At 39.6% G+C, this 144,179-nt stretch overlaps 1 protein-coding gene and 3 long non-coding RNA genes across 6 annotated transcripts; 3 read left to right on the top strand and 1 right to left on the bottom strand.

Annotated features, from left to right (window-relative positions):
- The first annotated feature begins 17,675 nt into the window (after positions 1-17,675).
- On the top strand, positions 17,676-20,253 carry LOC122974351. Its single transcript, XR_006400362.1, has 2 exons — positions 17,676-18,702; positions 20,043-20,253. It is a non-coding gene; the product is annotated as an uncharacterized LOC122974351 (long non-coding RNA).
- Positions 20,254-23,825: 3,572 nt separating this feature from the next.
- Positions 23,826-32,459, top strand: LOC122974338. Of its 2 annotated transcripts, none has more exons than XR_006400349.1 (4): positions 23,826-25,002; positions 25,136-25,343; positions 25,606-25,837; positions 32,321-32,459. It is a non-coding gene; the product is annotated as an uncharacterized LOC122974338 (long non-coding RNA). The 2 variants fall into 2 exon arrangements; XR_006400348.1 differs by lacking the exon at positions 32,321-32,459 and adding an exon at positions 28,414-30,788.
- An 8,442-nt stretch (positions 32,460-40,901) lies between these two features.
- LOC122974328 lies at positions 40,902-65,958 on the bottom strand. Of its 2 annotated transcripts, XR_006400336.1 has the most exons (3): positions 65,564-65,958; positions 52,820-54,125; positions 40,902-41,183 (listed from the first exon to the last, which is right to left on the bottom strand). It is a non-coding gene; the product is annotated as an uncharacterized LOC122974328 (long non-coding RNA). The 2 variants fall into 2 exon arrangements; XR_006400335.1 differs by lacking the exon at positions 65,564-65,958 and having other exon boundaries at positions 52,820-54,814.
- On the top strand, positions 58,901-120,826 carry npy2rl (neuropeptide Y receptor Y2, like). Its single transcript, XM_044342088.1, has 6 exons — positions 58,901-59,434; positions 101,670-101,898; positions 103,441-103,573; positions 113,752-113,917; positions 117,437-117,590; positions 119,056-120,826. The coding sequence occupies exons 2-6, from the start codon at positions 101,719-101,721 to the stop codon at positions 119,647-119,649; spliced, it is 1,227 nt and encodes a 408-aa protein (XP_044198023.1). The 5' UTR covers positions 58,901-59,434; positions 101,670-101,718; the 3' UTR covers positions 119,650-120,826.
- Positions 120,827-144,179: the final 23,353 nt, after the last annotated feature.

The following is a 144,179-nucleotide window of genomic DNA, read 5'->3' as shown; positions in this document are numbered from 1 at the left end:
ACTCATAGTATTATTCAAATGTATGATATTATAAGAATGTATTATTGTATAAAATATACACCACAGTGTGGAGAATAATTTCCCTTGTGTAAATAATCATGCCAGCATCAGCACCAAGAAGACACAGGAGAGTTAATTAGAGACTCAACAGTGTTCAGTCATTGTAGAGTTAATCAGCAACATGATATATGGAGTTTAGCGGAAGACTATCTTTAACCATTCATTCATTTCCCTCTCCTCTCTCTCTCTCTCCCTCGCTCCTCCCGCTTTCACATCAGCTGTTTAGGGGCGTTACTCTTGGTTACCAATCAGATTCCTCCACGATCCCCAACCGCCAATCACGGCTCAGCTGTCAAACCTGAAAATCTGTCATGGCGACCCTCCTCCACCATCATCCACCTCCACGGACGGCCGCGTCCTTCCCGGATCGCCATCTCGCCTTCTCCGCTCGGCGCCGGGCCCGAGTTCATTAGACGCTCCACCGCTCCACCTCCTCCTCTTCATCACCACCACCAGTGTCCCAGACTCCATCCTCACATTCATCTCCGGTGATCTCTGGATGGGCTCTAAGCGCCAAAGACTTTTCCACCTTCACCTTCATCATGCTTGTTCAATAAATATCATTTACTTCATAAGAAACTGAGTCTCTCCTGATTGAAATGCTCATGATGTTTGATTAAAGACCAGCAGCTTTATTTTGGGATTGTAGGGAAGTTTGAGACACTGTTGTTTTCCAGGTGAATTTGGTAAAAAAGCGAAGTTGAGCCCAGAATAGACTCCACAACAGCAGGAGGTATGAACAGTTTATTAAATGCTTTGCTCTGTATTACAGGTGATTCAGGTGTGTTGTTTGAGTCTGAATATATCTGAGTCTTTTTGAGTTTTGGGAGACCTGAAGATTTATTGGCCCATCGGAAGATTTTCCACCCGAGCAGCCGGTGAAGGGAGAGCAGGTAGAGGTGGAGACGATGCTCATATGGATCCTAATACTGATGGAGATGTAGCCACGTAAAATGTCTCCAAGGATAATGACGGGTGATTTTCTATATTTTTCTTACCGTCAGTGACAATTTCTTTGAGAAAGAGGTTGTGATATGTAGCACAACAAGCTGGTGAAGCTGTGTAAACAGACTACAGAACAGTACACAGAACTACTCTCTGGAGACTGAAAACATGATCACTGTTATTAGTCTTTGAAGCCGTTTCTAAACAAACTAACGTGACCAGTGCAGCGATGTGGCTCATTAACGTCATTATAATGGTTTCTGGACGACAACGGAGGAATCAGGCATATCAGGCTTTGATACACACACAATACTTGTTAGTAGATCAGTTCACTGTTGGATCCAAACATGAAGAAAAATGTAGAAAATCACCAGAATGAAGAGAAACTCCTGGTGTTTCTAATAATCATCTTTTAGTTTTTAGTCTATATTTTATGCTCGTTCCCTTTTTTCTCAACGACAACCTTCCTGGCGACTCTTGTAAATCTCTGCTCGGCTCTTCACGAGGCAGGGAGAACGTTATCTGCAAACCTGACAGTTTAAATTGTGTGATGACAGTAAATGACAGTAAAAATGAGGTAAAAGCTGCACCTTCGCAGTCATGAACAGATGACACGCGTCGGGAGGCCGGATGCGTCACACACATCCCGTCCCCTCTTTCTGTGCAAAAAGTTCAGCTCGTGTGTGAAGCTTCAGTGGTTCGACAAACGAAGCAGAAATCTCTCAGAGACGCTGCGAGACAACGAGACAACGGGGGGGGAGGAAAAAAAAAAAGGGCATCAAGTGCTCGCAGAAATGCTTTTTATGTCCAGATTTATAGGTTGGACGTTTGGAACTGGACCAGAGATGAAACGCTCGCTCATTATATCTAACAGCATGACATGTAAACAACACGAGCAGATGGGTCATTGATGAAAGCGTCGCTTCAAAAACACGAGTCGAGCAGAGCGTCCGCCCGGGGGGGGGGACGTTACATCACCTGAACACCCTGCGCTCTGTCGTTCTCACCTCTCCTCTATCTGTGTGTTCCCTCTCTCCTTTTATATCCTCCTCATCCTCTTCCTCTCTCTCTCTCTCTCTCTCTCTTTGACCCTGTGATTTGACTGCTTCTTGTGTAATAGGAGATGACAGCGAGGGCAGAGAGGACGGTCGGAGACGGAGAGAAACGGTGAAGGTGAAACAGACAAAACAAGAAACTGTGAGGTAGAAACTCAGCGAGTCACAAAGAGAGAGAGAGAGAGAGAGAGAATTATACTGGAAAACAGAAACACAGTGACATTATTCATGGTACAATATGGGGCCTATAGGGGCCGTTAATCCACGGCACAACGCTGAGACAGATTCATGGAGGCTACGGGGAGGCTGGCACCACACTCAGTCACTGAGACCGAGTGTGTGTGTGTGTGTGTGTGTGTGTGTGTGTGTGTGTGTGTGTGTGTAAGTGTGTGCGAATGAGAGGGCTGATAAAACAGAAGCAAACATGACAGCAGCGCTGCCACAGCCACTGAAGCAACCAGCCAGACCAAATGCCAGTGAGCACACACACCACACATTTTCTGTGCCATTGCGGTGTAGTCAGGCTTCACTCGACGAAGGGGGGGGAGGGGGAGGGTGAAGAAGAAGAAGAAGAAGAGAAATCCTCCTTGAATGGTATCAAAGGACGAATTCATGTCTATTTTTATTTCTATTTTCTGTTGGCAGGAAATCAGTGGATAGCCGGGAGTCAGCGGGGATCACATCGCCGTGGAAACAGATGCTCTAATCTTCTCCTGTTACAGTTTTTACATACAGCTTGTCCTACATTAGCATAACACAGTGTTACACTAATACTGCTGCTCATCTACTGATGTCGGCCTTCATGACCCTCCGTACGCAGCGCATTGTGATGTCATTTCTGGATACTTTAAACAGAAATCATGTCAAAGCTGTAAATTATGCAGATTTAATGACACTGATAAGACTTTAATGTTGGATGAAGAAAAGATTTGTTTGATTGTTAGAAATTGTTAGATTTGGGATTTTTAGATACAGAAAACAGATTTTAGTGAGATCATTTCAAATATTTTTATGTGAGATTAAAAAAAAGTCTTTTATGTCAGATTAAGAAGAAACAAGATTAATAGAATATTTTTTATTTGAGACTAAGAAAAAAAATGAGGAAAATGTTTTTTATATTAAAAATTTTATGTAAGTTTTATAATTTTTTGTGTGATTTGTGAGATTTTATTAAAAGGATAGATTAAGAAAAATAATCTTAAACTTTTGTAAAATACAGAAAAGTATGTGATAAATGTGAGATTATAAAAAAGTGAAATTATAATTATATATTATACATGAAAAATGTGAGATTAAGAAGAAACAAGATTAAGACAATATTAATTAAAACATAAAACAAATTTTATGCAAGTTTTATAATTTTTTGTATGATTTGTGAGATGATTAAAAGAATAATGCAAGATTAAGAAAAATAATATTATGTTTGCTTATCTTTTGTAAAATTAAGAAACGTATGTGATAAATGTGAGATTATCAAAAAAGTGAAATTATAATTATATATTATACACAAAGATTTTTTTAAGATTAATATAGATTATAGATCGGCTAAAATCTTTCTGGGGAGATTATGAAAAAGAATATTTGATATTAAGAAAATGTTGATGTGAGATTAAGATAAAAAATTTGAAAAAAAATGTTTTTTTTATGTTGGATTAAGAATTTTGTGTGAGGTTCAGAATTTTATTTAATTCTTATATTAATTCTTATAATTCTTTATTTAATGAATTCATATCAGTATATTTTATTTATTTCATTTAAGAAAAATATAAAAAATGAGATTATGGAGAGGATCATGTGAGATTACAAAAATTTTGAAATTATTAACTTAAAATGTGATTTTAAGAAATATTTTTGAGGTAAATAAAAAAAAAAAATCTCCTTTTCGTTAATCTCTTATGAAAGATTACGGAAAAGAAGAAAAAGATTGTTTATATTCTTGAAATCCACATTGAACCTGATCCTGTCTGAACTGTACTGGAAACTTCAGATCTGGATTAAAAAGGTACAAAAACAACAACAACAACAACAACAACAACAACTTCTGTTGTCTGATTAAAGCTAAAATATAATAAGTTTGACATTCAGGAGGAACAGAGTCACAGTTCAACTGGACTCTTTATTACTTTTCACCTTTTGTGTTTTATTATCTTCCATCACAACCTTTATTGACACGTTACTTACCGAGCAGGAAGAGAAGGTGCATTAAGAGTATTTTTTGTATTTATGTTGGATATTATCTGTTGTGTTCTCGTGTTCTACATCTTGAAATCCTTCTTTAATAAAACATACTTGACAAGAAGAAAAGAAAAAGATTGTTTGGGGATTAATAACAGAAAACTTGACGTTTAGACAAAAGGTTTTCATGTCAGATTAAGATTAACATAATTAGCTTCCAGTATTTTTCCTCACAAAGAAGCTCAATATCTTTATTATGATTATGAACCAACAGTGTGAGTTATAAGTAGCGTCTTTTTTTGGGGGGGGGGGGGGGGGGGTCATCAAAGCAGATTTACTGATTCTGATCCTTCACAGAAAACGGCCATTTTTGTAAAGGGCAGGTTCTGACGATTTGTTTGCGTTCTGGTTTGTGATTTTGAGATTATCGGATTTATGGATTTAGGGGATTATGGGAAGGTTTTTCTTTAAAAGTACACCTTTCCTTTTTTTTCCTGAGTCACACCTGCAGCGGAGTGAACCAGTTCATCTCTGAGATGTTAAGATTCACCAACAAATTGGTTTAGAAGTGCTGCATAAATCAAGACTTTAAAAGGGGACCTATTGTGCTTTTCCTTATTTTCTGTCATATATCTAAAGTTACAGTGTCGGATGTTCATATTAAATACGGCCAAACTTTCAAGTAATGAAGTAAATGAATGATAGAATAATCCCTGTCAGTAAAAAGCTCCGTTTCCAGCGTTTTTTCTACTTTAGAGATGAGCTGATGGATTTCTTTATATGGTTTTCTGCTCCAGGCGCTTCACGCATGACAGTTATGCTCAAGTGAAGCTATTCTGAGCCAAAAGCCTGTCAAACTACGGTCTTCTTGGCAAATGCTGGACAAAGCTGGAAGCTCTGAACGCTCCGTTTTCCAACTGGTTTTTTTTTCTACTTTAGAGATGAGCTGATGGATTTCTTTACATGGTCATGTGCTCCAGGCGCTGCATGTGGATGCATTTATACTCAAATGAAGCTATTCCGAGCCAAAAGCCTGTCAAACTACGGTGTTTTTGCCAAATGTATGTACACATTCTCACAAAACGGTCTACTTATTGAATAGTATTATAGGCATCTAATGTACTCCAGTATAAAAATAACCAACTAAACAGTTCAGTTCAGTCGTTACCTTTGTTATTTCCTGACAGCAGACGTTTTCTTCAGTCGGCAGTTTAGCACATTTCCCACATATACGCCTATTAACAGGAGCAAATATAGAAAGATCTTTACACATGGCTTGTGATTAAAAGATTAAATCCACCTTCATGTCAAACAGCAGGTAATGAGCATTAATATTTACCAGAGACGTCCTGCTGTCATCTTTATAATCCCTGTAATCTTTTGCTGTGGATGTTTGTTCTGTCCATTCATGACATGATATATTCTCATATATTCCTCACTGTGAAATTCTGCCTGTAGTGATGCAGCTTCCTGGAAGCTGACCAATCAGAACAGAGTGGGCTCATCAGGAGGGCGGGGCCTTAAAGAGACAGGAGCTAAAACGGCCTGTTTCAGACAGAGGCTGAACTGAGGGGCTGCATAAAGGACCAGTAGAAGATAAATAAGGAGTTTTTAACTGGAAATCATGCAAAGATATTCCAGTAGAGCCCCAGAATATAAATATAGACCTTGAAATGTGCAGAATAGGTCTCCTTTAACTATAGCTGGTGCTGATGTGTTTCCTTGCACAGGAGCAGCAGGTTGATGGTCTATGAAGTACTGAGACTGGAGCTCTGATGTATCACCATCATCCTCTTTAGTAACTCGCGACAGAAAGAGGTACAAAGAACTTTACGCTCCAGTTAATTCCCTGGAGTCTTTGACCCAAAACACTGACCATCCAACTCTTTCCTCCTCGTCTTCCTCTTCTGTTTCCTCTCCAACTTATGACCTTTGCTTTTAGTTTCTTTCTTTCCTCGGTTTCTATAAAATGTGTCGGGTCCTGGGTCCTTTTTGTTAATTTCTGACCCTCTTCTTTTCTGATTTCCAACCTCTCCTCACATACTTCTCTCTGCTCCTGAACTTATTTCTTTGTTCATCTCTGCTTTTCTTTCTCGTCATTCCTCTTTTTGTCCCTCCTCCTGTCCTGATTCACGCACACGTCTATCACTCTGTAATCACTCCTTTGTCTCTTCCAGACTTCATTTCATGGAAGGACTCAATTAAAGTGATGAAATTGTCTTTTTCATTTGTGCCAACACACAAACACACACCGGAAAAAAGGTCACTGTCGAATATTTGTTTTGTTTCTTTTTTTAATAAAATGACTCAGTCATTTTATTATTGACCAGTTTTCATTCTTCCGTCTTCATCCATAGGATTTGATTTTAATACACTCTCTGAAGTATGAACAATAACAACAACGACTCTGGTACAACTTCTCCATAACAACTAAAGCCTTAGATAAAAAAATAAATCGCACTCAAGAGTGCTTGAAGATATATTGAAGGTGAATTACGGAGTTCCACAGGGATCAATGTTGGGTCCCTTAAATTAACCTTTTAACCTCCCGTTCAACACCTTTCTGATGTTGAACTTCGGGGTCTGTGCCCGAAAATTTCTGTCACTTTCCGACAACAACAAAGTGGCATCCATGTCCACTTCATCGATCATCACTGCAGAGTGACAAAGGGACTTCTCCAACTCTTCAACCACTGTCGACTTTCAAGGCTACTGTAGGTTCTCCTACATGCTTGGGGGGGGGGCGGGGGGGAGAGGTGTATTTATTTGGTTGCAATCTGCAACCTCACCACTAGATGCCACTTAATCCCACATACTGGTCCTTTAAATCACACGCTTCATTTGCTTTTATTGATACACCAACTTTTCCATCTTAGCCAACCATAAAAACTTGTTTGCAATATTTTGACTTTTTTTTAATTACGACGTCTCTACTTAAGTTTTCTTTGGGTGCAAATTGACAATGTGCATAAAAACAGGTGGATGGAAGTGCAATAAATTTCACGTATTACAGACCAACAATGTCCTGACGATCAAAAAAAGCCCATATGTGTCATATTATTGTGTTGTATTTTGTAGTCTTGTTCTTTATACTGAAAGATGTTTGACAGGAAGCCTTTCTTTTGCAGGAACGACCTGATCACATTCACACAGTTACAAACCCCTCCCAGATTTATGCTGCTGGTCTGGGGACTGAACCGACGACCTTCTGGTCACAGTGACTGTTACAGCAGCGTTCAGGGCCACTAGCTTGGCTACCATATAGACTTACTGTGCTCTGTTCTCACACTTTTTTATTTTCCTTCCTCTGCACTCCGTTTCTTTCTCCAAGTCCTCCAGTGCTCTTTTATTTTCCATATTCTTCTGTCATAAATAATTTGCCTTTACAGGCAGGAGTGAGGAAATCCATTATGCTCCTTGGAGCAAAGAGCAACTCAATTTAGAGATTGTTCATACAGACACACACGACCCTGCAGGCACACACACACACACACCATACAGTACATTTAGATAAGACAGTCTCTAGTAAACACACACAACACAACACAATGCCTAGGACATACAGTACGCACATTAAACACACACCCACGCAGCTTACAGATAAATGAATATGGCAGAGTTTGATTGGGCTGAAAGGTCACATAATGATGTGGTCACTAAATAAAGCTGCAGGCACCTAAAGTGGACAACAGCTGCAAGATAAGATGCAACAGTTGTGACTCATGAGACGGGAACAGCAGACAGTCATAAAAGTGACGTCTGACAGCAAATACAGGGCGATAACATATAAAGCAGACTGTGTTAAATGTCTTTATTCTTCATAGTTTACTTTAACAGTAAAAAACAGCTGAATTTGACTTTATTCAAGCTCATATTATGGTCAAAAGAACTAAATAATACAAGAAGATATGTTCACATACAGGAGCGTCATCGCCCATTTTCACAAGATTCAGTGAAAACTCATGTGACATTTGCTGGTGAGTTGAAGATAAAGGTAGTTTCTAGGAATATGTACAGCGTTGATGTTTGGACTCTAGCTCGCTCCCCAATAGGAAGCTCATCACAGCAGGGATTGAGCGGTGAAAATGAACCCCCCCCCCCCTCCAGGAGGACATAGAACCAGACTCTAAATGTGGATGTCGGGGGTGGAGGTAGACTTTATGAAAGCTTTATGAACAGCAGCAGCAGCCGCGTAGCTTTCAGGTGAAGCGCAGACGACTTAAGTACACCGGTTTTGTGTCATAAAACCCAAAACTGTCCCTCACTGATCCCGACATTAAACTCACTCAGCGGGCGATCCGCTCACGGCCGACTCAGCTCGATTCATGTCCGGCCGTCAACCTTCGGACATTTCCAGTCGCTAAGGAGATTAGGGAGACGTATCCATGTATTCAGAGCCTTATTTAATCGGGTGGAGTGTACTCTGAGAGCTTTCCTATGAACAGCAGAGGAGGAGGAAGAGGAGGAGGAGGAGGGTCAGTACACTGAGACACACACAGTGCAGGTGGACTGAAGAGTATTACATGAACCAAACTATTAGTAAATTGTGTAGAAAATACTGGATGCAGCTTCACAGATGTGAGACTTTTGCTGCTTTTCTCTGTTTCATGTTGTTCTAAATTGATCATCTTTGGGTTTTTTGATCGCCGGACAAGACGAAGCCTTTGATGACGTCGCCTCAGGCTCTGGATAATTATCATAAACATGTTTCATCTATTGAAGAATCATTAGTTGCACCCATAATTACAAGCTGGATTTTAAATTGCACAGGACCTTCAGGTTATTAACATGTTGTATCTTGTTAGTTTAATCTGTGCAGAAACCAAAATGTACAAAATGACAAACTGTGTGTTTATTTCACAAACAGGCAATTGGTTGTACAGCAGTTTAACACGAAGCACAGATTAAAATATCAAATACAAAGAAAACTAGAGTCCACAGATTTAAAGTATCTGAAACAAACTGTCACACCCTGCCTGGACTTTGTGTGTTCTTTGGGGTCTCCTGGTTTGCACTTCTGTTTAGTCCTTCTGGTCTTATGGGTCTTGTTATATTTGGGTGGTGGGTTTGGACTGCCTTTTGTTGTTTAGCCTGGTGTGTTGTGTACTTGGGTTTGGGTTCATGATGGTTCAGGTTGGTGAGGGTTGTATTAGAGTATTGTGTTTTCTGGGTTTTGGTTTTGTTACTGTGTTTCCCTTGTGTGTGTTCATGTTCTCCTCCTCACCTGTCCTGTATCAGTCTCATCAGCCCTGACCTGCCTCCAGTGTTTCCTCAGCCAATCACTCCCAGCCTGCCCTTGTGTCTCGTCACCTGTTCCCCATTCCCTGATTAGTTTAGTCTGTATTTAAGGTCTAGTTTTGAGTTGGATCATTCGTTTTGTTTTGTTTGCTAGTTCTGTTTGCCTGTACTTTACCATCTGTGATTAAAGGAGATTTTTTTCATCAAATCTGCATTCTGGCCTCTGTGTTTGGGTCCACTCCTGCTTCCCCAACCACGACACAAACACTTACAATACACACAAATCTTGAGATATTTCATTGATAGGTCCTGAGTGGGTTTATGTGGTCATGACACCTTTTCCTCACAGAGTTGAGAGACTGTTTGTTGGTCAGGAACTTCATCACGAGGCAACAAGCAGACCAGTAAAACCGCAACTTGTCGTTTTTACACTTTGGTCTTTGTATGGATGAACAGATGAGTGAGTCAAGTGTTAATTAGTGAGTTTAAGAGGTGCTTTGAATAGAGCAAGACTAGCTGTTTCCCTTTGTTTTCAGTCTTTATGCTAACTAAAGCTAACAGCTACAGTTTCATATTTACTGTGCAAATATAAGAGAGGTGTCATCATCTAACTCTCAGTAAGAAGGTTGACAGCAACGTCCGCAGCAGCACTAATCTGACAATCATTACGATTCTGCTGCATTTATCTATATTTTCCTTGTTTTATTGACGAGAGTTCAATACAAAAATAGCGTTTCCATACAAATATTTAAATAGAAAGAAAATGTTTCACTTATTCTCTCAGTTTTCTCCTTTTTAAAGAAGTTTCCATCTTGTTAGACAAAACCCAAGACTGGTACATATTTATACATAACCTTCATTTGTAGAGTCTGATCTAAACACCAAGATCCTAAATATGAGTCAACAAAACCGAACATGAGGAGAGATCCTTTACTAAGTCTTAATTGAATCTGATTAAAATATTTCTCAGGAAAATGTTTTATCATTAAAACTATTAATTAAGTCGAGGTTTAAAGTTAATTTTCCACTTAAAGCAGCAAAAAAACCATCTCACAACAAGGTCGTTTATGGCTGTTTCCTCTTGTGGGACCAAAAGGATCTGAACTGAACTGTTATGGAGCTTTCTATCATATCACATGATCTTCATCAGTGGATGGATTTTGCCCAGTTGTCACAAAACTGTAAATATTAAACTTTTTTTTCTGAACACTTTATGGACTTTTTGTCCTTTTTGGCTTAAAAGCAGAGATTCAAAGTTCTTTAAGTAACTTGATTCCTGAGAATTTAAACGTTTTTTTCTTCTTCTTCTTTCTGTAGGAAACTGCGGAGACGTAGGTGACTCAACCCGTCACTCAGACTTTTCCAGCAGCTGCGGTGAGGATTGATGAGGGGGGAAAAAGAATTCAGAAATATCAAAACTGTAAATGTCAAGCTTTGTAGTCAGTCCCACACAGAAAGTCAGGAGTCATTCTGGGTAAATGATGAAAATCAGGACATGAAGAAGAAGCTGATGAAGTCCATTTTTTACCCTTTTAAACAACTCTCTGAACATCACTGACTCATGATATCGATCCCTAAAAACATTATAAGCATCGTGTTAGTTCATGCAGGACACGTAGGTCGTTCTACCCCCCGGCTGTTATCAGCTGACAGCCCGTTAATTGAATCAGTGTTTCTAATCAGTTAAACACCAATCGCAGCCGTTCTCTCAACACGGCGTCCGTTTAAACATGACTCCCTGCTACACCGGTGCTCTGGGCCCTCTCTTATATACCCCGGGGGGGGGGGGGGGGGGGGGGGGGGGGTTCTGCATTGTACTCCCTGGTTTAGCTTAGCGTGCCGCTTGGCTAATCCAGGGAGCATTTTATAGGGGGAGCCGTCAGCGCCAAGATAAACTGCATTTCCATTCGTTGCAATGAACGGTTTAATCTGGCGAGAGCGTTCCTGACTGAAAATTATTTTTGTACAATTCTTCCTTCACCTCAGTCACATCTGACATTCTTTAAAGGGATTATAACCACTGACCCATGTATATATCAATCTAGATTTACTTAATGCCGCCTCCGCTGTGGATACGTTTCAACTGGAAGCTCATTTTCTTCCCTCTAATCTTTTGTCTTCGGGGTGGACTCACTGAGCGCGCTCAAGTCAGTCGCTGCTCTACTTTCCACTCACACAGATGGTGCTTTTCATTACGCTAACATGTTTCCTCGCTTCCCTCGCCGCTCACGTCTCAGCACCTCCCGGTGAGGATGCCAGAGAGAGAGAGAGAGAGAGAGAGAGAGATGTGAAGAAGAGGAGACGACAACTGTAGAAGTCATTAACAGTTTAAACTCTAAGGTTTACAATTAATTAACAGTTACTTAATCATTTCTACATAGTGATAGCTGGAAGGTAGTTTTCCTGATCTGCTGTTTACTGGTTTACTGTCCCATCAGATCAGCTGGCCAATCAGTAAACACATTTGACCATCTGGTAAATAACGTCCGTGAAGGATACACCTGTGGTTCCTCGCTCTAAGCTCCCTGGGAGCCTCCTCGACTCCTCCGAGGTGCCTTAAAGGGGATCGGAAGATCCTCGATGATGTCGGAGGGAGATCGGTTTCCTCTGGCTGGAGGACGGAGGAGGACGGACGTGAGGAAGCATAAATTAGATAAATGAAAAGCAGCCAGAGTTTTACCTCGTCTGATGTCAGCGTGTGTGAGTGTGAAACCAGAAGAAAAGAGAACGAAAGTCTGAATTAGTGTGTGTTTGAGAGATGATGTCATTCTCTGTGTGTTTGCTTAAAGTGGACCAACTAGGCCTGGAAACAGAGGACGGTTGTAAAAACTGAGCTTATTGTTGAAAGAAAAGGAAAGTGAGGACATTTTTAGGAAGTTATTTTTGGAAAAAGTGAACAATTTTGTAAAGTTGAAGCATTTTCATAAAGTGAGTACAGTTTAAGAAAATGGGAGATTTTTGGAAAATGAGAACATTTTTTTGTAAAGTCATGACATTTTATTTGACAGTGTCAACATTTTGGAAAGCAAAGACATTTTAGAAAGTGAGGACATTTTTAGAACATAGTTAGTCTTTTGGGGAGTTGAGGGAATTCTGGAAACTACCAACCAATGTTGGACAACAAGTTGGGACATATTTGCAAACTGAAGACATTGGAATATATTTTGGATAGTAAGGACATTTTTACAAAGTTTGGACATTTTGGCAAAGTGGGGAGTAAGTGCCAACGGGTTTGAAAAGTTTGACAATTTTGGAAAACAAGGACGTTTTTTGAAGAGTGAAAAAAATTTGTGGAAAGGTAAATTTCACAAAAGTGGGGAATATTTTGAAAGGAACAGTTCTGGAAAGACATTTTTATTACAAAACTGATGACGTTTTTATAGAAACTGAAGACATATTTTGGAAAGTGAGCACATTCTTTGAAATCTGGGACTTTTTTTTTTTTTTAAATGTCTTAAACTGACAAACACTTTTGGATTCAGAGGAGGAAAATGTCTCGAGAGTTGAGACATTGTGCAAAGTAAGGACAATCTGAGAAAACTGGGGCATCTTTTTACAGTTAAACCTTTTTTCTCTGCGTTTGAAAAGTGCACTTAACTATTTTTCTAGGTTTGTTTTTGATGTGGGTTCATCTGGTCGTTCTTTCTCAGGAATTTCCTTCTAAACGGGTTTTCTACAAACCAATCAGGTGGTGGAGAGATTACCTGTCTCTGCCAATCACCGTCAAAGCCTCCGTAGACCGTTGAAGGCTGATTGTACATCAGTGTGTGTGTGTTGTTTGGAGATATTGTGCTTTTGGCTGTATGTTTACAAGTCTTATCTCTCCCTTTCAGCAGCTAACAACATAAAGCTCTGATAACGGGCAGATTGAGGGATGATACAGTGAAGGAGAGGAGGAAAGAGAGCGACGCGTCTGGATACAAACAGAGAAAATAAGAGATAATGGAGGAGGTATGCACAGGGATAATAGCTTGGTTTCCATCCAGGTGCGCTTCTGCCCTGCACATCACAACGTAACAAATCGTAAAAGAATGGAAAAACCAGAATTAAATAAAAACACCCTGAAACCATCCCTAAGCAATTTTCATGCTTGTTAGATCTAAAGCAGGTTGGATTTAAATAGCAATGAATAGAAGATGAGCTGGAGACAAAACTGCTGGTGTAATATTAGAACAGCAGTTTCAGAGAGACAATTTTCACACTTTAAACCAGCTAACGGATGTAAAATTCAACTCACATTTAGAGGTAATTGCATCTCGTTGGGCTGATGAAGAAAGATGAAGAATGGATAGAAAAAGTGAGATGATTGATGTTTCATTGTTTTAATTCTAGCTTCAAAATGCATCATCATTTACTTCAAACAGAGAAACCCCAGAGCCAGTCTGAGCTCAAACTCATTTTAAGGTTCATTTTCACATAAGCTGGTCTGTAATGGAGAGTAATGGAGGCTGAGCAGTGAACAGATGAGAGGTTACATAAAATTATATAAAATACATACAGTACCGTCCGTAGTACATACAGTATTTTTTTTTAATGTCATTTTCCTCCTTTACTACTCAGCTCTGTAACCACTGAATCTAAATTTCATCTCATGAATGCAAATAATCTTGCTTTTAATTTGACAAGCTTACATTATTAATTTCTAGTTGACATTGTGGGTGTGTGTGATGTGCTATTATGTGTGTTTTTTGCTGTTTGTTATTGTGCTGTTACATGTTTTAATTGTGAGGGACTGCAGGTGAAAATTAGCTTTAAGCTAACTCTGCCTCAGTGCATCAAATGTTAACATTTATGTTTAAAACTGTACGTTGTCCCAGTAAATACGATACAACAACTTACACCAGCTGTTCGTAAGTTCAAATTTAGTGTAATTCTAATGTCAGTGTTTACTAAGTGCACATTACTAAATTATAACCAGTTGCACCAAACTAGTCGTCACATAGAGATGAGTTTGTTAAGCTGCGTAAGCTAGCTGAATGAAACGATTGACAGCGCTAACGTTAGCTTGTTAATATTTGACCTGTTTAGCTTGATGAGTAAAAAGAGTCATAGCTAACTCCACAACAAGCTGAACATTGCACATTTTTCATATTAGCAACTTACCGTATAAAGTTTTTAAGTTACTTCAGAAATGTAATTAATACATGTTACTTAAAGAAATTACTTGTTACTTAGCCGTCAGCTTCCTTTAAACAACTTAGTCTCCACAGCCACCTGTTCTATCCTCTTCTTTTTGTACACGTTAAAAACAAAGAAAAAAATATGTTTAACCAGCAGTCAGCCTACAGTTTGGAGGTATTTACTGACCATCAACAGCTAGCTTAACTGCATAAAGTCCCGTCCTCTCAGTGAAGCTGCGTCGTTCTCACTGTAGCCTCACCATCGGCTAACATTAGCAAGCCAGCTAAGAAGATAACAAAGAACTGAAGAGTGCTGGTTAACCCAAAGTTAAGAACCTGTCAGGAGACCAGGATGTCTTACGTCTTAAAGGAACATTTATTGATATTCGATCGAGAGGAACGGAGTTAAAGTACGAGTGAAAACACTGTGCAGTGTCACTCAATTCTGCTGCCAACTTCCAGACAGAGTATTTAAACCCTTCACTAAATCCTTACCCTTAATACCTCCCAATAAGGTTATTCTTCATACATCTATGCATTTGTTGGTTATTGAGCTATAAACAAGACACTATGCTGACTGATGTTAGCTGAAGCCATGTAGCGTGCACACAGATTACTTGTTATCTATTCTAAAAGGAGACCAGTCTAATGGTCTGCATCAAGCACAGCATATCTCCACCTGACCTTGGTTACCAGTGGAGACAGGCAGCCTTATCAAGACAGCTGCATATCTCAGCAAACCTCAGTGGACTGAGAGATGAACCGCTCTGAAAGAGATGACCAGCGAATGACCCGGGGAACAACATGTAAATAAGACAACTTTGGAGTTATCTGGAGTCACACACTCCACCTGCTCCCTGAGAAAAGAAGCTTGTTAGTTGCTTGATGTTCCACTTTATTCACCAGTTAGTCTCTAACTGTAACTGTGTGTGAGTTAGTGTTCAATGGGTTTATGAGAAAACACTGAGACTGACTGAACCAGACAGGAAATGTGCCGTAAAACCAAAACTTCACAGTAATTAGACAAACCCCTTTAAAAATTTAATTTGATTAAGTGTCTAATCATTTAATTAACCGGATGTGTTTCATACTCTATGCTGGGCACAGAGGCCTACATCAAGGGACGTCTGCTAGCAGCTAATTAATTAGCCCGCTTCTTTGTTTTAAATTCCTAGATTAGCCAAGCTAGCTAGTGTGCTTCTAGTAAAAAAAAACAACACTTGTGAGGTGAGTTTCTTCATCACTGCTTCTTACAAGGCAGGAGGAATAAAAAAAAAAGTCTTTATGCTGCTGTTACTTTGATGTCTCGGCATATTAAGGTCCATTAATTAGCTACTAGGCTAATGCTGGTGTCCAACAGGAGGAGAAAATAGAGCAGGACTCTGAGAGAAACAGAGAGGGATGAAGGGATAAACATGAATTGATGCAGAGAGAAAGAATGAAGGATATATAGTAACTAAAGTAATGAAAGAAAAACCATGACAGTCGAGGAAAACAGTGAAGAGTGAAGGTTTAATACTGGTGAGCGACCAAAGGACAATTAATTTCCGTCTTATGTTTTTCTTCTTCTGTTACCAGTCTTGACCTTTAGAATATAGTGTCCTATGTAAACATATAGAATATTTCATGTTTCACAACAAAGACAACATTTTAAAACCACCTAGTTAGAAAAACAGGCTGTAATGGTTTAGGTTCCTTAAAACTGAATAAACGAAATATTACTGCAGCTTTGGATTCACCTCTGTTGGTTGACGTTCACCCACATAATCTTCCTCCAAATCACACAAAACAATCATTTCTCCTGTGGTTGCATATAGTTTTACAATTAATTTTAAGATTTTAAAGCTTGTTTTTCCAAGATCAACTGAAATCACATTTAGTCTTCCTTTTTTGAAGTAAAAAATGTGTCTTTTTAAATGTATTTTTACTCAACTTTTTATTATTAAAGTAAGAAAAAAGGGAAATATCAGAAATGCTTCTTTTCAGCTCAGCAAGCTGGAGAGGCGTGGCGGTGTCTGTGTTTGACAGCAGCTGGAGGGGTGTGGCGGTGTCTGTGTTTGACAGCAACTGGAGGGGCGTGGCGGTGTCTGTGTTTGATTGACAGCAGCTGGAGGGGTGTGGCGGTGTCTACGTTTGATTGACAGCAGCTGAAGAGGGGCGTGGCGGTGTCTGTGTTTGACAGCAACTGGAGGGGCGTGGCCTGTGTTTGATTGACAGCAGCTGGAGGGGCGTGGCGGTGTCTGTGTTTGATTGACAGCAGCTGGAGGGGCGTGGCGGTGTCTGTGTTTGATTGACAGCAGCTGGAGGGGCGTGGCGGTGTCTGTGTTTGATTGACAGCAGCTGGAGGGGCGTGGCGGTGTCTGTGTTTGATTGACAGCAGCTGGAGGGGCATGGCGGTGTCTGTGTTTGACAGCAACTGGAGGGGCGTGGCGGTGTCTGTGTTTGATTGACAGCAGCTGGAGGGGCATGGCGGTGTCTACGTTTGATTGACAGCAGCTGAAGAGGGGCGTGGCGGTGTCTGTGTTTGATTGACAGCAGCTGGAGGGGCGTGGCGGTGTCTGTGTTTGATTGACAGCAGCTGGAGGGGCGTGGCGGTGTCTGTGTTTGACAGCAACTGGAGGGGCGTGGCGGTGTCTGTGTTTGTTTGACAGCAGCTGGAGGGGCGTGGCGGTGTCTGTGTTTGATTGACAGCAGCTGGAGGGGCGTGGCGGTGTCTACATTTGATTGACAGCAGCTGAAGAGGGGTGTGGCGGTGTCTGTGTTTGATTGACAGCAGCTGGAGGGGCGTGGCGGTGTCTGTGTTTGATTGACAGCAACTGGAGGGGCGTGGCGGGTTTTGTGTTTGATTGACAGCAGCTGGAGGGGCGTGGCGGTGTCTGTGTTTGATTGACAGCAGCTGGAGGGGCGTGGCGGTGTCTGTGTTTGATTGACAGCAACTGGAGGGGCGTGGCGGGTTTTGTGTTTGACAGCAGCTGGAGGGGCGTGGCGGTGTCTGTGTTTGATTGACAGCAGCTGGAGGGGCGTGGCGGTGTCTACGTTTGATTGACAGCAGCTGGAGGGGCATGGCGGTGTCTGTGTTTGATTGACAGCAGCTGGAGGGGCATGGCGGTGTCTGTGTTTGATTGACAGCAGCTGGCAGTGCCTGTGTCACATCGTATGAACGCAGACGACGTAAACAAACTGCTGCAGCTACAAGTCATGGACAGACAGCGTGTTGCAAGTCTCAAGTTACTGTGGTGAGAATCAAGCAAGACACAAGTCAAGTCATCAGAAATTCTGATGATCTAACCAAGTTTCCACGTTTAAATTGATTAACAGACAGTGGTCATGAAAAGTTGAGTTTAACCTTCAACATTAATGAAAACTGTTGCAGCCTGCTTACATCTTATAAATCTTACTGACATTTGACATTTTGTGGCAGTAAATAAATAAATAAAGCCTAAGAGGCTCGTTATTGAATAACAATGCAGAGCGAGGCTCTGAAATGATAATATAGTCCTTTAGCTCTAACGGGCTCTAAAGTGAAAACAGAAGTATGACACAAAAACATTACATTACAATGTTCAGCCTCCTGCTCTGCTCTGCTTATATCATTATATCATCATCATTATATCATCAGCATCTGTCTGAGCTGCTTCTCATTGAACTTTTAGTGACTTAAAATAAAAAAAAAAGTCCTGACAGCTCTGATGGATTTATCCATAAGGGCTGTTTAATTACACGCTGTTTCACTGTTTACTGTACATTGATTACTGTGTAGCAGAACACAGAACATTAATCACCGTCCTGTTAATGAAGTTACTGCTGTTGTGTCACTCGTCACAGAAAGAATCTGACACACAGCAGCTGTGAGCAACAAACAGCAGCGGTACCGATGTATCCCGGAGACATTCAGTCACACCTGAACAACATTATTATTAGTTTCACACCTGCCTGAATCACATTAATAGCTACTCTGATGGACATTTCAGTAGATTATGTCATAGATACGAGATACTAGAAGTAAAAGAAGCAAATCAAAGTTGACTTGTGATGTTGATCTCCGCTTTCTACACTTTTCATTATGAGCTGATCTCTGTGCTGAACTGTGGAGGAAACTACCGGCTACTGTAAGTGCAACAAAACCCTTCGTGAGTAGAAAGCTAATAAGAATTTATATTTTCAACCGCTGTGCCTGCAGTGTCCCATCCACAGCCGGTATGTTTCACACAGCGCAGCATCAAAGTCTTTCATCCTGTCTCCTCGTCGTCTGCTGCTGATGTGATTCACCGCCTGCAGGTACCGCTGGTAGAGAGAGAGAGAGAGGAGGTTCTGGTCCCAACAGCCACTCTGCCTTGTGACCTCACAAGATCCAAGTGCTTTTTCAATCACTATTAAACTGCCAAAGTTTGATATTTGTTGATATTTTACTAACTAGAATTCCTCTGAATTGTCTTTGTAAAGGGTTAAAAATGTATGTAAAGGAATATTAAAATGGCATAAAGATGTTAAAAAGTCATTGGGACCATGGTACATGGTACAGTTCACTGCAAAAACTATCATTATTAACTTAAATGTGTTTAAAAATAGACACCCCTATATTTTTTTATTTTATTTTATTGTGTCAAATAGTGATTAAATTCCAAATTTCATTGTACTCTACTTGTTACCGTGTCAGTGTTTAAACAGGACACTAGAGGGCGCTTAGCTTGAGAGGAACCTAAAACCCCGAAGAAGCAAAAACGTTGAGCTGAAGTTTTCTGCCTCTTTGTTTTTACATAAAGGAGGGTTAATATTCCTCAAAATCACATGCATGCACCCCCGTATAAGGGATCAGAGTGTTGTGAATCATTTGTGATGACGTGTAACATTAGAGTCGAGTGGTTTTGCAGTAATGTGTCGAAATAGAGATGTTTTGCTATGTTTAGCTGTGATGCTAGGCTAGCGGACCTGTTGCTAATGAGTAAGGTAGAATACAGAGTACAATAGAAATGCTAATGAGACACGTAGAAGTGGTTTGTTTTGGCTTGTTAATCAATCTGAAGATACATAAAGTGCTAGTGCATGTATCAACTGCTAAACTGTTTTCCTGTGTATGTGTGGTTGTTACTGAGTTTAAAGGAGGTGTAAATACAGTAATTTGTGAATGTTTGACGATGGAGTAATATGAGGTGTAAAGTTAATAGTTACTCACTGTGAGGTTGTATATTATTGTTTTTGAGTTAATGTGTAATTCAAGAGCAACTGAAGAACAAGGAGACTTAAGGACATTCATTTTGGTTATTTTACAGTGCTTCAGTTTCTAACCTATGCTACGGTTACGTATGTATAGATATCTCTTGTATTTGAGGACACAGTAACTTACCTGATGCTACAATTAGCATTTAGTTGATCACCTCAGGGAGTCAACTGTTAAGTATTATGATGTTGAAGAAGCAGAAGTTCTCTGCCTCTTTGTTTTTACATAAAGAAAACTGCAGGGTGTGACACCCACCAGGCCGGGGGGGCACATAGACTGGATGCAACAACAGCGATGAAGATCATCTCCCAACATGTAAAGTGAGTGTAATCCTCCGGCAGCCAGAAGAAGGTTTGTTTTGATGTTGTGATGTTCTGTTCACAGGTGTTAGGGTTACATTTCACACCTGAAACGACAGGATTGAATGCAATTGTTGTTTTTAAGAAATCTTCTTTTACTGGTTAAGAGAGTAGTGATAAGTAGCCGACTAGTGTAAAATAATATGACACTGTGGGTTATTTTCCTCTTCGCAGGCCGCTTTGTCTTATTTACATTATATGAAGCACCAACAGACACATCTGTATTCTTAAACTGCCTCCTACAGCCAACAATACACTGTATGATTTTTAATACACACTTGACACACACACACACACACACAGTCACAGAGAGTCAGAGTGTTTTAAGAGATAATCTGTTTGCTGCCGATAAGTAAATGTGGGTCAGGAAACGTTCCACAGGCACGTCGTTGGATTTACGCTTCCTGCTGAGGAGGAGAAGCCTCTTTTAAAAAAAACGGCGTTTTATCTGCTCTGACGGCATCCGGATATTTAAACAAGAACACACCTCGCTCTCCTGTGGGCTTCACGTCGGTGGACAAACAGACTCAAACTCCTCATAAACATGATCTCTCTGGGATTCCTCCAACAGCAAATCTAACAGGATAAGAACTTTAATCTCCAGAAAACAAACCTAAACACTTTAACGCCCTTAAACAGTTTCTTCATGCTTTGGATAACAGTCCAAACATAACATCGATGGTTAGCGGAGTATTTTTAGTCCTGATCAAACCTCCAGCTTCATTCTGGTGTCGATATGACGTCTGAATACGGATCCGGGAAGTTTGGAGCGAGGAGCACGGCTCCCTGCGATCACCTCCACCTACACTCGTAACGCACAGATGGAACATAAGTTCAAAGCCTCTCAAGATGGTGAAAAGCATTCTGGGTAGATGTGAAACTCGTCAGGGAGAGTGGCTGCAATATTTCATCATAAAATAACTCTGAACATGCTGGATTGATGCAGAAAGAGCAGCTCAAACTGGGATTTTGCTTTTAATTTAATTCCTTTATTCACAGGAGCGTCTGTAGTCGATGTTATTAGTGTTGATTTGTGAATATTAATCTGACTGCAGGCTCCATTACATTTTGAGTAGTAAAGTAAGTTGCACTTCTTAAAGAGCGTCTGACAGTAAGTAAGGAGGTCAAGAGATCACGGTGCTCTTTTCATATATAAGAAATGGTGTAAAGAAATATTCTTTGATTCTGGAAACGTGGAGAAAAACATCTGCAAACAGCAGCGAGTGGATGTGTTGAAAGTGCTCGTTTTGAGGTAATTAAGCAGTAAAGTGGTTGCAGCTTATCACACATTAGGTTTTCGTGCTTGTTTGCTTTCTTTGTTTGAACACAAGTCAACCGATAAAGTTCAGAGTGTGTTTATTTCCCCCAAAGACAAAGACTAGAGGCCTCTCTCAGTACACATAGCCACATGTTTGGACTATTTATTCCAGAGGACAGGAGGACGCCGTTTGATCGTCAGCTGTGATACCAGCAGCTCAGCTCAACTCTTCATCTCCAGAGACTCTCTCTGCTCTCCTTCCCTCAGCTGGCGGTGAGCATTTCCAGAGTTACTGCATCTTCATCTTTCAGGAGATTCAGCCTGAACCTCATCTGTCCTTATTCTGTGTGTGTACGTGTGTCCTCTTTCCAGGTCTCTAGGAGAGGAGGTCATATCAGGCCCTGTCTCTATTTGGTGGCACCTGGAAGTTCATCAATGTCCTCCTGATCATGTTCTTCACATATATATGTGTCCGTCCTGAGGGAGGAATCCCTCCTCTGTTGCTCTTCCTGAAGTTGAAGTTGAAGAACAAGTGCCAGGTCACGGTGACCAGTACCGACGCCAAACATGTCAGTCCACCACACCAAAACAGGAGACATCTGGAGATATTGGGAAAGAGGCAGAATACCACAAACATAGTGCAGGAACACACACTCAAATTTGGTTTAAGTCCAAAGATCAGTGAAATTTAGAAATGTCCCATTCTTCTTTAGAATTGGTAAACAGGATGAGACTTGTGTAACATGGTTAGAAATAACCCCTAGTATGAATTTCTTCAAAATAGATATTGTATGTACATAGTTTTAGAGCCACCTGGTGGAATGATGCATAGATATACTTTCATGCTGGAGGTGGGTACATATGAGCAATGCTGCTTTAAAACTGTACTGTCAGTAGCATGCACTATAAACACTGGTAGCAGGAATTATAACTTTATCCACGAGCGGTGTTTTGATTGCTAATGACTGCTAATGCTAGTTAGCTAGCCTCGTACTTGCTAGCTTGCTCCGTGGCGTAATGTCTTCTAGTAATTGTCTGAGACGGTCATCTTTCTACTCTTTGTTACACAAAGACCTGAACACTTGCAGTTTCATGACACGCTGCTGACGGTGATGTGTTGCTGGTTTTTGTACCAGTTAGCTTTAGTTAAATGTGGGTTTTACATATTGTTGGTAAAATGTTTGTTTTTGTAAAACAAAGTCTTGCACTACATATATTTTGTTGCTTAGGGATAAAATGTTAATTTAGGTTGTTTTAGAATTTTTATTATTAATTTGGAAGAAAACAGCTCTTACTGCTTACATGCAATAGAAAATCACATCACACAATACATAATGTTGCCACCATACAATCACATGTTTTACACTGGGATGTACAGGAAGGGAAGACTGATAGCATTGTAATGTGAAGATGTATTTTATATGAGTCTTTTGTAAAAAATCAGCCAAAAAAAGAAAGATACTTTCATGCTGGAGAGAGCTGAACGCCTGCAGTTGCATGACATGCTGTTGACGGTGATCTTTGTACCAGAGTAAAGAGGCAGAGTGAGAGCGAGTCCTGTGTGGCCGAGCCGTTCTCCCTGCACCACAGAAAGACGCAACGCGTCACACTTGTCACGCAACTCGAACACACACACACACACACACACACACGCACACACACAGCCTGTCTTCAGTATAAAAGGTGTGTCACGTTCCATAATGTTGGTATTTTCTCTTTTATGTTGTTGGTGAGCTGTTGTGAAATAAAAGAGATTCTCCATCTGACACCTGTGTGTCTCCATCATCTGATTCCTCTGTCGTCTGCCTCTTTCTGCCACAACAAAATAAAACTGACTCGACTCTTTACTAAGAAAAAATAACCTGACAGAGATGCAGTCAATTAATAACTTACCTTGCATGTCTTAGTCCACTTCTCTGCCACTGCTGTCACCATCACCCTCCTGCACACCTGTTTCCACTTCCCCAGTCTGCCCAGTAGGCCCATTCTCACTCATTCTCTGTCTAATCGTCTTTTATGTCACAGCCAGTTTGTCTTGTCTTTTATTTCTGTTTTTATTTCTTTTAAATGTTTCTCCTTGTTTTTATTTTACACTAAATTGGTTTGATTTGTTTTTTTTGTCTGTTTTATTTTGCTGCTCTCGTGAAACACTTTGTAACATGAACTTAGAAAAATGCTCTATAAATAAAGATTATTATATTATACTTTCTGCCAGTCTGTTTGCCTCCTACCTTTGTTATGGAACTTGTTCACTGGTTGCTGCCTGTTCTTGAACTCAGAATAAAGCTGAACCTTTTATGCGACCTGCTCCATCTGGTACACCTCACTGATCAAAAACCAACATGCCGGGATATCCAGCGGCCAGACTGTTGATCAATCAGACGTTGTGACATCAAACTGTGAGTAGAAATTTGTCCCAATTCCAAAGTGTTTCCAGCTGATACCAAACAATAAATATTATTCAGTTTATCCTCATCAAATGAGTTTCCAGCAGGCTTCATTTTGTAGAAACATAAATAAATCAAAGGACAATATTAAGATATCAAACACGATCATACAGCACAAAACAACTGTGACAATCATGTAAAAATATCTTTGCACAGATTCTTTGTTTCCCGTGAAGCTCAAGGCCAGATTGGAAGTTGTTGTTGTTGTTTTTGTTTTTTTTCCTCTCAGCGCCACAAAGGCAGTTATGTAAGAGAACCAAGTGTGTCAACATGTACAAGTAGGACACACAACAACGCTTTCAAATGGAAATTAAAGCCCCCACACACACACACGTCTGAACACACACACATACATACACATACATACATACATGCCAACACTGACAATAAACAGCAAGCGCAGCATTAAAAAACAAGCTGGTGGCGTTTTATTCGAGAAAACTTGTCCACAACACCGACTGATGCAGAACGTGACAGGAAATATAATAACTTATGTGTTGCATTATATAAATATATGCTCCAGTGTAATGTGTGACAGCTCTGGTGCTCTGTTTTCCTTTTGTTTGCTTCTTCTTCTTGAGATATTAGCAGGAAATACACACAGTTGGTGTTGGTTCACCGTGATGGATGGTGGAGCAGTGATTCTGTGTTCTGCCAATACATCAAGCTCTAGTTTTTAACTTCAACCTGATCATTAAGACGCTCTCCTTTCTGTTCCTCTTTCTTTGCCTTCTCGCCTCTTTTCTTAAGATATTGTGTCGAACCGCTTTTTTTTTTTTGTTTCGCCCTCATTTACCAAACGATGCAATTACGCCACACCTCGTTCTTCTTTTTCATCCCTTCTCTCTTTTTTTGTTTGTTCCCTTCCTTCGTTTAGCTCATTAATTTATCATAATATCGGCGTGTTCGACCGGGAACACTCAGTGGCTGCACACAGGAGAGCAGAAAACAAAGAAACAAAGGGAGAAAAAAGGGGCTGTTGTTGTACAAACGCCAATAGTGAAATTACCCTGTACTTTCTGAAACCGTGAGGCAAATCAATTTTCCATTTCAGTCCACATTGATCAGCTCTGCAGTCCCTTGTGGAGATAAATATCCAGCTATATTCACTATACCCATCGACACAGGTAACTTATATACCTCAGATGAGGCTTTTAAAAGGCTTTTCAACCTGTAGTTTTGTTTGTTTGTTCTGGTCTGAATCAGTGGACGACTTGCTAAACTTTGTTTCGGTTTGTTTTCTCTCCTCTCATTGGTCAGATGCATCTGAGGCGGGAGCGAGAACACAGGAAGAAGGTCCAGAAGAAGCTCTCAGCTGCCCAGCCAGCTGCTCACTGCAACCCAGCAGTCTTAAGGCAGTTCGTGCAACAGTAACGAGACGTCATCTATAGATTCGTGCATGTGGACACGAATTTTCCATTTATTTCTTGACACTCAGCACGACTTTCAAACCTGAGTTCAGTTGGAAGTATGTTTTGTGCCACAGAAGCCGTTTTTTCTCATTTGTTATTCTTTTTTTTAACTATAACGCAGTGCTGTTGATTTGTTCCCGGCTTTACTGTTGAGCTTTATTCTTGGTAAATTGACCCACTTTACCTCTGTCTGGCTGTATGAACCAACACCTTTTTTCATGTTTATTGGGTAGCATTTTTCATATACGCTCCACATATTACACATATTTTTCTTTAAAACTTGTGTGCTACAATAAAGTGTGTGTGTGTGTACTACAGCAGAGCTGAGAAGATGCCACAGATCTTGACGTGAGGACTCGTGTACAACGTAGCGTTTGAACATCAGATGTTTGGATCAGTGTTGTAGGAATAGTGGGTACAAGTGCCAGAAAAGGGCCTGTGATGTCTGAAGAAAACAACAAGATGTGGAAGATTAAACTGTCAACACAGGACCAGATAACTGAGGGGAAAAACAACCGAAAGTGACTGACGTGGTGAAGGAGTGAGCACGGTAAGCAGAAACTAGAACCTGTTAGAAGCGTGATGTAGTAGTGAGGAGTGGGAACATTTACTGGTTCATGAGAAGCCAACATATTGGATGATGGGAAAGTCTCCAGAATTTGAAGAATAGGAGCTTGTTTCAGTGTTTTTCTTGATTGTTTGAATTGATTTTTTGGGTATTTTATGTTGTGGAGGATCTGAAAATCCACCATGGGTGCTTTATGTTTTAAAATAGGGAAGCAAATATACATAATTGGTGGCGGGGGGGGATCTGGGGGGTCATTATCCAGAAAAATTATTGTAATTTAAAACAAATTTCCTGCATTTCTACTCTCTTGGATTAAGAAACAGCCACCTGCACTAATCTAGATTAGTTACACTGAGGTTGCTATGAAAACCAAGAGTGCATCGAGAGCAGTATATCACCAGTACATTATCAGAGCATCAGAGACACACAGAGCGTCCTGTAACCATAGTAACGCACTCTCACGCCTGCCTGTATGTGCTCGGCGTGAGAGGAGAGGGAGAGACGCTGCTGTGCTGCTGCCAGAAGAGCCATTGACTGAGATTACTCTGAGCAGCAGGCATGGGAATAAATTACAATATAATGGATTTGTGTATATTTATTGTTTTGCCTCTGATGGTTTGAATAATAATAATAATAATAATAACAATTGGCTGCTCTGTCTTGTCTGTCTGTGCGCTGTCAGTGTCCTCTTCTCATTATCAATTATGAATTTGTTTTTTACTGCATGTGAAAAATGTCACTTGCATGAGTCAATGTGTTCTCAACATATGATCACAAGATTTTATTTCTTTATTTTAATTTTATCAGGTAGTCTACTACCAGATGAGCCACCGCCTGGTAGTATTTTCCTCACTGTCACTGTGTTGAGGTTTTCCTTTAATGATGTCTTTAACATTTCTCACACAAAAACACAAAAGTGTCCTTGATAACCCAACAATATGATAGGCTAATGTTAAAGCCAATTATTTGAATTATTTCTCGTTTTGATTCTGAGAAGCGGTCTCTTTTGTATTGGTCAGGTATTGATAGATGAATTCTACAGAAGAGTGTTATGTTGTTGGCAGATGTGGTGCATTCAACTCCTGTTTCGGGTCGTCTGTCGTCAATGTGCATCGTTCATATCACCACTATCTCTGTTAGGAAAAGGTGTTTTATAGCCTGTGATTGTAAAATGTGAGGTTGCTTATTTTATTTTATATATCCAAGAATATGTGGCTGAGTATATTTAATATGAAATCATCTTTCTTAAAACATTGTCTTTCTCAATTGAGGAGCCACATCATCCGATAAAGCACTTCGAGGTTGTGTATGTGTGGTTTTCAAACTGGACTTTACATTTCACATCTTAATTTAATCCCTGCATTTGTTACTTTCATATATTTCATCAAACTGGACTTTAGACAAAGACACATTTGTGTTTTTGTGTTGAGAAATGTTAAAGATATCGTTAAAAGAGAACCTTTATCCAGGTCGATGGTGGGCTGCCATCTTTGTTTTGGGAAACAGACTAGACCTCTTTCTCCATCGTTCAACAGATGTAATATTTTTTTCATTCAGATGGATGAAGAGCCTTTAGGGATCCTTAAAATGACTTCAGAACAAGGATATGTTTCTTTTTTAATGATCTTCTGCGTTTTTCAAACATCAACAGTTAATATTCTGTTGGAGAAACTGACGGTTACCTCTGTAATTATTAATTAATAATATGCGTTATATATACGTTCCCACCACAAATGAACTGCTCCAGACTTTCTTTGTGACCAGACTCGTTCCTCTAAAGAGTCTAAAGGATGTTCTGATCTGCTCCGTCACATCGTACCGAGTATTTGTGTCTGTTAGTTTGTTAAAGCAGCTTCGTTCATTCACTCAGTCAACTAAACTAAGTGTAAACTTCAAACTCCAAACTTCCAAGATCTGAAGAAGAGACGCCCGTGTCAGCTTGGGGAATAAAGTCAGCGCTGCGTAACCGTCAAAGTGTTCCTCGCTGTTTGCAGGCTTTTGTGCTTGTTCGATGCCTGAGTGTAAACTTCATTGCTGCCAAACTTGTTTTGTTTTTTACAGGCAGCTGGTTCATCACCTGCCACTTTGACTAATTTAACAGCCAAATTTAGGTCAACTTCTAAATAGCAGATTCTATCAGCGAAATTAAAGAGAAACTTAAAAGTAGCTTAAAAATCCTGTTTCCACTTACCTCCAACTTCTCACTGTAAGACAGAAATGTCAGATTGTTCTCCAGGATGTGTCAGTTCACTGTGACAACAGAGCACACTGCTGGTGAAATATATTTGAAACTTTAAAACAGAGAAGCCTTTCAAACCTACTTTTTATCCTGGTGTTAAATCACTCTTCCATATTTACACCATTTCATCCCTTACAGTGGTGTTAGGAAGTAGTGTAGCAACTCTGGCTCTGGCTAGGAATTATCTGTTTTTCCAGAACAAGATGATGTCATTCCAACAAATGTGGGCAAAAACTGGCACCAATACACCTGAAAATGTTCCTCATGGAGTTGTTCTTTGTTGTTTTTGGTCTTTTCATCGTTTTTCTTCTCCTTTCAGTGCTACATCGTCCTTTAGTATAAATTGGAAACATTTCTCCAATAAAGTTCATCATGATCAGACAGAAGAAAAGTCTGATTCCACTCCTCTCTTGTAAATTTTGACAGACTGTTTTTGAAACTGAATCAAAAAGAAGAAGAAGAAAAAAAAAGAAAAACAGCGTTATGTGTGATCCTTCAGTTGGCAATGCAAAAGAGACGGCAGGACGGCGTTTGAAGTGGAGTCTTTGAAAAAGTTCTTCTGAAAGAATAACAAAAAGGAAGCGACAGTAATGCTGATTTCTGTTACAGATCAAACTTCCTCTAGTTGCTCACTGACTTTCTTGTGTTTCCAGAAAGATTTAATTAAATTAAAACAGGCTTTAGTTTCACTCCTGCTTGTTCACTTTCTTTCCAAATTTCTCAGTTTTTACGTGTCTCTTTCCTGTTACTCCCTTCCTGTTCCGGTTGCAGCATCTGCTCGTAAATTCAAATTTAGCCTCGTTATGATGTCAGTGTTTACTACGTGGAGATTTATCTGTCACTAACTTAAAACCAGCTACTAACCGCGGATGGAACTGTTGCGTAAACTAGCTTAATGATTCAACTGTCAGAGGTAACGTTAGCATGCTAATACCTGAGGAGCCGTTTAGACTGAAGAGTAAAAGATGTAATATGGAATATGATCAACACATTATTATACATTTCACAAAAAAACCCCACAATGCACCTCAAATTACAAAACACTATGCTAACAAAGTTTGACTAAATGACCAAATAATGTCGATTAGCTTAGCATTATCGTATATTTACCTCTCGCTGTAAACTGCATGAATACTACTTATTCTAAAACATACATATATCTCCAGATATACAGATAAAACACTTATATTCATAAAGCATTAACAGTTCAGCTCCTAAATGTTATTTTTAGAAGCTGTATCATAACTTCTAAAAATAACATTTTTAACATAAAACATAACAGTTTTTGGTGCTAACAATGACTTCCTGTTGACATGGTTGCTTCTTTTTGGAAGCAAATTCACACATTACTAAAAATGTTTACTAGCTAAGCATTTTCTCAAGTTTTAATGGTGCAAACACGATTTAGTAAATCACTAGTTAGAAACTAGTTGTTGATAAGAAGTTAAGAGGGACTTTATGCGTGAATGTAGTAAAGGATTTATGATTAGCTGGTACAACACAGTCCTGGTCCAGCTCTACGTAAAAGTGATGTTAGTTAAAGGGAATTAAAGCTTTTTTATATTCTATCAAGAACATTACCATCACTCCAGAGCGCCGACAGCTTCCCATCACATTTGAGATATTTTGCATGATCAGCAACATTAGTGAGAAATATGTGAGATCTGTAAGCGAGTCATCAGTTAACAGAGAAACGAAATGAGCTGCGCGGGCTGAATGATGTTAGGTACTCGTCTTCAGCAGGACCTCATCAGCAACAACGACTCTGAAATATATCACTTATTTCCACCTTGCCAACCTCAGATTGATGAACACAAAGCCCTGAGCGGTACATGCTTATTAAATCTCGTGATGGCGAGGCTCCGAGCTGCAGAATCATCCAACCGTACAATCATTCATCTACAGACGCTCTCACTAAGAGGCTGATGCGCCGACGCATGAGCTGACAAACATGCGATATGTATTTAGGAGGCTGATAAGGTGAAAGCCTGAACAATCTTCTGCCATATTTCTTTATATTGGTGCTCACTCTCATACATCTGCTTGTCATTGATCTGTGTCTTTACATACATTGGAGAACTGTACGTGAGCTGAGTTGTGAAGCAGCTGTTGGATCGTTCATCATCTGTTGAACAAAGAATCAGTTAGTTTCAATTGTATGTTACTATGTTTTAATAAAACATAGTAAAACTTTTCCTAAAATAATGTTGTGAGACACCCTTGATTGTTAAAAATAGTGAAGATGAAACCAGATTATATCTATAACCACCACCGGGTAAAATTTACCTGTATATGAAATGCAACAGCTAACCCTAACATGGTTTATGTTTAAACATTTTAAGTTGCTAGGCAGCAGCATCACAACTGTGTCAAGTCATAATCAAGTTAAAAGAAAAAAACCTTTGCTAAGTGGTTGAAGTGAAGGAAAGCTGTCGGTGGTAAATTGCAAAGTCGAGGTGCTGAATGTGTTTGAGGGACACGGATCATCAGATGAGTTCAAATGAAGACGGTTCAGTTTACTCACAAATGTTCATTGTGTGTAAAACTTTTTAGTTCATTGATTGTTCATTCATTTGCCATGTTACTGTTTATTGTTTATAGGCTATTTACCTTAATTTGCCCGTTGCCTTCCTCTGTTTTCATGAATGGAACACCAACAGAGAAATATAATATATATATATATATATTTCTATGTGTGTGTGTGTGTGTTTTAAAAAAGCTTTGTTGGTAACCGCAAGTTTCTTCTCTTTTCTTCTCTTATTCACACCTTGTTGAAATGCCCAAATTATTAATTGATCAGGTGAAACTGTGCTTGACTTTGTCATGTTGATTTGTGTGTTGTTTGTTTGTTATTATTAGGTAGGACTCATTATTGTCCTACTTTGGTAATTTAGATAACGTGAGTTATCTCATTATGTGATGAATGTCATTTTATAAAATCACACCATCCAAATATACAAATATTTCCTTTTAATAACCATTTTCAGTGTCATTTTAAACTGAATTATACTGACGATGCTCTTAAAGATACCAAAACACAGGTGATGATTAAACAAACAATACAATGACAAAGTACTTTGTTTACTATTAGAGATGCTGTAGCCAGGTGCACGGGTACATTTCTTTACCTGTTGATGGTTTTAAGTATATAGTGATAGTCCCATAACTTTAACCACCTGCTTATTATTGTAACCATGACAACACAGTTTAAGCTAAGTCTTAACTTGGGAATAGTAAAGATAAAGTACGGGACGTTACTTTCCTGACATTTTCTCAATAATCTCCTGCTGTGTGACTGTTCATTCATACCACATTTCTTTAAATGGGTTATATAACTTTGTAAAGGGGAAATGGATCCATTGCTGATCAATACTCATTATAAAGTTTTTAAGATTGAACCTAATATGCTAAAATGTAGTCAGTCAGTTAAACAATCAATAGTGAGCAGGTACAAACTCAACACTTATAATTAACACCAAATTGCACCATCGTTTCTGGGAAATGTCCTCAAAAACTAACGATTACATAACTGAAAATGTCTCCAAAAACCATTGAGTGATTAATTCAGACCTTCATCTCTTCAACACAAACAGTTAAAGCAGCTTTGACTCTTTATTAATCTAAAGCACTTAGCAGGCAGATGCAGATGCAGAGGTCTAGACTGCCAGATCACAGCTGACAGGTAAAAAAAAGTGAAAAAGCAAACCTCACATCAAAAGAAATAGTCAGCTTCACAGCGATTAGGGGAAAATGCCCTTTGTGTCAACGTTGCTCCCCCACATGTCTGAAGTGATATAAGACCTCTGGGTTAAAGCAGGTTACTCAGCATGAAAAGTGGCATGGAAGAGAGAGAGAGAGAGAGGGAATAAATAAAAACACAGTTAGGAGAGGGAAACAGAAATGTCAGAATTAGAGAACAAAGAAAAACAGAAACTGCACCTCAAGCAGGTTTACTGGAGCAACTTTTACCTAAAGGCAAACCAGCCTGAAGCAACTGGGAAGCCAAGAGCTAAAAACAGATTAAACAGGTGGTTTAAACCTTCATTTAAAAATTGGACATCAACAAAAGTTTCAGAAATTGAAAGATTGACCTCTAGAATCACAAGTAGAATATCAAGAAATGGAAGAAAATGGATTAAATATAATTATTATAAGAGGAGGCATGTATTGATTATCTTCTTTCTCTTTCCTACTGTTGTTTGTTCTGTTCTTGTTTTCTCTTTCAGAGTAAAATACACAACTATTGTCTGGATGCTACATGTACGTATATGTTACACTATGATATGTAAGCAAATGTAAATCTACGTTTTGCACTCTTGCAATAAAGTATAAACAAGTAGCAGGTTTAATGTGTTTATTGGTACAACTGGGCATAAAACTGCTATTTATTAAATAGTTAAATCAAATACTGGAGGACATACTGGATCTGTATGCCAAATTTGGTGACATGTGATTAATATATTGGTGATTTAATACTCAAATCAAGTCATATTGCCACCTAATGCCAGCTTTGAGATAAATTTGCTGCAACATATTGAAGTGTCCTTGTGCAAGACACTTAATTGCTCCTGATAGTCAGACCAGCGCTTTGCATGGCAGCTTGACAGCCATCTGTGTGTGTGTGTGTGTGTGTGTGTGTGTGTGTGTGTGTGTAAAGGACTTTGTCCACTAAAGCCCCATTTGCACAGGATTAACATTACATGGGGAAGTGGGGAATAAAATATTAACTCTTCCAAGGACATCACTCAAGACAGGATTATAATTACAGGAGGACCAGTGAGCAGGTCTTTGCAGCTGTTGTTATGACAAAAAAAAAAAAAAGAAAATCTTTTCACAGTCTGTTGACCAATTTGGTCTCTAGGAGTAAAAAAAATCCACAAATTAGTTGATAAAAGTCACAGAAACGGGCGTGTCCTACAACAGCAGAGTGGATATAGAGAGAGACGCCTTTGACTTTATTACAGTGTCTCTTTATGATTTACACCTGTGATACTCCAAGAACAAACAGCAGGTCTCCAACACTGTTGGTACTTGAACACAGAAGGAAGTAGAGGTGATAGTAATGGAAAGAAATGGGAAGTGGAGGATGAGAGAAATTGCTAATCCTCACACATACACACACACATACACACACACACACACACACACACACACACACACACACACACATACACAGAGGATTTCACAGTTTATAACACTTGTGCTTCTGGTTTTATGTGACACATCAGCAGTGAGTCACAGTGTTGCTTTTTTCCCAGGAAAGGTTTTCTACGCTTGGATGGTGCTAATTCCAGAAACGTGACATACCATATTTTTCAAACACACCCACACCCACACATACACACATTCATGTTTCCATCACTTCGGAGGACACTGACTTATATTAATTTCCTGGAGACTTACCCTGACCTGATACTGTAATGTACTCCAACAATGTAATGATTTATGTTACGGGGACTTTTTGTCCCTAAAGGCAGGCGAGTCCCCACAATGTCAGTGTGTAAACAGGTGTCCCCACAACGTGTGTAATAAAAGTGTACACACACACACACAAACATACTTTATATATACACACCTGTTCTGACAGCATGGAGATGGGGGTTGTGTGTATTTTTTATGTGTCAGCAGTCTTTTCTCTGGCAAATAAACCTACAGGGAGCGATGTATGGATAAATGGGAGGTTGGGGGGGGGGGGGGGGGGGTAAGTAGTGACATTATGATGTATGCTCAAATGGAGCAGCCAAGGATGAGGTGAATTGTGATTATTAGATAAGAGCGGGAGAAGAGGGATGGTGGTACGCAGTAAAAAAAAAAAAAAAAAAAGAAACAACAGACTTTCAGGTGAAACACTCCTGACTTTGGAAAAACAGTGTCTCATGAATATCAGCTGCAGAAATTCCCCTTATGATGCGTTTTTATCCTGCATCTGCCCTGTTTTAATGCAACGTACTGTGGTAGAGATGAAACTGTAACGATCCCACTGGGAAATCAGCTTCCTGATGTATGCAAGTAAGTATGTAAGCCCAATTTTGTACACTCATGCAGGATCTGTCATTAGCGTTAGCATTAGCATCGGCTGTTCCTTCAGTGCTGCAGAGAGGGACGAGTAACACAAAACTCCTGGAAAATTGTTGTACGGCTACTTTTTCAGAGAAAGTGATGTACTAGATTTTGCAGAATGTCTTTTTACACCCTTGAGACTTATTTTAAAGCAAAACAGTTCATTTTCCTCGCCTGTTTCCTCCTGTTGTTTGTCTTTCTAAAGCTGAGATCTGCAGTTAGTGTAAGTAAAGTCTGAAAACGGTTGACTCCTCAGCTTCAGCTTCACCCAGCTTGTGTTTGCAGCAGTGTTTGTTTTACTTTAATTTAACGGCTTTGCAACCAGAGTCAGTTGAATTTGTTTTTCGGTGCAGCAAAGGAAAAAAAACCCCTCTCATTACTCAATGTCAAAAGCATATAGGCAGATGTAACATATTACACAAAAAACAATAATCACAATAATCCTAGATGATGAATAGCTGCATGTCACACAATGTGTGATGCAGGAAGTAGACATTAAGAGGCAGAATTCAGACTTCTGCAACAATTCAACAGCAGCTTTTGTTTGTTTTTGATGTCTTTCTGTTTTAGGATCATTAAAACACACAAAAAAAACCTCAGTGACTCACTCAGGTCTGATTTTTATTCACCTGCAACTCTAGAAATGATGCATTAATAACTTTGTTTTTAAAAAGTTCTCTACAAATAGAGTTTACAAAGTGCTTTGACAGACAAAAGTAAAAGCAGAAGGCATTATAACAGCAGAAAGACAAACAAAAGCAAAGTTAAGATAAAGTTAAAACAAGAAAACAAAAGAAGCAAAGCAGAGAGAAGACAGAAGGACGATGAAAGATAAAAAAACAGTAAAAAAACAAGGAAATAACTGCATAATTTAATAAGGAAACATTTCTAATCATTGCAATCATCACAAAACATTCATACAAAAGTTCTGTTCACTACATGATTAACAGTTTTAAGACAGAATCTGTTGAGTTTTTCAATATTTAATCAGAACCACAATCTTTCCTGAACTCGGTTTGGTTCAGAACAAGAACATCAGACTTCCACGTTCGCAGGCAGCAAACATGTTTCCCTCAAAACTGTATTTAATGTTAATGTAGAAGTATATAAATAACCTGTAATTTTGGGGGGGCAGAGTTTTGTCCTCTGCTTGAACGAGAAAACACACCAGTAAAGGGCAAAAAGTGGATTACAACAAGAATACTGAACAATAAATAAATAAAAATAAATTATAATTTGCTATAACTATGTTTTATATAAATGGCTGTTAAATCAATTTAACCAAATCAGTGTTGGGAAGGATTTTGTTGTTTTTTATATGTATAAATGTTTGTTTGTTTATCACTTTGCAAGATGTTGGATCTCAAAATCTGAAATACTTAAATGTATTTTCTGTAGAATTTGGTAGAAATTTTGGCAAAAGTCCAGGAAAGACGCATCTTTTTCCCCCATTAAGGTTATTTTATATCAGCCAGTCTTTTATTTTATTGTCCAAACAGGTAAAAGAATTAATGAAACAAATCAGTAATTTACTGTAATGTATTTATAAGCAGATATAAGGACATTAAGTGTTTATTCATGTACAATATTTGTCAACAAACCATTAATTAATCTATTATGTAGAGTTTATAGAGCAGGAACATCTAATAAACTTCTAATAGTTTAGACTCTATCTGCTCTCCTCTATCAGTCTTAAACACCCACAATTCCTCATCGCTCGTCTTGAAAGAGTCATTTATCCCGACAGACGCCGCGGCGTCAGATCACAGATATGACAGACAGCTGCTGTGATAATCAGACGTGTAAACAACATGACTGTGCAGCGTCGCCGCCTGTAATTAATTGTTTTTCTCAACATCCTCCCGCAATAAACCGAAGCTGTCAAACAACGTCTGCAGAGATTCGTCTGATGTATGTAAATCTGTTCAAACCAGAGAAGTTTTTGATTAGTCGGAGGTGTCTGAGGACTTCACTGGTTTACTGAGCGTCGAGGTGATGAAGATGATATTACCATTAACACATCAATAAAACTGCTTTAACATCTAATGAATACACACACATGGGGGAGGATGATTAATGTTCACAACACAACCACAGACTGTTGCTTTATAAACCTGTATCTGATCTGTACGTGATTTATGTCTTTATTGGTTGATAAAATTATAAAATTAGAGCCTGAATCTATCACACTGATAAAAGTTAAAATCCTTTATTTTTACTTCTACTCACAAATAAAATAAGAAAGAAACTATTTCTTTTGACTTAAAAATGCATTTTTGAGTTAATAACAGCCGAGAATGAATCTGTCTTCTGTTTGTTTGTACAAATATATTAAATTGTTCATTTCATGTTAATTATTCTTTCATATTTAAATATTTTAACACAAATAGAATTAACTTATATATATTTAAAGGAGTTATTTAAAGAATGTACAATATGTCAGACGTAGGATCTTATCTCTGATTGGCTGTTACTTCATGTGATCAATAATGTTATTTTACTCTTCTCTGTAGGTAAATAAATGTGTCTTATTGTTCACACTCAGCCAAGAACTTTTTCACTCCTCGGTTCACTCTTTGGAACATTTTTAAGTTTATAAAATATTTATTTAAATGTTGTTTTTATTTTGCACACAGATTATTTATTCAAAAATAACAAAGTTTGCAGTTTTTTGCACATAAATTAAGACATTTTAGGGTATCAGCTGTCAATGAATTATTAAAAACTTATCAGGGCTGCAGTTATTTTCATAATTAATTAATCTGCCTGTAATTTTCTTGATTAATCTTTTAATGTGTGAATTGTATTAATGGTGACATTCACAATTTCTCAGATTCCAGTTTGCTTGTTTTGTCAAAACTAAAACCAAAAGATTTTCAATTTACTGTCATATATGATAAAAACAGACAATCTGCATATTTTAGACACTAAAGGCAAAGAAATTTTAGCATTTTTGTTTGAAAAATGACCAAAATGATTCAGTTTATAATTTATTTTCTACTGATTTACTGACTAATTGTTGCAGCTGTACAAAATGTTAGAAAACGTCGCCGTATACCCGCCTCAGTGATTACTGTCCATCAGTCACTGTGAAGGTAAATACTGCTCCTCCACTCTGGATGCTTCACACACTTCATTTTTTCCCAATAAAAGATCTTCTGGGAGGTTTCAGATCTTTTGAGGTTTGGTCATTTACATTTATACCCTTAAAATGTCATTCAGCTGTTTGATACTGTCACTGTGATTTATTACCACACAAAATTTTGACATATAGAAATGAGACGAGAAAACAATCCCAAAGGCAGGAAGAAAAAACCTGATTTCTTTTTATTTCAATTTTATTTACAACAACAAAGACACAGGAAAGACAGATAGGAGGGCTGGATGGATGCAGGTTAACATGTAGAATATTGAAATAGAGATGAACTGTAGATTTGCATGGAGGAGATGTCTGGTGAGTTTGGACATTTAAAGTATTTGAGTCATTATTTAGTGGCAGCAGTGACGGTCAGTAGAAAAAACACTGAGTGGATGAGTAAATAAATAGAATCACATGAGGGGAGAAAACTTTCAATGAATCATTATGACAACAATAATAATAATAATAAGAAGAAGAATGATGATGACATAAAAAGGTTTTTCTGCTTGTATGTCTGTGTGTTTGCAGGAGTGTGTGCATGTATAACAGTGGTGAACCATGACTAGCCAAAAAAACAACACGCACACCAAAAAAAAACCAGCAACAGCAAACAACATTTGTGAGTGAAAAGCGACTGTAGCGTCAGAACACTTTTTAACAGGCATAATGCTCATTTTAACCTCGGGCATCTTCTTTTATACTCGATGTTGTAAACAAGTCACAAACGATGCAGAAATCCTTTAGGCCACAAAATGAACATTTTACAAAGATAACAAACACCCAGGATATATATTATTCTGGTAAAATGGATATTAAAATAACCTTTGTCTCTCTCAGGACCGACGGCAGGATGAAGAGCCTGAGGGGGCAATTTTTCCTCATAAAATTCATTGATTTACCATGAAATAGACTCAAAACCTCTAAATAACAACAACATACGGCTGCAGATTCAAAGTCAAAGACCACATGTATAAATCAGAGCAATAACAAAAATCACTCAGAACAGCTGCTCCGTTCAAACTTCCACTACATCCAGGAAACGCATCCACACAGCATACAGAACAGAGAAGAACCAGTCAGTGGTGGACTCATGATGCACAACGAAGTTCTCAGAGGTATAATTTAGGGAAAATGACGGTTTGGTTTGCTTGTTCGCCGCCATGCTGGATCTCACCGGTCGTCTTGTGATGTTCTGAAACTCTGATGGTACTTCAGAGTCAGCGACAGTGACGGTCGACCAAAGCACAGAAAACACTTGAGAACAACCCTGATTTCTAATATTTACCTGTATTTTAAACATAACTGAATAACTGAATGTTTAAATGATCAGAGCCGTAAACTCTCCGGCACCAGGTGCTGCTGCGGCGTCATTAGTACTCCGCTACAGTCGGCTGTAATGAGCCCTGCTGCTGTCTGAGCAGAACTAAATTCATCATATGTGACCTTGAGTCAATGTTGTAGAAGTTCATATTTGATCCGTTCCTTCATTGTGATGCAAAGCACCACATGGAGCTGACCTATAACTCACTCACTGTGAGGCAGCGTTGCACAAATACAAATAAATGACTTTCTGACTTCGTTATTCTGTCTGTCTGAACTCCGAGTGAACTGGCTCCTACTGAAGATGTAAATCTGTATAAATGCTTCACAAATATAGTTTAATTTAAGTTTCAGTATCAGTTTTTAGCAAATGTTACTAAAAACAGGAAGAAATAAAACATTTGTTGTGGGGACTACTTTTAGCGGCGGATTAATCCACATCTGATGCTTTTTGTGAGTATTTCGTATGTTGGATCTGCAATAGTTTGACTCGTGTTTGACTGTTTTTAATAGTTTTTGGATGAAAACGGAGGTCTTGTTTTGTTGTTTTGTGCCTGCAGATGAGATTTGTTTACATAACCAGAAGACACAATAATAATATAGAATATCACCACACTTATACGTAAATATTTTAATGTGTTCAAATCATGCTTACATCATACTTTAATGTTAACTATAGGTACAAAAGCATGAAATAAGTCAAAAATAGTTAAAGTATGAGTATGTGATGGTACAGTACAGTATAAACATTATAAATAAGTATAAATATAATGTAATTGTAAAATATGTTTATATTGTTTTTCATGTCAGTCACATTTTTTAAATTCTAAGCATGTTTTCAGTAAGTGTTGCATCCTACTGCGAGCTCAATGCCAACGTGTTGAACATCGAGCTGCGTCTGAAACACACAAACACACAACGACCTTGCAATGTCCAAACCAAAAAAAAAAAGGAGAGGTTTCCATTTCAAAGTGTTTTCGTTGTGCGAACTCCTTTCAATCCTCTTCTTCTCGCTTCTCTGCAGGTCAGAGTTGACGTTTCACAGCCGAACTCGACTCCCTGCTGCTGCTGCGGCTGATGAATGCTTTTTTTTGGGGTTTTGTTGTTGTTTTGTTTTTTTTGTTGTCCGTGTTCACAGACCTGCTGGGATCTGATGGAAACTTGGCAAAGACTCAGAGAGAAGAGAGAAAATACGCAACAACAAGAGAAGAAGACAAACGTTTGTAACATTGAAGTAGTGATACTACACTACAAAAATACATTAAAAGTCAGTGTATCCATAATTACACAATTACAACAGAATGTACTTAAAGTATCAAAAGTAAAAATTCTCATTAACAGTGTTATTTCACCAGTGACTAGTGCGCATGTGTTGGTGTTCTGCCATTAATTGACATTTTTATGCAGTTTTAAGCCACATTTTATGCTACACTTTCAGATCCTGGTGGTTTTATTTATATGTTTTAACAAGGTAAAAGATTTTAGTTATCAGATGCTCTGATTTTAAGTTATAAGCTTTAAGACCCGTGGTAACTGAGCTTGGTGGTACCTAAGCTTCTGAATGCTCTGCTGATTCTGCACTTTTTTAGCTGCAGGTGTTTGAGTAACCTGGAGGAAGTCGACATTTTATATTTCCATTTTTTTTATTTTGTATTTTTATTTTCATTTTTTCTGTTTTTTTACTGTGTAATTTCATTACAGATTGTGTATCCTCTGTATTCTCTGTGAAAAGCGTTTTATTAATAAATCTTGATGCTTTTTGGGGGAACGATCGAGGTGCATGAATGGGGAAAACACACGTCCCTCCTGTGGAAACGCCTCCATGCAGGCCAAACCTTCATCCATAATGCACTGCTCTCAGTCATGGTAAGTATCACAGGAATAACCCCCCCTCTCCCAGTAAAGCTCAGCCCATAAGGCTGTGCAGGAAGTATAATACCTTGAGTTTGGAGGACTTTCCACCGTATCTGTATGCATTCATGTACCATCAATGCATGTCACTAACTCGGCTTCTTCCTCTGAGTTTTTTTGTGTTTTCTCATCTGGCAGGAAACCCTGGCTTTCAGGCCGAGCCTTCGCCGTCCTTCACAGTCCTGTCAGTGTCCTTCCACGTCTATCGCTGCTGTTATTGTTATCGTTTTCTGTTTTTATTCACCAACATGTTCCCACCACGAATAAGACAAACAACTTCTGATGATAGTTTTAAAAAAAACAGCTCAAGACCTATTTTATGATCTTGTTTTGAAGTAATTTTATTTTATAATTTATATTTGATGCTTTTTTTTTTAATTGTTTTATTGCTTTCAAAGACAAATATTTGTAAAATAGAGATTTTCATCTTCTCGTAATCTTTCATCACAGTTCTCCGTTTCAGAAAGACTTCAAGACTTTGTAGCCTCACTAAAGCCGCCTGTTCACTACTGAGAGCTTTTACTTATTTAAAAGTAGCAACACCACACTATAAAAAAAACATTTTTCAAATTCATTGAATGAATGAATTTGAGTTTCCATCCTCCTTTTTCCCACCAATGGTTTCTGACCTGTAGGTGACGGTAACGCACCAAGAAATGCTGCAAAAGCAGAGAAGAAGAAGTTAGTCCACATGGAACCATGGATGTATAAAGAGAACTGGATACAGGAAGAGCGCCAGGCTTTGAATCCAATTTGACATAGCGACCAAACCGTGTAATTACAACGTCACGTGATGCACACTGGCCCAAAAAGACTTGTTCCCACAGACTTACATTGTGAAAGAGACGTCTGTAAATCAGCGGATACGTTTTTCTGAGCGTCACAACCGCCGCGAAATGACTCGTCTCACTATCAGAATTAAACCCGTTTGGTCCGATCACATTTCAAAAGCCTCGAAGAGCCGCATGATTGAATTGTTTTATCCTCATTCAAGTCAGCCGGAGGGCTAAACCGGAAGTAGCCGACTCGGCCAGCGAAAGTCACTGGTGCGCTCGCTCTATGGGAGCAAAGATCCGGTACTTTCATACCAGGAAGTCGATTTTTTTATTGCTTCATGCGCCACTGAGCAACTTTCATAGGAATGAACGGGGCCCCGCCTCCGACGCTGTATCCAGTTCTCTTTATACATCCATGACATGGACGTAAAGCAGGGGTTGTCAACTGGTCTCACCCTGAGACCCACATTTTCCCACAGTCATTAAGTCGTGACCCACTTTTATAGAATTCAAACCAAGCAAAGTGATTTTTCAAAAATATCCTCCGAAAAACACACATATGCCATCTTTTTTTTTAACATAAATACATATATTTACATGTACAAAGTGCATTTCAGAGATAGTTGGATGCAAGAACTTCACTACATATCACACACTGGGGGTTTCTGTCCCTTTTTATCCTCAATGTACGAAAATACGCATCTTAAATACTCCGGGTCACATTTGAACTTCACCATCTCATCGCCCCCGAACATCAACACAAAGTTAAAGTCAACGTCAATCAAATGATGGTTACCATGGCTACGGCGTGAGACTGCATGCCTGTCAATTTTTTTTTTTTTTTTTTCAAAATAAAAGACAAGTCCAACATCAGATGCGCATTAAATATTATTTATTTATTTTTGACCAGCTGTCCGCGACCCACCCAGAACAGGTCAGTGACCCACTTTTAGGTCGCGACCCACCAGTTGAGAATCACCGATGTAAAGAACACAGAATTCAAACTTTTAATATTTTTTGATGTAGAAAATGTATTTGACACGTTTTATTAGACTTCAAGGATTCACACAGTGAGATTTTAAAAGAAACATGAGATGGAAACTTAACTTTTGTTTGTTTACAAGAAATCTCCACAGGGTGTCTTTAAGGGTTCAACACCGATATCAAAAATCTCTATGAGCTCAACTTTTGACACCGTCAACCACAACACTTCATGGACTATCTGAGTCTGGTGAAAAAGGCTCCGAGGCAGCAGATCCGCATCTCGGTGGAGTCCTAATCCCTCACCACCTCTGACCGAGTCAAAAACCTGCAAGTTGTTATTGATGCTGACTTGAGTTTTTGTTCAATGTCATATATTATTTACATACTTTAGGAGTGACTGACGCCTTGATGAGCCCAAACATGAATACTGAGATGTATTTTTATTTTTAATATTTAATGTAGTTTACCTCTCCCTCCTAACACAGACTCTGGCTTTGCATCCACACGTTCCATCACATCTCTATTACAAACCGAGTCACATCTCCTCCCTGCTGTCCTCTGCTGTTAATATCAACTCCAAACCCTGAACAACCTTCAACATTCACTCTCCTCCGTACATCAATATGACGCACACACACACACACACACACACACACACACACACACACACACACACACTGCGTTCATCTACCTTTCTCCTCATTCTTCTGGAAAATAGAAAACAAATTATCCACCTCAGCCAAGGAACACAATTTCTTTTTGAATATGACATGAAATAAGAAAAACATTGCCAAACATTTGGAGTGTCGACACAACAAACACTGTTGGTACTTTGCATTTTTATTGGTACTAAATATTTGTGTCCGACCGTCTATCTATCCATTACTCACAATGTGCTGCAATAGAAAAAAAGAGATGATAGATAGAAAGGTCATTGATGGAAGGCTGTTTAAAATCAAACCTTCAGGTGTAACAACGAACCATAAACTCACTTACAAATGACACATGACATGTATGTTAGATTAAACGTCACTTCAAATCTTGTTTTTGTCACTAAATTTATCTCACTTATTGTCTGGAAACATACAAACATTACAGTAAAGAGTGACTGACTGAATAAAACTGACACATACCTAAAAAATTGCAGTTTTCATTCAAATCTATTTGTTTTTTTTTAAATGAAGCAAGCTGTTTCTGAATAGTTTAAAACTTTGTTAACAAGTTTCCTGAATTTATAAGACAACTGAGATGCCCAAATTGGGCGTTTGGGGACCTTTGACTCTGAAAAATCAATCAATAAATGTAAAAATTTCAATATTGATGCAGAGGCTGATGGCCAAGAGGACTGAGATGATGCCTCCTGACTGAGAAAAGATTCACTCTCACATTGGCTGGAAGGCAGAGATGTTGTTGGCAGCAACGTTAGTAGCTGTTGTTTTAATAAAATAATGACTGGTCTTAGATTTTAAAGGTTTAATGAAACCTGCAGAGTTGATGATGAGGTGAAATGTGCAGTGAAAGTCTTTCCCTGCTACATTTATCCAGATTTTAAACAATGTTAGCATTATGTTGGCAAAATAGGAAGAACTTATTTAAAATTTCCTGCTAATATAAAGTCATTTTCATCTCTTATTGAGTCATTGGATTGTTATATTCATAATTTGAACTTATTGTCAGGGCAGTAAAAAAATTAACCTGTCTCTTCAGTATATTAACTAGTTTGAAGAGTTTTCTAGAACAAAGTTTCAGTTTTTTTAATTTGCTTGCAGCAACCTGCTTTATTCATTAAGACATTTCTCACCTCTATTAATTATTGAAACAAGTTTAATTGAGAAAAAAGATCTTTTCTGAGTGCACTGGATTTATTTCCACTTGTTTTTACAAACACAAAAACTTGATTTTGTCTCTTGTGAGAATATGTATTGACTCTCACCTTAAATTAAATCTAAGCCTAATTTTAACTTAAAAGGGTGTTAAACATTTTTGGAAATATACTTACTTCCAAGTGTTAGATGAGGAGATGGATATCAGTCTCATGTTGTTAGCCTACTAGCTTGACTTAATAAACCTCTCTAAAGCTCACCAATCAATATGTTGTTTCTCATTTGTTTAATCTGCACACAAGTGGAAATGTAAAAACACAAATTTCAGGTGTCACGGATGGTTTTGTGTTGGAACTATTTCTTGGGGAACAAACAGCTCCTTGTAGTGATTGTGTGCAGCTTCCTGAAGTTGTCAGGTTTGGTTCCATCATGTCTGTAGAGAGACCAGAACCTGTGTCTGGCAACCCAAGATATAGCACAATAAGATAAACTACGTAGTGTAAAAAGCTGTAAAAAGCCGCTGTACACTACCTGCTAACAAGTTCAACATATCAACTTAAAAGGCCCCCAAGTGGCCAAAGAATCAGCCAATGCCGGTTTAAGAAGTTTTGGTAGATGTATTTTTAAACTTTGGAGAGAGCCAGGCTAGCTGTTTCCAGTCTTTATGCTAAGCTAAGCTAACCGTGTCCTGACTCAAACAAAACCTAAAACCAAGTCTTTACCCACAACGCAGCGTGTAGTCAGAGTCCCCACAAACCATAAAACATGTAAAACCCTTTTAAACTCTGTAAATGATATTGAACTTGACACGTGTAGTGAAAAAACATGCAGAAACGCCGGAAAGATTTACAGTAATATTGACTGACAAAGCTCCAGCAAATGAAGGCAGCTCCGCTCGTCACTGCCGTTATTACGACGGTGATTTACTGTCACAAGACGCGGCGCACAATGTGAAACATGACACACAATGTGAAACACACCGCGGAGAGCTTTGTGGCGGAAAGACGAGCTAATCCTCGACGTTTGTGATGTGTCGACAAAATAAGACTTTCATTCTATGTTACAGATATCTTCTTCATAGAGTTTGGGGAACTATGTAGGCTCCTTTGGATCATATATCACACTGTAGGTGGATATTCATCTGATTTAACGTTAGCTTGGCACACAATACCAACTAGAGGGAGAATGTGTGTGTGTTTCATCCACTGGAAGGCTTAAACTCTTCCATCAGATGTGATTGAATGCCAACGCTACACAGGCAGCTCTTCAGCTTTTATTGATTTCAAAAGGAAACGTTTCTCTTAAAGGCTCATCGCCGCAGCAGAGCTTTGAAGGTAACTGACAGCGTCAGTGACGAGTGGGATGTTTGTCAGTTTAAATAGACCGTCATATCGTTTCAGGCAACATCCTGTTTTACGTCTCATTTTCTTTACATGTTCTCGCTGTTGGACGCTAAGCAGCAACGTTAATACACGACTTCAAAGAAAGAAATCAGTTCATATTCCTTCAGAAAAGAAGCTGATTCCTCATTATGCAAATAAAACCCATGAGTTTATTGTGTTACATGTATTCATGAGGTCATTAAGATGTAAAAACTGACATTTAAAAGTGTTCAGTGAAGAAAAAGTTTTGTTCTTGTGTTTAAAAGATACAAGATCAGAAATATTAAATAAGAATTGAATTGGAACTGAAACATTTGACAGGAAATTAATCTGTAACTTGATCATTTTTCTTCACAATAAAAGTCACTGGGTTAACATTTGACCCAGTGGGGTTGTCAATGTAACCCAGTGTTACACCAGTACAACATTAGGTTAACTTTATCCAGTAAATCTGGTGGTTTTTGCTTTTTAAAGATGTTTTTGTCCTTAATTACTTCAAATAATAATATTTGCTAAGAGGTAAATTAATAATCTCAGGTGTTAATGATGTTTTAATGATGTTCCTTCGTCTCCACCACCCACACATCATCAGATAAGTGTTTTAAGATGCCTGATTGCTTTAAATCACAACCATGAGAATGAATTGCTTCACCCTGAGTGAACGGAGAGGCGAACAGTAAAGACAGCAGCTGCTCTGTGCAGCAACAAGGACAAACTGTTTTGGAAACTTTGATTGTGAAGCAAAAGGATCATTTAAACTTCTAGGAAACTTACAGCTCTCTGATTATATTCCGCTTTATGGAAATGAAACCGGCCTGCAGGCCATCTGCTTCACACGCATCATTTTAATCTACTGCTGACAAGCATAATGTTTGATACTGTTCAACTCACCAGCTCTCACATATCCTCCTCTGCATTTTCTCATGGAATTAAAAAAAAACATCCCGTATATTCAGAAAGAGCGTAAACACTCAGCTAAACATCCCCTGGATGAATGCTCTCCATCTGCTCAGCATGAATTAGGAAGTAGGTGTTGTAATTGAACTCCATGAAACTTCTATTTTCTCCTAAAGAGATTTTTCTTAAGGCAGCTCATGAGGGAAAACATTTTTACAACAATATACTCCGTATAAACAGCACTGATAGAGCCGCTGCCAGCGCAGAGAAACTAAACTCACCAATAAATAGTGAAACTAAACACTGAGAGCAAACCTTGAATGCACCGAGCAGCTGTCAGTCAAAAACGCACCAACTGAAAAAGTTCTGATTTCATCATTGAAAATGTCAAGAAAGCAGTTTCCATTGCTAAAAATATAGAGAAAGAAGGTAGCGAGCCTGTTAACACCCTGATATGCTAATAAATACACAATGAATGTTAAAAACCTGCATTCATTTACTTTTTAAACACAACACTGACATATGTTGAACTTGTCAGCAAACAGCAAACATTATCATTCATGTGGAGTCGTGTTTCTGTCCAATATTTACTCTCTTTTAGCTTCTGTTTTTAACTCTCTACCAACTCCTGAGGGAAATATCTGGCTCTTTAGCTGCTAAATGCTCCACTATGTTCACCAGCTAGTCTACAGCTAACTGTGTCTGTTTACCAGCCTGGTCGCCAGAATATAAAACGTTGGCACTGTACGTCTCTGCAAACTACAGACATGTTGAATATCTACATTTCAACATGTGAAATACGTAGCATATCAACATTTCTAAAGTGACGTAGTTCACATGTGATCTATATGAGTTGGAGGAGGAGGGGCAGGTGGATGGTTAGTAAGTTTTTTGGCAGCAAGTTGGAAGTCAGCAGGGCGCACGGTTCGAGACCACCTCGAAACCGAAACCAATGTCCGCTTCCTGTTTCAACCAACAACAGCAGGTGTTTTCAGCGAGACGTCAGGACATTTGCAGCCATTTTTCTGGTGAGAAAACCGGCTTTTCTTAGTGAGACATCAGCCATTTTTATTTTATTTTAACCCAAACCATGATCTTTCCCCTAACCCTAACCAAGTGGTCTTTGTGCCTAAACCTAACCAGACCTGAACCACAGCGTTGTCACACCATAAAACATCATTATTCAACAGGTAGAAATGTTAATATGATACGTATAATATGATACAACACGGCAGATCAGCTTATTGTTTACGCCTGGCAGCAGTCAGATGTCACTCTGGACCCACTTAGCACAACAATGAGAACACACATGTTCTTATGAGTAGATGTTTACAGTCCACAAAGGTGCGCAGGTGCTGCTCAGCCTTCAGCCTGCGACGGTGAGCGAGCTGTGTGAGTATCGGCATGATTAGAACTGGGACAGCTGTTGGTTTGCCTGGAGCTCTGTGGGTTTTATGTCTATAGATTAGCTTTATCTCAGCAGCGGATCTGTGTTCATGTTACATGCTGAAGTGGCTCCAACATCCAACTGACACAGGAATAAACCAGATCAGATTGTTTCATATCAGATCCGGGGCCACTTGCATATAATATGTGGTCCCACATCTGATTCATGTCTGATCTCTGGATATGAGACCACTGTCAGAACATTGAGATCAGACTTCATGTGGCTTTTATAACGTCTCACTTCTCCGCAGCACGTCGCCTCGTTATCATTCAGCGTCGGCGCCTCACAGCCCGGTAAACATAAACAACAACAACAACGACGGGACACGACGGAGAGACGAGGAAGTTTCATTTATTGAGAAGCTGAACTGGAAGCAATTTGTGTTTATGATTCAACTGTTGCACAAATAACATTATTGTTGTTATTCTTGTATTCATGCAGCTCAAACTGAAGTTAAATGTGTGCATGGGTGGCAGTTTAAGACATCAATGGGGGTTCAGACCGGAGCCGCATTCACACGTCACTTACAAACATGTTCTGCTGTTTATTTGTGAAACGCTTTATGCAAAACAGCCTTTCAAATGTTAATATTCGATCTGTCTGTCAACATGCTAAATATTAATCACACTGCATTCATTTGGCAGATGTTTTTGTCCACAGTGACGTCAGTAAGTGAATAAAAAGAAATTAAAGCTGCAAGCAGCGTTGGTCAGGACCTCGCACTCTGGCCCGATCAGATCATTTTACTTTTTAAAAATGAGGGATATTTCTTACAAGTGTGGTGTGCTTTTATTTTGAAAGTTTGATTGACAGGATGAGAATTTTCTGCAGGTTGAGACATGTCTGTCTTGCTCACACCTGTGTCATCAAAATGATAAAATCTAAACCGTTCGAGTTATTACAAAGTTTTTAACAACTTTTTTTCAGCACAGTGTCATAAGTCACCTATTAAAGTTTGACGCCGATATCATCAACGCCAAAATTTGGGCAGAGTCTTAATTTGAAAGGCAAATTGCGGACTTCCTGTTGGATTTAGGTCAGCGGTGTCAGCATACGATTTGTAGGTCTTGATGAGACGAATAACTGAGTTTTTGGTTTGATCTCTCTACGACATTCCTACGGGCTGTGGCGGCCATTTTAGTTACATAGGTGGCGCTAGAGAGCACATTTTGGCACTTTAGGGGTTAATATTTACATTTTATCAAATTTTTCACCAGACCTGATGTGCGTGCCAAATTTGGTGAGTGTTTGAGCATGTTTAGGGGGTCAAATTTAGGGTTTAAGTGGTGTAATAATAAAGAAACAAACAAACAAACACACGAAAAACAACAGTAGTTCTGCCTTTTGGGCTCGGTCCCTAACAAGAGTTAAATAGAAAAGATAGAAAAACTAGAAAATAAACAAGTAAAGCTTGTTCAGGAATAATGCAGGTGTTTATGGTTGCTTTGTATTGTTTGAAAGAAAAGAGATAAAACGCCTCACAGACGACGGGAGGATAGAAGAAGAGAGAGATGTTCTACAGTATTTGTCTTCCTTGTTCTATATTTTATTGCTCCGTCAATCCAAAATGCAGCTGAGCAGGTTTGTTTGTGCTGAATGTTGAACATGTGGCGGCTGATGGTTTATTTCATGTGACATGTTGAGGTTGTTTGCACAAATTTACGCGTCTTTTTCTTCAAATTCATTTACATATAAATTAACATCCAACAACCTGACTCAATCTATGCACGTTTTATTTTGCTTTTTAACTTTGCACACTTTTTTTTTTATCCCACAGTGACAAAAAAAAAAATCGCTTTTCACAAGGTAACTGAATATTTTCGAGGTCCAGCTTTGGCAGAGTATTATGACAGGTTGACAGGTTAAGTCTGAGTGGGGGAAACATAAAAAATAAAAAGACAGAGAGAAGAGAGAAAAATAAAATAGTTGACTTCTGGCTCACAGCTGAGTGGGAGGAAGGACTCGACTGACAAAACATCCCCCCCCCCCCCCCGCCTGCAGGCACAAACGTGCATATTGTAGCTCTTTAAAAGAAAAGTCTTTTCTTCCCTCTCTCCTCTCTCAGGCTGCTGCTGTCATCATCATCATCATCATCTGTGGTGCATCTTCCTCTGTGTTTTAATCCCAGACGCTGTGACTGGCAGGCTCATTACAGCGAGGCTTCAAACGCTGACAAGGAAAAAGAATCGACTGCGTGCCGCCGCGGTGACAAATATAGACCACGGGCACGTTACTAAGTTTCCTACCGAGGAGGGTTTCCATGTGTGAGTGTTAATATATGTGTGTGTGCGGAGATTTAAGACAACCGTGGGAAATGAAATTCCCTCGGACTGACGGAAAGAAAGAGTGTGTGTGTGTGTGTGATCTGTGTTATATAACCGTGTGTGTGCGTGTTGGGTAGATGAAGCCTTGACTCTGATATTCACACTGCTGGTGGTCCCTGACAAGTCTAATCTGTCTTCTGACGGGGGACGTTCGGCGGCGGCGGCGGCAGAGGGAATCCACGCCGCTGTAAAGTCCTGCAACATCAGCAAGAACCAAACTTCCAGCACAAAAGAGCAGAGTTTTAAAACATTTAGAAGTCCGACATGAATTGATCAAATTCTGTTTTCTCAGCAGAAATATTCCCCCCCAAAAAATTAAAACATTTCAAGAAGGTTTTGGAGATTTGCAGGTTTTAAATCACATTGAAATGACTGTAAAGATCCTAATTAAAAAGTGAAATACTGTCAGTGGAACTCTGTTTAAACAACAGTTCCATGTGTGCAGGACCATGATTAATTGATTAATTCAACACAGTGGCTTCGCTCATCTGACTAACAACAGAGGGACTAGTGCTCTTAATAGGCCCTTTAATGAGGTCAACACACAAGCTATTAAATAATCTATCACAGTGCAACGAATATGTCCCACAAACGCCATGTTGGATGAATGAAGAGGAGAGACTCTTCCTCTGTCTTATATCTGTGCAGCACATACTGGAGATATTATACAATGATGTAAAGCTCCGTTCGGGTTGGATTTGTTTCTCTAAAGGAGGTTTGGTGGTTTTAACATCACCTGCTGCTCAGTGGGATGTTTTTCACCTTCAACCACAGTAATAATTACACTGTTTTTCAGTGAACTCGCTGCTCCTCCTGACATTTAAATCCCGTCGGTGGGGCGGAAACCAAGCAGCAACCTCCGGGGCTGTAAAATGAAGTCAATGCAGAAGTGCCAAACCTGCAGTTCCTTGAACGACCACTTGAGGCTCCAAAAGCGAGTCAATCCCCATAGACCCCCATGTTAAAATGTCCAACTTTACAGCAGAAATAAACATGTTTACAGTCTGGTACAAACAACAGTTTTGGTCTCTTTAACTAATTTCCTCTTTCATGACAACTGTACGGGGGGTGAATTTTTTTATAACTCACCCGTTTAAATGTTGTTAAGCTGTAAAGTTCTGCATAATGAAGGACATGGCTGCTTTGAGTGACAGGTCCGCCAGCCGCTAGGTGGCTTGTTTCAGCCATTCGACCCGCCTCTTTGCCCATTTTTGATTGGCTGGGAGTTAGACAGCGTCACGCACTGCCAAGATGGCGACGATTCAATTTTTCTGGTAAGTTTATTTTGTTTTAACGGTTTTGAGGCTGTTTTTCGCTAGCAAAAATTAGCATTAGCGTTAGCATTATCACAATTAACCATAGACTGTAAATGTACCATGCTAACCAAGCTAACAGCTAGTGTTAGCGCCACCCTCTCGTCCAAATATGGTCACGTCTGGCTCCAAAAATCCAAGATGGCGACGGCCGGAGCGGCTCACTTTGAGCTTCAAAACCGCTCTTCAGAAACCAATGAGTGACGTCACGTTAACTACGTCCATGTTTTTATACGGTCTATGGGTGAAACATTCTTGTAGTTTAAAGTGGATCTCTGAGTTTTTTCCTTCCGCTACAAAAATATTTTTGCTAATCTGACAGATGGAAACAAGCTAACGCCGACATATCGGCCCGTTTGGGAACTGATACGACGACAGAAAAACATAAACGCATCAGGGGAACGAGACCCTGTTGTGATGTCAGCTACAGATTCTTGTTTGAGTCTTGTTTTTACATCATATTTTGTCAAATAGTCTCCATTAAAAGTCACGTGAATCATCTGTTAGCAGCTCCTGTTTGCAGTGTAACATGATGTACAGACGACTATCACTGCATCACTGTGATACTGAAGAAAACTCGTGATGATTCTCAGGCAGGTTGTTGTTTCTTCTCTGATGTCTGACTGGATTTATGGCGGTTTATTGGTGATGGACATATGGTGATGGAGATAATGATATCCTCTGGGAGCATGAAGACCAACACACACTGGTTGATATTTTCGAAGCCTTGGTGCGCGTGTCGAGTCCCCCAGAAATAATTCCAACACATTCGGCGGTTCGCTGCTGTGTTTTGGTTTATTACTCTGTAGGAAAATACTTGAGGCAGAGATGCAAAGTTTTCATTCACCTGATTAAAGAAAATTAAGATGTGTGGAATATTATCTGTGAAGTTCTGGAGATTTTAGTGTCAATGTTGTAACACCGATGTCATTTCGGACATCTGGACAAACCAGTGAGTCCATTTAAATTCATGAAGCAGCTTTTTTGTTTTTCAGACTATTTCATGTTTTCCTGAATGTTTCTAGGCTGTGTTTTCTCAGCGGGAAGCGGTTTAAAGTGTTTTCATATTTCTATTTCAGTCAAGCGCCGCAGGAACAAGTTGTGATTTTTAAGCAGGTGCTTGTTCTTCTGATACAGGAGGGTTTTCTATCAGAGGGCAGAAGTTTAAAAAAAATGAGACCTGCTGCGAGCTGCACTTCAGTCCATCTCACTCGCCGGTGAACTGACACGACCCTCCGTGACCCCGCCTACAGGATGTGTGTGTGTGCCGGCCTTAAGTCACACTGAATGATATCAGTATGTGTTTCACGTCCGTGTGTCCAGACTTGACGGATATATCTCTGCCTCACCTTCAGCTCTCCCCGGCGAGGCTTCGATCCTGCTGGACGTCCACGTCCATCAAACACCGGATGCTGTTATTTCACTTAGAATTAAATTACAGAGAAGAACAGTGAATATTTCATTCCTCGTCTTCCCCTCTGCGATGCTCTGAATGTTCTGTTCTGCTTTCCAAAACGGTCACACATATACTAACTCTGGCATGACAAAGCCACACATCATTGCACTTTGGATTAGCACCCTGCCAACACACACACACACATGCATCACTGAACCGAACTCTTACACACACTGTCAACATGCGATATCCTCTCCACACCACCCAACACATGCATATGTGCAGCATAAGTTCCTGCACACACACACACATACACACACACACACATATGAAACAGACCTCCTGACGACACTCACACATGACTGATGATGTAAACTGTGACCCACAGCGGATAGTGGACTCCAGATTCCTCAAATTCCTCTGTCGCTGTGAGTTTCATCACCAGCTTCTTCAGGGCGATTCTATTTGAAGGAGAAGCGCCGTGTAGCTTAATCTGACTCATCAATATACATGAGTTTGGCTTTATACGCTGTGTATTATGCATTGATGGTGTTTTTATGGGTTTTTACTGCACCTCATGTTTTTTAATCCTCCTAAATTCTTTTATATCTTCTGATTTTATTTCACTTCATTCTCATATTTATGTTACTGTTCTTGCATAATGTCTTTTGTACTTTTGTTGTGCATTGTGTGTTCTGCATTTTAAATTCATTTGTTGCTGAGTGCTACACTAATAAAATGCAATATTAATGAAAAGTTTAAAGTTAAAATGTTGGCGGTGGTAGCAGAAGGTGTGTTTTAATAATCCAGGTACCGACCACCAGAGCAGCTACTCTGTCAGAAATACAACAGAAGAAGAAGGACTGGTGTATTTGTTTACAGCGCAGCCAAACAAACAGCAAGCTAAAATAGACTAAACACAACAATATCGTCCAACACGGTTTCCATTGTCATGTTCCGCATCTTATCCAGTACGAGTGAATCCCATTGGCTCCTCCAATAACAATGGAAATTATATATAGAGAAGCATTTACAGGATGTAAATACAAGGAAAATCACAATTATCCTCTCCAGTAAAACATGTTTAATCACCAAACGTTGTGCTGCAACGTGCATAAATGTTCCAGATCTGTTTCAGAAGTTCAGACCTGCAGCTTCAGAGCAGAAACTCTCCGGATGAAACCTCCTGATCCAGCTGTGATGACTGCTGGGAGACTCCATGTGTGAATGTGTGGAAACAGCCTGAGAGCTCTGCAGTTCTTTAAAAAAAAAAACAAAAGATAAAGATGTTTCCTGAGGCAGATTTATTAAATGTGACTAACAGCTTGTTATTTAGCTTCAGCATTTAGTTCTGTCTGCCTGTCAGGAGAATGACTTTGTTCACTGTGATATCTTTATCCGCCGTTTCCTGTGTGATGGATGAAGACAAAGTACCTTCATGCATGACTGGCGGTTATTTTACTGCACAGAAAAATTCAACCAGTCAGGCTGAAAAATAATTTATTTTGTTTCCGTGAGCCGTATTAACAGGAGTGCACTGTGCTGTAACTGGAGCATAAATGACTATGTGATGTTTTTTTTTTTTTCTTATATTTAATTCTTATTATATTTTACGTACGCACTCATAGATTTATTTTACTAATCAGACTCTAGTGACCTCAAATCTGCAATTTATGTTGTTAGTTGTGCTGCCGGCCATAACAGAGTTCATAGGAAATTTAATCCTTCATGTGTATTATCTGATTTTTAGTCCTTCAGGCTGCTGGTCCTTTGAAATATCTCAACAACTATTGGATGGGTTGATATGAAATTTGGTTCAGATATTCACGTTCCCCAGAGGGTGAATCCTACTGACTTTGGCTGACCTCTAAAACTTCAGCAGTACTGTAAGATTAATGCTAACATAGCATGCTAGTGTGAGTATCCACAGTGTGTCCACACAGTCATTCAAAAGTCTGTGTGAAGCTTCTATTCAGCTTCAGCAGTCTGGGTTAGTCATATCAAGTGGATATCTGACACATTTACAGTCTTTTTAGCATCAAATTCCCTCTTTGTGTTTCCTCGGACAGTGTTTCCCTGTTGAGCTGCAGGTGGAAGTATAGTAATACTTCACCTCTAGTATTATCAAGTCATTTGAGGGGAAATTAGAGTCGGGTGTTTCAATCAATGGGATGACAATTAAGTGAGAGTCTGGGAGGCCCTGCGTTATTCAAAGAAGAGAAATCTGTGTCTTCACTATCAAACTCTGAGCTTCACAACACAGGTTTGTGGAAGTGTGTCATGGCTCAAACAAAGGAGATTTCTGGAGCTTAGCAGGCTGGAAAGGGTTACAAAACCATTTCTAATGAGTTTGGACTCCACCAGTCTGCTGTCAGGCAGATTATGTACAAATGGAAGACATCCAACACCATTGTTTCCCTCCCCAGGAGTGGTCGAACAACAAAGATCACACCGAGAGCAGGCGTGTAATACTCTGGGAGGCCACAACGGACCCCAGGGTAACGTCTAGGAAACTAAAGGCCTCTCTAACAATGACTACATTCGATGTTCATGAGTCCACCATCAGGAGAACATTGAACTTCAATGGTGTTCATGGCAGAGTTGCAAGGAAAAACCCACTTCTCTCCAAAAAGAACATGGCTGCAGTCTATGGTTCACTCAAGACCACGTGAATAAGCTAGAAGGTGATTAACACAATGTCCTGTGGATGGATGAGACCAAATTTGAATGGCTTGAATGAGAAGCGTTCTGTTTGGCGATGAGCAAACACCGTATTCCAGCATTAGAACCTGAACCCATCTGTGAAACATGGTGCTGGTGGTATCATGGTTTGGGCTGCTTTGCTGCCTCTGAACCAGGACAGCTTGCAATCATTGATGGAGCTGTGAGTTTCGAGTCGTACCAGCAAATTCTACAGGAAAATGAACTGAAGCTCAACAGAAAGTGGGTCATGCAATAAGACAACAACCTTAAATACACAAGTCTACCAAAGAATGATCAGAGCAGAAGAAAGTCAAGTCAAAGTTCTGACCTTAATCCTATAGAAATGCTGTGGAAGGACCTGAAGCATGTAGTTGATGTTGAGAAGCCCACAAACATCCCTGAGTTGAGACTGTTCTGTACTGTTGTTGGGCTAAAATCCCTCTGAACTGATGTGCAGGGCTGATAAACAACGTTTGATTGAAGTTATTGCTGCAAAAGGGGGTCACACCAGTTACTGAAAGCAAGGGCTCACATACTTTTGCCTCTCACAAATATGTAAGATTGGATCATTTCCCTCAATAAATAAATGAAAATGTTTTTGTCTCAAAGAGTTCCCTTTATCTAGCTTTAGGTGTAAAAATCTGATCTCGTCTCAGGTCACACTGATGCAGAAAATTCTAAAAGGTTCAGAAACTCTCACTGTGCAGAAGTTTTAGGCACTAGAAGTAAAGTGAGGATATTTTAAAAAATAATGTCACGAACAGATTTAACTTTACACTTGATAAAAAAGTTGAGCAAACAGAAACCTTAATGAAATCAATATTTGACTCCTTGTTCTTCTTGTTGCTGAAGATAGTTCTCTCTGAGTGGATGTTTGGGCTCGTTGTCATGCTGCAGGATACGTTTGGCAGCGATCAGACGTCTCTCTGTCGGTGCTGTATTATAGATACGAATCGAAATATCTAAAGTGCCTAAAACCTTTGCACAGTACTGTATATAAAAAGACAATATGAAAAATGAATAAAATTGAGATAGACGTGGATATGTGTTGAGACAGTCTGCAAGTGTTTCATCTTTAAACATAAAGAATCTGTGCGTATCCCAGAGCTTTATGGATCTGCTTCATACAAAGACGAGAAAGAAAAAGTTGAGAGACTGGAGGGAAATGAAAGAAAGAGTCGGAGCTGAACACAAACACACACGGTCGGTGTGTCTGTTGCTAGCTAGCTTACAGCTATTTTGCTCCACTATTGACTATTTGAAGGAATTAATTAAATTCATGCAAGTGATGTGAGGCAACAAAAAAAAAAAATCACTTTCTGCCTGAACACACGTTTACAGATGTGTTTTGCTTCACTTTAACTTTTTTTCTGTGTGAAAAAGGGAAAACGCAACAAGCTAACGAGACCTGTCTTCTCTCACTGTTGTCTGGACAACGATGACGTCTTTATCCCATCAGTAGAACAGTAAAAATATAACAATAGCAAAGTTTTTGTTTCTTGGTGTTTAAATGAGCATCTGCAGACTTCTGGTCTTGTTTGCATGGAAACAAGAAGGCAACATGAGTGAAAATCCATTTAACCTCTGACACGTATAAATTGCAGCACGCTGTGTTGATTGTCTTACAGCTGTTTTTGCTCTATTGGCCATTTGGAGGAATTAATTAAATACAAGCAAGTGATGTGAGGCAAAAAAACACATGTTTACAGATGCATTTTGCTTCACTTTAACTGTTTTTCTGTGTGAAAAAGGGAAAATGCAACAAGCTAACGAGACCTTTCCTCTGTCGCTGTTGTCTGGACAACGATGACGTCTGTATCCCGTCAGTAGAACAGTAAAGATCTAACAACAGCAAAGTTTTTGTGTCTTGGTGTTTAAATGAGCATCTGCAGACTTCTGGTCTTGTTTGCATGGAAACAAGAAGGCAACATGAGTGAAAATCCATTTAACCTCTGACACGTGTAAATTGCAGCACGCTGTGTTGATTGTCTTACAGCTATTTTTGCTCAATTGGCCATTTGGAGGAATTAATTAAATTCATGCAAGTGATGTAAGGCAAAAAAAAAAATCACTTTCTGCCTGAAAACACGTTTACAGATGTATTTTGCTTCACTTGAACGTTTTTGCTGTGTGAAAAAGGGAAAACGCAACAAGCTAACGAGACCTTTCCTCTGTCGCTGTTGTCTGGACAACGATGACGTCTGTATCCCGTCAGTAGAACAGTGAAGATCTAACAATAGCAAAGTTTTTGTTTCTTGGTGTTTAAATGAGCATCTGCAGACTTTCTGGTCTTGTTTGCATGGAAACAGGAAGGTGATTTAAGTGAAAATCTATTTAACTTCTGACACGTATAAATTGCAGCACACTGTGTTGATCGCCGCAGACACGCCTCCGGCCTCGCCACCGTGAAACAAATCATGAGCTCGTAGCGGTGAGTAATCGATAGACATCATATCTACACATTTATTGATCCTGAGGAAACAGCCTGCGGTCTGTTTACAGGCTGGTTTTTCAAGCTGCAAAAACACACACACAAAGATGCTCAAACAAACATTAAAGAGTTGAGTTTCTCTCTCTGGAGGATTTGCAGCTTTTTGATCAGAAGCCAGATCACTTACGATCTTTTTCATGTCAACATTTGAATAAAGATTTTCCCTCCTTCTCTCTGCAGCCTGCGCTTTTAAAAATCATTGCTCTCCTCCTCTTCTTCGTCTCCTCTCTTATCCCTTCATCTCTTAAAGCTCCTACATCTTTCCCTGCTTCTCCTCCCACAGTTTTCTTCTTCTTTCTTTCCCTTCAGCCTCCTTCCTTCCTTCTCTTACACGCTCCTCCTCCACCAGCTTCTCTTTTCCTCCTCCACCAGCTTCTCTTCTTCTCCTCTTATTTCCTCCCTCCTTTCAGCATTTTCTCCTCCCTTACTGCCCCTTTTCCTTTTCCTAATCTTCCAACATTTCCCTCCATCTCTGTTTCTGCTCTCTCTGCTTCCCACCTCTTCTCCAACAACAACCACTTTCATTTACTTCTCTCTCTCTCTCCGTTTTTCACACCTTCTCTTTTTTAAAACAATTTCTTCTTCTCCCTAAAACCCACCACCTCTTCCTCCCCTCCTCCTCTTCCTCCTCCTCCTCGCTTCCACCCCCCATAAAGGAGAGAAGAAAAATAAATCCTCCGCTAGGCTTTTACGCGCCGCGCGTAAAGCGCTTCACTCCCGGATCCGTGTCCAGAGCGCACGGACGGAGACACCGGCGGCGTAGAGGAGAGAGAGAGAGAGAGAGAGAGAGAGAGAGAGAGAGAGAGAGAGAGAGAGAGAGAGAGAGAAGAGGGGGAGGAGGAGGAGGAGAGGGGATCGCTCACGTTTTCAAATCCTCAACTAAAAGCCCTTCTTTCTCCTTCCACTCCTCCTGTGTTGAGGACGCTGAATCTGTCGGACATGTTCGGGTCTTCAGAGCGCTTCCTCTGCGGGACGCGTGGCCGAATTTAACAGCTGGTTCCGCGGATCCAAAGTGGCAGAAACGTGCCAGTCTGAAGAGGAAATTGTGTGATTTTAATAATAAAAAACAGGAAAATTAAAATAAAAAAAGGGAGATCCGGCTTAGATTTGAAATAAATCAGACAGAGAGAGAGGAGGCAGTGGCGGGACGGTCGCACGCGGAGCCAGACGATGGGGATTTAAACTCGCAACCATCTCCAGACATCCGGCTGTTGATACGCATCTGTGTTTCATGGCAGCCGGGATCCGAGTGACAGTCTGCGGGGTTTCAGTCCGGGCTGCTGGGGGAGCAGAGAGGAGCGAGCCGGGGTCAGTGACCGCTGCCGGGACCCGAGCTCCGTCCTAAAGACCTCGGAGACACCGCGAGACACAGAGGTCAGTGTGTCAGCCGCACACACGCGCGCGTGCACACACGCTCAGTGCATATGTGATATAGGTTATATTGTGAGTGTATATATATATATATATACACAGCTGCACGTTTATACAGGCACGCGCAGGTATGAGGTGGTAAACACACACACACACACACGTGCGCAGATGCATTTGGAAGAACGCGCACATCAACATCACACAGTAATCACTCACACGCGCCTATAGTCTGCACGTGCATGTGATATATATATATATTGATACACGGTACCTACAGCTCGCGCGCACACGCAGAGGAAACGCACGTGCTTAGAGACAAACAGAAACACTGTAGAGTCCGATGGAAACCACGTATCTCCAAGTTTGATGAATTTTTAACATGATTTTATCAGATTGATTGATTGATTGATTGATTGATAGATATTATTAATCCAAATGGAAAATTGCAGCTACAGCAGCCAACAACACGCAGAAGAACACAAGGAAAACAAACAAACAAACAGTAGAAATACTCTATTACCAGTATAAATCCTCCATTATAACCAGTACATGGATGTTTCAGCTTCATGTGGAGCTCAGTTAAGCGACTTTATGTCCAGCTGCTTCTGTACTCAGTTACTTTCCACCACTGACTCTCTGATTATCTCATTAAAGCTTCTTGGATTGTTAATTAAAAGCTCAAAATACAAGTTCTTATCACAGAAAATACAGGATTTGGAGATACATGGTTTTCACAGGTAGTGTTGGCATGCTGTTTAATAACACACACACACACACACACACACACACACACGCCTAAAGCAGCTCTTCTTCTTCTCCTCTCCAATGATGAGGAGAAGCCAGAGGAGGCTTCAGCTTCTCCTGAGATGTTTTGGTCCATCACTGATATATTTTCACCACTACGTGCTCCGTGAGCTTTATTCAGCAGCTAATATATCGCACCGACTCTGGAGACGACCTTAAAGTACGATATCTGCCTGAGATGAGAAACTTTCATACCTCCGACTGTGACGTCTCTGCAGAGCAAAAGATCAAACAGGAAATAGCCTGAATTGTTATCTTTTTAAAAAAAAAAATCATATCAGGAGCTTAATGAGGCGCAGTGTTTCCCTCCAAGCTGACAGCTGGTGACCCACTTCTAATAATGCATCACACTGGACAAATTTTAATATCCTCACCAGCGGAAAGTCTATGACTCAGCAGGTTTGGAAGATTATATGTTGGATGATATGACGGGAAATACAGGAACTCGTCACGTCATACTTCTGTAGTTTTGGTTCGTTGGTTTGTAAAAAACACTGAAATGCACAAAAAGAGTGATTTTTTTTTTTTTTACATTAAAACAGATGTTTAATGCAGATGCACAAGAGCCTGACATATATTGTTCCATTTCCTGCAAAAAAAACCCAGCAATCTGTTAATTTCTCTGTAGATTACCTGCAAAATAATCAGATTATTATGCAGAGTTGGAAGGTTTAGTTGTCCAGTTGAAATGTTCTGGCTGTGAGATGTGGTTGAAAGCTCCAGAAAAGGCTGCTAAATGGACCTTGAGTCAGGATTGTTTTTGCTAAACTGTGATTTCCACAGTGAGGACGTTTCACAGTTACAGCTCTGATAGATTCAGTATTGAACCCAAACCACTTTAAATCCCTCATCAAATCTGCCAAAGTAGTCGTTTATATTGTTAGAAATAAAGGAAATGATCTTTAGAAAAAGGTTCAAGAAGAAGATTTTGAAATAAAAATGAAGTTTCTGCTCTGAGATTCACCTCTGAACCTTCTGAGAAGCAAAGTTTGGGCTCGAGATGTTCAAAACGTAATGAGTTCAAATAAAACTTTGAAGTGTTGGGAGTCCTTGGAAAGCAGAAATCATCATCTCACATCTCCAGCTGATTGTGACTGACGGAGTCTTTTACAGTTGTTAAATGTCAGGGGAGGGGGGGTTCGGGGGTTCGGGGGGTTCGGGGGGTTTCTGTTTCCTTCTGACTCTGTGAAATGTTGCTCTGATTGATTAGAGCGAAGCCGTCGAGCTCGTTCTGACAGATCCTGACATCGTCTCATGTTCACTGAACTGCAGCTTCACTGTGAAATAAATCTTTCAGCCTTTTTCAGGCTGATTTAATCTGCTTGTGTTTTGTAATTCTGAACAGAAGCAAAACCTTTTATCCTGTTTTTTTTATCAAAAAATAATGAGCGTTTTTAATGAACATATCTGCAAAATATCCCCTGACAACATATTTCAGTTGTTTTCCTAATATCTGCTTGTAGCAACTGAAGCATGATTAATCCTTTTTAGGGGTTTTTGTTTAAGCTTTCGCAGCAGTTAGTTAAAGTTAAACAAAGATCAGAGTCTTTGTTAAATATTAAAGAAATCAAAAGTGACTTGAAGCACGAGACAGGACGTGTTTACTTTATTAATATTTAACTGATCTTAACCAAAGTGCTTTTTGTTGCCTAAACATAAGCACCTGCAGGACTCAGGATGCCCTGATGTCCAATATTTACACTGCAAATCACCCGTGTTTCCTTCAAAACATCACCTGCTAATTAAATCAGTAGCATTTAAAGGTTGCAGCAGTTAAACTTAAAGGATGTGGCTGCTAGTTTTCTCTACTGTGTATCTTATTCCTCCGTTGTCATCCTAAAACTATAAATAAAACACATCAGTGAGTCTCACGGCTGCTCTGAGTAACATGTTCCTTCATCATGAAGAGTTTGGTCGCGTCAGTTTGTTTAGAAACGGCTCCGAAGACTAATAACAGTGATCACGTCACAGTCACATTGTGAGTCTCTGGAGAGTAGTCCGGTGTACAGAACTGTAGTCCGTTAACAGAGCTTCGCTAGCTTGTTGTGCTCCAGATCACAACCTCTTGACTTTGAAGTTCTCTGAGAGATTTATAGGTTGTGTTTTGTAGTAAAAATGAGTTAGCGAAGCTGTACACAGAACAGCGTTCCTGCACATGCTCAGTAGCGTCTGCCTTAAACAGAACTACTCTCCGGAGACTGAAAACGTGATCGCTGTTATTAACTCATCAATGGAGGTCTACGGCACAGAGGAAGAAGATATATCAGGCTTTAAATCACCAGTAATCCTTTAAGTTTAGGCTCAGCCGCTACAACGTTTACATGCTACGCAACGTTTCATGTTTTTGTCTGTTAAAAGCATAGACTGTATAAAAACATGGACGTAGTTACCGTGACGTCACCCGTTGGTTTCTGAAGAGCGGTTTTGAAGCTCAAAGCGAGCCGCTCCGGCCGTCGCCATCTTGGATTTTTCGAGCCAGAAGTGACCGTATTTGGACGAGAGGGTGGCGCTAACACTAGCTGTTAGCTTGGTTAGCATGGTACATTTACAATCTATGGTTAATTGTGATAATGCTAACGCTAATGCTAATTTTCGCTAGCGAAAAACAGGCTTAAAACCCTTAAAACAAAATAAACTTAATGGTTCCACGGCTACACCTGTACTCTGTGACTCTGGGGTTACGCCCATAGACGGTATATAAATATGGACGTAGTTACCGTGACGTCACCCGTTGGTTTCTGAAGAGCGGTTGTTGAAGCTCAAAGCGAGCCGCTCCGGCCGTCGCCATCTTGGCAGTGCGTGACGTTGCCTAACTCCCAGCCAAGTTGCCGCTTGGTTAAAAGTGAGAATAAATCAGCTTAAAACACAACGACAGACATGATGCACTTTTTAAAAACTCAAGGCAGAAATCTACAGTTTAAAAACGTTATTGATCGTGACAGTTTAGAGCCATCTGTTTCTTTTTTTGCTAATAACCAAAAATTGATTGAAGAGGTTTTTTTTGGACTCTCAGCTTAATGAATCCAGATGTTTCGTCACCTTGTGATGAATCAGAAGCCAGGAGAGAGAGTGTGTGTGTGTGCGTGTGTGTGTGTGTGTGTGTGTGCAGCTGTTAGACGCACGTCATCGTCTCTCCAGGACCGGCGCCGTTTTCTCTCAGCAGACGCCTGAAAGTGACAAGTGTAACCGTTTGCCACGGTTACGTAATCACAACAGCCTGCAGCTCCCCTGCTGTGCCGAGGTCTTGCCGCCAATCGCCGTTTAATGGCCCCCCACTGCGAATGTGTGTTGCCAGATACCAGCACACACACACACACACACACACACACACCATGATCCAGGATGTAGACACATGTAAACACCAAGTGAGGTATCGACTAGTCACTTTATCTCTCTTTCTGTTTCTCCTCGTTGTCTCGCTATCTGTCTAATGAGAGCGCCATGGTTACAGATGCTGGGCAATTAAAGCCACAGGGTACAGTGTGTTTATTGTATCTCTGCACACACACACACACACATGCAGTTTTAGCCCCGCCTTTCTTCCCTCCATCACCTGTCAATCATCCTGACTGTCCGCCTCTTGTCCTCAAGGGTTCATAAGTCCTCTCAACATATGAAGTGATGTATTTGTCTCCTATCAGAAAGTAAATTGGATGAAGGACAAATGTTTGCTTTTTACTGTCATAAAACGTCGAGCAGTCATTCATAATGTCACTGGAATTGTCCCCTTTTCTTTATTTATAGATGCTCATAGATTATATTTATTATTCAAGGACCTCAGTGAGCTGGGGGGGGGGGGGGGGGGGTTTCCATCGGGAGATAAATTTTGTAGCTGTGAAGCTCTGAAAACCAAAGTCAGGGTGCAGTAACAACAAAAGGATGGAAATGAGGAGATCAGAGAGGTGATGAGGAGGTGTAGGGAAGGATGTAAGTGGTAACAGGATGGGGAGAAACTCAAAGGGAGAGGTATAAGGGAGGGACAGGCGGGAGTAAGGAAGGGAAAAAGGGGGGCTGTGAGGAGTAGAGGGGTAAGAAGAGGAGCTGTAGGGTAGGAATAGTGAGGGAAAGGGGAGGCGAGGAGGTGGTAGGGGACACCAGGGAGAGACAGGAGGATGAAGGAGAAGGAGGGAGGAGAGGAAAGGTTAGAGGAGGACTGAATCTGTAGCTCCAGCTGGACTTCCTAGATTGTAGAAAGGAGAGTGTAAGAGGGGGTGACAGGAGAGGAAGAGGATGGAAGGAGGAGGAGGAGGAAAGACAGGAGGAGGAAGCAGAAGGTGTCACATTAGTGGACAAACATGTTGTAATTAATTTTCCTATTATTCCCTCCATCATCCATCTCATTCATCTAGTTGCTCTGGAGGAACGGCGCCTCCTGTGGCCTCCAGCCTGCCTGTGATAACAACCAGTAAAAACCAGTTATTATTCTGATTATCTTGAATGTTTCCGTCTTAAATTTTAGTTATTTTTTTCCAACATTTTCCTAAAGCTACATGTGCTTTAATATGAATTAGTCCCTGTGAGCTGCTGTGATATCTTTTATTTCATTGTTTCATCGGTTCAGCTTCATTTAACAATCTGTATCTCGGCCCTTTTCTCTTCAGTATCTCTCTCCTCTATCTCCGTCCATCCCTCCCTCTCTCTCTCTCTCTCTCTCTCTCTCTCTGCCAGTCTGTTGCCAGGTCTCTCGCCCCCTCACCGTCATCCTCCTCCTCTCTCTCTCTCTCTCTCTCTCTCTCTCTCTCTCTCTCTCTCTGTTTTACTGCCCTCCAACTGTCGACAACACGTGTCCTCCGTGTCCCTGTTTCTCTGAGCGAACACACTCACACTCACTGGCAGGCGTGTTCAACAGTGATTCTGGTTTTGGAGTCTCTGAGGACTGTTAAGGTTTCAGGGGAGGAAACACGAGTGCTGCCATGATTTAAGAGAAAATGTCACAGATAAATCAAGGAAACACTGTCTTCAAAAAAAAAAAAAAAAGTACAGTGTGTGTAGATGTGTCCTCTATTTCACATCAGTGGAGCTATTTCTGCAGTTTTCCCATCATTCTCAGTGCTTTTCCATTCCCACCTGCCACCCCCCCCCCCCCCCGTCCCTGAAGAAGATAAACATGCTGGATGTTTTCGTCGTCCTTTCCCTCCTTTTTAAAGAAACACCGAAGGCTTTAGCGCCCTCTTCCTGTTTTGTACCGTACAGCAATCCAGCGGATTTCCCTCCGAATGTGATTCAGTGGAAAATGCAGATTTGCAGATCAAATTTCTTCATCTTTGTCTAACTGACTTTGAAACTGACTGTTTCATCTGGATAAATGGTTTATAAATGTTAGCATACCTTTACGTTTTGTGAAATCAACCAACGGGGCGGTTTGAGTCCATTGGCGCCCATATGGCATCACTTCCTGTTAATACAAAACGGCGGTATGCATTTAATTCTTGTTAACTAAATCCAAAAACAATCCAAAGACTAATGCCGGGAACAGACTACATGATATCTTTGTCTTTCATGATGGTCACCGTGTCAGATCAGTTCTTGGTGTGTCTTGGTTGAGGTACGACCCCGACCAATCATCATTAACGACCCTGTGAAAGTTCATAAGTCGTCGAGGAGGAGAGTCAAGAAACTGTCAATCATGGCTACAGAAGCTCTGTGTGATGCTGTAAAGTCACAAGAGAAAGAAAAAGCGATTGTGGACCCGTTACTGGGTGTCAAGAACATTACATAAACCATTACATTATGTAAACTGGGGATGTTCAGAGATCCCAGTATTTGTATCTGTATTTGTATTTGAACAAAAGTAGAAAGAGGCTTAAAAATCCTGTTTTTGTGTTTATTACACTTTTAATTTTTAGAAAATGAAAATATTATAATAAGAATTCATGAATAAACTACCTTACGAAGGAGGTCCCCACACAGGGTTTTGGACTGGAGTCTCCCAGATCATAGACGACTACGCTGATTACTGAGATAAAACTTTACTCATCGCCTCATTGCAGACAGACCTCTACCTATTTATACACCCATAACACAGAGACAGCACAGCGTGTAACATGTAGAAGAACTTCAAACACCATTATTGCTTTGCACTTTTCATTTATTGCCTATTTTTTACAACCTAACTTTGTGGAAAGGAGAAGAGGAACAACAGGTTATGGAGAGTCTCTTGGGAGCACTTTGCTTGTGTCAGTTGCTCAGCTTTATCTCTGGGGGACACCCCCAACAAATAACTTTTAAAATATTTGTATGAAACAAATATTCATTTAAAACCTATCTGTGCTTTGCCGAATAACGTATTTGTATTCGGGCACACCCCTAATGTAAACAGAAGGTCTCATGGAGAAAAAAATGATTGGCTTTTGGAAATTATATAGCCTACTTTGGTAAATGAAGATACAAAGGTATGTTTTAATATCAGGTGGTAACCAAAGTGCTCTCTGGTGCACGTATGTAAACACCGACACAGAAAGTCAAAGCTGTCCGGCTGAATTAAGCCACGTTTAGTCACCTCCACCTCCTCCACAGGCTGATTCAGTCATCAGTGACCGCTGTCTTATTTCAGTTATAACTGAAAAACTATACAGTGAAACTATAACTGAAATCAAGAAAACAGTCACTGGTGACGGCAGGTTTTGTAAATGCTTCTCAGCTCGGCCAGACAGCCGCTGGAGAACAGCTTTGACTTTGTGTGTTGGTGTTGACAGATGTGCGCCGGAGAGCATCTGTCATCCTATTGGTGGATGTTAAAGAACACATCGTAGGAGATGTCACACTAGGCAGGACAATACAAAACATTCTGACATGCTAGACCTTCCATCAGGGTGTCGTAGGACATCCCAGACGCCACATCGCCGTTCCTCAGTTATGTCACACTACACACCTGTTTATTGTTCCCAACGTTCATAATCAGGCCCGACACAAGAAATTTGTTGGCGATGACAAAATCATGTCAAAATCGGGCTGAATTTGTGTAGTCTGATCTACAGCCATGCTATTGGCTATGTGAGGCTGCACTTAGCATGAGCTAAATGCTGACAATAGTTTCAACCCAAATATATACAAAGTATGCAGAACATCTGCAAAAGAAAAATTCATATTAATGTTTGTCCCCATTTGTCCACTGCTTTCATGTAAAAAGACATCAAGATAAACAGCAGGTGGCGCTGATTCTCCAGTCGGCGCCATTAAACCGTCGCAGAAGAAGAAACACAACGTGATGATGTCATTAAAAGAGCAGCTGTCAAAGCTCAAACGATGGAAAACGTGATGGAATTATGACATTTCTGTCTTGTTTCATGTGTTCATTTGAGGAAGGTTACAGTCTCCTCATCATCGCTCCACACAGATCTGATGTTTTCAGCTGTTCAGATTGTTTCCGTTGAGCTTTTTCCCTTTTTTTAACTTTTATCACCAACTTTTCCAGCTCTGCTAAGCATAAAAGCTTTCTTGTGATAGTTCAGACTGAACAAATAAAATATGTTGATGGAAACACCTCTAACGGCAACATGCTGATGTTTAGCAGGTATAATGTTTACCATGTTTTAGTTTAGATAGCATGCTAACATTTGCTAATCAACACTAAACACAAAGTACAGTGGCGGCTGATAGCGATGTCATTAGTTTTGCAAGTGATTAGTCACAAACCAAAGTATTGGACAAATTAAAAGTTTGGCACCAGCTGAAAACTCAGAGGATCACCAAAGTTATTACGATTCACCCTGAGGCTGACGAGCATGTGCCCGCCGGATTTCACAAATGTGAAGGTCATGGTGGCGCTAAAGGAAAAGACAGAAGATCACCAGAGTCAGTAGTATTCAGACTACTGATCTGACCCATGTTGTCATTTGGCTAAAACCAAACTTTTACTCATGTGTTTTACATTTAGATACATTTTTCTGTCTATTTTTATTTCTCCATTTTGTTTTGTTGTCAGAAGAGGCCGAGTGTCTCCTCTTTGTTTCACCATGAGGATAATAATAGTGCAAACGTGCGTGATTGAGGATCCAGAGAGGACAGAGCTTCTTTTTCTACTGTGTAGGAATTTGACTTGGACCACACTAACAGACCTGACAGAGAGCAGGAGTCTGACTGTTTACACACTGCTAATGTCTGCACTTTTAAACACTACACAGTATATATAATAGATCTAAATGTGCAGCTAACACCTGCTTTGTCTACATTATAAGAGGCAAAACAGGAGAAACATTAAGCTGTTCAGCTTAGAGTACTAAGCACTGAAAAAGGCCTCCGTGTTTACAACAGAAAGGGAAGGAAGGACGGTCAGTTATGTTCTTGTTTAGCTTCTGGCTGCCAAATATAACAAACTCTTTGAAGCTTTTCACTGGTCCAGTAACATTTTCACTGGATCTTTAAGGTTGTGGTCGTTGTCACAAGGTAATAATAATCTACTATACTTGATTTCTTTGTCTAATGTATCATAACAGCTGGTGTCCATCGCCTTCAAAAGCAGGAAGTGATGTGTGTGCAGCTGTTCATCTATCTTAGTGAGCACATTTAAAGAGGTGATGATACTTTTTAAAACTGACATTTATGTGGAAACAGTTTGGAAAAGGGAAGACGTTTCTGGGATTGTGAGGAGAGTTTGGGGTAAATTAGGACAGTTTTTTTATAAAGTGAGGACATTTAATTTAGCTACAATAACATTCAAATGTCCAACAAGAGCTAATTTTAGCTTTGTTATGCACAGTGAAAGCCGTGTTTGCTCAGGGTGAATGAACACATTTTCTATGGGATGTGACTGATTTGCTTCTCAAAGCGTTGTAGCATCAGTCTACGATGGTTGTCAAAACACCCAATCGTTCTGTCATCTTGTATATCTCACATAATGTACGTCATACCCCTGGAATCCCCTCGTTATCATGTTATCTATCGTCTCCCTGCTTAGCTCATGTTAATCGCCTATTTTGGCTTTTCTTTGGTATCATATTCTTGTTTTTTATCAATAAAAAACCAAAAAAATGTAAAAAGTATGAAGTCACAGAGAGCCACAGGCCAAAAGAAATTATTGCAACTAACAATTATTTTCATTGTAAAATGATCTGTTGATTATTCTTTCAATTAATTATGCATCTAGTTTCTATAATGTTACATAATAATAATGAATCTCATCCACAGTTTCACTGAGCACAAGTCAACATCTCCAAATGTCTTGTTTTGTCCGACCAACAGTCCAAAACCCAAAAATATTCAGTTTATAATCATGAAAAAAAAGCAGCAAATTCTCACATTAGAGACGGTGGAACAAGAGTTTCACCACTAAAATGATGCTTTTAAACATAACAAGGTTTAATTTGATATTTGTAAAGCAGCTTTAATTAAGAAATGTTTTAAAAAGCTTACTTCTTCTCCCTTGTTTTGATCTCAGACTGCACCAGGACGCCTCATTACTTTGTGAAAACATTTTCATCCTCTTGAGTTTACAAGTCTTCCTCAAACTTGCCATAAAGTTGGAAAAGCACTATATTCTGAGATGATATTGTATGCTGCAGCACTAAGATTTCACTTTCTGTTGGAACTAAGGGGCTCAAACCAGAAAAAAAACAAACCCAGTACAAGAAGAAAGTACGTGAGCAGGCTGTCTGAATCAAGTCTGTAAGGACAGAGTTTGTTGTTTGCTGCACAGACTATAAAACCCTCTCAAACTTTTCAGGCTTTATAAATAAACTTGATGCATCTTCTCTCACTGACTAATGAAATATAACTGCATCGATCCGAAGTGCTTTGCAGTGACTGAACAGCAGTAAGATTCATTGTCTTGCTCAAGGACCCGTTGACAGGGTGAACAACAGATGGACTAGAGTCAAACTGAAGGTCTGATTCACAGTAAGTAACAGTGAGTGAGCAGGTCAGTACTGAGTGTCTCAAGGACGTTGTCGGCTTGTTGATGTGCGTCTTGTGTTTGTTCCAGCAAACAGATCTGAGTTCTTTGCTTTTGTTAACTTTTGTGAAATAAACTCTCAGAAAACTAAACAGCTGGCGTACACAATGCAAGCGACTGTGATGTTTCTGTGTTTTCAGCTGTTGTGGCTTCTCAGACTTGCTAAAGTTGGTGAAGTCACCAAACTTCATGAAGTAATTATAATATAAAGCAGCACCACAAAGTGTAATTCGCTTGTCCATGTAAAAACGTGAGGCCATGAAGCTTGGTGACAGTAACTACTTGCAGGGTTAGCTGGTTAAATGCTAACTGCTAAACTCAGTCAGTCACAATGTTCACGTAACTTTCTCTCTTACTGCTCTGTTGACTCTCTGGCATTTTGTTCACTACTGCACACAGTTTAGTTCAATAAAAGGAACTGAAGAGGGAAGCTCTCAGAGCTAACACGCTTGCTAACGGCCAGTAAACTCATTAGCTTGTTCGCTTAGCTCAGTCGCTAATGGGACAATAAGTTCAAAAAGTTTATTCAAAAGATATGTGTGCACCATCGACTCCTGTCTGTGAATCATTGCTCTTTTGTTGAGTTTATACACAGCTGATTAGCTACATTAGCGTCCTCCATTTTGTTTTCTCTGGCTCTCCATCCCCTCACATGTCAGCTCTGTGAGACCATGGATGTATTAACCCTTCAACATCCACCCTTTTTCATAGAATTTTCGCCTATTTGGTATACCCAAACAGAAGAACTGTAAGGCCATGATTGTCACATCCTGCCTGGACTTTGTTTGGTTTTTGTACTTTTTGTGTTCTTTTGGGTTTCCGGTCAAAGCAGATGGCCGCCCACCAAGAGCCGGGGTCTGCTTGAGGTTTCTACCCGTTAAAGGGGAGTTTTTCCTTACTGCTGTCGCCAAGTGCTGCTCATGGGGGAATTGTTGGGTCCCTGTAAATTGAAGAGTACGGTCTTGACCTGCTCTATGTGAAAAGTGTCCTGAGATGACTTTTGATTTGATTTGGCGCTATATGAATAAAAATTGATTGATTGATTGATTGATTTACCTGCCCTGCATCACCCTCGTTAGTCCTGCCCTGCTCCCAGTGTTCCCCCAGCCAATCAGCTCCGTCCGTCTGTTCATTCCCTTCTCCTGAGTTCTCCACCCATCTCCCCATCTGCACCTCATCTTCTCGTTAGTTCAGTTACTATTTAAGTCCTGTTTTTTTGTTCAGTCTTTGTCGGATCATTTGTTTTATCTGCTAGTTCTGTTCGGCTCTGTTTGCATTGTTCTGTTCTTGACCGTTGCAAGATTAAAAGGAGATTTTCGTCAAATCTGCATTCCGGCCTCTGCATTTGGGTCCACTCCTGCTTCCTCGTTCCTGACAATGATGCATGTATCAGGCTTCATTTGACAGGTAACATCTTCTAGTTTCTGGAAATGTGTTTGTTTAGCATGTGGCTAAAACACAAACAAAACTACATCAGTTCAAATAAGGCTCAAAAAAGTGTTTTTGGTCCTCGTCTATAATGAGTCGTATTTGAATAACAATAACTAGGATGTGCTTTATGCCAGAACACCATAAACCTTCTACATCTTGTCAGTCTGTATAAAATTCCAGACCTCTAGGTCTAACCTAATGGGAGCTAGGGAGTTTTTAGTTTGTGGTGTCACTGGTGTCTCTGAACCTCTCCAATCATCTCCGATTGGCCAAATTGTGCCATTACTCATTGCTGTGTGATACTACTGTTTACAACTGGCTTAAGCAGGTCGCCGGCAACCCGGTGGATGTTAAAAAGTTAAGGAGACCTGGAAACCATGTTCAAAGATGGCACCATTATAAAGTCTGCCATGTTTCCGCGGGCTTCCACCTCCAGTTTTTTAGTTTTTTTTTAAATAATTTAGTTGTGCGGCTCTTCTAGACTTTCCAACTGTTATCGGACCGAATGGATCAAACTCTGACAATAAAACAAGTAATTTCGCTCAAACACATCTTCACCGTTTGTAGAGTGAGGGTCTCTGGCACAACTTCACCTACTTCCAAGGTGCACGGAGAAGGGAAAGAAGTCTAGAAAGATGAGAACTCCAGCAACACTTGTAGTATGAAGAACAACTTTATTAGTTGACCGACGCGTTTCGGCTTGTGGCCTTCATCGGGGTCATTCAATGTCATCCAATGACCCTGATGAAGGCCACAAGCTGAAACGCGTCGGGTCAGTTTGCATCACGTCAACCCGAAAAGTTGTAATGACATCGTTTGGCTACTATGTCAAATTGGCTTTGCAGCCTGGTGCTGTCCCTGGAGGCTTGGTTGAGACGGGTTGTTGTTGGTTAATGTTGCAAGTTTTCAGGTCAAAGTTCACCAACAGAACAACAAAAACTTTGTACAGATTTACTTCGTTCCTGTGAGTGAATCGACTGTAATGAACTGAACTTTAAGAGTCTTGCTCTTACAGGTGCAACAAATCCAGTATGTCAATCAGGTAAAGTAAAAACCTTGTGTGGGTAGATTGTGAGTTTGTAGAAGCTTTAAAAATATTTTCATGCTTTTGCTAAATATTACATGAAAAGTCGATGTGTTTCACTGCTGCTGCCTCAAGCAATGATCAAGACTTTTGATCAACTATCAGTAGGCAGACTGTAGGGAGAACAGGGGTGTTGCAACTACTTTTAAGAGATAAAAAATAGAAACAGAAGTCGGCAGCAACAAAAACGGGAGGCGGTAAAAGAGAAGGGAGTGAGGAGAAGAGAGGAAAACAGTTGCAGTGGTGTAGGAGGGGAAACATGGCAAATACCAGCACACAGCTGATTACACTATGAAAGACAAGGAAAGCAAGGAGGGGAGGAAAGAGATTAAGAAAGGAGGGACAGACAGAATTAAACAAGGAGAAAAGATAAGGAGCCCGGGGAGAGAAAGAAATAAAGTGAAGATGATTGAACACTCAGTAATAAAAACAAAAAGCTTGCAAACAGTCTGTGTGAGCAGATAAGAGCTCAAACCTGTGATTTCTCTGCGTCACCTCCAGGCCACCTGGCTGACAGCGTGTGTAACTGGGATTTATCATGGCAATAAAGCCGAGGTGGACTGAAGTGAAATTAAATGAAGAGGAGGAAGAGAGAGAGGAGAGTGTGTTTTCTAGCTGCAGGATGTAAATGTCAACGCTACCTGCCAGGAAAAAATCCTTCAAACTCAGCTCAGATGGCAGATAAAAGAGGAGACAGATTCATCTGAGGATGAAACGAATAAATACACTTCAAGAGAAACTGATCACCAACAGCTGTGACAGGAAGAAATATTACATGTCGTAAAGCGTCTCAGTCAATGTGAAAGATTATTGATATCCAGGCTCAGCTGGTAACAGCCTGAGTAAGAGCATGCCCAGAAGATAAAATGTAGGAGCTCAATTAGGCTAATTAGCAAACTTAAACTTGATGTGAAAAAAATTTAAATTGCGCCGAATGCAACTTTGGTGACCCACGAAATTCACGTCATTGAACAAAACCGAACCATCTTGACAAAGCTGACAGTTAAAAGACTTTTTCCTAACTTCTTAGCGGCCGTGCTAGCCACAGTGGCTGGGAAGCTAATTTTCTCATAACGGACAAGTGTTAGTTTTAGTATAAAACTTTCATCAAGTAGATATCTTTCAACGTTACAGTCTTTTTAGTGCCAAAGTTCCTCTTTTTGTTACTATACTTCCACCTGCAGCTCAACAGGGAAACACTGTCCGAGGAAACACAAAGAGGGAATTTGATGCTAAAAAGACTGTAAATGTGTCAGATATCCACTTGATATGACTAACTCAGACTGATGAAGCTGAATAGAAGCTTCACACAGACTTTTAAATGACTGTGTGGACACACTGTGGATTTTATCCTCCATCACTTCCATTGAAAGCACATTTGAAGGATCTTTTAATATCCAGTATGAACAGGAGGAATGATTACAGACACCTGACTGCTGGTTTAAACGCACAATATGTAATTTCAGCCGCTAGGCGTCTCAATCAAAACAATAACAACAGACGGAGTGTGATGACGGTGTGAAGCAGCAAGGGATCATGGGAGTTGTTGTCTTCGTTGTTAAATAACCAGCTTCAGTGGGATAGGATTACTCCAGTGTTCATCATTCAGGATGTTTTTACCAGCAGAGGTCTCCTCCTCTCCAGAACAAACGGACCCGGAGATTACAGGTAAAAACACTGAATAAAGCTGTTTCACCAAAAAAATCAGTGTTTCTCCGACGATGTTTGGTGACCACCGGACTTCCTGGAGGGGCTGTTAGCCGAGCTGCTGCTAACGTTTGTCCAGTTTATTTCTCTGATAACTTAAGATCCAGACGTCCAATGACTAAAATCCTTCTTCCGGCTAAAAGATATAGTTAAAAACCACCTAAATTTATCATGAAAATGTGTCTTAAAACTGAATAAAAGTCCATTTATAACAGTTTGTGTGGAACAACCACAACACCGATGTATTATCTTGTATGTGTGTAAGTTACTCTTTGGTAGACGCCATTGTAGCGGACAAACACAGCGCCGCCGTATGCATCTGGTGCGTGTTTACTCTTTGGTAGAGGAGGTATGACGCCATCGACAGGCGACCAAATGAAACGGTCCGTTACTTTGATTAAATTACAGATTTCATTTGGGATAATGTAAGTACACAACTCAACAACATATATAACATAGGTCTAGTTGTTTTTAGACATTTTAATGTGGAATAATTACATATTATACTTTTTTTAAGACACACTTGAAAAATTGTGAACGTGTCCTTTAAAAAAACATGTTTTATATATTTTCTTGGAGTCTAAAGACACTCTGGAATTAAACTGTCTGGGTTATTGTGTGTGAGCACAATACACAACACAGTTTCCACCACCAGTACTATTCATGTCTAACATCTGTATGAATACAACCGTTCCTCCTCTTAAAGAACATAAAAACAAGATGGATTTTTCTTCACATGGTGCTCTTTGCATTCCTCATCGGAGCGAGAAATACAAGGATGAAGAGAGAATAAAAAGACACCCAGTCATCGATCCACTAGAGAAAACACTTGAATAAATTCTGTCTTTGCTCCAAAAACTCATTAGACCTTCACCTAAGACCTCTGGCAGTAAGAACATATACCTGTTTGTATTGTATTTGTTGGAGGAGGATGGAAGCCGTGTGTGTGTGTGTGTGTGTTTGCTACTGTAGCTATAAAATAATGATGTCTGGGCTCTCTCTCTCTTTTCCAGTAAGCACCATAATGAGTCAATATATTTGAACGTATTAAACGTGGAACCGAAGCCAGTGGCCATGTGGCTAACAGAGCGCTGACAGCCCCCCCCCACCCCCCCCCACCCCCCCGCGTGTGTGTGTGGTAATAGGTTGTTGATAAGAAGATAAACATGGAATTTTATGGCTGAATGTTCCCACCAAGTCGACCGTAACCTCAATAATAACGTCAGCTTTAATTAATTCCCCTGATAGAGAGAGCAGGAGATGAATGGAGGGAGGGAGGGAGAACAGCTGCAGTGTAGTGTATGGCCAAAAGTATGTGGACACGGCCATTGATGGGAAAGTTTCCCTGAGATATAAATAATCCACAGAGACGAGAATCCTTGAAGCCTTTTATCTCGTAAAAGTGAAACACTTCCATTAAAGCAGAAGGTAATTCACACCTTTACGTAGAGAGTCAGTCACAAACCTGTTGACGCTCCTCTCAGACTCCTGGACCAGCATCTGGACTGTGAAGATTTGCAGCATTTCTTTAACTTACATGATAGTAAAGTGAATCTATTTTAGTTTTGGACTGTTTGTGAAACAAAACAACCAATCTGAAGATTTCTGCTTAGGCTTTAGAAAACTGTGATGGACATTTTTCACTGTTTTCAAACATTTTTATTGACCAAATGATTAATATAATCAGCAGATTAATCAGTAATGAAAATAATTGTATGTTGCAGCCCTACATAAATGTCTTGAATACTTATGAACATAATTCTCAGAATAAAATAATGTGTTAAAGTCTAAATAAGTAAAGTTTACTTTCGTCCTGATGTTTTTCCCGTTAACATGTCCATTGTGGTTCTGTGTGTCACGCTAACTTTGCTCTCACACGCTCTGTTTTAGAGATTCAGGGAAACGAGGAGTCACACACACAAAAAAAACCATATTATGGGAAAAGTGCTGAGACTCACTACAACTTTCCATATAAACAGGATTTCATTACATGAGTCATTTCAAACTGAGTCAGACTGAAAGTAAACAAACTACCTGCTCTGGTTCTTGGTTTATGTGAGTGAATGTCAGGTTTAGATAAACCAGAATTCCCCTTTTTAAAAAGGTGCTTTATGAATAATGATTTGTTTTATTATCCTTATTATAGACATTTACTACCATCATGATTTAAATCAGCCATAATTTCTCAGCTTTAACAACCTGCAAAATGTCTTCCTCACTTCTTTAATGGACTCAAAGGGATGAAATGTGTTTCATCTGATTAATAAATTGTCAGGCTTCATGTGTGACAACTGTTTTTAAAAGCAGATATCCCATCATGTACCATGAACATTTTATCTGACAACTGATTGTCATTTTTGGTAAAGAGGACGACTCCTACATTTAGCTAAAAACCCCCCAAAAGCTCTCTGGTCACTTTCTCTCCGCTAAAAATGTTCGGCACGCTTTTTGTATTTACAGGCATCGACTGATACACAGATACCCTTCTCTCTAATGCATTCTCTCTCTTTCCATTTAGCTACGCATCACCATCCCCTGATTTATTCATCACTCCCATTTTCTCACTTCCCTGTCACTTGCAGCACCTCTATTTTCGTCCTCATCCCAGGCAGCGCGATGCAGAAAGAGGCCGAGCTCAAACGTGCTTCACTCAACTGTATGGAGGCACTTTTCAGATTTCAGCTGCGTTCGAACGTCTCACGTCTTTCATGTCATCGACTATCTTCATTAAACGGTGATAAGAAAACAGAAGTAGACATGTTTTCTATTAAAATCATGATTTATAACCATGTTCTTCCTAAAGTTAAATAATCAGTATTTCAGCAGGAAAGGAGGCGAGTTGGGAATTAACAGTCACACTTTTAGCTAAAAGTACCACATGATTTACATATTGAAGCACATGTATCATGTCACGGGGAGCAGGGAGGTTTTTTTTAAAGGGATTAATGTGAACAAGGTGTGCATGAAGCTCAGATAAATGATGTGTTTGCAGGCTGAATTTTGTGTAGGCGACACTGCAGTAGTGTTTTGCTTTTTGTTTTACATAATTGAGACCAAGCCATGCAAATACATCGAACATCACATTTCATGTTTTAAAAAGGTGCGACGCTGTCTTATTCTTCTTCTTCTTCTTCTGAGGTTTTACAAGGTAAAAACTTATATGTAGTTGTTGTTTTTTTTTCTCAATTTAAGTCTTTAGTGAGAACATTTTTAAGGCAGTTAAGTCTGAAATATTCATGTTCATTGCACGTACGTCAGGTCTGGATCACTCGTGACTTTCCGCTCGTATCCCCCAGAAAACTGAATTCAACAAATTCTCTTAAAATCACTCATTATGTGCCAACTAAGAACAAGCCTGAGCATCAGTTCCATGCTCGTTTTTTCTGTCGGGGCCTTAAAAAGCATACTAGATGAAAAACTGGTTGTCTTCCATGAGATAAAACGGTTGTGACCGACCATCATTTTGCCAGAGAGAGTACAGCAGCACATAGCGTTCACCAAAGGGAAAAAAAATGGAGGTCTTATTCTATAATTAGTGCGTCGTAATTACAAGGTAACTTCTTGTAATTATGAGAAAAGGTTAAGATGTGTTAATCATCGCTATGTGAGAAGACAGAGTGCTACCGGATTTAATTTACTTTTATTTCCTCCTTGGTTTTAGACACTGGGAGATATTACTGTCACTGGGATAATGTGGATGGTTTTATTATTAGTTCAATCAGATGTTCTGATGATGTGATGCAATTATGTACATGACATTGACATGTTGACGGATGTGAAATGAAGCAATAGCATCATAAACGTCATTGCTGTAGGGATTACGTTGGCCTGTTTGACTCTCAGACTATGTCTTCTTCTCTGTCTTGTTCCTCCGTCCAGACTAAAACAGTGTTTTTATCTCCAGAAAACTGAGCTTTTCTCAAAACATCCTCCAGAGTGTGTAAATGTGAAAACGCTGGCTTGGCGTTGTATTGTGTGCGGGGGAAAACTGAGCTTTGTACGCTGTCATATCGCTGACAAAACAGATGGTGGCAGTAGCGCCGCATTACAATGGCGGACGGCTTCATGCGAGTGTTGCTCTCTTTATCGTCTACGACAGTGTGTCTGGAGTCAAACGTAGATATCTACCACCTTTCTCTGTTCAAACTGTCGGAATCTGCTGAGAAACAGTACACCGTTTCTTCTTCGCTGGTTTTCTGTGGCTGACTTACTCCGCTGTCCTCTGCACATGCCCAGTAGGAGGAGAATCATCTGTTTTGGTGTTTTAACGTGGATGGAGGTATTTGCAGAAACAAGCTGAAACTCCTGCTGTGGACACTTGATGTTTTCGCTCAAAAACGGCATTCTGGGATTTAGCCAGCTTAATGTAGACGAAGATTAGGAGTAACAAAATACAATAAACATTTAGCATCAAAAGTCGTTAGAATTGTTCAGGTGGAAATCACACTGATCTGCTGAAAGTTCATTCAGAAGCAGCTGTTACAAAATACTTAAAAACCCCCCATCTAAATACTATGGAACCATTTGATAACAGCTATCAAATTAAAACATGCAATTACATATGATAAAAACCTTTGCAGTGGCAATATAGCTGAAATTCCTAATCGGGTCACAGAATACTGTGTAACACTATCTTGTAATTATGAGTCATTAGTGAGTCATAATTACGAGATAAGGCCTCTAAATGATTTTTCTTGAATGCAGTTCAGTTCCATAAAATACTAACAACATAAAGAAAATATAAAGGTGGGCGAAAAGAGAAAAAAACATGAGGGTGACAAACCAGTAATTACATGTGTCTGTTCTCTCATCTGGTTGTTGGTATTTTGGGATATTTTAGAACCTAAATGACGAGTTATATTTATATTTTTTTAGATCTAATCATTGGGTTGTTTTAAGGAGTCTGGATCTCTAGGATGTAATATTTTATATGACTGTATTCAACATTTTATTGATGATTTATAACTGCAGTGTTTCATTCTGAGACTGTATTTTGAGACGTATTTCGTGTTTGTCTGTAACACAGTTGTTGCTTGAAATTGTTATTGTTACTTAATAAAGGACCGGGCCATTTTTGATCTGGTGTGCAGTCTGGGCCTGACTTTACTGTCAGGTTTCATCATCATCATCATCATCACTCAGTCCTCCAATATCTGGAAGAATGAGCTTGAAAGGTTTTGGCTGAAACTACAGATCCCGGCTTTCATTCCTAAAAAAAAATAAAAAATCGACTTTTGTTCTTCAGACAGATGAACAGGGACACAGAGGCATTTAATTACCAGCTGTTTGGGAAAAAAACATGCCTAAACAATTGGGATCACCATGCAGAGGGAGTACCGAGCCCATTTCTCACTGCTGATTTTTTTGTAAAACTGAATTTCTTTGCTTCAGTGAGACAGAATGGATAAAAGCAGGCAAGCAAGCAAAAGTTAATTTATATAACACGTTTCATTCCTGGTGGAAACACAATTTGCTTCACAGAGTGTGAACTACCACAGACGTTGCAGCCAACAAAAACTACGTGGATAGTGTACAAGATCATTAGACATAAGTAAACACAATTAAAACAAACTTACTTACTTATATTAATACATGTGAGTTAAAAAACTTTTGGATAGAAGGAATAAAATAATAATTAAGACCAGCAAACCAGACTACTGAAAGGTGCAGCTAAGAAGGAATGTTTTCAGTTTAGTCTTAAAAGACGATGGAGCAGACCCAACATTAGTGAGCAGGATGTTCCAGCAGCTTGGAGCATAAAAGCTAAAATCAGTTCTAATATTTACTGGAAGCCAGTATAAGGACCTCAGCACAGGTGTTATATGGTTGTATTTCCTTTTTCTAGTTAAAACTCCAGCAGCTGCAGTCGATCGAGATGCTTTTTTAAGTATTCTTGTGAGCAGTAAGTCCATCTTTGAGATATTTCTGAAATGATAAAATCCAGTTTTAATTGTGCTGCTAATGTGACTCTGGAAAGTGAGGTGAGTGTCTTTTCCAGAGACAGTTGTGACAATGTAAAAGAGATTTCCTGTCTGTTAGCCTTTTCCCCCGATAACCAGGATTTCTGTCTTGTCACTGTCTAACTGTAAAAACTTGCTAGACATCCAGTTATCAATATCCTTCATACATTCTGATAGTGTGTCAATAGCTCTCAGGTTATTGTTGGACAGGGAAATATGTAGTTGTGTGTCATCAGCATAATTATGGCAACACACATTCTGTATCTTGATAAGTTTGCCCGAGGACAGCAAGTACAAACTAGAAAGAGCGTGTGAATGCTGAAAACTGGAAGGAAGCGCAAAGCATTGCTGAAAATACTAAACACTTGTTCAGGATCCCCATCTGTACAAATAGAATTCGATTACCATGGCATGTTACATTTAAGAGATTTGGCAGTTAACCAGTAGTATGGTGGTGTTTTGTTTATGACCACAAGGTGCCATGATTCAGTATGTTGTGCAGATTCTCATGGAAGACCTGTGTACCAAGTTTCATTTCATTAAAGACAACAGAATTGCTGAAATATCATGTTATAAGGTTACTTTAGCGCCCCCTTTGGGCAGAACTTTATGAAATGTTACACACGTCTGTAAGGTCACCTTGTGTACAAAATTTCCAAATTTGGTCACAATCCGATTCAGTATTGAGGAGTTATTGACCATTAAGTGCATTAGGCCACGCCTTCAAAAGTTTGCTAACCAATAACAGAAAAACCGTAAGTGATATCTGAGAACAAATAACTAAATTGTGTTCGGGGTCCTTTAAACATGTTATGTACCAAGTTTGGTGAAGGTTGGATGAAATATGTGCCAACAGAAGCAAAACATATGTTTATCAAAAAAAACAAAATGGCGGAAAAATTTGATAGGCACAAATGGGCGTGGCCTATATCAGTCTACTCAGCATCATCCAAGGAACATCCTGACTAAATATTTTTTTGATAGGTCTTATGGTTCATGACTTATTAGCCAAAAGTCTAAACGTGTAATAACTGACCACATGGTGGCGCTATAGGTACAATGTTTTAATATGTTTAGCACTTCGACATGAGACACCTGTACATCAAATATGAACAGTTTAACACTTTTAGTTTTTGAGATATTAGCTTTCAAACATTCCTCCCATAGACTTCCCATTATAAATTTTAATATTTTTAAAGAATATATAAAATCACTGGAATATTCTAGAAAGCTGAAAAGCTTGCCTTCAGCATTCACACTAACTAAACAGTAATGAGCCTAAAATTGAGCCCTTGGGGAACACCACATGAAAAAAAATTGTTTTGGAGCTAAAATTCCCAAGACAAACACTAAAATCACGTCCTTTGAGGTATGATAAAAACCCAGTCCAGTGCTGACCCAGATAGGCCAACCCACCTCTCAAGCCTCTCCATTAAAATATCACGATCAATGGTTTTAAATGCTGAACTTAGATCCAATAATACTAAAGTAGAAACACCACCATTGTCACTATTAACTTGTAAATCATTAATAACTTTGACTAAGTTCTGTCATGGACTCTGTTTCTGGACTTTTTGTGTTTTGGGGGTTTTTGGTGTTGCTCTGTGTGTGTTTTGAATGTGCTCTGGGTTACAGACTGTTTGTGATAACTGCAGCTTGGCATTGTTTTCTTCCTTTGAGTCGAGAGCTCTTGCTCTCTTGAGCTCTATCTCTGCCTTGCTTTGATTTTATTCTTGACAGTTTGTAACCTTGTGTTTCTCATGTGTTGCTGTAGTTCTGCTCAGGCTGTTTCCCCCCTTCACATCCATTCAGTGTTTAGTCTCGTTAGCCTTGTCCTGTTTATTTCCTGCCACACTCTTGTTGTCTTCATTGTTAACCTGTTTCCCTCCTTTCCCAGTGCCTGCCCCACTCTAGCTTTGTCTTGTTCTGAGATTAGTTCCTTGTGTATTTATACCTGTCTGTTCGTTGAGTTCCTTGTCAGTTCGTGGTCAATGTATCTCAGTGTTTGGAGCTTTTTTGCTCCTCATGTGTCAAGTCAGCCAGTTTTTTTTTTTTTTCCTTCATCTGCCAGTAACTGAAGTCTGGTAAATAAATAACTATATTCTTCAGTTCCTGTCAGCTGCTTGTTGTCTCTGCATTTGGGTCCATTCGTCTGCATAACTGTGACAGTTTCTGTACTATGGTTGGCGCTAAAACCGGATCAGTAGAGATCCTGTATTTTGTTGGTTGCCAGGTGGTCAATTAACTGCTTGTGGGCGTCTTTTTCAATAACTCTGCTTAGGAACGGGAGGTAAGGGATTGGTCTTTTAGGTATGAATAATAGATGAGTCTAGAGTGGGTTTCTTTAGTGGTTTAACAATTGAAGACTTGAGTGAGATGGGAAAAATACCAGATAGTAAAGAGGTGTTTAAACGGTTAAAAACGCTTTTTAAAAAAGGAGGTGGGGGATGGGATCAAGGGAAGAAGTGTAACAGTTAAGAACCACCGCTCCAAGATCATCATCACTAACTGGTGCAACATTTGTTTAAATAGTAGTGAACTGAGAAGGAGGCAGGGTGGGAGGAACACGAGTCATTAAGGGAATATTTGCCCTAATAGTCGTTATTTTGTTCTGAAAGAAGGCTGCAAAATCCTCACACATCAGTGGAAATAAAATCACCTGGAACTGAAGTTCTGGAGTTATTTAAAAGTTTGAAAAGAGAGTCCTTGAATTCTGTGTATTATTGTTTATTATATTTTTAAAATGTTCTTGCCTTGCTTTTCTAACTTCTGAGTTATAACAAATTAATAGATTTTTGTAAATATCAAGATGCTCTTGAGTCTGGGTTTTACATCATTATGCTCAGCCTTCTGCAGTCTCTTTACTTTCTCCCTATTAATTCATCCGTTAGCCAAGGACTTTTATCAGACAACACTTTGATTTTTAACAGGAGCAACATAATCTAAAACCAGTTTAGCACCCTGATTAAAGGTGAATATCATGTCATTACAGGACATATCACACGTTACAACATACAGAATTTGGTAGCAAAGGTATCAGCTGGATTAGCAGTCAGTGCAACTGTTTCTGCACAGTTTTGACAGAGGTGACCCTTCCAGGATCAAGATTGATTATGACAAAGATGCAGTAATGGTCTTTATAATGCAACGTCATGTGCTGACAGGGAAAGGACATTAACTCCTTTTGGATATAATTAAGCCTGAGGTATAGCCAAGGTTATGAGTGGGACATGCTGAGAGAGACCAAAGGCCTCCAGCTGGTTTAGCTCTCTATAGTAGACTGTAGTGTTATCTACATGAATATTAAAGTCACCAGAAATCAATATAAAATCTAAATCTAAGGAAGTTTGGCACAACAGCTCATTGAATTCATCAATAGAAGTGCTGTTTGTTTTTATTGATACACTAAGATTAATGAGACAGGAGTTTCAGTGTCTTATAATGAAGTGTACGCACCAAAAGTGAGTTTCCTGCATAAAAACACATCAGAGAAGAGTGTTGCTACACCTCCACCTCTCCTATCAGACCTAAAAAACCTCTGTAAATGTACAACTACCACTGGAGTCCAGCCAGGTTTCAGTTGAAAGTAATATCTTCAGCTTAATTAGGTCTCTAACCGGTACAACCTTTCCTGTTAAAGGTCTCACATTTTAATAAAGCAAGTTGTACAGTTTTCTCATTCAGCCCAGTAGCTGAGACTGCAGTCTGCAAGAGAGAGAGAGAGAGGCGTTCATCTGAATCAGGTTTCACCTTTGTGCAGTTTTCTGTGTAATAAAATGGGATCACCTACCTGCAACCACTTGAAAAGGCATGATGGGATGGGGCTAGGGATACAGTAGGTCACTGGGGAGGGGGGGATATTACTGGTGCTACCTATCCTCGCAACACATCATAGGGACTGCAAATGGAGGGTAATGTTGTTGGTGAGCAGTGTGGTACCTCTGTGGTTGAAAGAGGCAGCTTGTTGAGGGTTGAGCAGAGATTTTCAGCCCCATAACTGAAGCGCCAGAGCAGCTGATTTTTATTCTCTCTTACACCTGGATGGAGGATGCTGACAGTTAATTGTATCCTTGCAGCTCAGAGCTTGTTACCGTCATATTTCTGCATCACATTTTTCCAGTGATCAGCTGTCAATCATAACATTAAAGACGACAAATCATGTTTTTTTTGTGATTTTCTGTCATTTATATCCTGTTCTGGTGTTGGATGTTAAAACGTGGTCAAATGCTTCCGGTAAGACAAAGCCCAGGTTTCAACTTGCTCTGACGCTTCATTTGCAATGTTTGTTTTTAATTTATTTTATCTGCATGTCCACAAACGGCCGTCTGCTCTGTAATCTTTGTTGCTGGGGTTGTTCACGTTGTCCACTCTCATAATCTGGATCTGATTCAGGCTCCAACATTTACAACATTTGAGAAGTTTAAATTTTGAGAAAAGAAGGAGAAAAATTAGTGAAATCCTGCTACTGTAGTTTGTTTACGTAGCCTCGAGCCAGAGGAAGCTTTGGGAGGAGAGTCTTAAAGAGACAGGAGCTAAAACAGCCTGTTTCATACTCCAGTAGAGCCCCAGAATATACACATAGACCTGGAGATGTGCAGAATATCTCCTCTTTTATATATAAAGGTGAAAAGTTTAGGGCCCAATACTGATCCCTGTGGAACTCCACATTTAATCTCCACACATTCAGATTTACTACCAGCAAACTCTACGTATTGTTGTCCAAATAACTAAAGTTACTTACATTTGTGAGATATCCATCTATATCCATACAGGATGTTTGTATTATGTAATAATCTACAGTATCAGCTGCTACTTTTCTTTGCTAAATGAGCAGATCAGCTTCTTCTAAATCCATACAATCCATACATCATTACTCAGTTCTCCTTCTACTTTATTTTATTCCAAACAAACTTTGAAAACAAACCACTTTCTCTGCAGTTTTTTTTTTTTGTAAAACAGCTGCTAGACCAGAGTGTTTTAAACAGAAAAATATAAAAACTCTATTTATAAAAATGCAAATGTCAGAGATAATTACTTTAATTTCTCCCAGCTGCATTCTGACATTTAAACAACTCTGGCATTTGAAATCACTGACACTGAATATGATTGTAAATCTAAAAATCTATTAATCCTCCGCTGCTCCTCAGGTTATGAGGAAGCAGAAGACCTTTTGTCACAAATCAGAAATTAGTAGAAGCGGTAATTAGTTTTTGAGCCGCGCTTTGTTTTGGAATTAAATCCGTCATTTTTTGCCTTTTGGTGATGACAGAAGGTTTCAAGTGTGTGGTGAGGCGATGTTTCTCCTGCTGACAAAGTAATGAACAATGTGAAGTCTCATTCACGATCAATTGTTAATCAGCACAGTAGTGTCACTTTTCAAAGTTTAATGAGCTGCTGGGATTTGGAGGAAAAGCTGCTGCTCCACTTCTCACCAGTCTGAGAACTTATAATTTCTTTGTCTTATTGGTTTTTATATCCCCCCCCCCCTCTGCTCGCTCACCAGCTTTTTTTTTCCCCCCCGTCGCCCATTTCCTCTGTTTGCCATCTTCCCTTCATACACTCTGTCAACTGGAACAGAAAAGTTCTGCAGGTTTTTGTGACGTGCGACACATTTTCATTTACTTATTAAAATCATAAAGTAATTTATGTCTCACTTATTATTCAAGACTGTCTGTTTGAGTTACTTTTTTTTCCCCAGTGTTGTGCCAGTTTTAGACTTTATTCCGCAGAAAAACAACAGCATCAGCTGTCGTTTTTTAAACAACCTAAAATCAAGCTTTGTTCACATTTAAGACAGAAAGTAGAGCAACGTTCTTGTAGCACAAAGAAAAACCTTTGTTGTCCAGGAAGAAAAGGAAAACTCTTCCTTAAAGCAATTACAACTAACTTTTTCTGACTGCTAGAGGGTGAGTGAGACTCCGTTCCTCACCCCTCCTGTCCTATTTCCTAAAACTACACCCTCCGAACTACAGATGCTTGGATACAACAAACAGTTTGAAGCCTGAATTGAGCTGAAAACAGATGATCACTGCAGCGTTTCCTCAGAAACATGTCAAGTGACGAGCTTTACAGGGTATTTATGACGTTATTTTTGGTCATATTTACATTTGTTTGGCCACATCGTCGTCTAGTTTCAGTCCTTCCTCCTCTTTTAATGCTCTCCGTCTCCCAAACGCCAAACACATGTTTCTCCTCGTTTTAGCTCTCTCTAGTAACACCGTCTTTTCAGTTTAACTGGTGATGTTTGGGATTTGTTCTGGCTGGTAGCGGCTGCAGGATCATCCATCGCTGGCTGATAAGTCTGTCTGGCAGCTGTCTGAATCACGCCACTTTATGTCTCGGGCTAGATGGCGGCGGGGCGGAGTTATGGACCATACTGTTACAACACAGGGCCGGAATAATGTAGTTGTAAATAACCCAATTTATGTTTTAGCCCTAAAGAAACGATAGCCCTGTTGAACATCATTTTGTCGCTTTTATTACATATTTTCAGGTTTCAGGTTTCAGGTTTATAGTGCCTTATGTCCTGTTTTGATTAGAATGGCTTTTATTTTGAAGGTGGCATTCCGGTACTCGCCCAGTTCCTGCTGCACGCAACAGTAAAGATAAACAGTAAGATGAAAGAACTAAGAGGGAAAAATGCAATGTTTTAGCACCCCCCCCCCCCCCCCCGATGAGGCACAAGGTTAGTATTTGGTGTAATATTGTAATATTAACGCATGGTTCATATCTTAAAGTAATTTACGTAACGTTTTATTACTGTTTGTTTAACTAATTGAGTTAGCTTTAGCTCAATGCGAGCTAATGTTAAGCTATGGTAAGGTGGCTAATATACTGTTTGTTTTGTGCTTTGTACCCAGCTCTTACATTGGTTTTGGGATGGGATTTGGACACATATGGAACTTCTTCCATGATGGAAGTGACGAGTACAAAGAAAACATGAATCAAAGTCAGAATGGCCACAATTACAAGGATCTTAAGACCCTTTAAGTCCTGCAGTTCCTGGTGCGGCAGTCAAAGTAATGAAATCCATGCATCAAGAGACGAAGGTTTCTGGTCTGTTGGTATCAGAGTGTCAGTAACCTTCAGGGCAGCAGTTTGAAGCTTCTGTCTGTGAGTCAGTGAATGAGTTGAGGGATCTGAAGCGTTTGGATGAGAGTTTTTTTTGTCCACTGTGCTCAGTTCAGTCAAACCACTTGACGATAAATAGCTCCAAGTCGTCCAGACTATGAGTTGTGACCCAGTAAACACAAGTAGATTTATTATCTTGGCTGTTGTTCCTGCATGAAAAAACAACTTGGCAACACTAGTTTAATTACAGGAAGTTGTTCCAGCACGGGGCTTTGGTCCGGGTGTTTTTACTGAAAGGGTAAAAACACATATTTGTCTATTATCCAGACAGGAAATGTGCTGTAAAACCAAAAATTGAGTTAAAAGAGGCTTAAGTTGGTGAGATATTTCCCTTGCTGTTGTTCAGTTATGATGACTTGTTGACATTTGCCCGAGGTGTTTGGATCTCCAAAGAGCATATTCATGTTTTTTACTGCCATGAAACATCACATGTTACGTTATTATGTTACACAGACCTACAAACCCCAGAGTTTTGACTGACAGGAAGATGATTAGAAGATACCGCGGCGTAAACTCGTTGGTGAACTTCACGGTTGCTCATCTGGCCCCCGAGGATGAACTCCTCGTAGTTTTAAATATTTTATCTCCTTTATTCTCTCTTTTCTCTGATTTCTCATGAAAGGGAGCGAGCCGCCAAGGGGTTTCACACTGGGCTTAAGCAGTGAATGTTGTTTTGATGTTTTTACCCCCTATGTTGCTGTTTTTTTATTTACATTGATCACTGAATCAATCAAATTAAGCTTATAGTTCACACATTTCTCCACATCTTCAGGGTTTAATGTCAGTTTTCTCAGCATCAGCTCTTCAGCACAGAGGAGTCCATTTGTTATTCCGGTAGAAATGGAATTCAGAGACTCTAGCGTGCTGCCTTCAAGGTCCCCTGCTCTCCTTTCTGATTAAATTTACAACACCTCGGGCCCTCTGCAGTGCACCTCCAGCTCTGATGCACTTCACTTCTCATGCAGGTCAAGAAAGATCAGTGAAGATTACAATTTACCAACATTTCATTCTGAGTAGATGTCGTCTAAGTTGTCATCTGTTAAGTTCTGCCTGAGACAGGTTGACTGTATGAGGGGTCAGAGGTCAGTGTCTTCTTCAAGGTGGTAGAGTGATGTGATTGCAGTATCATACATCTCAGAGTTCACTGCAGATACACAAACTCTACACTTCATTTTTAGCCAAGATAACAACATGGGGGTGGCAGTGTTGGTGTGTCGGTCGGTCAAACACATTGATCCAGAATTAGATACTTTCACAAGTTTCACAACTTTATTTAAACTTGGAAATATTGATGGCAAAGCCCTCATTTACAATATCGAGCAAGAAAGAAGACAATCAATTAAAACAAACATATAAATACAATTAAGAGAGTAACAACAAAATCAATTAAAACAGATACAAACACAAGTTAAAAGGTTTGATATAGTGGATTTAAAATGACTAAGAGATACCAACGAATTCATTTTCAAAGGCCTTTGTAGTTTGTTCCAGGTTGATGGTGCAAAGACGCCAGTCATTAGTCCAGTGGATCAAACTAGCATGGAGGTAATGGAAGAAGGCAGCTTTCCAATAAGGTAAATAAACAAACACATATGTGATTCTAATAATGTTGGTGATCCTCTGACGTTTCCTTGAGTGCAACCAGCATCTCAACATCTGCTACATGTATCGGCTCCAAATTTGTTTCAGACGTTCGTGGTTCCCAGACGACTTTAGTGATCCTCTGACGTTTCCTCTAGCGCCACCATGAGGCTGACTTCAGAGTGAGTCGTCTGGACAACTATCGGATGGAATTTCACTTTATGTCCTTTAGAATGAATCTTACTGACTTTGGTGACCCCATTACTTCTATCTTTAATGATACCGTGAGGTTGACATTTTTGGTTTTTAGTTACAAAAGATCTCATAAATCACTTGATGCGTCGCCATGAAATCTGGTCCAGACCTTCATGTTCCTCTCTGAATTTTAATAACTTTGGTGATCCTCTGACTTTTCATCTAGTCTGTCATCTGGCCAAAGTTTCAGTTTATCAGACACTTTTTTTAATGACCAAAAGCTGCAAAACTAATGAGATTAACATCAGCCTCAGCTGTACTTTGTGTTTACTACCAAGATTAGCAAATGTTAGCATGTTAACACGCTAAACTAAGATGCTGAATATGATAAACATTATACCTGCTAAATCTTATTAGCATTGTCATTGTGAGCATATTAGCATGCTGGTGTTAGCATTTAGCTCTATCTAGCTAGTGTCTAAGTAGAGCTGCTAGCATGGTTTTAAACTTTCAGTCTTTGTTTGTTAACGTTTATGTTGTCGTTCATGAAGAAATGGCGAATGTTGTTAAAACGCCAAATCTCAGAATGTTAAAATGTGCACCAAACTTAATGAAGGACGTCTATGATCCAAAGGTGAGATTAGTAAATGTCATAAGTAATTAAAAAGTGATGTGTGATGTGTGAGAACTCACAGACTCACAGCAGTTCATGAAGTTGATTCTCCATTTTTTTGTGACACTCAGCACGACTTTCAAACTGATGTTTTTCAGTTGGAATATGTTTCGTGCTTGCGCTACGTTTCTTCCTCATTGTTATTCATTTTTTAAACTATAACCTGTAAATTACTCAACATTTAATGACAAGATTTTATCCTTGGTTTTTATTTCTTTATTTTAATTTTATCAGTCCGGTGGGTGGACCGGAGGACCTGCCGCCCAAAATAACTTATATCCTCACTGTCACTGTTTTTTTAAATGATATCTTTAATCACACATCACATCTCATCACAAAACACAAAAGTGTCTTTGATAACTCAACAATGCAATAGGTTCATGTTAAGACTTTAATTATTTCTCCTTTGATTCTGAAAAATAAAGTGTTTTTTGTCAGTTTTGGATAGCAGAATGCTGAGGAATGACTCCTGTTTGGCTAAAATATCTGAAATAAACCAACATCTTTACTTTTCCTATCTTAGATCATGTAGATTCAGTGTAATTACTAGTTCGGCTGTACTAGATATGTGATATAGTCAGTAGATCTTTTTACGACTTTTCAAACCGGATGTAATGAATCTAATGAATAATTCTGTATCACTTAACGTCCACTTGTTTGCAGTAAATAAGTAGTCAGTTAATCTTTTCTTTAGCCTCAGTCAGATCAGAATCTTTTTAAAGAAAATCTATTTAAAGATTTTCACTGGAAGCTGAGATGCCAAAGTGAATTAGTGGCACTTATTGATCCCTCAGCTCTCACACACTCAACCCCGGACAAGCTGCTCTGGTCCTGATGATCCGGTGAGATCACACAACAGCGTTGCTCATCTTTCCCCGGATACATAAAACTGACTTTAAATGTGACTTTGATTTTTTGATTCGACTCGGACCGTTTCATTTCCCACTCGGCAGTAAAGTAAACGGCCGTTCTCAGCGTGGCGTGACTTCCTGTGTTTAAGCGTCGCAGGCCGCAGGGCGACAGAGCTGTTTTCTTCTTGCTCCAGTTCCTGTTTCACCTCCAGCTGTGAGCTTTGTTGTGTCTCTAAACAACAACACAGGAGGTGTTTGCAGTGTTTACATTTAACCTCTAATATTTTTCTCCTCCTATATCGATTGCAGCTTTATTACATATGAAGATTTTCATCCATTTATCAAAATTAATTTTATTTTTGGGACTACGGGTGCAAATTATTTGTTGAGTTTACCCCAGCACATTTACATTAATGTAGTTAAAATGTCAGAGTTGATTAATATGCATTATTGCCTATAAATAAATAAATAAATAAATAAATAAATAAATAAATATGGAGTACAGACTTAATTTTGGAAAATTTCCATAAGAAAGGGAGGGGGAAACTCAACTGAAACAACACCTAATAGCTAATAAAAAAGAAAAACAAAAGACATCATGTCAAAATAATTATAGGCTTTGTTGAAGGAATAAGAGCATTTTTCAAGCAAGTTGAAAAATGCTCTTATTCCTCTGATTTTCCCCTGGAAGAAGCCATGTATGGATGTGCTGTCACAGATATGATGTTTTAAAAAGAAATCAGTTCAGATTCTTATTTACTGTATTTAAAGTTTTATTTAACAGGGACGGTGCACATTAATAAACATGGCTGTAAATACGCCAAGAGACTTTTTTTTGTTGTCCCTGGACAGATGTTACAGAGTATATAATAGTTAGTAAAATCATTTATAAACATGCAAAGCATTGACAAACGAAAATTATATGACTTATATTAATAAATAAAAAGGTAAAATTATCATAAAGGACATTATACTAGATTGTCAGGAACCAATCAGAAATCTCAGTGTCTCAGTGTCTCACTGATTTATTTTTAAAGAGGACATATTCTGCACATTACCAGCTCTATATTTATATTCTGGGGCTCTACTGGAATATCTTTGCATGGTTCCCAGTTAAAAACTCCTTATTGATCTTCTACTGGTCCTTCATGCAGCCCCTCAGTTCAGCCTCTGTCTGAAACAGGCCGTTTTAGCTCCTGTCTCTTTAAGGCCCCGCCTCCCGATGAGCCCACTCTGTTCTGATTGGTCAGCTTTCAGGAAGCTTCCTCCGGCTCCGGAGGCTACGTAAACAAACTATAGTAGCAGGATTTCACTTCTTTTTCTCCTTCTTTACTCCAAATGGAAACTTCTCAAACACATCCGTACATGTTGGAGCCTGAATATGATCCTAAATATGAGAGTGGACAACGTGAATGACACAGTTGCAGGTGTGTGTCAATAACCTGACGTCATCACGAGGAGGAAGTTGAGGTAACATTACAAACGAAGCATTTAGTTGAGGTTGAAGCCCTGACTTTTGACTTGAAGGCGACATTTTTACATACATTCCCCTCTGTAACAGTATAAAAATAACAGAAAATCACAAAAAGCATAATATGTCCCCTTTAACTGGCATGTACGAGTGATTTAAGACAATTTGTGACATTCACCAATTTTCTTTGAATTTCCTTGGAGGTACGAACAAAATCTGAGTGAATTTGGAGTTTAAATATGACACCAAAATCAAAAATAACTCATGCAAACGTAATACAAAACTAATATGCTGCTCACGATACTCACAGAGCAAAAAACACTCATTTACAACCATGTTCTGGCTCTTCCCCTCACACAATGAGACAGCCTCTCACCAAAAAACTGCTTGTTCAACTACAACACAAGTACCCACATAGAAACTCTCTCAATGGGGCATTATCATGCTTCTAGTAACTGTCAAAGCTCCACCGGATTCTGTCTTTCCAGCAGAGAAACAGCAAGTCTGACAGCAGCTGCTCATGGCTGGTTAGCTCTGACTATCAGCACCGTGGGAATACAAGATGCTATCCATGCTTCACCGAGCAGTTATGGTCAGTCAGATGCCCTCAACCCTCCCCCCTCTTGTCTGTTGAATTATTTAAATATACTGGAAGATGGCGTCCCAGCAGAATTTGAAAGTGAACTTACTCTTTGAAGACTTAACTCCACTCTAAATCTACTGCTTTTTTAAGTTAGTAAATGATTTTTATGGTTTACTATTTTCTTATTTTTTTGAAAGAAAATCCAGTAATTCTGCACACTTGACCCCCCAAAATTGGTGAAAAATCGAAGACGCAATGTCACATTAACCCCCCAATAAAGATTAATGATCGAATAATCAGTCAGGAAGCCCCTGAGTCAACTTACATTTTTGTCATTTTGTCGAATCGTTGCCTTTTTTTAGCTGCATCATCGTAAACAGCATCGTAACACAGAGCGAGGCTACAAAGTCTGGTCTCAAAATCACCTAAATACATAACTGTGATGTAAACAGGACAGCGTGACTCTGACGCTCCAACGTTGAGTTTAAACCACTTTTGAAATAGTTCATTTACCGTCCGGTGGGAGGGACACTAGAGACAATCGACTAATCGATTAGTTCCTTGGCCCATAAAATGGTGAAAAATGTTGATCACTGTTTCTCCGAAGCCCAAGATGACGTCCTCAAATGTCTTGTTTTATCCACAACCCAAAGATATTCAGTTTACTGTCACCGAATACTAAAAAAAAAACAGGAAATTCACATTTGAGAAGCTGGAATCAGAGGCTTCATTATCTAAAAATGGTAGCAACTATTAACAATGTTTCCAAAGTTCAACAGTTTCTTTAGAAAGTCTACAATCTCAGCAGCTTCAGTGTCGACATTAAGTTGCTTCTTTAGATGCATCATTGCATCATTATTACCCATCAGGAGACCTTTAGCATGTTTCCTGGCCGCTGGCACTGTATGTATTAGTTCATAATTGACCTACATGGTCAATACAGCAGGAACTATTTGCACTATAAAACAGTAAAATCTGTATTATTTCTCCACTGCAATTAACCCACATCAGTTTAAAGCCACTTATGATCGTTTGTGCTTTTTAATAACATTAATGAAGATGCATGTGAGTCTTTAAGTTGGTTCAGCTGGGTTTGCACTCCATTATAAACCACTGAGAACATCCTGTGTGAATGTGCTTCCTTCTGTAAATGCAGCCAGTCTGAATGAAGCCAGTTAATTTGACGATCGATTAACCATTGAATTGGCCAGACAGTTAATTAGTCACTGAACCAAGGAGTCGTCAGGAATATCTCCATGAATGAGAGGAAGTCCACGTTTCTGTGAAAGTGCAAGATCATCGTGAGTAGGAGATGATTCTCGCTGTGTCTCGGCTGCTGTTATTGCTGCCGTCACTTTCATGCTCATCTTTATTCTGAAAGCCTTCAAACCGCAGCGCTGCCTGATCCCAGAGAACCGGATCCCTGCTGCTGAAAGGCTTCAGAAGGAAACCATGAGAGGAATTTCAGCCGAATCAGGAAGGCTTTATTAACCCTGCTTCTGTTTGGGTCACTCAGTTTTATGCAAACACCTCTGAGAACCATTATTTGATTAAATTTAAAGAGTTTTCCCACACTTGGCTAATGCTGGAGTGGATACATCATCCTGTATGTGCCTCTTGATGTTTTCTAATAACTGCGTCTCTTTGATTTGACCCAGATAATCACTCAGGCTAATCACTCGGGCCAGCTTTCGCAAATAAATAATGAACAGCTGTCCTCTGAGAGGTCCAGCAAGATTTCACTCGTTCGCTGAATGTCAATGAAGCCACTTGACAACAATTACATGATATCAAAGTGCTGCGCTGTGCTGAACACACAAACATCAATGCTGCGAGCAGAGTTTTGGTGTTCTGCTCAGAGAGATTTAGAGTAAATTCCACAAAAGAACAAGGATTGGTTTTAGGAGATAACAGACTAAATTTAGACAATTAAAGCACGGTGTTTGACAGAGTGGATGTTTAGTTATCAGACAATGTAAGCAACTGTACAAGGTGCAAGAGGAAGATTAGGAGAATTTGTTCTGTTTCTATCAGGAAATTCAGAGCAGGCAAAAAAAAACAAACAAGTGAGAGAGTCTGAAAGGCCAACAAACCACATCAAAAGTACACATTTTATTACATTAAAGCAAACACTTATGGGTGCCCACAGGACAAAAACATTAATACACATGTGTATCTGCTTGCTACATTAGTAATAATCATTATCAGTGCCTCACTAAGCACAGACTTCTCATATATCAGCTGAAGAGAATGCAGTTCTTTACTCCGTAGTGGTCTGAACAACATGTACTGATACTGATGCTGATAGGGGTCTGAACTACACTTCAATATATCAGTACCTGATTGAAATCTCTAAAATTGACTCATAAAACAAAAAACAGCAAACAAGTCTTGTCTACAATGTAAAGCCTAAAGGCGACAACAACAATCTGGACACAATCTGTGTCAGAATATACAATATCCATTTGAAGAATGAGGCTGAAATTGTCTACAATACGTGCAGAGTCAAACCAACAATGAACTGATCTACTAACAAGTACTGTGTGTGTATCAAAGCCTGATATATCTTATTCTTCTGTTATTGTCCAGAAACTATTAAAAACACGTCAGTGAGTCACACCGCTGCACTGGGTCACATGTTCCTTCATCATGAAGAGTTTGGTCACGTTAGTTTGTTTAGAAACGGCCCCAAAGTCTAATAACAGCACATTTTCAATCTCCAGGGAGTAGTTCTTTGTAACCCCTAATTTCCACCGGGATCGTGTGCGTTGCGTTCCAGGTCCGACACGGCTGCCGGAGCTGATTGCGGCCATCTAGTCGATGTATCCGATTCCACTGGGCGCGCCGCGGTGCGTTTCAGAAGCGTCCCAGCAGCGGCTCTCCGCTGCGCTAAAGACAGGTGCCTCGTCTATTTTTTTACAGAAGCTGCGTCAAGCAGCACAAAGCAGATCGAACTTGGCAGGAAGTCAGACATAGAGACAGCATTGAGCATCCGGTCAATTTTCAAAATAAAACACCCCGCACATGCGCCCGGTGGAATCCCGGGGTAAGGCAGACGCCACTGAGCATGTGCAGGGATGTAGTTCTGTTTACAGCTTCATTAGCTTGTTGTGCTACATATCACAACCTCTGGACTTTGTACTGAAGTTCTTTGAGAATTAATGTATTACAGTAGAAGGAACTACTCTCCAGAGACTGAAAATGTGATCGCTGTTATTAGTCTTTGGCGTAAATTTCCACCGACATTCTGAGAGTTATTAAAAGAGATCTGCAAGAACTGTATATCAATTTATTCTGCCTCTCTGTGACTTCTTTCCACTCAATAAACAATCTTTTTTACAGAAAACTACACCAGTATGGTTCTTAAGAACATTACATTCTGAAATATCATTTTAATGATGTCTGGGAATCAGCAGACCACGAGTGGTTTGTCGTAACGAGTCTAAAACAAGAGAAGAAGTTAAAAGTTGACACTGAGCTCAAACTGTAGCCTTTAGAAAACTGCTCCCTGGTGCAGATGAAAGATTGATGCCTGCAGCCACAGAGAAAAGACAGAGAAAGACTCATGTTGTGATGATTTCTACTCCAACTTTTAACATGTGGCTCTGAGGGCAGGAAGTCTAAACTGCCACAAATTAACCTTCTTCTTCTTTGGATGTTCTGGGGGAAATAAAACACTTTATTTCAGTCAGACAGTCTGACATGTGATGTTTGTAGTGATACGACGGGTCTAAAACCACTAAAGTAGGAAGTATGTCAGGACTGTGTGCTGCAGGGAGGAGGCATTAATTGGGCAGTGTTTCTTTGAAAAACACTTCATGTTTTATTTTTAGGTCAGCAGTCATGATGCACAGCGACGCATCCTAATTTTGGAAGTGTAAAATCATCACATCATCACAGCGTTTACTGAGAGGAGCTGGAGGTCTTTGATGGCTGCCAGTTTGAAGTTCACACTGCATTAATATTTTCTCTTATTAGTTGTTTTTTTTTTTTTTTTTTCCTGTACTTTGATGCTACATTTTTCATCATCAGCTCTCTTTCATTTCAGAATCAGAGCAGCAGTTTTCAGCAGCACCAGTCTGTGAAAATAAACATGAGGATAGTAATTTGTGGTTGGTTTTGGCAAATCTCTCCAAGATTTTCCATCTGATGTTGTAAACTGTTTTTTTATTGGTTTTGTTATTAAGAATACAAACAGAACAAGAACAATTCAGGTCCATAGATCGTTAAATAATCAATCAATTACACAAATACACAAACTGTAGGAACCAATTCCAGAGTTACGTGTATGTCGGACACCAAACTGGTCCCCATTGTGCTTCGGGTTACTTACTATGTAGGTAGGAACTTTCGGTCAGGTGACAGGTGACCACCACGCCATGTGAGCGCTTTGTGTTTCATTGGTGAAATGAAGATTTATGCACATGCTGGTTATGGATTCTTGCCTTTAATACATTGAAGACCATTAATGGTGCAGTAAATATCCCATCGAAAGCAAGAAGCAGAAGTTGGACTCAGTTGGAAGCGTTGTTACAGCGAGTGTGTCAGTTATCAACCCGTCTCTGCAGCCTCTCAGTGGCTTTCAGTTTAGGCTCCAACGCCACAAAAATACATACAGTCAGAGAAATGCAAAGAAGCAAACTAATAAAATATGATAAAACGCATATACACACACAAAGGGGACACAAAGGATAAATATCTTATAAAAAAAAGGCTAAATTTACCCTTATTTACCCTGATCTTCTCTAGACCCAAAGACATCAACAGGTGACCCAGTGTCTGAATGGTGGAGGTTTGGTATAAAGAATCAGGTTCAATCTTAATTCTAATACAGGTTGCTGCAATATGACTCATTTTGACCCTGGAGTATTTTAAACTGTATTAAATGATGTCTGGCAGTAAAGGATGATGAAAATCTTCTCCAAGCGCCTCTAACTCGTAACATGGACAGCGACGTTTCTATAGATCTTCAAAATCACACCTGATGACGTCTCAGTCAGTCGAAAGACGGAGTCAGTTATAGGAGACGAAGGTTTGGAAGTTCAGAGAGTCGGTTTGAAGAAAATATCTGACTTTGAAGTATCTAAAGAGACGTTTAACTGGATCTGATTTTGAACAGGGCTGAAGTGCGTCTGTGATTTGACTCCCACCTCATAGTAACATAGACTCTGCACCATCAGTCACCTGAACTCACAACGTTTCCGTCCTCAGACCTTCATCAGGGCCAGATTCAAGATTGAATCAGACAAGATTTAAATATTGGTGCAAAACATAAAGATTATCAAGGCCACCACTAATGACTTCTTTAGAAATATAAATGAATCTGTTATATTTTTCTCTATTAATTGTTCAGTGAAAGATACCAGAGCCTGAAGGTAACATCTTCTTGTTTTGTGTGACCAACAGTCTTAAACCCACAGATATCTCCAAAACGATTCATTGTCTTCTTCTTAGTCGATTGACTAATCACAACAAATTGCTTCAGCACTTAAAATGATACATTTGAACATAAAGCAGCTGCACTGAACGGCTCTGTTACATCTGCTCAGCAACATTAATAGAAAATAAAAAAAGCTGAACAACGTACGAGAGCCTCATTTACATGATGAACTCCTCTTGAGCTTGACTTTGAGGTCGTGCTGAAGAACTTTCTATTTAAACACATATTTCTATACATAAAATGACTGAACGATATGTGAAAACTTACACAACAACAATTTACGCAACAGAATCTGAATAGACTGGAGGAAAGAGGAGCATGAGGCTACACACACAAACACTTATCTCTGACCTCTGACCTCTCTGTGCCTCTTTCTGTTCATAGAGATTTAAATATATACAAAAACCAGCATATATGGTATCAAATCTCAGAGTTTTTGCGAGGTGAGTTTGTAAAACAGCGTCTTGCTGCGTCGTGTTTCAGCGGACGAGTGTTGATCCACCGGGCGAGAAGCAGGAGGGAGCTGAACGCCCTCCGGCAACTTGCTCAGTGATTCAGCTCACTGGAGTGTGTGTGTGTGTGTGTGTGTGTGTAAGTGTGTGTTTTCCCATGTGAGAGAGTGTGTGTGTGACTGTGTTTAGATTGTTTGTGAGTGCACTCGTTCCCCTGTTGGTGTGTGAGTGTGAAGTGTCTTTCTGTGTGAGTATTCCTGCGCTAATATCTGTGTGTTTATGTGTGTGTGTTTATGTGTGTGTTGAAACACCTCCTGAGGCTGGTGGACTGGCCTATCACAGAGCTGTGAAATGGAGAGGTCACAGCTGTGTGTGTGTGTGTGTGTGACGCTATGACACAGCTGGTGTGACATCCTCCCACCTGTGAACCGCAGAGTTTAAGTCTCTGCACTGTCACGAAGAGCAGGAAGTTCCAACCACGGATGTGACAACATCATAACCTCGTCCAAGATGGCGTCCGGTCATTTTAATAAAAGTTGCCGTTGGACAAGTGAAAAAAAGTCTCAACATATGTTGTAAAGTATATCATCACATTGATGCTCTAACACGGAAAGTTCCTTATAACAGCTTTAGCCTTGATTTTAACTCATGAAGTCCCTAAAGTGACATCTACTGAACATCCTGCTGCAGTCATGTGACAATGTGTGAATCTGTGTACCCATGACATCACTTCCAAAATGGCGGCAGTGTGCCTGGTCAGCAAATGTGACAGAACTAGCTAATTTTAAAACTCTTGTTTTTTTGTCACTAAAGGAAGGTTTCAACCCATTTAATAAGACGTCCTGTGTTACATTTAACCTGTTCATTTCTTGAACAAATTGATATAAAACAAGTTATGACATATATGTTACATTACAGATCTTTGACACTGAAGGTAGAATTTCAAAATAAAAATTCAGAAATGTGTTCCTTGTGGTTCATTTGGTCTGTAGGAGAACTGGGTTCTTATGGGTTAACATGACAAGCTGTCACAACTACTGTATGTATGTTTGAATATTACTGAGTAAATTTTAAGTAGTATTTTATGTAATATTTAATAACTGAGCAAGTCAAGTCAAGAATAATCACATTTTTGTTTTTATGTAGATGACAAATAAAAGGCTTCAAATGATAGAAAATCATAATTTAAATCACAATATTGGTCAAAAAATCACAATTACAAATTTTCCTTGAATCAAACCTCAATGACGCGGCTGATCTGCCGGTGAAATGTCGTTCGTAGTGTACTGGATGTCATCTGATGATCTACTTTTGTCAGTAATCTGGTCTCATTTATTCACATAATCCCGGTTCGTTCTAGGTTGAGGGATTAAGAATAACCCAGTAACACAGGTAGTTTCCTGCTGGAGTGACCTCATTACACGAACACAAAACCGCTGAGTCATTCAAACACTTTGTGCACTTTTAGGGACACGAACATGAAAAATAAAACATACTGACATACATACATATTAAAAAGAGAAAGATCACAGGGCTGCTGTTGACGTTAATCACTTATAAAACAAAGGTTGATACTGTTTTGCAAGTGGATTAATTGTTATTGAGATTATAAACTCCGGAGGTTTTATTGGAGGGAAATCTGGCTTCTGACCAAACTTTGTGCAAACTGGAGTCATCAGCCTCACATAACATGATTACATGTTCAAACCTGATTAGTGTGAATGCTGAAAGCATGCTGAAGTCTATGGGAGGAATGTTTGAAAGCTAATATCTCAAAAACTAAAAGTCCTAAACTGTTCATATTTGATGTACAGGTGTCTCATGTTGAAGTGCTAAACATATTAAAACATTGTACCTATAGCGCCACCAGGTGGTCAGTTATTATACGTTTAGCCTTTTGGCTAATAACTCATGAACCATAAGACCTATCAAAAAAATATTTAGTCAGGATGTTCCTTAGATGATGCTGAGTAGACTGATATAGGCCACGCCCATTTGCGCCCATAAAATTTTTCCGCCATTTTGTTTTTATTAATAAACATATGTTTTGCTTCTGTTGGCACATATTTCATCCAACCTTCACCAAACTTGGTACATATCATGTTTAAAGGACCCTGAACACAACTTATTTATTTGTTCTCAGATATCACTTACGGTTTTTCTGTTGGTTAGCAAACTTTTGAAGGCGTGGCCTAATGCACTTAATGGTCAATAACTCCTCAATACTGAATCGGATTGTGACCAAATTTGGAAATGTCGTACACAAGGTGACCTTACAGACGTGTGTAACATTTCATAAGGTTCTGCCCAAAGGGGGCGCTAAAGTAACCTTATAACATCATATTTAAGCAATTCTGTTGTCTTTAATGAAATGAAACTTGGTACACAGGTTTTCCATGAGAATCTGCACGACATACTGAATCATGGCACCAATAGCCCCACCTTGTGGTCATAAACAAAACACCGCCATACTACTTATTAACTGCCAAATCTCTTAAATGTAACATGCCATGGTAATCGAATTCTATTTGTACAGATGGGGATCCTGAACAAGTGTTTAGTATTTTCAGCAATGCTTTGCGATTCCTTCCAGTTTTCAGCATTCACACGCATTTTCCACAGGAAATGCATTTCTAGTGACTTGTTGTGATCTGCTGTTTGTGTGCATGAAAACAAAGATGTTCAGACATCTTTATAAAAGTTCTGAAACAAGTAAAACTACACAGTTCACAATTTAACTCCTATTTCCTGCTTTCTGGCAAATTTATCCTCTAACAGACACAGTTAGCTGGTGAACGCAGTGGAGCATTTAGCATGTTTCTCTCGAGACTTGGTGACAGTTGAGGTGTAAATAAAGAACAGAAGGCAGTAATATGTTGTTGTGGAGACCTTCTCCCCCCTAGTGGCCAAAAAAATGCAGCTTTAATACAGATTCTCTGTTCTGACTTCATCTTGTGTCTCTGTGTTGTTTTTGCTCGTCTAACAGACTGTTTGTCTGTAAAATGCCGCTGCCGGCTGAACACATATGATCGGACATGGAGGCCGTCAGCACAGCCAACGCCACACAGGACGAGCTCCGCCTCCTGCCTGACGATGACAACCTCGGTTACCACGACTACAACTCCGGCGCCGGCGCAGCGCCCCCGGCTCTGCCCACTCTGGTGTTCGAGGGCGTGAATTTTCCAGAGGACCCCATCAAACTGCTGAGTGTGCAGGTACAAGTTTCATTATTACCCCTTAAACCTAATTAGAAACACTGATTGAATATATTGATTAATTGTAGAAACCAAACAGCCAAGAAAAAAAGAAACACTGTAATAAATCATAATGTTTTTGTTCATATGGTTCATTTTCCACAGTAATGTTTCCATTAAACAACCACAAACTACTGCTCAGTTTCTCCTTGTGACCTTTTACCACCCACTGCTCCTCCCGCGAGGAGCCGGCAGCGTTTTGTTAAGCTTTTATTGACTGTTAGTGCTACAAAATATTCACGGACATGTAAATACTGCAAATACAGAACGATTAGACTCCTCTTCATAAAAATAATCCCTGTTGCCTTAAAGCAGTCTGACAGCCCAACGTTGTAATAAATCTTTATTACTTTATTTGAGATAGTTTTGGAAAATCATTCTTCTTCTGGCATCTGAACTGGATTTCTTCTTTTATTACATCTTAACTGGATATTTTTTATACTTTTATTGCTTCTTAACTGGATATTGTGTTCACCTGTTTGTAGTGTTTGACAGTTATCTCAGGCTACGTTCACATTACAGACCTTCAGGCTCAATCCAGATTCTTTTAGGGTGTTTTCATCTCTGCACTTTTTAGTCCAGTTGTATCAGACTCTGGTTGGTGTGACTAGTTTGGTCAGAAGGTCTCGATCCGTTCCAAACAAACTCTGGAGCAGTACGCCAGGAGAGCTTTGCATGCTGGGATGCGGACAACAAGCGAGTCCAAGCTAGTCCAGCTAGGACTAGCTTGGACTCGCTCAACATAGTGCGTTGTATTTGGGCAGTAGGAGAGTTTCTTCAGGATCTTGTTCCTGTGTTTACGATCGTGGTCCCGCCCCCAGACACAACTGACCAATGAGCAGAGCTTTTAGTGATTTATTTTGGTTTGCTTGGATTTTTCTGCGTGAAAAGAAACCAGAACCAAGTTACATTCATGTATCCTGCTCTGTTGTAAAGACTGTTGAGGTCCTAAACTGTCACACATGTACAGATTTAACTGAAATGGGAGCTGAATGCTACAAGAATAACAAGAATAACATAATTTATGCGACAGCCAAATCATAAACATGGATGACGTGAATGTTTGACGTCTGTCGTCGACTGCAGATTCGTGCTGATCTGAACTGTCCGGACATTTCCTGAAGAGGCACTTTTTTTTTTTTTTTTTTTTTGTTGAGCTGTCATTACCACGCTTAACTGTGATTGGCTCAGCTGTTTCAGAGCTATGACATCAGTAATGAGAGACTGATCTACAGTATATTCACCTTCACTCAGCCCTTCTGCACTTTGCGCTGCTGCGCTCACAACCAACACCCACCACACTGAGATAACGTGGTTAAAAAATGGCCCTCAGTCTGTTTATGTTTGTATTTATGTTGTAATAATGTTTATTCTGCCCTCTTCCCACAGTCTGAAACTATTAACCTTCTCCGTGTCTTCAACTTGAATCCGTCCAGTGACGAATCCCCTCAGTTAGTTGATCATTTCCAGTCGAGTGAACTGAACCACTGCTGTTGTTCGCAGGTGGTGTTGATCTTGGCCTACAGCACCATCATCGTCCTGGGGGTTCTGGGTAATTCTCTGGTCATCTACGTCATCTACCGCTTCAAGACACTCCGCACCGTCACCAACTTCTTCATCGCTAACCTGGCTGTTGGTATGTTTACACACACAAACAAACACACAAACACACAACAGCAGCAGCAGCAGCAGCAGCAGCAGCAGCAGCAGCAGCAGCAGCTCTCACTTTGTTTTGTTCTAATTCGATGCCGTCAGAATCATCACAGACAGGAAATGCTCCCTGACACCCAAAGATAAATGTGTGTGTGTGTGTGTGTGTGTGTGTGTGTGTGTGTGTTACCCTCTGTAGGTCAGTGGCAATGATGGTGACTCAGACATCTGTCAGCTGTTATACGCTATTTTCCTGTGATGTCTGCTGCTGTTTGTGGGAACAAGAGACCCGAGAAATGAAATCAAATTATTATCGGTGTGTTCTCAAAGTAAAGAGAAACCACAGTTATTGTTGCAAAATATGATTGTGTGAGTCTATAAATAGAAATTTTATACAGAATACAGAACAGAAATATTTAAAGATCCTTTAATTCGAACTCCCAAGGGCACAGAGGAGCGTTTTGGGAGTTTATATGTACTCATGTTGTACATACATTAACCCTACTGTCTATTTTTATTTGATATTATTGTTTCTGAACCGGAGGGAATAGAAAGATCAAAAGAGGCTTTGACTTGTGAAGCTCTTTTAAAGTGATTCAAAGTGTTTTCTTATCTTTTTAATGTTTTCCAGCTCATAAAAGCTTTACCATTTACTGCTCATATATATATATAAGACATATAAATCAGATACTTTCTGGCTTATCTTCAATGAGCAAATATAATGTTGCATCATTGGAATAATTTCCACAGAATTTCTAGACGTGTGTTTGCTGGCTGTGCAGCTGCTGTAAATAGCTGCTGATAAGCCTCAATCAATTAATAATATCAGTCTCAGACACATCGATCAGACTTTAACAGCCACCACGACTCAGCGGCAGCGAACTGATACCAGATATAGAAAAAGGGGAAGATCTTACAGATGAGCTCTCAACAGCATCATGTGACTCGGAGCCCAACTGCCTGCAGAGCTTCACATGTTTTAATGAGCTGGAAAATATCTCAACTTTGACCTCAAACATCAAAGAAGATTTAAATATCCAGTATAGCAACGATAGACGGCACAACCAGCATTTAGCCAATCATCTGTTCAGTACCGTGTCATAAATAATCATTTTCTCAGCCTCGACACACAGTGGGTGATGTCACGTCAGCTCTATTTATGAGACGAGCGTGAAGAGGCGAGATTCACAAGTCCCGTCGCCTGCGAAGTGACACACGATGCTCAATTGTGAAATTTCACGCTGGTGCATGATTAATTGGACTTTTACTGCCCGGATCACGATCGTTTTAGAGGCTCTGAGGGTGTTTAAAACAACTGGGGAAGTCAGTTTTAATTCCTAAAACATCAAAAAACACAGAAAATTCCTTTTTTTATAAAGAAAAAAGTCAAGTTCACTTTTTAATTAAAACCATTAACAGTACGAGAGTGAAAAGATCAACCAGAACACAACAGCAATAAAAAACTAAATTATAAATGAATCACAGCAAAATAAATTCATGATTTAACATGTAAACAACTAAACAAATAAATAGGTGAATTAATAAATGCCGCATCAGCACACAAGCAAGAGAATAAGACACATTAACAGTGAGGAGTAATTGAGTGTGAAGTGGTGCAGAGGAGGGAAATTATCTCTGCTGTCAGAGAGCTTTTCAGGCCTGAAGAAGAACAATAATACATTTTATTCATAACACTCACACTCCAGGGAAAAATGGTAATGTAATGCTAAACAAGTAAAACAAAGCAAACGAGCAAACACACAGTGGGATGGATGATTTCAGCACCACAGACAGCGACAGGCTCGGAGAGAGATTTCAGGACCACGGACAGTTCCCAATCCTGTAGGGACAACTTTACACTAAAAATCACTTTTAAGTGTAAATTATAAAGTAAATTATATGCACATACATCACTTTATTATGCTATAAACCACTGGGGGAACATTTCAGTGATGCTTATGATCTCTTATTTAGTCTATTAGTGCAAAACACAACAACAACACTGGAAACACGACGACATTTTCATGACAGCAGTGTTTCACAAAACACAGCAAGAAAACAGAAAACACAACATTTTTAGAAATGCCAGCACCATGGAGAGCGACCGGTTCAGAGAGAGAGAGAGAGAGAGAGAGACTTCAGGACCACGGACAGCTACTAATCCTGTAGGATTCACAACTTTACAATAAAAATCACCTTTTCAGTACATAAATTATATATACAGTAATGTGGCCTTGAGCTGCAAAACACAGCAAAATGAAAAATAACAACACATGATTGTGTCTGCAGCCAGTAACAAAGAGGTTTTTCTAAAATGTTGTGTTTTGTCTGATGTTGTTGCGTTTTGCACCTCGGGGCCACCGCATTTATGCCTTTAATTAACAACCATCTCAGTTTAAAACCACAAGAACAATCCTCCTTCATTACATCCATAATATGAAAAACTGTTGGGGCTTGAAAACCATCGAGCATTTCATTAGAAGGAAAAAAAAAAACAATTAATGAGTTTAATGTTCTTTTCAATCTTATTAATCATCTCATGACCCCTGATATTAATCTTGACATCCACAGGATGGGAAACCACTGACCTCAGCTTCTTTAATCTTACTCTATTATTCTATTTCTGAGGTGAAACATAACCAAATGAAACCCATATTGATGAGGAAGAGAACAATACTCCTATAAAAGTGTCATTAATCTCTATTTAGTTCAGTTCAGTGAGAAGTTTTTAAAGTTTTTAAAGTACTTTTTCACTTTTGTACCTCGGTGTTTAAACCAGGACTAAATCTCTAATGAAAAAGGTGTTGTTTTGTCTCCAGTTGAGGAAACATTTTGGTGTTTATTGGCTGAGCTGTGCGGACAGAAAATCTCTTTAACTATGAGTCATTGTTGAGTTTAAAAGGAGCTGAAGGGTCTGTCCAGGAGGAATTCAAATTAAAGTGTTTACTCTCCTGGTTTCTGTGTTCGCTCACCTCCTTTCTGCAGCCGCCACGAAATAAGAAAACTCACAAACAAATGAGTTAATTACGTTGAAGAAATAAATAGACAGTGTAAAGTGGCACTTCTTTAATTGTGTGTGTGTGTGATGTGGATCTGTATAACGCCTGGAGTATCTGTTGTTCTGAAAAGTGTAGAGAAAATTGGATGCAGAGTATAACTTGCTGCTGGCTATCATTAATAAACACACACACACACACACACACAGCGATTGGCCGTGTCCAGGAAAAACATTATTAACTTCTTTTTGCCTTTTGAGTTTTACAAATTCATGATATTAAATCCTGAGAGCTCAACTAAAGTTTCATTTTATCTGTATGTGTTGAACACAGCTGTTAAACAGAGTCTTAAAAGTCTCGATTCAACATTTAACACTGTCTGACTCACAAAGACAGTTTTTTTAAAAAAAAAAAAGGATCAAACTCAAAGCAGCAGAGCTAAACGTATTATCTCGAGATGTGTGAGTGTGTTATGCTGGTAGCGGCTAAAAGTAGCCTGGAGCTGGTAGCCTGCAGCAGAGACGAGGAGCTTCAGAGGTCTGTTAACTTCACTGCTTTCACGTCTCTGACAGCACAGAAGAATGAATCTGTTAACGTCGAGTATGAACAGAAGGAACGATTATAGAAAAACATGTTTCAGTGTTCCTGACTGTCGTTTTAAGACCTGACAAACTGTGAACTCGTCCTTTAAAGGATATCAACTCCATGAAAACACTTGAAGCACTTCTCACATGCTTATACAGAGCGCTTTACATTATCTGTATCTATGGAAACGGTTCCCTGTGTTCACAGACTGGTGAGATGGTCCATCACCTCTTGTTGTGACAGTTGTTGCAATCAAAGATCTTCTGACATCTTCTGTATCTTTATAGACCCACAGACACAGATCACTGGAAGGTCAAGAGGTCAGTCAGTGAAGAACAACCAGCTATTCACCTCTTCTGACCTTATTGTAGCCGTGTGTCCCCGTGTTTTTATTTATCTATTTATTTAAAAGGGACAACTCAAACATAAATGTCACCATTTGATAAACTGTACCAGATTATAGCTTTAAGCTAATTTGCATCTTTAGTCCTTTGGAGGATCAGAGCAAAGAAACAGCACATGCACTCATGTTTCCATCACTTCAGAGGACATTACATCGACTTATCCAAACCTTAACACAACCCTAAACTAACCTTAACGTTAAACCAAGTCTTCACCTTAAAACTAATGATTTAAGGGGATTTGCTTTTTGTTCCCATAAGGGAGGCGAGTCCCCACAATATGACTGTGTAAACAGTAGGGGTGTGCCCGAATACAAATATGTTATTCAGCAAAGCACAAATAGTGGGTTTTTTACGAATATTTTTTTCATACAAATATTTTAAAAATTATTTGTTTTCGGGAAGAAAAGAAAACATGTTAAATACCAGCACACAGGTCGGTTACATCACTATCTCAGTGTCTCTCCTCTGCTCCGCTGTGACGTCTATCAGCAGGTCTCAATGAGGGGAGTCACATCCACCTGCTACATGATGCACATTTCCTAATTTGGACGTCACTCCTGGAGTTGGGGGTGTTCCCCAGAGATAAAGCTGAACTACTGACACAAATGAAGCGCTCCCAAGGGAACACTTAATGAACACTTAATGAACACTTATTGTAACACTTTAATTTTCTAAAATTAAAAGCGTAATAAAGTTTAAAAGTGTAATTTGAATACAAATACAAATAATTTTGCTGCCTCAACAAATACAGATACAAATACAAATACTGGGCTCTCTTCACATCCTTAGTAAACAGATTTATGTTCCCACAAAGTGAGGAATACCTGGACCACACACACACACACACACACACACACACAATAAACCATCAAAGATGTATGTTTGTCAAATTAAAACAAGTCCATAAGATAGAATATGAATATCAGTGAGTGCAGAGCTGAGCAGCGTTTAACAGACTCTTTAAGTTGTTTGTTAAAGTGCTGATGAAGCTGCAGCTCCTCACATCATCAGGCAGGATGTTCCATTGATTTGTGGCCGTTACAGTAGAAGCTGATTCCCAAACGCAGTGCGGTGAAACGTTATGGTACAATCTCATAAAGAGGATATTCTGGAGGATCTAATAGAATTCACTGAGCCAGGTGTATGTGAGGATCCACACGGGCTGTGAAACTTTGTCATTTTTCTCTTTGTTCCACCTGTTTACAGTATCTGAGAATACTTCTCAGCAGCACTGGTTGCTATGGTTTAACATCGTTATCCTCTCACTGTACCAGTACTTTTCCCCCTGTGTGTAAAAACCTCAGAGCCTCCTCGAGGTATTTTTTTGGAAATTCTTCACGTCTGTGAAAGGGACATCCTGCAGGCAGCGCAGACATCCATAACCTCGTTTTCTCATTTCATCAAGGAGGAGAAGTGTTGTCATAGCTTCCAGAAATAATAACATTTTTTTTTATATTATTTATAAGGGAGCATGTAGCCTAAAACATAACCAAACACAAGGTGCTCCCAAACATTTAACAGGCAGATTTCTTTCATATTTGATGTTTTGTTGATGTCATGAAGAATCATCTCCTGCTAGAAAACCTCGGAGCAGCAGAGAAACAACACAGCAGTGAAAAAGACGTGGAGACAGAGAGAGAGAGAGAGAGACCATGGTGGCAGAGTACCTGACACAGGCTCCCCAGGGAGGCCAGGCTGGCTTCACTTTGTCATAAAGGAGAAGTTGAGACAGAATCTCACCTCCTATTATACTGTGACAAATGTAAAGATTTGAGAGAAGTTTTCTTTGAAAAAATAAATCATATATATCCTGAATTTATCCTCCATCCTCCCTGATCTTCAGAAACTGTCCCGTCTATGTGTGCAGTAAAAGCTGCAAAATATATTAAATCTTGTTGTAATCTGAGAGAAATAAGCTCTGTAGTAAATGTTTCTGTGTGATTACATCTGTAAAAAATCCAATGTAAAAGTCAATGTGATAATTTTCTGTACAGCTTTGGTAATGTAAGTTTCTGATCTGCCAGTAAAGCTTATTTGAATTTGAATGTGAATTTGAGAGACAGAGAGAACTGGAGGACTCTGCAGCCCCGGGACTTGACTTACAGGGGAAGGAAGTTAAATGTCTTTTCTATGCAGATGACCTGTTGCTGCTGTCACAAACACACAAACATACTCCATGATTACTGTGAAAACTGGGCAATCAGAGTAAATCTAGATAAAACTAAAATTATGATATTTCAAAAAAAAAAAAAAAAAAAGCAAGATTACAAACTAAAAAACATGAGTTTATTTTGGGAGAGACAACATTGAGTCATACAGCGGAGTACACATACCTCGGCCTGACTGTCACTGCTTCAGGACATTTTGTCAAGGCTGTAAGTGCACTGGCAGATAAAGCTCCTAGAGCTTATTACTGCATAAGAAAAGTCCTTTTCCAGTTAAACCCCCCAGTAAAGATTTGGCTTAAAATTTTCCAAAGTGTTATTGAGCCAGTCTTATTGTCCAGAAGTGAAGTGTGGGGCCCGTTAATTGAACAAGAGCACTGAGACTCAAACTCAGTTGAAAAAGTACATCTTGAGTTCTGTAAAAACATACTGAGAGTCCACAGAAACTGTCCAAACCACGGATGCAGAGCAGAACTGGGCCAATTTCTCCTCAGATTCAGATTCACACCATCACAGAGCTTATTTAGAGCAGCAAAGCTGTCTGAACCCAGATAAAAACATCTGGAATGGAACAAATGAGGAAATCATAAAGTGATGCTATGAAAATAATTCTCAACTCACAAATAAAACAAATAGACAAAAATAATAAACTGAGATATTTCAAGCAGTGGAAAACAGAAATCCAATCAATAAATAAACTAGAATGCTATAATTCACTGGACAGAAAGTTTCAATTAGCCCAACATTTAACCCAAATAAAACATTCTGTAAACAGACAAACCCTGACTAGATATAGACTCAGTGACCATTAACTCGCTATAGAAACTGGTCGCCATAAGAGACAATGGCTAGAAATAACTAAGAGGATTTGTACTCACTGCAGAACAGGAGAGGTTGAGACAGAAATTCATTTTCTCACAAGTTGTCAAAAATACAAAGAAATTCGAGAAGATTTCTTACTCAAATTCAAACAGAAAATCCCAGACTTTCACTTTCTCAGCCTCCCAAAAGACAAACTGATTCAAACTCTGCTGGGAGAAGAAGCACCGCAGTAGAGCTGGCAGGAGAATATATATATATATATATATATATATATATATATGTATGTATATGTTACTGCATGTCACAAAGAAAGACATGTTTCTATGTAAGATACTTTTGTTTCTTTTTTTTACTTTTCTTTTTTTCTCACAGTATCTATATGACACACTCGCTTGGTTAGGTTTAGTCATGAGCAGTGGGGTGATTAGGGTTAGGATTAGGGTTCAGGGTTATGGTTAGGGTTAGGATTAGGGTTCAGGGTTATGGTTAGGGTTAGGGTTCAGGGTTATGGTTAGGGTTAGGGTTCAGGGTTATGGTTAGGGTTAGGGTTCAGGGGGGTGTCGTGTAGGTCTGTAAGACTGCAGATCGACTCTTCTCAACCTCGGTGCTATCTACAATGTGTTATTGTTCTGTCAACAAGCTCCATAAACCAAAAGATTAGTTTCAGAAACTGTTTGATAACGTTAAAAATGTTCAACCAGAGGAGCTTGTTGAACAAAGGGTGAACAACACTGGCAGCAAAGCTCTGCCTGAAGTTATGTGGGGGGGGGGGATCCTTGTTCTGTTCCTCTGAGATGAAAGCTGGATTTTTATTTAACTTTGACTCGTAAAACTTTGACTTTGACTCCAGTTTTTGGAGAGAAAATGTACACAAACTTGAAAAAAAATAACAAACTCACATAAATATTTCAGGGATTGATTTGTGTTTTATTACCGAACAAAGACTGGAGGATTGTATATCAGTCTCTGTGTGTTTAGATGCAGATGTTAATGGACGCTCAACAGCAGCAGCAGCAGCAGCAGATGTTGAGACTCACATACCGTGCTGGTCATGTGACCTGCTGTCTGTCGGATCAGTGGGCCTCTCTCTCTCTCTCTCTCTCTCTCTCTCTGTGAGGATTGGGGGCAGAGCTGAGAATCTGTTTGCGTCCTCAGATGACATGTAAATACATCTGTACCGCCAAAGCAAAGGACCACACTGGATATAGAAAACAAATGAAACAGTGATTAGAATTTAAAAACAGTTATAAAAGAGAAGAATGGTCACCTAGTACTGATATGTCAGTGTGGTTTCACGTTTCTTCACCTCATCCTTCACTTTGTTATTTTCTGCTTGTTAGCAGAAGAGAAACAATGTGAAAGTGACCTCGATGACCTCCTGAACATCAGCACATACAGCAGAGATGCACACAGCCTGTTCAATTATCTGTGACTGAGGGGAAAAATAAATGTCCCAAAGGGAGGATGAAGTTTGTACATTCCTGCACGTTGTGTCTTCATACACACATAAATACCGTTTGGATAAGAAGCACAAATGTAGACAAAGCTTGGCCTGTTTCAACCGTCTAAAAATGGACAATTTGGCTCTGGACTCTGGTACAATTAAGCCCTTAAAACTGGCACCCAGTTGAATGGTTTAAACACACAAAGACCCATGATCCCATATGTTCAAACCACATTAGAGCTGCAACGATTAGTTGATTAACCAGTAAGTAGATCAGCAGAAAACCATTTTGATAATTATTTTAATCATTTTGAGTCTTTTTTTTTAAAGAAAAACTGTCCAAATTCTCTGGTTTCAGCTTGAATGTGTTCTGGTTTATTTTGTCTTCAATGACAGTAAACAGAATATCTTTGAATCATGGACTGAGATTTTATGGACCAAACAGCCAATCGATTACTTGAGAAAATAATGATAATAGTTGTTAGTTGCCATTTTAAGATCCTGATATCGCTGTCACAGGAGTGCAAAGACGACAGAGCCGTTAAAAAAAATGGCAGACGAACATTCATTTATTGTTTAATATTTTAAGTAAATAAGTTGTAAATTCACTTTAGTTTCATTTAAACTAGTTCTGACATTTTAAAACTACAGAGATGCCTTTCAAATGAGACGAGGATCATGTGTTTGTGTGAGAATTGAGGAAGTTTTTTTCAAATCTTTCTGTTTCCATCAACTTTTTCTAAAGTGATACTTCAGAATGCATTGATGGAAACTTGGGGTGTCCCTGAAACCAAATACGTTATTTGGCAAAGCACAAATAGTGGGTTTTATACATTTATTTCGTATAAATATTTTAAAAATTATTTGTTTTCGGGAAGAAAACATGTTAAATACCAGCGTGCAGGTCGGTTTCATCGTTATCTCAGTGTCTCTCTTCTGCTCCGCTGTGACGTCTATCAGCAGGTCTCAACGAGGGGAGTCACATTCACCTGCTACATGACGCACATTTCCTAATTTGGAGTTGGGGGTGTTCCCCAGAGATAAAGCTGAGCTACTGACACAAGTGAAGTGCTCTCAAGGGACTCTCCATAACCTGTTGTTCCCCTTCTCCTTTCCACGAAGTTAGGTTGTAAAAAATAGGCAATAAATGAAAAGTGCAAAGCAAGAATCACCTCTGAAGTTCTTCCCTACACGCTACATGTGCTGTCTCTGTGTTATGGGTGTATAAATAGGTCGAGGTCTGTCTGCAATGAGTCGTCTATGATCTGGAAGACCCGGTGTGGGGACCTCCTTCATAAGATAGTTTATTCATAAACACTCATTTTAACACTTTAATATCCTAAAATTCATAAAAAACAAAAACAGGATTTTTACACCTACTCCCACTTTTATTCAAATACAAATACAAATATAAATTTGCTGCCTCAACAAATACATATAAATACAAATACTGGGCTCTCTGCACATCCCTAATGGAAACACAGCTAGTGTAGTGATAAACACAAGATGTACTTAAAGGCTGATGCTCTCTTCTTCTCTCCTCCTCGTCCTTCTTGCAATGTAAAAGCAGCATCACCAGAAAGCCCTGAATATAAACACTGTGCAGTATGTTTGTGCCAAAAGTCAAATTTTCTCATCAGAAAATCAAACGTTATCCAAAATCTAAAGAGTTCAATTTCTATTTTAAGACATCAGGCTCTTTTTGTCCGTAAGTTGTCCTGAGTGAACTTCCTGTCTTGTGTCTGCAGCCGACCTGCTGGTCAACACGCTGTGCCTCCCCTTCACCCTCGTCTACACGCTTCAGGGAGAGTGGAAGTTCGGCAGCACCCTCTGCTTCCTGCTGCCCTACGCCCAGGGGCTCGCCGTCCACGTCTCCACGGTGACGCTGAACGTCATCGCCCTGGACCGACACAGGTGGGTGGGGCTTAAGATGAGGAGCTGGTTGGTGGTTGTTGAATCAGGAGCAAGTGGAGCCGATTCAGAAATACCTTTAAAGTGCAGTAGTGTCACCAACGGCTCCAACAGACTCCCAAAAAACCTCCAATTCTCTCCAGAAAGTCTCTCCAGAAAGTCTCTCCTGTCAATCATTGTTTCCAACGAGTCATTATGGTCTCAATCTCTAAATGTGGGCCCTCTAATAAGTGTGCTGGTGGTCATTTAAGAAATTATTGCTCCATTAAGATTTGCAGACTTACAGGTGGTGGGCGTTTGATTGACAGCTGTGATTGACAGCTGGCTCATCTTTATATACAGCCAATCATGGTTCAGTATTTAACTTACTCAAGTGTGATGTGGGAACTTGAAGCCTTCAGAGGACAAACACTGAGAACTTTACATCTAGTGTCCAACAGTTTGACTTTTGAACAAATTTACATTTTTATAGATTCTGGAATTTTTAATGAGGGAGAAAATGTGATTTTAAGGATTATAACAAAATAATTAAACTTTTTTTTCGTGGAAAAACCAAAACAGACACAAATTATTATTCAAAGTATTTTATATACATATTAAAACATGTCTGGAGGGGATCTTTAAATTGAGTTGTTTTCTTCATATAAATGAATTACATGCAGAGATATACTGTGTATATACAAAAATGGATGATAAATTAAAGGAAAAACTGGTCCAGGTCTGAATGCTTGACCCCTACAGTGAGGGGATCTGGTGGCTCTGTTATAACGTGGGAGGCATTTTGCTGGTATGGTTTGGGTCCACTTGTCCCCTTAGAGGGAAGGGTCACTGCTAATCAATACAAAGTTGTTCTGAGTGATCACCTTTATCCTGTGATGAAACATTTCTGATGGGAGTGGTCTCTTCCAGGATGACAATGCCCCAATTCACAGGACACGAGGGGTCACTGAAAGGTTTAATGAGTATGAAAATGATGTGAATCATATGGTTTGACCTTCTCAGTCACCAGATCTCAACCCACTTTAACACCTATGGGAGATTTAGGACTGATGTGTTAGACAGCGCTCTCCACCACCGTCATCACAACACCAGATGAGGGAGTATCTTTTTGAAGAATGGCTTGTAGCTACAGGTGGAAAAAAGCCCCACCCTCCTCAAACCAGACTGGCTGGAAACCATTGTGACCCTGACCTGATCGCACGTACTGTCCCTGAACTCTCCCTGCTACCTCCCTTCCCGGCACTACCTCGTGCCCTGTGAAATGGGGCGTTGTCATCCTGGAAGAGATCACTCCCATCAGGATAGAAATGTTTCATCATAGGATAAAGGTGATGACTCACAACTACTTTGTATTGATTTGCAGTGACCCTTCCCTCTAAGGGAACAAGTTGACCCAAACCATACCAGCACTGTAGGGGTCAAGCATTCAGACCATATAGTAACTATGAAAACCCTGCAGACCCTGCAATACAAGATTTATGCTGCTAATTTATGTGCATTTCTTCTACAAGAGACAACTGGTGAGGATGCCTGGGATCTGTTAGCTTTAGCCTCAGTCTCTTACCATGATAACATGTATGTAGCCATCAAGTAAGACACTTTTACTGGTTTCTCTTTTTAAGAAAAGATATCCAGAGACAGAGTTTCTAACCAACTCATGGAGCTAACGTCAATTTGCTAGCTAGCTAGAGTTGATGATGATGCCGATTTTTGTTTTCTTCTGTCTGAAGTTAAGGAACCATTGTTTACTATTTACTATGAACTTAGATTGAAAATGGGTGTAGGAGCTATTTATTTGTTTGGTTGTTGTTTTGCTAATAACGTCTGGACTCCCTCCAGCAGAGTTCAGAGACTATAGCATCAATGCCAAGACACTTTATGTTGGTTTTTCCTTTAATTTGTCTGTATATGTAAAAAAAAAAATTTTTTACACTCCTTAAAATCAAGAGGGCCTCATGGACCCCCCATGAAGTTTTGGTGACCCTTGGATGGGTTGGACCTCGGGGTTTAGAACCAGTGCTCTGGAAAACAGCACCGTTTCTGTGTTTCTAGTTTTGGCAAAAGTTGAACAACTCAAGATTGAAAAAAGTTTGTGTCGACCATCTGGACTCTGAACCTCCACCTGCCTGCTCACGGTGGGCTGACGTCCACTAAATGACCAAAACTGTAAAGTCTTTAACACGGCTTCTCTGTTGAAGAGAGTAACTATGAAGATTCACATGTAAACCCAAAACCTCACTGGTGGCCTCACTGCACCACTGACGGCACAGTCAGGCTTTGGCTGGCTGCTGTTTTGGCAGTTTGAATGTAAGTGTGAAGAGTAATAGTGAGGTGAGGTTCAGGTGAACAACCTGTGTGACCCTGCAGAGCTGATTTTAAAGCAACAGGAAACATTTAAGTCCTAACAAAGCACCAAACCTGTTCCTGGAGCTCTTTATATTTGAAAGGATTGTTTAACTTTTTGGGAAATACAATGCCATAGATTCTGTGTTTTATTTGTCTGTTAAGTCCTCAAACAAAACTAAATTGCCAGAGCGATTTGTACAAATTTCATGGCAATGCACCTGATAGTTGTTGAGCTTGTGCGTCTGGACCAGTAGTTTTCAAACTGTGAGGTGCCTCCCCAGGGAGCGTCAAAACTCATACCCCGTCTGAGTCATAACTCAGTCAAATCTGAACAAACAGACATGATGGACATATTTTTGGATTCATTGTGACTTACACTTCATCTCTCATGTGCATCACGGACAAACATCCATAAATCTGCTTTGAAATCGTAGAACAACAACAACACGCTCCTTATAACTGTAGAACTCGTCTGGGAATCATCACATTTTTTTAGTTTTCTTCAGTATCAAAGCAATCCAGGGGACATATTCTGCACATTTCCAGCTCTATATTAATATTCTGGGGCTCTACTGGAATATCTTCACATGATTTCCAGTTAAAAACTCCTTATTTATCTTCTACTGGTCCTTTATGCTGCCCCTCAGTTCAGCCTCTGTCTGAAACAGGCCGTTTTAGCTCCTGTCTCTTTAAGGCCCCGCCCTCCTGATGAGCCCACTCTGTTCTGATTGGTCAGCTTTCAGGAAGCTTCCTCCGGCTCCGGAGGCTACGTAAACAAACTATAGTAATGAGATTTTTCTTCTTTTTCTCCTTCTTTACTCCAAATGTCAACTTCTCAAATCCATCCGTACATGTTGGAGCTGAATCACATCTGAAATATGGGAGTGGACAACACGTGGAAACACCTTAGCAACCACCTTAGCAACCAAGGCTACGGAACAGATGCACGTTAATGGGCATGTGACAACCTGACGTCACTTTGTCGGGAAAGTAAAATAACGTTGCAAACGAAGTGTTGAGATGAGATTGAAGCCCTGGATTTTGACTTGCAGGCAGCATTTCTACATATGTTCACCTCATGTTTTGGAACTTTAACATCCAACATCATAACAGGATTTAAATAACAGATATGTCTTCTTTATCACTGATGTGTGTGTCTATGTTTGTGTGTTTTAGGTGTATTGTGTACCACCTGGAGACCAGGATGCGTAAGGACGTGTGTTTCGGGGTCATAGCGTTGACCTGGGTGCTGAGCGCCGTGCTCGCCAGCCCTCTGGCCATCTTCAGAGAGTACGGCTCCTTCACTCTGGAGCCCGGACACACCATACAGGTGTATAAACACACACACACACACACACCTTTAACACCGGGTTTCAGAATCAAACACTCGGGCAGATCAGTCCCTCTCGCTTCCCTGCTCGTCCAGCTCTTTGATCTTCCGTCTCGTTACCCGCTGGCACCCCTCCATCACTGCCACTCACCTTTCCTCCCTTCATCTCTTTCATCTCTTCTTCACTCGCCTTTCATCCAAACTCAACCTGGCGGATTCTTCTCCTCACTGTCCTTCTTCTCTTTCCGCTTTTTCTCCTCTGTTGTCATCATTTTGGATGTTGTCACTTGGTTGTCTAGACGTTATCAGAGGTTATCAGCCTCATAGACGTGATGTTAGAAGCAGCTGTAGCTCCTTTCATCTCCTCCGTCTGAATGCTGCTCAACTCTTTGCACATCATATTCAATGTGCTCCCATTTTAGAATTATTGGTTTCATGATGTTTAGTTAAAGTTATTTGCTTTGACTCCGTTTCCCCTAAAGAAATCATTTCAATTTTAAACTCAATCTACTAATATTAAAAATATCTAACCTAAAATAACTTGATATAATTGAAGTAATCTCTTTTAGGATTTAATCTAAATGGATCTAATCTGACAGAATAAACTAAACCCAAACTAAGCAAAGTTAAACTGAATTTAAATATGTTCAGATAATCGCAAATAAACTAGATTGATCAAATTTACAATAATAAATAAATAATAAAATAAAATAACTAAATAAATTAACTGAATGAATAACTTGCAGCCCTAAACACACATAAACATATAAATGTCATTTAAACTTTACCAAATGAAAATCTTATGCTGTGTCTCAAATCTCATACTTCTGTACTTATACTTAAAATTTTGAGCGCATAAGTGCGTTTACACTGAGAAGTATGAGGAAATGCACTGTGAGAACCCGGATGGTGCACTCAAAACGGTCAAAAAGTTGAGTGTGGAACTATGGACACTTCTCGCCCTCAATGGTCGCCATCTTGGCTACATAGCGGAAGGGGAGGGACCACTTTTCAAACTGGAAATGGCGGCCGAGTACGTTGTAATTACTGTGAAAATCGCTGCATTATACAAATCATTAGTTATACATGTGTTTTTAGCACTAAGCACCACTATACTGTTTGTTGGGTTAATTTAGCAGTCTGTAATGATTTGGTAGCGCGAACGATAACGTGAATGCTAACGCTAGCTAATGCTAACGCTAGCTAATGCTAACGCTAGCTAATGCTAACGCTAGCTAATGCTAATTTGCCATCGTCATTTCCGGTAAGTGCACAACGGCCGTGTTTGATTTGAGACGACACTACCCTGTAGAAATTCGCGCGTTATGCCATTAAGTACATAGTGAACTACATGAAAGTGTACTGACAGAAGTGTGTGATTTGAGACACAGCTTAAAAGTATCCAAATCCATGATCAATATAAATCTGATCAAAGCTAAAGTCATCTCTGTGTTTCTTGTCTCAGGTGTGTACGGAGAAGTGGCCCGGTAAAAACACCGACGGCACCGTCTACAGCATCTCCATGTTGATCCTGCAGTACTTCCTGCCGCTGTCCATCATCTCCTTCGCCTACGCTCGCATCTGGTCCAAACTGCGCGGCCACGTCAGCCCGGCGGAGAGCGGCGTCAACAGCAGCGCCGGCTCCGAGCGCCACCGCCGGCGCCGCAAAACCACCAAGATGCTGGTGACCATGGTGGTTGTGTTCGCCGTCAGCTGGCTGCCCTTCCACGCCTTCCAGCTGGCCACCGACATCGACAGCACGGTGCTGGACATGCGCGACTTCCGCCTGCTCTACACCGTCTTCCACGTGGTCGCCATGTGCTCCACCTTCGCCAACCCGCTGCTGTACGGCTGGATGAACCGCAACTACCGCGCCGCCTTCCTCGCCGTCTTCAAGTGTCGCAGAGGAGGCGAGAGGGGGAGGAGCGGCCGGCTGGACAGCATTCACCCGGTCAAGGGAGGAGGAGGAGGAGGAGGAGGCGGCGGAGGGAGGACGAAGAAGATAGTGCTCGAAACGCAGGATGTGGTGTCCACCTGTCTGAACGCCACCGACGTGTGAGCGCCTGAGGGAGGAGGAACTGAAGAGGGTGACGTTGACAGTGACGGTGAAAAACAGAAGAAGAAAATCTAGAACGGAAATAAAGATGAGAGAGAAAATAGAAACAACAGAGTGAGAGGAAGGAGACGAGGGGATTAAACCGATTTTGGAAGCCGAAAATAGGAGGAGGAGGCGTAGACGAGAAGGGATTAGAAGAAGAATGACAGGAGAAAAGAAGAAGAAGAAGAAGAAGAGCTGGTGAATGACTCAAGGTCTCCTCGGCCTCGTTATGACGGAGGACTTTTTTGGGGGGATTTTATCACATCAAATTCAGCTTTGTGACACCGGAAAAGTGACGAGGTTTGTTTTCCGACTTCGGTTTTTGATTGATGGAAAAACTTCCGAGATATTTAATTGCTCATTTTTCGGAAAACTTTAGAAAATAACTTTAAAAACTTACTCCACGCCAACTTTGGACTTCAGTTTTCATGCAAATCTTAACAAAACAGGGCTTTACTCCATCGTCATTCCATACGTGAAGCATTCAGCCCGTACGTTTAACCCCAGAGTGGCTTACAGGTTTGAACCTACGACCTTTCGGCAGCGGCGACAGGCGCCTTCTTTAATGTGACGTTTTAACACAAAGCAGGAATATGAGCTGGGAGTGAACACCATTCAGAAAGATTTTGTCAGGCTTAAGACGAGCCAAAAAACATAAATACATCAACAACGGTTGATGATTTTGGACTGATCCAAGCTGGACGAGGACGTCTGATGCAAGCTTTGTGAAATCTCCCAACATTGTTACGTAATGAAGACAGCTGTGTGTGTGAAAGCCGGTTTTCCCGGATTATCCTATAGAGGACACTGGATAAAGGACTGCAAAGACAGAAAAGACAGAGGTGGACAAATGTTGGATAAATCTGTGAGACATGATCACTTAAAGGAGTGTGAAATAGTGATCAAAATAGAAATGATTCAGATTTAAAAATGATGATGATTTGTTTTGTTTTGTTTTTTTTTTAAAGAGATGAAGGACAGAGAGAAAAGGAATGAGAGCATCAGCGGGAGGAGGGAAATGAATGAAATGTGGGATAATGAGGCAAAAAGACAGCATGTTCCTGTTCCTACGAGAGAGAGAGAGAGAGAGAGAGAGAGAGAGAGAGAGAGAGAGGTTTCAAACGAACAGGCTGCAGTTTAAAACAGAGACATTCAGAGATTCTTCAGATTCTTACTTAAAAAGCAGACAGATGAATGTTTGACAAAAGAAAAAAAAAAAAAAGCTCAGTAAATTTATTTCTTCTTATTTTAATTTTGGCACATTAGACACTTTTCTCAGCTGTCGGTCAACAAAACAAAACTGTCATTGAAATTTTACACCTTTCAATCGTCAAATCAGATCGTTGAACCCACAGGAGGACGAATCTAAAGCCGTATTCACAGAGGATCATGACACTGTGGGTTTCCCTCCAGTGACCAGACCGACTCTACACCATCAGCTGCTGTGGAGGAAACTCCTCTTCTGATTGGGCCTCATGCAAGAACGTATTATCGTATGTTTATCGTATATATTTCTCTCTGAAGTGTTCGGATTCAACAAACTCTCTTAACCTTTTTCTGCAGTTGCACTTTTGGGCCTGTTTCTGCCTGGTTTGACACACCTCAGTAACATCTTCACTACCATTTGAAGAAGATGAACGTTAGTGAGTTTTGATCATTAGCATAATCGACGTCCCTAAAACGTCCATATAAGGCGACTTGTTCTGCTCAAGCGGCAACCTCCGGGGCTGTAAAATGAAGCCAAAAACTGCAGTTCCTTGAACGACCACTTGAGGCTCCAAAAGCGAGTCAATCCCCATAGACCCCCATGTTAAAATGTCCAACTTTACAGCAGAAATAAACATGTTTACAGCCTGGTACAAACAACGGTTTTGGTCTCTGTAGCTAATTTTCTCTTTCATGATAACTGTACGGGGGGTGAATTTTTTTATAACTCACCCGTTTAAATTTTATTAAGACGTAAAGTTATGTATAATGAAGGACATGGCTGCTTTGAGTGACAGGTCCGCCAGCCGCTAGGTGGCTTGTTTCAGCCATTCGGCCCCGCCTCTTTGCCCATTTTTTGATTGGCTGGGAGTTAGGCAGCGTCACGCACTGCCAAGATGGCGACAGCCGGAGCGGCTCACTTTGAGCTTCAGAACCGCTCTTCAGAAACCAACGAGTGACATCAGTTTATGGGCGTAACCCCAGATTCACAGAGTACAGGTGTAGCTGTGGAACCATGAAAGTTAATTGTAACATTTTGGTGGCCTAAAAGAGTCTTGTTCAGTGTTTGGTTGAACTAAAAGACCCTCTAAGGAGTCAGATGTTCAATTTTTCTGGTAAGTTTATTTTGTTTTAATGGTTTTAAGCCTGTTTTTCGCTAGCGAAAATTAGCAATAGTGTTAGCATTATCACAATTAACCATAGACGGGAAATGTACCATGCTAACCAAGCTAACAGCTAGTGTTAGCGCCACCATGTCATCCAAATATGGTCACTTCTGGAGCGGCTCACTCACACAGCTTCAGAACCGCTCTTTAGAAACCAACGGGTGTCGTCACGGTAACTACGTCCATATTTTTATACAGTCTATGATTCTGCTCCATTTGTGGGAAAGGTTTCATTCACAAAGATGAAAATTCATTCAGATGAAGGTATTATGTTCCCCTTGTGAGGAAAGTCAGATTGTTTGTTCATGATTCGTTCAACAGCTCTGAACGTCTGAGAGTTTTCTAAATTGATGGAACGCCACAAATTCTCTTACATCGGTTGTACGTGCCACTCGAAAGCAAATCTGTTGATGAGTGCTTCTTGCTTGAGGCCCATTGAGTTTCCTCACACATACGCACAGAGATCCTGCAGTTAGGTCTTAATTTCCACTTTCCACAAGTTAATGAATTGTTCAGAATGTTATTACCGTAGGTCGTTTCATTAAGTGTTTAAACTTTAATTGCCCAATTGTAATTACAACCTTCAGTTTTCCTCTGGCAGGAGCTGTGTCAACACTTTAATTTACTGTAAACACAACAGGCTGAATAATGACACACGCGACGTGAATCAATATTACAAGAACTCTCAATTTAAACTGTTCAATAAACCAGCAAATCAGGAGATTTAAAAGTGGTCAAACGCACACTCGGCAGATAAAATCCATCTTCTGTTTGGAGACTTAGCCCTGGTGTCCCTCTTGTCTTTTCCTCCTTAAATCTTTCAATCTGTGGATCCTCTGTCTCTCTCTCTCTCTGAGCTGCTTCACCGCCTCGCCTGACCCGCAATCCCACAATCCCTCTGTTCCCTCCCACCAAAACCTACCCGCTGTTTATCTCTGGCTTCTCGTCTGCCTCCTCTCCGCTCTCTTTTTTTCCTATGAATGCATGTCTCAAAATATAGAAAAGGTGTCTTCCTCTAAGAACGAACCGAAGATAACTACAAAAAAAAAAAACATATTTTGGTATGACTGAGTGCAACATTCTTGATAAAAAAATACTCAAAAAAAACTGCTGCTGCTAAACTTTGTTTTCAAAAACTACATCTTAAAGGACCAGTGTGTAGAATTTAGTGGCAGAAATATAATAATATAATATAATACAGAAATATAATACTCATAAGTATGTTCTAATTAGTGTATAATCACCTGAAAATAAGAATCATTGTGTTTGTTACCTTAGAATGAGCCCTTTATATCTACACAGGGAGCCGCCATGTTGTACCGCCATGTTTCTACAGTAGCCCAGAATGGACAAACCAAACACTGGCTCTAGAGAGGACCGTATTCAGTTGGTTGCAATCTGTGACCTCACCACTAGATGCCACTAAATCCTAAACACTGGTCCTTTAAAACAGCTTCCAATGAGATATTTATTTTCCAAACAGCTGAAATGTTGTCATTAATTGATATTTTAAACACACCTGACTGTATCCACCTCAAACGTAACTTTTTTTGTAAAATTTTAACCACAGTGTGCTTTAGTTTAATGACAGCAAAAAGTTAAAATCTCTGGATTTCAGTTGGATGTTTTTACAGTTGAGTTTTGAACAGAGTTATATTTAAAAGTAGTAGCAGGTTAAATGGAGGTCCAGGAAGACAGTTTTGATGTCATCTTGATTTTTTTTTTTTGCTCTGAATCAACAAAACTACACCACAATGCAGTGCAGGATATGTCAGCTCTCTTATTCTGGGCGTCCAAGTTTCTGGAAGGAAAACGTTGGAGACTTCAAGGCTCCTGGTTGAATCATCAGTGCAAAATATGAACAACTGTGTTAGAAAATATCTGGTTCTTTGATAAAAACTCAAGGGCTTGTGGACATAAAAACATAACAGGATAGAAGTAAACTACAACTCCTTATTCCTTCCTGAGAAATATTCAACCAACAAGTTTAAATAGGTTTCCAATAGTGTTCATGTCAACCCTTCTAGTCAGAATTGTTTGTATTTCCCAAAAGCAAAGTCAAAAAAGTGCTTTGCTATTGAGGCAGCTAAACGAATTAGCTAAAAAAATAAATAAATGAGGAAGCTTAGTCGTTAGCAAGCATGCTAGTAAGCACAGCTGCAAAGTGGCGTCATAAGTTTCTGTTTCTGTTTTCACATTTCAAGTTTTTTTTTCAACAATATCTTAAATGTTGTTGAACACAGAAACTCATGATTCTAATGGATAATGTAACAATCATATAGGTTTATAGTATGGACACAAGTTTTCATTATTTCAACTTTGTTTCTGAGAAACAATGTTTTGTCCGTCAGTTTGAATACTACGATACCCATGAGTCTCAGCCACCGTTGCTATGGAGAAAAAGCCAGTCAGAGGCACAAATCAGAGCGGCTGCGAATTCAAAACTTTGATTTTGACAAAATGCAGCACTGCTGAATTCATCCAAACTGATCCCATAATCGTTAGCATGGTGTTAGCAGCGCAGGTAACTTTACACTTGGTGTTTTGATGTTTTTTGGCAAAATGCAACTTGGGAGTCGTAGTTAACTTCTACTCTGCAGTTTTTATAACCACTGACTTTGACTTTTTATCAAAGAACCAGATGTTTTATAACAGTTTTTCATGCTTTGCACTTATGACTAAAAAAGGAAAAGTGTCACTCAATGCCAGTCTAAGTGGTAGAAATGAGTCATGTAACTTTGTTGAACAATAAAGCTATTGAGAGCAGAGACTAACAAGCTTTAGTGTTAGCCAGCTAGTGAATGGGCGAGCTAGCGAGTTAGCTAGTGTGACCACGCTGCCCACCTGTATTTTGCTTACTGTTCTCCTTAAAGGAGTCCATTTGGGTCATCAAAGCAACTTATTTCCCATCTTACAAAATGTTGGCATTTGCACATCTTATGTATATGGACTTATGTATATTGGTAACCTGTGCCTCGGCTAGCACTGTTGAACAAGCTTGGAGGACGGAGAGCAAACAAGATGCCATCAAACTCTGTCGTCTTTATGAACCTCTGCAATGAAACGCTCCTTGTGTGTTTTTCAGCTTGTTTTCTATTATCTAAAGAAAATAATCAAAAAAGGCTCTTCAGTTCCTCGCTGGTACTCTTCTGATATATTGTGACAAGGTTTGACCGGAGGACACAGATGCTGCTCGACTTTTATCAAACATGAATGTAAACTGCTTTGTAACATGGCTGTAATGTTGTACTGTACATTGTATAATTCTGTGTAAATATTGACTGTGTGGAAGACTGTAACCAAGCACAAACTGTTGGCCTTTACCCATGTCCAACAACTGATATACTATTCTCAAGCACAAACACGACTCTGGGCTCTTTCTTACTGTGTGTGTGTGTGTGTGTAGTAGTAGTAGTAGTAGTAGTAGTAGTAGTAGTAGTAGTAGGCCTATATAACAAAGTCTTCACAATAACAGAAAGTTGTGCTGCCAAGGTTATGCTGATGACAACAACTGGCAACAAACCAGGAAGTATTTTTTAGTTTAGAACGTTGTTCACTTCCTTACAAGAAGAACCAATATTCATTCATTCAAGCATTAATTTGTTAATGTTTCTATCTCAGTTAAAAGCCTTGATAAGACCAATTGATGTGTTGCCAGGTTGTAATAAAATCCATTTAGCTGGTGTTTTACACTGAGTTTCTTTGTCTTTTAGCTCAGTTAATGAGGAAGAGGAGAACATTAGGACCAAAATCCATTTACTAACAATGTAGTCACATTACCTGAGACTGTGGACCGATATGAATCCCTAATGAATCAGACCTTAATATTAATATTTGCAGATGACTTACTAACTTTTGTTAATGGCTTAAAGGTGAGAAACTCAGGGGTATTCATTAATGGATCATTAACGTTATATATATACATAGAGTATGACTTTCTGGACAGTGAGCGCCATTTGCTTTTCAGTCAACATTTCTAATTTGTCCTTTTCTGCAAAACAAAAGGTTACTGGGTAGCGAATATTAAATCATTCAAAAAGGTGTGCTTGAGAACAGAGTTTGTACCTGTAATCTTTATAAACTCGTACAAGCACAGAATTTACAGGTACATTAAATGTAAATGTACAATTTTCAAAACTAAGATTACAGTTACAAACAATGTCCAAGTTTACAGAATTAAGACTAAAGCTACAAACATAAATGTACAAGTTTATAAAACTTAGATTACACGCTCAAAACTCAAGCACACCGTATTATTTAATATTCCATAACTGTGAAGCTGACATGATGTTTCCTATATTATTATGATTTAAGTTTTATAAAAGAATGAATCTAAATTACTTTAGTTTGTTTAAAAAGTGTAAAGTTGCTTCCTCAACAAAACATAAAACACTGAATAATCTGATAACAGAAGTTATTAATGTTTCCAGATGATGTTAAACATTTGTTGATATTTCTCATTTTTATTTATGGTCATCCAACAAACAAAATATTTATTTTACATTTATAAATCTTTATTTATGTTGAATTATATATTATTATTTATTATAATTGGATTTGCCAAACAAACAAACAAACAAAAAGAACATATTGGCCCTTTATGTTAAACACTGAGTATAGTGAATATACTGCATATTGAGCCTGTGTGTGGTTGTAAAAACATATGTGTGAGAGAGTTTCAGGGTTTATTGCAGGGCAGCCTCCAACATCTCAAATATAATCAGTTTATTCTCAACAGATCCTAATTAGCTGTGAGAGTATGCGGATCTCCATGACGACCAGAGTTTGGAGAACTTTATATATTTTGATATGCATCGTGCAAACCTACCCGAGAGCTATAAGTTTAGTGTTTGTCCAAACGCAGCATGGACATGAATACAGATTCAGCAGTTTAGTTTTGCATTTAAAACTCATCTAGGTTCAAAACACAAGACTTCATAGACATTTTGTTCAATTATAATTAATTTTTCATCAGAGATATAAAATATCGATCTTGTAAGAGCTGAAATGAAACTGAAACAGAATGACTAAGAGATCATTATGAGCCTTTCTGTTTATATTTGATACTTTAATTAATGTTTTTTTTGATGAAACACAGTTTGGTTCAGCACCAGTCGGGTGTGTATAACTCTTAGTTATTATAGTGAATTAATTCACCTGAAGATAATTTAAAAAGTCTAATTTTGTTTTGCCTCTATTATCCGCCTCTATCTATTAAGTATACATAATTACTTTTGCTCAATTTAAGCACCAAACTCTTCAAACTGCATCACTTGTTTAGTTATCTGCTGTAATTTAAGCGCATTCACAGTTGCATTTGTTAAATTGTTTTCTTGTGTTGACAACGAGGGTAAACAAAGATTACATCGAGCCGTATTGTTTGGTGTTGAGATACTTTTGTGGATAATTACTGCGATTGCTGCAAGCAATGTATAATTTCATGAATGCTGGTCGATGAATATCTCAAATACTACACATGCTTAAGAAATCATACTTGGTACACAGACAAGTACTCGACATACTGAAACGTGCTCAGTTATGATGCACTTTATGTTTTGGCTAATATCTCCTAAAACGTCAGTAGAATTTTTAGCTAAACACATTTTTTTACCTCCTATTTTAATATTATTTGTAGAAGTGATGGTATATTCTGTATGTAGATGACCCTGAACACAACCTTGTTCATCTGGCGTTACTGAACAGTTGAACTTACAATAAAACAGATGCTATTATCCAGAGTAACATCCAACATATTCGCATCTGGCAGCTGCAGGTGATTCAGTCCAACAGAAGCATCAGAGCTGTGTTTTTGTTTTTAGATCAGGGCTCAGTCGTAATTAATGTTCCTCACCGTGCAGCACTGGACATTCATACAAACACAGCTTATAAATGAAGGAGCAAGGATTTGTAATCCCAGGTAGTGTACCCACACGGCGCACATTTAGTTTGAGCTAAACACCCTGAATGTGAGCTTTGGGAGGTTTTACATTCAGTTATTACAGTTTTAATCATCATGAGGAGACTATTGAGATAAGTGAGCAGGAGATGTTGGAGTGAATCTCCTCTAAGTGGGAACATCAGAGGAAATAAACACCTCCTCTAACAACTAACTGTGACGGATTGTTTTTTTAAGTAATTGAGACTATTCAGAGACGTATGTATGGAAGCCCAGAACTGACATTTTTTATGATTAATCAACTGAAAACAGAAATTTTACCTCCAATTATATTGTTGTGCACATAATGCACAACATTTCTATGTTTGAAAAATTAATAATTGCTGTTAAAATTAAAGCATAAGCCCAAACAAGAGGCCAACTGTTTAAATCAGCTGATTCGAGATTATCGCAGATATTTTGTTATTGATATATATGTCAGACAACAGCAAGAAATTGCCAAAGATACAGTAGATAAACAGATATCTTTGAAACTGTGTCTCCATTACATCATCTGTTAGAGAGCACTGATCAACTGTAAAATATCCTGCTCAGTACAGAGCTTGTTTACATTTTTCAGGGAAATAAATTTAAGGGATTCTTATCAAAAATGGTAAAAATGAGCATCAGCAGGTATATAATGACTGAAATGTTTTACTCTCAATTCTTATATAGGTATTGGACTGAGAAATCCAGCTAAATCAAGATAAAAACCGTTTTATTTTTCTTAAAAATTACAGTAAAAAACATTTTAGCATCTTTAATGTAAAGTATTTTCAAGTGAAACAATATATGAGCAGGTTTTAGTCACAAAGGGGATTTATATCAAATCCTTATAACCGGATCGTTGACATGACTTTGTGATCACCCACAACGTTAGATGAGCAGGTAGATGATGAAGGTAATTCTTATGGTAATATGAACATATCGCTCTGCTGCTGCAGCTAAATGACCTACAAGCTGACAATCAAGTGCAGTTTTATATGAAGATGGACATTTTTTTGGCATATAACGAGAGATAACGGAACAATTAACATATAGACACAAGACAAGAACTTGGAAAATGTATTTTTATTTTTTTTATTTATTTAACAGCACATTTAAAGTATAACTTTGCATTTTTTACCTTTTATTTTGCTCCGCGACCTTCTAAAAGATAAGCAAAAGTAAAAGGAAATGAAAATCTGGATTTGCATTTCAGTACAAAACACCATTCAACACACTGTCAAACAAAACAGATCTGCACAGTCCAGACTTCCATAAACATGCCACAGATGGTTGTGGATTGATATTCATTAACACCACAGCGACTCTTTTGCCCTTCAGCAGGTTGCTTTCTCCTGCTCTGGAGCTGCTTAAGGGGGGCCTGCTGCTGCACAACTGGGCTTACTGTACCAAACACGCACACGCAGTTTTAATTATGAGACAGTGTGTGAAGCAGGGTGGCGTGTTTGCTCAGTAAGATGTTATCCAGATAGGTCATTATAAAACTCTCTGAAGCTAAATGAGATAATTAAACAGTTGGAATTCAGCCGTCATGCCTGCAGATTTCTGATGAAGCGGCTTAATTTGTGAAGTCAAGAACAATTCCACCGTGTTTCAGACTCGTTCTTCACTCTAATAAAGGCTGAATGACGGGGTGATTCACTCGCCTGCGTACTCAAACACACGCTGAGTGATTCATCCACTTGACACTTTTGCTCACACACCTTCACCCACACACACACACACACACACACACACACTCCCATTGTGATAGACAACAAACCCGATCGAACCTTAAACGCAGCACACGGGAGCCACAAATTAAACGAGGGAGCGTTCAAGCACGCCGCAGGAAAATGAGATTGCTCCAACAACTCTTCACGTTTATGTTAATAAAGTCTCTGAGCGCCAAAGTTTTTCTTGTTTAACAAGACAGGTGAACAGAGCGGGATTACCTGAACGTTTTGATTTGAGAGAGAGAAAGAGGTCGAGCTGTCAGAGCAGAGACGGGAAAGTTAACACGGCGAGCGGCGATTGGCTTACGTTGACGTTAAAGCGAGGTCTTCTGACACTGCGGCGCTTCAAACATCCCTCGTATATCGTCACAACCCCGAGCCAATTTAAAACTGTGATAACTGAGCTGTCTCTCTGTTCACTGACCTTCAACACAGGACAAATATCTGTATATGAATGACAGGGATATAATATTCTCCACATTAGTGATGTGATAAAAATATTCATAAAAGTTTATATTCATGGATTTTGTCACTTCTATTATTATTCTTTGGAACTACAGTAATGGATGCTGTGATGGATTCAGTGAGTTAACTTATTTAAGCCTATGTTTGTTTACATTTTGTCAAATCCATCTGCATTGACAGTCATGTGAATGATCTATTATCAGCTCCTGTTTGCAGTGTAACGTGGATGTACAGACGACTGTCAGCAAGTTCTACAGTTACAGGAAGCGTCTTCTTTTATTTCCTCTAAGCAGGTTTAGGGAGGTTCGTTCAGGAAGTGTAAGTCATACTGAATCTTAAATATGTTTATGTTGTCTGTGTGTTCAGGTTTGACTGAGTTATGACTCAGCTCGTGTCTCTCCCTCTGCGACCCCCCCCCGTAATGTTCCTGCACTGTTTTTATTGGCCTTTGACGGGATTGTTCGCATTTTTTGAAGTGGAGTTATATGAGTCATTGTATATACTGCAGTAGATTTGAGTCGATATGCTCCCAGTTTGGAAAAGCAGACATGAGTATCAGCACGTAAGCGAAGCAACAGAAAAACCTAAAAGAATCAATATCAGTTTAAGTGTACACGATATTTAGAATATTTTCACCACTTTACCTTGCCGTCAGACAGCTCTTTATCGATGGCACTACGTTTTCTCAACTGTAGAACTTCTGTATCCCTACGCTGTATCACGCCACACATCAGCTGTTCGGGTCAGAAAGTATTTTTAACCCACAAATCATGAGAGGTGGACGTGGGAGACCTCTTGTCCTCTGGTGACCTACACTCATTTCTGTACCCGAACGCCTCCTTTGTAAACACACAAACGTGCTAACATGCTGCTCACGCTACGCCTCTGACGCCGACTCGGTGTTAGTCTGTTTCACCTTCAACCATCTCTTCCTCCTCACACTCATCCTCCTCCTTCTTGTCTTTGTCTTCCTTCTTCTTCTTCACCTTGTCAATAACTTTCTTCCTGTTTGTCACAACTCTTCTACGATAAAGTTGAACAAACGAAACAAACTTCAGGTTTGATTCTGCTGTCAGGTGTTTTTTTTGTGTTTTTTTGAGCTCTTTATTCACAGGGTCAGAATCACTTTATTAAAGTCCATTTGTGAAGCTGAAGTGGAAGAAAAGTCAAGGTCTAAACCACCTTATCTTTGAAAATGATCTTAACAGTGAGAGCCACTGTGAAAATATATCAACACTGACCTTGTTCTATCATATTTATCTTGAGAGTTACATTATTACTGTGTGCATAAAGACTTCAGCAACAAAAAGCCATTCATGCAGCTGCTACAAGGACACGTCCAGTCCACCAGTGTCTACCCTCCTCTTCACAGCTTTGTCCCGCTCTTCTGTTGATGTCACCATACGGATAAAAAAGAGGAGAAACCTTGAGAAATATTGAACAATATGTGACAAACTCTCTGTACTGTTGTGCTCAGATTTGCTATTCTTGAAACAAATGTTGATGAATTAAAGCCACGAGTGTTTTTGTATTTACGGAGGTGATTGAACACAACGGACTGAAAGTCTATTAGAGATTTAAAAAGGCACATTTCTGCAGATACAAAGACAAGACTGTTAATTATGAAATGAATCAGATAACAGCATAAAAAGAGAAATTATTAAGGGATTTGTGAATGAAAGGTTGTTTTCCTGTGATAAGCTCGACTTTCTCCACTTTGACCAGGTTGTTTTAAACAACATCTACTCATTCAAGGGTTTGTAGAACAATACTGAAGACATCAAAACTATGAAACAACACGTGGATGCAGAACTCAAAGTGTTAAACCAACCAAAATATGTTTCATATATTAGATTCCTCAGTGTAGCCACTGTTTGCCTTGATGACAGCGTTGCACACTACTGACAATATCTCAAAATGAATCAATTATCAAAATAGTTGGAGATTCATTTTCGGTTGATTGACTAATCATTGCAGCTCTAATAGCTACAAACACTTATTACAGCCAGTAGTATTTTCAGTTTAACTACAAACCGCCTTATTTATTGTCTAGGAGGGATGTATCATCGACTGTCATGCTACAATTTTTTACAGTTTTACAATATTTGTGGCCAAAAATATCAACAGTATTATCACAGTAATCATCAAACTACTGTTTAGTAAAATGACTTCACACCATGATTGGCTTGGATTTAATCGAACCGAACAAACTGAACAACGAACTGTGATGAACTTGTGTCAAAAACACTAAAAACAACACAAACAAGAGCAGGCTGGTTGTTTAAAGGTGATGACCGTCGCCATCTTGGATTTGAAAGTAGCCATCTTTGACCTTTGGAGCAAGAAGTGACCATATTCGGACGAGGGGGTGGAGCTGATGCTAGCTGCTAGCTTGGTTAGCACAGCGCATTTCTATTGTTAACTGTGATGATGCTAATGCTAATGCTAAACACACTTTGAAATAGCGGCAGCTACGCCTATACTCTGTGAATCTGGGGTCACGCCACGGTTATGTTACGTAACCAACGCTGTCAATCACAAGGATGCTTTATTGTCTATTTTACTCAAAATGGGACCATAATTTATAAAATGAATATCATGATGTATTGACGAAGACTTGATAGTAGCGATTGAGACCATAAACTCATTAGGAAACAGTTAACTGAGGTAATAAACCAAGTGAGAAGTAGGATCATTTTCTCCGGTGGAGTCGCCCCCTGCTGGCCATTAGAGAGAAAGCAGGTTTAAGGCACTTTCCACGTTGGCTTCACCTTTCAGACCAGAAGCTTCCCGTCTGGATGTGTTTCACTAGTGTAAAAGTTGACAGGAGAGCTGTGATGTGTTCACGCTGCGCTCTGAAAATGGAGATAATGACAGTAATGGTTTCACATTGTTACCATAAGACTGTTTCATCACGGTAGTAAAAACAATATACCAGCACATCTCTACTGTCCAGTGTAATTTTAGTAGAATAAATAGTTAATACTATGTAAATATATATTAATAAGTACAGTTCTTAATAAATTCTTCTTATTCTCAGCGACTCAGATGAACATATTAACATTTTTTAATCAGCTCAGATGTGGAGTTGTCTGTCAGGCGACACTGTTTACAGAAATTTCAGCAGGAAAATCAACTTGAAACTGTAAAAGCGGAGTTGACAAATTAAAGATTCTGAGAAGTGTCTCCAGTGGAAATTATGATGTTTAAGAAAACAAACATGTCAGAATGAGTTTCTGCCGGAGTTGTGAGCAGCAGCTGCTTCTGCTTCTGATGTTGGAATGAGTCTGAAATACAAACTGATCCACGATGGTTGCAGTCAAATTGATTCATTTAATGGTGCATCGAAGTCTAGATCACACTGTTGGCACTCGCTCGCTCTCTCTCTCTCTCTTTTTCCATCTCTGCTCATCAGGCTGCTGTCACATTAAATGAACAGATGGCTGAAAAACTTTAGAGGAAACATTCAATCAGTGTTTTCAGTGTTTTCAGTGTAATAAACAGAGCTTTCCTTCCACTCCTCCACTCTGGCACTGATCCAGGATAAATTCATAGATTCAAGATGGAGACAACTGGTCTCCCCCACGCAGCTGTGGTCTGAATCCAGTACTACATACTGGTTTACATGTTTTGGCCTTCAGCTGTTACCCATCTGTTTCCTGCCATCCATTACCACACTGGCACATGTAAAGCATGTAAAGTCTCCCACGGATGCAGTTTACTTCTGCCAGTTGTTGTTGCAGATAAACATGATGAGTGATTGTACTGAATGACTTTAACATCTCTGTTGGACGGTCGACTCACCTGCTGCTCCTCCTGCCTCCAGGACTCGCCCCGAGTCCGACTCTTATCACAATATTTCATATTATTACCAGCCCTCTGAGCCCAGTTTACATTATTAATTATTCATTTTTAATTGACATTGTGGGTGTATGTGATGTGCTGTTGTGTGTAGCTTTGTACTTTGTATGTGTTCTTTGTGGGGGTTTTTTTTGTTTTTTTGTTTATGCTTAATACTGCACACTGTCCTGTTCAATAAATCAAATCAATCAATCAATTACTACAATTTAGCTAAAATGGCTAATGTTAGCCCAGATGTGCTACTTTCTGTTCTCCTTTGAGAAAAAAAAAATCAGAAGCCAAAAGGGAGAAATTTATATTTAAACCTTTTGAGTTCATGATGACGCTCCCTAGCTTTGCATTAATGTAAAGAAATACCAAGATTACGACCTTGTTTTGATGCAGCAGCCAATCAAATCTTTGCATAAAGCAGTAATGCCGTTATCACAAGGAGCAATTACATCCACTTGTTTTTACTTGCACATAAAAAACCTTGAGTGGAAACACCGAAAACTTTAAAAAAAAATAAATCTACATATCGCAAAACAGTTTTTGCTCTTGGCTGAGATAGAAAGGTTGGTGTATCAATAAAAACAAAACGCGACACAGAAACTGAATAAATGACGACATATATGAAGAGATGAGTAGCAGCGGTGGGACGGTAACATTAGATCTGTGTGGAGCGATGATGAGGAGGAGAACGTAATCAACACATGAAACAAACAGAAACGTCATATTTCCATCATGTTTTTCCATCGTTTCAGCTTTGACTGCTGCTCTTTTAATGATGTCAGTAAACTGGCAGCTGAGTGTAGTAGTGAGCATTAGATAAAATTTAATTAATGGTGATGAAGAGCAGCGTCACACAGAAAATATAGAAAACATTCACAAGTAAATAAACATTAAAGCGGTGCAACTACTATAAAAAACTACTACTATTAAATAGCAGAACTAGTGCTACAACTGTAACAACTTCTACTAATACAAACACTGCTGCCACCCTTCCTCCTCCTCCTCCTCCTCCTCCTCCTCCTCCTCTGTGCCGCTGCTGCTGTTTGTATCTGTGAGTTTCCTCCGGCGAGTATTTTTCTGCTGGTGTGTGTCTGTCAGATATGAGGCCTAACAACTGTCCCCTCAGGCTCAGCTCAGTGTGAAACTTGTCAGTCAGTCCCACACTGGGCCAGTTGAGGAAACATCAATAATTTGTCACCACACACACACACACACACACACACACACACACACACACTGAAACACTCCACATAGCAGGACAGAAAACACACATTCCTGCACTCACACAGACACACACACACTCTTTTAAAAGCATCGATCAATACACAGTGGACTGTTATTGATCATTTTAACACTCTGACCTGCCAGAGCAGACTGGGTCAACCTTTTACCCAGAGTCAGGATGCTGAACTCTACTTCCTGTGTGTTTTATCAAGTATAATTCTTTAAACCTTCCTGAAAGGTTCATCCAATCAGACTGATGCAGTGGAAGAAGTACTGAGCTTGATGTAGTTAAAGTATTGCAATTCCCAACCTAGGGGTCGGGGCCCTCCAAAAGGTCAGCAGATAAATCTGAGGGGTGGTGAGATGATTAATGGGAGAGGAAAGAAGAAAAAACAAAGTTCTGATACACAAATCTGTTTTCAGTTTTCCGACTTTTTCTCTAATCTTTGATTTTTGCTGAAATATTGGATCATTTGAACATTTATTGAAATGAAAGCATGTGAGAAGTTTAGAGGGAAAAATCACTATTTGGTGGAGCTGTTAACAACTCATAGACATGTGAAATGTGACCCCGACTACACACTGCTTTTTGTAAGACGTCAAAAGCCAAAAAAGGTTGGAAACCACTGCTTTGTGGTCTAAAAACAACTGGACCTATGAGTTGTGTACTTACATTATTCCAAATGTTTCCAACAATCTCCAAACTCAGAGAAATCTGTCATTTTAATCAAGGTAACGATTGAAAAGGGTATCAAACACAAGGTCATACATCAGTGTTGTTGTGGTTGTCTGCCAGAAACTGTCATAAATTGACTTTTATTCAGTTTTAAGCCACATTTTTTAGGACAAACTTTTTAGATCTTTGTTGTTTTTGATTATATCTTTTAACTGGATGAAGGATTTTAGTGATCGGACGTCTGGATCTTAAGTTATCAGAGTTAACAACCCCTACCAGATGTCCAGTGCCTGCCGAACATCGACGGAGAAACACTGATTTTTGACATGAAACTGTTTTATTCAGTGTTTTTACCTGTTTTAATCCGGGTCTGTCTTTTTGGAGAGGCGGGAAACATCCCGGTTAAAACATCCTGAATGAAGGAATCCCAACCAGGAGAGTTTAACAATGAAGACAACGACTCCCATGATTCTTCATCCTTCATCATCATCATCAAGCTCTGTCTTTTGTTAATGTTATGATTGCGGCCCCTAGTGGCAGAAATTACATATTGTGTGTTTAACAAAGTGTTTAAAAGCTTGTTATATTATCCATTGTGTCAAATCTTCATCTGAAAAGTAACTAAAGCTGTCAAATAAATGTAGTGGAGTAGAAAGTACAATATTTCCCTCTGAAATGTAGAAAGTATTATCACATGGAAATACTCAAGTAAAGTACAAATACCTCAAAACTGTACTTAAGTCAGTACTTGAGTTAATGTACTTAGTTACTTGCTGTCGGACCGAGGTCAATGTCGATGATGTCGAATTCTCAGCAGAGGAAGTTTAAAACACCAACAGATCCACCAGCACACCTGACGTACCTGCTGCCATCTTTCCTCCTTTAAAAGTTTTTAGGGTTTAAGGGAATTTTTACACATCGACATTTGAAATATCATTGCAAATTCACATTTATCAATCTAAAAATCTCTCCTCTGCTACCTTGATTAAACATGGTCACACACCTCCTGCTCTATATGCTCGTTTCTCCGAGGTCGCCTCCAGCGTAATTGATTAATAAGCAGCAGCAAACCGGTTTTACTCTTTTTTTTCAGCCAAGGACGTTCACCAACTGTGCCAATAATTGCACTTTATTGGAAATGTAATTGCTTGTTATGCTAACTAATACGGAAGCCAGGAGGTAAAACGCCATATTTCTTGTTTTATCCTGTTTATTAGTCTTCAGGGCGTCTCAAGGGGTGAAAAAAGTTCCATTAAAGAGGCAACAGCTTAACATTTACATTCATTCTATATTCAGTGTCCTTTTCAATATTAACATACACAAATGAAGCCACACACACACTGATGGAATATCTTTATTCATGCATATTTCTTCAGAAGGCAGCTCATCTCCCAGCTGAGTTGCTTACTTCATTTATCCATTAAGACGATTATTAATAAACATGCTGGTGAAATCTATCCGGGCTGCTGCCGCTCTTCTTCTCTGATTGTTTTCCATCTCTGTGAATTCCCTCCGGAAATACAGACGCCGGGGTCTGGGATTCTCGCTTCTGATTGGCTGTGGGACTCTCACTTGTTCCTGCGTGATTCAGATCCGCTGAAGACATTAGCGAATATTTAATCCCGCAGGACCGTTTTTGAAACCGACTTCCATCATGATCCAGCGTTTCTCTGCAGCTTCTGCTCGACTCGAGAAGAAGCGAGGGATGTGTTTTAAAATGTAAATATATTGTTACATGCTGCTCCTGGGACGTCGTCTGACACTGCTGCTGCTCTTTCTGGTGATAATGTGAGTGGAGACAGATGTGCTGGAGTCGGAGCAGAACCGCACCAGCTGCACCTCATCTCTAATCAATCCTCTATGAAGACTCAGCTCTGCCACTTCCATGGTGTCAGATCGTAGCTTCTGCACCAGTCGGTCGACGCTTCAAGACACACCTAAACCCGTCTCCTGTTCGCTGCAGTCCCGTCTTCTCTGTCTCCACTCTTAACCAGCTTCCAGCCCAAGTCTCAGCTCCTGGTTGCCAGTTGTTTCTAGGGATGTGCAGAGAGCCCAATATTTGTATTTGTATCTGTATTACACTTTTAATTTTAGAAAATTAAAGTGTCACAAGACCTCTACGTATTTATACACCCATAACACAGAGACAGCACAGCGTGTAACATGTAGGGAAGAACTTCAAAGGCGATTCTTGCTTTGCACTTTTCATTTATTGCCTATTTTTTACAACCTAACTTCGTAGAAAGGAGAAGAGGAACAACAGGTTATGGAGAGTCTCTTGAGAGCAGTTTGCATGTGTCAGTAGTTCAGCTTTATCTCTGGGCATAAACCCCCAACTCCAGGACTGATGTCCAAATAAGGAAATGTGCGTCATGCAGCAGGTGGATGTGACTCCCCTCGTTAAGACCTGCTGATAGACGTCACAGCGGAGCAGAGGAGAGACACTGAGATAGTGATGTAACCGACCTGCGTGCTGATATTTGACATGCTTTTCTTTTTCTTCCTGAAAACAAATAATCTTTAAAATATTTGTATGAAACAAATATTCGTTAAAAAAAAACCCACTATCTGTGCTTTGCCAAATAACATATTTGTATTCAGGCACACCCCAGCCCCAGCTTCCCCAGGACTGCGTTCCCTTTCCACAGCCTTGAAAATATAAAACCTGTTGCTGTTTTATCCCTGTTTGCTCACCTTGAGTGTCTGCACTTGGGTTCACCTTCTCTGCCCCTTTGAACATATATATTATATATGCATGAAACAGTTTCACAGACGTGAAGGTAGAGGAGACGTGTGAAAACAGGCAGGAGTTTGACATTGAAACAGTATTAAGTGTGAAGGTAAAGTCAGAGCTGGGAGGATATATGGATCTAATAAGTTTTTGTAATATATCTGTATTTAAAAATGTATTAAACCTGTGGGGTCATTGGACAGTAATGCAGGAAACCAACTACTCAGAGCCCAAAATGTGGACTGCCCTCAAGAAACCTAAAGTTAAGATTGTCTTATCTGCAATTTGAAAAAAAAAAAAAAGATGTTATTTCCATCATAATTAATATCATGAATAATATAAATTATTATTGTTGGCTTAATAAATCATTTGAATGCATATATTTTGGTTTTGAAACAATATTAAAGCCTCTGAAAGATGCACATGGTTTAGTGTGTTCCTGCGATAGTTTCAGACAGAAATCATCCAAATATGGTAATTGCTCTAATGCTAATGCTAACGCTAATGCTAATGCCAGTGACTCTGAGAGAACAGACCATACATTTCCAAAAAGTGTTTGCTTAAACCCTCAGTAACATCGTCAGGCTATGAGCAAACTGTGTAATGACAACTTCCAGTACCAGTCCATCACCTGATGCTTACTGGCCCAAAAAGCATTTCACCCCCCCAAACACACACACAATAATAAATAAAAAAAGGAGCAGCTGTGAAACAGTGAATGAATATTTCTGAGCAAAATGACTCATTTTCATATCAGATTTTGAGCCATTCGGTCCAATAACGTTTGGAAAGTCTTAAAGAGCTGCATAAGTGAATTATTTTATCTCCAACTGGAGGTTGACTGGTACTGTAGTGATGAGTAGTAATAGATAATAATACATCATATTTTATAAGCTCATCGTAGGGTTTGTAGCGGCGTAAAATGTACAATATTTCCCTCTGAAATGTTGTGGAGTGTTAGCATAAAGTTAGCATTAGCATTTATATAACATTGTTGGACTCAAGGATGGTTAATTAAAAAAATAAACATACATTATACTGAACCCTTCCAACACTAAAGTTGCTAAACTTTTAATTGTGGTTTGTTGCCACTCAGTAAGAGTTTGAGTCTTAGATGTCTACAGACAATAGACTGTGTGTGTGTGTGTGTGTGTGTTCTTTATAGAGAGATGTGTGTGTGTGTGTGTGTGGGAGCCTGTATGAGAGGCAGTGAGAGGCTGAGACGGTTGATTACACCTCTCAACATTTTCAACGGATTTAGCAAAGTGCAGAAAATTATGCAAATTACACGGGCAATGATCACTCTGATCGGTTAAATTGCCGGTTGCTGCCTGTAATTACACTCAGTCGTTTCCCGAGAGAGAAACCAATCAAATGCAAATCTTCCTCCATGAAAAAAAAAAATCTTCATTAAAAAAAAAAGCGTTCTGTCCTTTTTTCGAGGTGCTGCTGGTCGCTCCGTGGTCTTGTTTCATGGATCGATTCAATCACTTGTTTTCATTTAAGACCCCTTCTTGACCCCGAGTGTCCACCAACTCCTGAGGGAAATATCTGGCTCTTGTTCACCAGATGGTCTCTAATTGTGTTTTTTCTCTGAAAACAGAATACATGATGGTTCTGTCCCAGTCTGGCTCCATGTCCCTCCACCAGTTGGGCCAGATGCCCTCAGACTTCCTCCCTGAGTGGCAGTCGGCCCTCCGAGCTCATATTAAAGTTTGCTTGGATGTGAATAATTTGCAGCTTCTGTTTGCCGTGTGAGAAGAACTGCATCATTATGAAATTGTAATTAAGTAGTTAGTTATAGTAATTTTCTGCTGTTCTGGGTTTTTCTTGCATCTGTCCTACTTTTCCCTCCACACCTGCTCAGCGTTTTCCTCTGCCCTATCAGCTTCTTCCCTGTTCTCCTTAATCTCCTTGCTTGAGTTTCTCCACCCGTCTCATTAGTCCTGCGTCCTGCTACTGTCTGATAATATCTGAATAAATAGATATATTTGAGTTTTGGACTGTTGGTCGACCAACACCAGTAATTTGAATACATTACCTTCAACTGTTTGGGCATTTTTCACAATTATCTAACACTGCAAAGACAAAATGTTCAATCAGTCAATAGAGGAAATAACTGGCAGATTAATCAACAATGAAAATAAATGTTAGTTGCAGCTTCAACCGATCTGTCCAATGTTTTGTTTAGTTTTTTTTGTAAAACTCATGAACTAAGCAGGTTTCATGTTATGTATCTGTCCTCAGCAGCCACTCTTGCCTGGAAGCCTGGACGTTACACTACAAGGTTTAGTGGTTGCATGTGTTTGAGCAGCAGAGACGGTTCGGTTTGACACAGCAGAAAAGTCCATCATCCTTAGTTAAAGCGACTGGAACTGGAGGTGTTTTGTTTTTAACTCTAACAGAAGTAGACAGAGTCCCGGCTCTCGCTGGTCTGAGGCTTCTTCTTGTCTGCGAGCTCGGCCAAGTCCCGCTCTGTCCCTGCCGAGCGTCAGTCTCCTGCTGTTCAGCTGATTGCTTAATGAGAGGATTTTTGTTGGCCGTCTTCATCGTGGGGGAACGTTCTCTCCCCGCGAGGCCCAGACAATGCTTGGCACCGGCGTCACTTGGATTTGCTTTTAACCTCCTTCTCTCTGTGAGCGCCGTCAACACGATGATACACAATCGTCTCTGCGGCTTTTCAGAGGCAGATTCAGGCCTCGCTTCCACTTCAGTGCTGATTTCAGCCTTTTTATCATGAGAAAATGAGTTTGTGCTTGAGGAAATCATTTTCTACAAATCGTATCTGACTTCAAGAGCATGCAGCCTGGTTTTAGTCCATTAACTACAAATTGTGTTTGTTGCTTGACCATTTCCCAAAAGCATTTCTTATGTTTTTTTAGATTTCAGGCACAAGCAACAGCTTCACCTCCCTTCAATTTGCTATGAAAGTCAACTTCAAGGCTCATTTCAAGACAGAAAACTACAGAGATGAAAAAAAAAGAATTAGGTAAAGTGTTTAGAGGACTAAAACATGCAGAACCATGATTATGTTTTGCAGGCAAAGAGCGTTTTGATGGTGTTCAGGATTGATTTGACAGAGTTCCAGTTGAAAATAGGATGCTGGCTCAGGACACGGACCGGCAGCTCAGAAATGAGTGTTTTGGATTAGGGGAAAAAGGAAATGCTCACTGTTCATTGTGAAGCGATCCACTGTGAAAGCTCGAGCTGCCAAAAACAGGGTTTTAAAAATAAACAGCAGGCACTGGGATGTAACCTCGCTGAATGTTTTTACACGTGTTCCATTTGTCACGTATTCAAAAAGGCCTGTTGATGGTGTGTTTCCACACAGGAAGGGAGGGGGGTAGTTAACAACCTGATTTGTGGCGGTAGAAGCTTGTCACATTTTATCTGAAACTCAATTCAAAAGTAAAACTACAGATTATACGTGTAAAAACTGGAATAATCTGATAACATTCTAAATTCATATTGTCTAAGTGTTCATCTGTAAACTAGGCTGTTGTTGTTCTCTTCTGTGGTGCAAAATGAAGAAAACTAGCAAGCAGTTCTTCAAATCAATGTTGAGGAAGCATTTGACTTGATGCTACATGGGGACATTGTAGAGAAAGATAAGTCATAGTAAAATCACATAACATTAGGTTAAATTAACAGAACATTAATTCTGTGATGTGGTTCAGGTTTGAGTCTCAGCTCTAGGGAACCTTCAAATTTGGTAAACACAGTCATGTTTCCCTGGAGATGAATCATGATGACTTTGGTGATCCCCTGACTTTTTTCAGTTTGTCCAATTCTTTGGTTTTTGACTAAATACTTGTAAAGCTACTGAATTCCCATCAGCCTCAGCTGTACTTTGTGTTTTTATGGGTCAACAAATACAAGTCTGCTAACACACTAAACTAAGATGGTGAACATTAACTGTTGAAGGATTCAGTATCCTTGAAACAAACTAGTTTGTACAATGTACAAATCAGCCTGTTTCAGTTTCCAAATCAAAACAAAGATGGCAGCCCGTCAGCTAGCTGTAGAGGTAACAGACTTGGAAAACTGGTTAAAATCTTCTTCATTGTGCAGCAGCCGGGATATTTTATAAGAATCTTTGAGGATTCTGGAAATACCGTCAGAACAACGGTGTCTTTAAATGATCTTTTGGGTTTTTCAAGCCAGTCAGAACCGTTAGCATAGCTGTAGACCGCTAAGATGTGTTCAGACTGAACACGAAATCTAGAGTTACTTGCTAGTGTTAATAAGTAGTGTTGTCCCTGAACAGCTAACGCACCATGTGGTTGAAACTACCTTCCCATGACGAATGTGCCAGTGAGTGTGCAAAGATAGCATTACACCAATAAGACACAGTTCCCAGGGAGTTAGCAAGAAGGCTAATCTGTGATATAGCAATTTGGTTTTCTGTGTGAAGAAGATGTGTGAAGATAAGTCACACTTGTATTATCACCAAAGCGTCGAGGTCACTTATGAACTCAGAAATAATGACCAGATGGTTGAATTCAGTTAAAAATGAGGCGGAGACTAGAAACTAAGCTCCACAGTAGGAGTTATGAAAAGTATATATGAGGTTTAATGATTTTGCATCAGGTTTTTCTTTGTCCCGGGACAAAAAGGCCTCGATGATTTGCTCTGTATTGTTTTATATACACAGTAAACCTATTCACATTTCACTTTTTTGAGTCCTTCTCTTATAAGTTTTGAGTTTTATACTAAGTTGTGGGTGATTTATTGGCCAATCTGAAGATTTTTCCACGACAACCAACCAGTGTTGGGCAAGTTACTTAAAAATTGTAATTCATTACTGATTACACATTACGTATTGTAAAAGTAATTACATTACTTTACCTACTGCTCAGCTGCAAAAGTAACGTGTTATATTACTCATTACTTTGTTACTCAGCCATCAGCTCAGAATCATCCACACGTTGCATCTTTGCATTTAACACGTAGAAATAGAAAGTGAGACATTTCTGGTTTAACAAGCAGACAGGAGACAGTTTGGACCTCAGCTGCACGATTCACAAACCCTCCAACTACGAGCTAAACCAGCGTCAGGTGAGTCCTGAATGTAACGTTAGCAAGACAGCTAAGCTACAACACAACTTTTGGAATCACTGTGAGTCTAATTTCTCCTCGTCTGGAGCGTCTGTCAGCTGAACGCACAGACTGTAATGTGTAATCTCTTACACTTCCTGTTACTGAAATATCAATAATACAACTGTTCACTGGTACGACTGGTATGACTGTGTGCTGGTCAGCTGAGCCTCAGACTTTTTATGTTGTTTTCTTATTTTCTCCTTGTCTCCGTATGTTTATGAACTGCAGTCATAAAGCTTCAGGCTAAGAATAAATTTTTCACTCAAACTGAGAAACCTTTTTTGACTTTATAGGCATTTGCTAAAATTCACTTGATTATTCTGAGCACAGCTTCAGTCTTGCTCAGGGTTAAACCATGAGACACCCACTAATCACAGTTTTATAGAAAGTAAACCTGCCTTGTATGTTTCTAAAT

This window comes from Thunnus albacares, chromosome 22 (assembly GCF_914725855.1).
Source record: "Thunnus albacares chromosome 22, fThuAlb1.1, whole genome shotgun sequence".
NCBI lineage: Eukaryota > Metazoa > Chordata > Actinopteri > Scombriformes > Scombridae > Thunnus > Thunnus albacares.
This window is presented reverse-complemented; position numbering and strand designations above follow the sequence as displayed.

Bases quoted from the DNA above. Each gene is read 5' to 3' on its own strand.
- npy2rl (XM_044342088.1), top strand. From the start codon at position 101,719: ATGGAGGCCGTCAGCACAGCCAACGCCACACAGGACGAGCTCCGCCTC. The intron at 103,574-113,751 runs GTATGTTTACAC...TTGTGTCTGCAG, and splicing joins CATCGCTAACCTGGCTGTTG to CCGACCTGCTGGTCAACACG. The intron at 113,918-117,436 runs GTGGGTGGGGCT...TGTGTGTTTTAG, and splicing joins ATCGCCCTGGACCGACACAG to GTGTATTGTGTACCACCTGG.